The sequence below is a fragment of the Ranitomeya variabilis genome, chromosome 1, assembly GCF_051348905.1.
Source record: "Ranitomeya variabilis isolate aRanVar5 chromosome 1, aRanVar5.hap1, whole genome shotgun sequence".
Lineage (NCBI taxonomy): Eukaryota > Metazoa > Chordata > Amphibia > Anura > Dendrobatidae > Ranitomeya > Ranitomeya variabilis.
Genome location: NC_135232.1, coordinates 427,337,339 through 427,481,517, shown reverse-complemented (window position 1 = coordinate 427,481,517; position 144,179 = coordinate 427,337,339). Strand labels below are relative to the sequence as shown.

Genomic DNA, 144,179 nt, shown 5'->3' with positions numbered 1-144,179 from the left:
TTGCAAACAGCAGAGGAGACAAGGGGCACCCCTGCCGCGTTCCCCTATATAAAGGGAAATCCCCTACAAGACTCCATTCACCCGTATCCTGGCTCTTGGAAACGCATACATCAGCTGCACCCAACGTATGAACCTCTAACCAAAACCCATAGCCTTCATGACCGCCCACAAATACCACCACTCCACACTATCAAACGCCTTAGCGGCGTCTAAAGACACCACAACCCTCCGACCCATATTATCCGCCTTTACCTGCATATTGAGAAACAGTCATCGAAGATTACACGCTGTAGAACTATTGGGCATAAATCCGGACTGGTCCCGGTGTATTAGTGTTGTTATCACCTTGTTAAGACGGTTAGATATCAAAATCTTGGCCAAGATGTTGGCTATCGTTAATAACGAGATTGGGCGATAAGAAGCTGGATCCCTCGGATCCTTACCCTGTTTTGGCAGTACAACAATTATTGCCTCCCGCATGGACCTCGGCAGCTCCCCCTCCACCAGACCAGCAGCATACACCTCCAATAAGGCAGGAGGCAGTATCTCTATATTTTTTATACACCTCCCCCGGGATCCCATCTACCCCCGGGGCTTTATCATTGGGCATAGAGGCCAATGCGGCGTCAAGCTCCTCCAAATTAAACGGCTCCTCGAGAAGTCCCCGATCGGCCACTGAGAGTCTGGGAAGTTGTACCCCTGTCAAGAAACCATCCACCTCCTCCATCGTTGGCTGTACCCGTGATTTATAAAGATCCGAGTAATACTCCGTCATCACCTCCAAAATTGCTTTGCAACCAGTGTGCTCCTTCCCATCCCTTCCCTTCAAAGCGACTATATGTGTGGAATCTCTCTGCGCCGTCACTATTCTGGAAAGGAGATGGTCCGCCCTGTCCCCCTCTTCAAAGTATTTGGCAGTTTGAAACATTATTCTACGTTCCGCTGTTCTCATTGCCATCTGACATACTCTTTTCTGCGCCACCTTTAACCTTCCCTGTGCCTCTGGGGATTGATCGTTAATTAATGCCTCCTCCAACTCTTTTATCAACATCTGATCCTTCCTGCCTGTTTCTGCCTTGATTCGGGATATCCCCTTAATACAGAGCCCTCTGAAATAGGCCTTCATGGCCTCCCATATAGGGTTGAGCGACTTTCATTTTTTTAAGATCGAGTCTGGTTTTGTGAAACCCGATTTAGTCCAGAGTCAAGTCGAGTGAAGTCGGCCGATTATCGCTAAAAGTCGGGGATCGACCGAAACACGAAACCCAATGCAAGTCAATGGGGAAGCATAGCCGGCAGTGAGTGGAGGCCAGGAAAACTCCTACAGTGCACATTTTACTGCCAAAAACATCCATTCTTGTTTTCTGAAGCTTGTCAATCTTAATTAACTTTATAATAATAGTTGGGCACTGGAAATTGGGGGTCATTTGGCAAAAGTTGTGGGGGTAGGGCTGGTTCAAGGTTTTAGTGGGCCCAGGAAACATGGACTACGTCATGGCGGTGGAGCAGGGAGAGGTAAGTATTTCAACGTTGCAAGTGCTGTGATCCTGAGCAAGCAGGGGGGGCCCACTCGTTCGCATTGGCACTGGCACAGGGCCCCTCAAAGTACGGCGGTGTGTTTGCATGGCGGGGGCGCCTCCCACCAGCAGCGACACTTTTGCGTACTCTGAGTGGCCCTGTGCCAGTGACGTCGCCAACGAGTATGCCCCCCCACCTGATGAAGGAACCTGCACTTTCATCTGCACCTTCCTCTTTGTCCCTGTGTAAGGTGGTATAATATGCGGGAAGGGGAACCTTACTTTCAGCAGGGTCAGATTCTGGCTGTGTAGAGTACAAGGGGAATGTAGTGGTCTAGGTCAATGTACCAGCAGACTCATCTAGCAGTGGCTGGGCAATGGGCAGGATGATGAGGAAACAGATATAGGGCCAAAGAATAAAGTAGGCTAAATGCAGATCAAAATTGGTAACAGGACTAAACAGGCGGCATTGCTTTGTTCAGTGGAGTAGCAAACCCAAGAGCAGCAGACACTGTTTCAAGGGCCTAACCACACTAGTAGGCCAAATGCAGTTTAATATCTGATAGTATAGGCCGAAAGCCAGAATGTGGAAGCTCAGCTTTGTTCAGTTGAGGACAACACCAGGGAGGGGCAGACACCGTTAGTAGGCCCTAACCACCATTTTGTTTTTTAAAAAACACTTAATGAGAGCCAGAAGGTTGAAGCTCAGCTTTATTCAGTTGAGGGCAACACCAGGGAGGGGCAGACACCGTTAGTAGGCCCTAAACACCATTTTGTTTTTTAAAAAACACTTAATGAGAGCCAGAAGGTTGAAGCTCAGCTTTATTCAGTTGAGGGCAACACCAGGCAGGGGCAGACACCGTTAGTAGGCCGGAACCACCATTTTGTTTTTTAAAAAACACTTAATGAGAGCCAGAAGGTTGAAGCTCAGCTTTATTCAGTTGAGGGCAACACCAGGCAGGGGCAGACACCGTTAGTAGGCCGGAACCAGCAATGTGTTTAAAAACAGCAGTTAATCAGAGCCGGAAGGTAGAAGCTCAGCTTTATTCAGTTGAGGGCAACACCAGGGAGGGGCAGAAGCCGTTAGTAGGCCCTAACCACCATTTTGTTTTTTAAAAAACACTTAATGAGAGCCAGAAGGTTGAAGCTCAGCTTTATTCAGTTGAGGGCAACACCAGGCAGGGGCAGACACCGTTAGTAGGCCGGAACCACCATTTTGTTTTTTAAAAAACACTTAATGAGAGCCAGAAGGTTGAAGCTCAGCTTTATTCAGTTGAGGGCAACACCAGGCAGGGGCAGACACCGTTAGTAGGCCGGAACCAGCAATGTGTTTAAAAACAGCAGTTAATCAGAGCCGGAAGGTAGAAGCTCAGCTTTATTCAGTTGAGGGCAACACCAGGGAGGGGCAGAAGCCGTTAGTAGGCCCTAACCACCATTTTGTTTTTTAAAAAACACTTAATGAGAGCCAGAAGGTTGAAGCTCAGCTTTATTCAGTTGAGGGCAACACCAGGCAGGGGCAGACACCGTTAGTAGGCCGGAACCACCATTTTGTTTTTTAAAAAACACTTAATGAGAGCCAGAAGGTTGAAGCTCAGCTTTATTCAGTTGAGGGCAACACCAGGCAGGGGCAGACACCGTTAGTAGGCCGGAACCAGCAATGTGTTTAAAAACAGCAGTTAATCAGAGCCGGAAGGTAGAAGCTCAGCTTTATTCAGTTGAGGGCAACACCAGGGAGGGGCAGAAGCCGTTAGTAGGCCCTAACCACCATTTTGTTTTTTAAAAAACACTTAATGAGAGCCAGAAGGTTGAAGCTCAGCTTTATTCAGTTGAGGGCAACACCAGGCAGGGGCAGACACCGTTAGTAGGCCGGAACCACCATTTTGTTTTTTAAAAAACACTTAATGAGAGCCAGAAGGTTGAAGCTCAGCTTTATTCAGTTGAGGGCAACACCAGGCAGGGGCAGACACCGTTAGTAGGCCGGAACCAGCAATGTGTTTAAAAACAGCAGTTAATCAGAGCCGGAAGGTAGAAGCTCAGCTTTATTCAGTTGAGGGCAACACCAGGGAGGGGCAGAAGCCGTTAGTAGGCCCTAACCACCATTTTGTTTTTTAAAAAACACTTAATGAGAGCCAGAAGGTTGAAGCTCAGCTTTATTCAGTTGAGGGCAACACCAGGCAGGGGCAGACACCGTTAGTAGGCCGGAACCAGCAATGTGTTTAAAAACAGCAGTTAATCAGAGCCGGAAGGTAGAAGCTCAGCTTTATTCAGTTGAGGGCAACACCAGGGAGGGGCAGAAGCCGTTAGTAGGCCCTAACCACCATTTTGTTTTTTAAAAAACACTTAATGAGAGCCAGAAGGTAGAAGCTCAGCTTTATTCAGTTGAGGACAACTTGAATTAGGGACTGCATACAGACTTAGCAGGCTGTCCCCTGTGTGGACCATGCATCCAATACATTAACCCATTGAGCCACAAAGGACACGTAACCTTCCGTGGCCATGCCTACAGGTCCATGTGTCTGTTGTCAGGTGTACCTTTGTCAGTGTAGGCCTATTGGAAGGAGGGACCGAAGACAGGCTATCAAAGGCCTAAAATAACAAACAATAGGCTCATGGCAGTTTTACAGCGGTTACATGGATACACGGGCAGGCAGCTTGGTGGTGAGTGGAGGAGTATTTAAAGTAGGGACCGCAGACAGGCTATCAAAGGCCTAAAATAACAAACAATAGGCTCATGGCAGTTTTACAGCGGTTACATGGATACACGGGCAGGCAGCTGGTGATGAGTGGAGGAGTATTTAAAGTAGGGACCGCAGACAGGCTATCAAAGGCCTAAAATAACAAACAATAGGCTCATGGCAGTTTTACAGCGGTTACATGGATACACGGGCAGGCAGCTGGTGATGAGTGGAGGAGTATTTAAAGTAGGGACCGCAGACAGGCTATCAAAGGCCTAAAATAACAAACAATAGGCTCATGGCAGTTTTACAGCTGTTACATGGATACACAGGCAGCTTGGTGGTGAGTGGAGGAGTATTTAAAGTAGGGACCGCAGACAGGCTATCAAAGGCCTAAAATAACAAACAATAGGCTCATGGCAGCTTTACAGCGGTTACATGGATACACAGGCAGCTTGGTGGTGTTATGGAAATATTAGGGTTGGATAAATATATCCCTGTGTGTGCTGCGGCCGCTCCCAATTAGACTGAGTATTTTGAGCGCTCAAGGAATGAAACTCTGACACAAAGTGACAGTATAACATTCCATCAATACTGAAACTTTATTGTACATACATAGTTTTATATTTTCACATAGAAAGGAGTGGTTAGGGGTTGTCAGGGGTGGTTAGTTAATTACCATATTGTCTAGCTCGTCTGTCATTGGTTATCTAAACATATATGGAATATTGTGATTAATGCTCATATGACCGCTGACCAAGCAAGTAAACTTGAGTTCTGTGTCTAGGACAAAGTGGAGACATGTGACTAGCAGTCACCAAACATCTGACACTGTTGGTCTGCCGTTTCAGCAAGACTCAGCTATATTCCAGGCATTATTTCAGACATCTGACCCGAGTTCCTGTTTTTAAGATGGAAAGACCCCATACAATCTGTCTGGCTTATATCAGTTTGTCAGCCATTTTAAACCATTGATTATAATGTATATATTAGCTGTGAGCATATAAGTACATATTTGATTATAGAGGAGTATACATGCAAGTGAGATCTACATGATATATATATTTCTATCACAAGCCCCCCTTAGATATCACTTGCCCTAATCCTAGCCTCCTGTCCCAAAGCGCTGCAACTCTTTTGTGCTGTCGGCGAACTGACACAAGCCTAATGCCTGTGCCCCACTCCGTACAGACTTTTCGCAAATGGGCGGTCAGGAGATCTGTCCCTAACGGGGGTTCGTTGCAATCAGTCTCTTAGTCAATAGCATGTGTCGTGAGCGATGTGTAGTCTTTATCAGGTAGGCCATCTATTCGGTCAGGCCGCAACATCATTCTGGCTTGGATGTCATCTTCTGGTAGGGGAGCTTTCTTGCAATGCGATGAGTGGATCCAAGTGGGTCTTCCCTCCAGTTTCACAGAGTTTGGTGTCATCAGCAGCACTTGAGCAGGACCATCAAATCTGGGATCGAGTGGTGTTCTCCTTTCAAACTTTTTCACCAACACCCAGTCTCCTGGCTTCCAGGAGTGCGTACCGGACACTGAATCTGGATCTGGCAATGAAGAAAAAAACTCGAGAATGGATGTTAGCAAGTTTCTTGGTGATTTCAATTACATAAGCAGACAAAGTATCATATTGCATAATCAGCTGCTAAGGGAAAGGATACCCCTAACCTGGGACTAGACACAAACAAAATTTCATATAATGGCAGCTTTTCTGGGCCTCTGGGAGTGTGCCTAACACTGAGTAGTGTGATTGGGAATGTGTAGGCCTAAGTCTGACCCTACTGCTGACTAGATCTCTCGTGTGAGATTTGCTGTGAGTGCGGGTCCCTGGTCACTCTCTATCACTTCTGGGGCCCCATAGCTGCATATCTCGTCTCTGAGAGTAGCTTCTTTGCAGTAGTCTTTGCTGACTGGTTCTTCACTGGGAAAGCTTCTGGCTGTCATCCTGAGAACATGTCCACGACCACAAGGGCATATGTGAAACCTCCACTTGGCGGCATCTGGATGTGGTCTATCTGGATCCTCTGGAAGGGGTACAGTGGTCTGGCAAGACGATGTGTGGGAACTTTCTTCATTCTTCCAGGGTTGCATTTACCACAGGTCAGACAGCTGTTTATGAACTTGGCTGTTAGGGTGGAGATTTCTGGAGTGAACCAGTAAGCACCAATCGGAACATTCATCTGTGCCTTTAATCTGTGTGTGGGCCCATGTGCCCACTGGACCACCATAGAGTACATGCTTCGGGGTAAACAGGGTTTGTAGTCCATTGAGTATACCCTTCCTTCTTCATGTGTTGCTCACTTCTGCATCCAGCATTCCTTCTTGTCCTTTGGGGCTTGCTCTTGCAACTTTTTTTTTAGCAGATCCCAGGATGTCATCTTGTCAGGCTTTCTGTCTTCAGCCGTCCTGTAGTAGCCGTCCGGCTCTACGACCTCTTCCACTTGTCCATATTGTCTTCCCTTGACTGTTTCTTTGGCTGCCATATCCGCCATGTTGTTGCCTCGTGCCCCTACTGTGTTCAGTTTTCCATGCGCTTTGACTTTTAGCATTGTCACCACTTTTGGAAGTTGAAGTGTGTTCAGCAGGTCCTTAATGGCTCCATTGATGCTTCACGGTTGTTCCGCTTGCTGTGATGAAGTCCCTTGCAGCCCAGATGGGTCCGAAGTCGTGTGCTATGCCATGCAAGTACCTTGAATCGGTATACCTTTTCTCAGTCTTGTCTTCTGCCATCTGGTAGGCCTTCATCAGCGCTATCAGTTCTGCTTCCTGGGCTGACAGACTGGGCAGCAGACTTCTGGACCACAGGATCTCTTGATTGCTGGTCACTGCACATCCCGTGTGGAATCTTCCTTCATCATCTGCAAATCTGGAGCCATCCACAGAGAGGATCAACTCTGGGTTGGTCAGTGGCTCTTCTGCCACCTTGGGTAGTCCTGCTGTTTCCTGTTGCATGATGCTGAAGCAATCATGGTCATCCGTCCGGAGCAAATTCAGATCCCTGCAGAAGGTATCATGCAGACTTTTTATCTGAGGGTCCATATCTGCATCCCCCCTTGGGAGTGGGAGTAGAGTGGACGGGTTGAGGACTGTGCATCTGGAGATGGTGACATTGTTGGTCAGGAGTAGAGAGCACTGGAGGCGAAGATGTTTTAGCTGGGTTTGGTTGAGGATTGCTGAGATGTCATGCAGAGCCAGGATTTCCAATGGTTTTTCCACTGATGTCAGTAGTCCTGTCCAGGAGGGCGTGTGCTGCAACTGCTGCTCTCATGCGGGAGGAAGAGGCTTCCCTTGCAACTGGATCCAGGCAAGCTGAAAAGTAGTCCGAAAGTCTCTGCTTTCCCCCCTGAAGCTATGTCAGGGCTCCAGTAGCGAGGCCTTCTCTTCTCATCAAGTAGAGACGGAATGGCTTCTCGTAGTCAGATAGGCCTAGTGCTGGCGCTGAGACTACAGAGCCTTTTAACTTCTTGAACGAACTGAAGGCCACATCTGTCTGGAGGAACGGGGTCACACTGACGTATTCACACAGAGGCTGCATTAGGACGGAAGCATCAGGGATCCAGGCTCTGCAATATGAAACTAGACCAAGGAAGGCCTGTAGCACCTTTGGAGTTGTCGGAGGGACCATCTTCTCCACTGTGGTCTTCCGGTCATCTGTCAGGTGTTTCGCCTGGTGATCAATACAGTGTCTCTGGAACATAACTTGCTTCAGACACCACTGGACTTTGTTCTTTGAGATCTTGCAGTGCTTCTCCGCCAGGTAGAGTAGGAGATACAAGGAAAAGGCTTTACACGTGTCAAAGTCAACTGCACAAAGGAGTAGATTGTCCATGTATTGTAGCAGGGTTACTTCTGCATGTTCTGTGACCCAGTTGGTGAGGACTGTGGACATTGCTTTGGTGAACCGTGAAGGGCTGTTCTGGGCCCACTGTGGCATCACTGTCCATGTGTGTTGTCCCCCCTGGTGCATTAAGGCAAACAGGAACTGGTCTTCCGGATGAAGGGGAACACTGAATAAAACATTAGCCAGGTTGTTCACTGTGAACACTTTTGCTGTGGCAGGCACATTTGAGAGCAGAGTGTGCGGATTCGGCATAATTGCAGTTTCAAACACCGTGGCGTCATTCACAGCTCTCAGGTCATATACCATTCTGAACTTGGCTGGCTCTCCTTTTACAGTCTTTTTCTTGACGGGGAAAAGCAGGGTATTGCAAGGCGATGTGCGAGGAACAATGATTCCTATTTCCAGGTAGACCTTCAGTTGGTCAGAGGCAGCTTGACTCTAGGCCTGGCCTGGGCCTTACGAGGGTACGGGGTACATGGCTTGAGTGACACCCGTACTGGGGCAACTTGAGGTTTTCTCACGTGCTGGGGTCCCTTAGACCATAGACTTTCTGGTACTACGTCCAGTACCTCCTTGAGTAGGCCTCATTGGTTGCTTAATGTTCTTGTAGGGCCGCCAGCATAACTCTTCTTGGGTCAGGGATGAAGAAAGTGTCACTGTCCCATCTTCGTGGAACACTGTGGTTGCCTTCAGCTTCTGCAGTAGGTTCGCTCCCAGCAGGTTGAGTGGCAGGTCCTTTACACCACAAACTGGGACAGGATAGAGTGTCCTGGCTGAGTGCACACGCTCAGTGGCTTTGTAAGCTGAGAATGTCTGACTTGACCATCAATGCCCATGCGAGACACAGAGGATTCTGATAGACAGGTGGGATCAGCGAGTTCCACAGGTGTCATCACACTTCTGGCTGCACCACTTGGGATCTGACAGCGCCATCCACTTTTAAGGGTAATTTGAGGTATTGGTCCTGCAGATGAAGTTTTACATGTCAGGAGCGTAGTGTCTAACGGGCCTGGCTTGCTTGCCTCTGTCCTATGGACGGGGTACTTCACTGCTTTCTGCACTTCTTCCTTGACCGGTTTCTCTGGACCAACTCTTGGATTGCATGGGTCCAGTCTCTTCGGGGGCGTGGGTGCTTTGTACTGATTCTGGTAATGGCCAAACTTGCCACAGGTGTAACACTTGATACTTGACACTTCTTCTGTCTTTGTAGGGTGGTTGCGCTTCCAGGTCAGTGGTCACCATGAGAGGGGCTGTCTTCTGCACCCCTGGTTGGGACTCAATCCCTTTGGCTACTGTGGACAACGGCATGATGGGTACCGTAGCGGCAGCGGGGTCCGGCCTGCTGATTGAAGCTGCGGTGGTAAGACGGGGCCTGCAGGTGCATTCGTGGCGAGGCCCGGGGGTGCCATGAGACCGGCGGCTGCATCCAACCCAAGGTCTTGGGGCATTACAGGGGCTGTGGCTGCATCTGCCATCACTTCTTCCCCCTGCTCCGACATAGCTTCTCCCCTTTGCTAACCTTATTGAGGTCGGTGTCTCCTCTCTGGAGTCTGCAGCGGTTCTTCTGGTGTGTTGGTCGGCACTTTGCAGCGTCTTCACCTCTGGCTTCCCTTCTGGCGTTCTCAGCAGCACGGCACCCGTTTCCTTCTTCGCGCTCTTTGTGGTGCTATAATGGCGGCAGTTTTGGCAACAATTAGCAATAAATAGTCTCCTAGGCGCACATAAAACATTTTGCTGGGTCAGTCCACTGCTATTGACCTGTTCTCAGGCCTAGCCACTATCAGTGGTTTCCTGATTGGCTGTCTCAGTCCATGCACAAAGGCCTGTGCCAACATTTGCCTGTGTATCTGGTCATGAATGGTAAAGCCCAAGTCTTGGGATACTTGCATTACTCTGCCATGAAACTTCTTTACAGACTCTGTCTTATCTTGGCTCATGTCATGTAAGCTGAGGGTCTGTCCGGCCAGCCTGCTTTTGGCCCACTCTCTGAGTTGTTCAATTAGCTGTGGCCCTGACTCCCAAGCGTGTATGTCTGATTCTGCTGAAAGTTTGAATTGTTCCTTCATGATTGGCCAGAATGCATCACCTGCTTCTATTTTCATTCATGGCCCAGAGATCATTCCAGCTGGCTGCATGTTTGCTGCTTCTGCTACATTCTTTGATAAAATGGCATGGGATGCATCCCTGGGTCTGGAAGATTGTCATCTGACTTGAAGTGCAGTGCACATAGTGTAATGGTGGTGCCTCTATCTGCCCCTGCATTCTTGGTGCCTGTGGGTTTCTTTTCTAGTACTGGACAGCATGTATGATGTTCCCTCTTCATCTTCATCAGAGGAATAGTTGTGATAGCTTGTACTGGGGTCGTACACTGACTGATTTTGGACTTAGAAGTTGCTTTTTTTGTGAGGATGTCTCCCCCCTTGCTGAAGCTATGTTGGATTAGGATTATAGTTCTATGTTGGTGTGAATGTAGGCAGCTCTGACTGGTGCTGAAGTTGTACATTATCAATACATGGTGATATCAAAGTTCATGTAAAACCTTAAGGGTTACAATATTGTTGACTGTGAAATGAGGTAACGGAGGATCTGTCAGTGAGCTCGTTCTGATATCATTCCTCCCCCCTCTGCACCCAGGGCTGAGCTGTCTGCTGCCTGATACGTCTGGGGGCTACCCACTGCATTGCGTGTAGGGGGATTTTCAATTTCTTTCCCCGATATCACAACTGGCAATGGCTGGACTGTGCCAGGGGCATATTGTGAAACCTTGTGCTTTAAGCACCATATTGCTTGAATTGGGCGTTGGCCCAGCCGGCAACAAGGCGGGAAAAAGAGGAAGAAGAAGGAGGGGGGGGTTGAGGAGTGAGACAACGGAATAGTAGGAGGGGAGAGAGAATGTGGAGAGAAAGGGAGGAGAAGAGAGGAGAGAGAGGGAGGGGAGAAGAAGGAGGAGGGGTTGAGGAGTGAGACAAAGGAATAGTAGGAGGGGAGAGAGAATGTGGAGAGAAAGGGAGGAGAAGAGAGGAGAGAGAGGGAGGGGAGAAGAAGGAGGAGAGATGGGTGTGGAGGAGTGGAGAAGGAGGAGAGAGAGAGAGAGAGAGGTGTGGAGGAGAGAGATAGAGAGGGGAAGAGAGAGAAGAGAAAAAAAAATGTGGAGGAAGAGGATAGGAAAGGAGAGAGAGAATGCGGAGAGAAAAGACTGACAGAGGAAAAAGAGGATAGATGAGAACAACAAGAATAATAGAGAGGAGCAATTATGCCTTCTCCCTGTAGGGAGAGACGGGGCGCACCACATACTGTGCAAAAATAACTACCTATACCATGGATTCTGCTAAAAGCAGACTGCGCAGATTCTCCTGTCTTATACCCACAAAAATCACTTCCTGGTTTGCTCACATAACTTTCTGTACCACCTAAACGATGTAAGCTCTGCTGCCACTTCATACCATGTATTAGTATTCAGCAATCTAACATCAGCTAACTTCCTTTATTTTCCCTTCTACGTCATGCCACTCCGCAGCTTGAAGTCTGCCATTCTAATGAATTTCACGTACTTTATACCTTCCAAAAATCTTCACATACTTAACACCTTCGTGCTCTGCCACTATCTAGGGGCTGTTTTCTCATCAGGAAGTAAAAAGACTTTCCTGTTGCTCGGCCACTTTATTCCCCATGGCAAGAGTAAAAAAAAAAATGAAAAACACACAAAAATGAAAAAAGAAAACAGTACTAAAAAAAACTTCTAAAAATGAGTATATAAAACTCTAAGAAAAACCCAAAACGATAAGAAAAACCGTCAAAAACTTAGTTCACAACCAAAAACTCAAAACTTTGATACAAGAGGAAAAAAAACTTTTTTCAAAAATAAATAAATAAATAAAAAATAAAAAGGTAAAGAGATTGAAAATTGAGGAAAACTTAATTAAAAACTTTAAAATGCCGCAAAAAGAAAAAGACCCTTTAAGAGAGTACAAAAAATTAAAAATTAAAACGGCTTTTCTCTTTCTTTTTTTTTTTTTCCTAGAATCTCTGCGCTCAATGCAGTCAGAGACACTTCCCCTTTCTGATACTGTAATATAATATGCAATGTCACTAAAATCCCATATCTGATACACGTATGTCACATCAAAAATGATAGGTACTATTTGATTTCACCTTTTCACAAAAAGAACCACAAATAGCCAGCATTGCAGCTGAAAACAGTCTGAAAAAAAACCAGATGTGTGTGACAGTTTGATTTACAATGCATATCCCTCTGCTAAACAGCACGGAGAAAGAGGAAGTTCGGAGAAGAGAACTATTTCTGCTTCTTAAAGCGGCAATACTTGACAGACAGAAACAGATAGACAATCCGAGAGATGCCCTTTTTAATTCTGTGACACGTGCAGGTTGCGCTGGGAACAGACTACTGCCAATCGCACTGGATGCACCTGCATCCGGGCCGCCTGCGTGGGAACCACAACAAGCGGGAAATCTACCACCCCGGTCCGGACGTCCTGACTGGATCGCCGGCACTACGGGAATCTGCAGTAGCCCTCTTAAGTTATCACTACCCGTGCCTGGAACCTGGAGCCACCTGCTCCGGAACTCTACGTGTTCCTCCTATGCACGGGAATCCTGCAATAACTTATCGAGCGATTTGACCTCCTGCTGTCCGTCACCCAGCCACCAAAAACAAGTCACTTTTTCCTTCCTCTCTCGGATTTTTCACAAACACAGAACAGATACAACACATACACGGCCCACAGCAGACACCTTCCAGGGTTTGGATTCGTGGCTACGGATTTTTTACACATACCTGGGAATTGATGACCACACCTGACCGGCAAGAGGCATAGACAAGGACTGGGCACAGGGGACTTTCAGGTAAGATGACAATATTTTCTTACCTTACTTATGGAGCTGCGCAGTCTCCTGCCCCTGTGCCAAGGCCACGGCTAAAGCCTCCATATATCCGGTCAGAAGGATCCCGTGCGTTTCATCCATGCCGTTGGGCGCCATTTGTTATGGAAATATTAGGGTTGGATAAATATATCCCTGTGTGTGCTGCGGCCGCTCCCAATTAGACTGAGTATTTTGAGCGCTCAAGGAATGAAACTCTGACACAAAGTGACAGTATAACATTCCATCAATACTGAAACTTTATTGTACATACATAGTTTTATATTTTCACATAGAAAGGAGTGGTTAGGGGTTGTCAGGGGTGGTTAGTTAATTACCATATTGTCTAGCTCGTCTGTCATTGGTTATCTAAACATATATGGAATATTGTGATTAATGCTCATATGACCGCTGACCAAGCAAGTAAACTTGAGTTCTGTGTCTAGGACAAAGTGGAGACATGTGACTAGCAGTCACCAAACATCTGACACTGTTGGTCTGCCGTTTCAGCAAGACTCAGCTATATTCCAGGCATTATTTCAGACATCTGACCCGAGTTCCTGTTTTTAAGATGGAAAGACCCCATACAATCTGTCTGGCTTATATCAGTTTGTCAGCCATTTTAAACCATTGATTATAATGTATATATTAGCTGTGAGCATATAAGTACATATTTGATTATAGAGGAGTATACATGCAAGTGAGATCTACATGATATATATATTTCTATCACAGTGGTGAGTGGAGGAGTATTTAAAGTAGGGACCGCAGACAGGCTATCAAAGGCCTAAAATAACAAACAATAGGCTCATGGCAGTTTTACAGCGGTTACATGGATACACGGGCAGGCAGCTGGTGATGAGTGGAGGAGTATATAAAGTAGGGACCGCAGACAGGCTATCAAAGGCCTAAAATAACACACAATAGGCTCATGGCAGTTTTACAGCGGTTACATGGATACACGGGCAGGCAGCTGGTGATGAGTGGAGGAGTATTTAAAGTAGGGACCGCAGACAGGCTATCAAAGGCCTAAAATAACAAACAATAGGCTCATGGCAGCTTTACAGCGGTTACATGGATACACAGGCAGCTTGGTGGTGAGTGGAGGAGTAGTGCAAGGAGTGTCTGTCCCAGTACTCCCAAAATATAAATAGATGTTAATGTCTCGCAAAACAACCAAAACAAAAAAAAAGGTGGCATACTTAGGTACAGGGGTGGGCTCATCTACTGAGTTTCTGACATAGTAATTTGGCAGTAACTATTTAATGGTGCCAATATAGGACACAGACACAGACTACTTTAAGTTGCATCATAGATGTCTACAAATTTGTATTGTCAGTGCCAGACATTGAATGATGTCAGCGAATAGACTAAAGATTGGTGGAGCTGTGCGACATAATTTTGCACGTGGTAGAGCACATTTTGAGCTGGGGTAGGGGGGAACTCTCTTGAGGCCGGCGGGACCGCCCCAGGGCCCCTCATGTTACAACGGTGTGTCTGACGTTGGGTGCGCACCGCCACCGCCAGAGACAGTACATTGTACTATGAGGGACCCAGTAGCAATGCCGTCAACCAAAAGCGAGCACACCCACCTCTTCAGACAAACAGCAGTCTCACGGGTGCTTGCGCCAAGTCGCGATACCACGGCCCCGTGTGGGGAGTTTTGCCATTTAGGGAGGTGTAAACATGTCGTATGCTGTACAATCAGCTGCAGCAAATTAGACATTAGAAAAGTAATTCACAGGCAAGAGCTTTTTATAGGAAAGCTAGGTGTCGGCCGGGCAAGGTGGGGCAAAAGATTTCGAAATCCAGTTGTGGTTCATTTTAATGAATGTTAGATCGTCGACATTTTGGGTAGCCAGACGAGTCCTTTTTTCGGTTAATATTGAACCTGCAGCACTGAATACTCTTTCTGATAGGACACTTGCTGCCGGGCAAGCAAGCTCCTGCAATGCATATTCTGCCAATTCTGGCCAGGTGTCTAATTTGGAGGCCCAGTAATCAAATGGGAATGACGGTTGAGGGAGAACATCGATAAGGGATGAAAAATAGTTAGTAACCATACTGGACAAATGTTGTCTCCTGTCACTTTCAATTGATGCAGCAGTACCTGTCCTGTCTGCGGTCATAGCAAAATCACTCCACAACCTGGTCAGAAAACCCCTCTGTCCAACGCCACTTCTGATGTGTGCACCCCTAACACTCCTAGTCTGCTGCCCCATGGAGCTCGTGTGAGAACGATCACGTGTGCTGTGTGCTGGGAATGCCTGAAGCAAACGGTCAACAAGAGTTGATTGTTTGGTTGCTAATATTAGTTCCAAGTTCTCATGTGGCATAATATTTTGCAATTTGCCTTTATAGCGTGGATCAAGGAGGCAGGCCAACCAGTAATCGTCATCGTTCATCATTTTCGTAATGCGTGTGTCCCTTTTTAGGATACGTAAGGCATAATCCGCCATGTGGGCCAAAGTTCCAGTTGTCAAATCTCCGGTTGTGATTGGTTGAGGGGCAGTTGCAGGCAAATCTACGTCACTTGTGTCCCTCAAAAAACCAGAACCCGGCCGTGACACGCAACCAATTTCCTGTGCCCCCGGGAAAGGTTCGGCATTAAAAATATACTCATCCCCATCATCCTCCTCGTCCTCCACCTCCTCTTCGCCCGCTACCTCGTCCTGTACACTGCCCTGACCAGACAATGGCTGACTGTCATCAAGGCTTTCCTCTTCCTCTGGTGCAGACGCCTGCTCCTTTATGTGCGTCAAACTTTGCATCAGCAGACGCATTAGGGGGATGCTCATGCTTATTACGGCGTTGTCTGCACTAACCAGCCGTGTGCATTCCTCAAAACACTGAAGGACTTGACACATGTCTTGTATCTTAGACCACTGCACACCTGACAACTCCATGTCTGCCATCCTACTGCCTGCCCGTGTATCCTCCCACAAATAAATAACAGCACGCCTCTGTTCGCACAGTCTCTGAAGCATGTGCAGTGTTGAGTTCCACCTTGTTGCAACGTCTATGATGAGGCGATGCTGGGGAAGGTTCAAAGACCGCTGATAGGTCTGCATACGGCTGGCGTGTACAGGCGAACGTCGGATATGTGAGCAAAGTGCACGCACTTTGAGGAGCAGGTCGGAGAACCCAGGATAAGTTTTCAATAAGCACTGCACCACCAGGTTTAAGGTGTGAGCCAGGCAAGGAATGTGTTTCAGTTGGGAAAGGGAGATGGCAGCCATGAAATTCCTTCCGTTATCACTCACTACCTTGCCTGCCTCAAGATCTACTGTGCCCAGCCACGACTGCGTTTCTTGTTGCAAGAACTCGGACAGAACTTCCGCGGTGTGTCTGTTGTCGCCCAAACACTTCATAGCCAATACAGCCTGCTGACGCTTGGCAGTAGCTGGCCCATAATGGGACAACTGGTGTGCAACAGTGTCATCTGCCGATGGAGTGGTTGGCAGACTGCGTTCTGTGGAAGAGCTGTAGCTTCTGCAGGAGGACGAGGAGGAGGAGGGGGTGCGAACGCCTACAGCCAACTGTTTCCTAGACCGTGGGCTAGGCACAACTGTCCCTAAATTGATGTCGCCTGTGGACCCTGCATCCACCACATTCACCCAGTGTGCCGTGATGGACACATAACGTCCCTGGCCATGCCTACTGGTCCATGCATCTATAGTCAGGTGCACCTTTGTACTCACAGATTGCCTGAGTGCATGGACGATGCGCTGTTTAACATGCTGGTGCAGGGCTGGGATGGCTTTTCTGGAAAAAAAGTGTCGACTGGGTAGCTCGTATCGTGGTTCAGCGTACTCCATCAGGGCTTTGAAAGCTTCGCTTTCAACTAACCGGTAGGGCATCATCTCTAACGAGATTAGTCTAGCTATGTGGGCGTTAAAACCCTGTGTACGCGGATGCGAGGATAAGTACTTCCTTTTTCTAACCAGAGTCTCATGTAGGGTGAGCTGGACTGGAGAGCTGGAGATCGTGGAACTTTCGGGTGTGCCGGTGTACATGGCAGACTGAGAGACGGTTGGAGACGGTATTGTTTCCGCCGGTGCCCTAGATGCAATATTTCCTCCTACAAAACTGGTGGTTCCCTGACCCTGACTGCTTTTGGCTGGCAAAGAAACCTGCACAGATACTGCCGGTGGTGCGGAAAATGGTGGCCTTACAGTGACGGAAGGGATGTTGCGTTGCTGACTAGCTTCATTGGCCGAGGGTGCTACAACCTTAAGGGACGTTTGGTAGTTAGTCCAGGCTTGAAAATGCATGGTGGTTAAGTGTCTATGCATGCAACTAGTATTTAGACTTTTCAGATTCTGACCTCTGCTTAAGCTAGTTGAACATTTTTGACAGATGACTTTGCGCTGATCAGTTGGATGTTGTTTAAAAAAATGCCAGACTGCACTCTTCCTAGACTCGGATCCCTTTTCAGGGATTGCAGACTGAGCTTTAACCGGATGGCCACGCTGTCCTCCAACAGGTTTTGGCTTTGACACGCGTTTTGGGCCAGATACGGGCCCGGCAGATGGAACCTGTTGCGATGTTGATGCCTGCTGCAGCCCCTCCTCCACCTCCGCTTCTGAACTACTGCCGCCTGCACCCTGTTCCCCCAATGGCTGCCAATCGGGGTCAATAACTGGGTCATCTATTACCTCCTCTTCGAGCTCGTGTGCAACTTCGTCTGTGTCACTGTGTCGGTCGGTGGTATAGCGTTCGTGGCGGGGCAACATAGTCTCATCAGGGTCTGATTGTGGATCTGTACCCTGAGAGGGCAATGTGGTGGTCTGAGTCAAAGGAGCAGCATAGTACTCTGGCTGTGGCTGTGCATCAGTGCACTCCATGTCAGAATCTACTTGTAATGGGCATGGCCTGTTAAATGTTTCACTTTCTAAGCCAGGGACGGTATGTGTAAAGAGCTCCATGGAGTGACCCGTTGTGTCGCCTGCTGCATCCTTCTCTCTTGTTGTAGTTTTTGATGAGGAGGACAAGGAAGCGACTTGTCCCTGACCGTGAACATCCACAAGCGACGCGCTGCTTTTACATTTACCAGTTTCGGAAGAGGAGGCAAAAGAGCTAGAGGCTGAGTCTGCAATGTAAGCCAAAACTTGCTGTTGCTGCTCCGCCTTTAAAAGCGGTTTTCCTACTCCCAGAAAAGAGAGCGTTCGAGGCCTTGTGTAGCCTGACGACGAAACTGGCTCCACAGCTCCAGACTTAGGTGGAATATTTTTATCCCCACGACCACCTGATGCTCCACTACCACTACCATCATTACCAGCTGACAATGAACGCCCACGACGACCTCTTGCACCAGACTTCCTCATTGTTTTAAAATCTTAACCAAAGTAACTTTATTTGTTGCTGTCAAACAACTTACACGGTGAGCTATAACTTCAGTATGATTTCAATATCCCTTAACAGGTTGGTGAGACCACAAGGAAAATCAGGCACAATGTTACACACTCTGTTTTCTGTGGCACAAAATCACAGAGATGACACACACGCAGGACTGTCACTCAAGCACTAATGTCAATATTAATCTCCCACCTAATTTATTTATTTATTTTTCTCAGGGAGACTTTAGAAACCAAATAATATTAAAAAAAAAACAAAAAAAAAAAGGCTTCCTATGGCCCACAATTAGAGAGAGAGAGGTGGCACACCCAGGAGTCAAGACTGGCGCACAAGCTGAAAGGGCAATATTACTCTCCCACTGTTTTTTTAAGTTTTTTTTTTTTTTTTTTCAGGGAGACTTTAGAAACCAAATAATATTAAAAAAACCAAAAAAATAAATAGCCTTTCTATGGCCCACTGAATGAGAGAGAGAGGTGGCACACCCAGGAGTCAAGACTGGCACACAAGCTGAAAGGGCAATATTACTCTCCCACTGTTTTTTTATGTATTTTTTGTTTTTTAAGGGAGACTTTAGAAACCCAATAATATTTAAAAAAAAAAAAAAAAAAAGGCTTTCTATGGCCCACTGAATGAGAGAGAGAGGTGGCACACCCAGGAGTCAAGACTGGCACACAAGCTGAAAGGGCAATATTACTCTCCCACTGTTTTTTTATGTATTTTTTGTTTTTTAAGGGAGACTTTAGAAACCAAATAATATTAAAAAAACCAAAAAAATAAATAGCCTTTCTATGGCCCACTGAATGAGAGAGAGAGGTGGCACACCCAGGAGTCAAGACTGGCACACAAGCTGAAAGGGCAATATTACTCTCCCACTGTTTTTTTATGTATTTTTTGTTTTTTAAGGGAGACTTTAGAAACCCAATAATATTAAAAAAAAAAAAAAAAAAAGGCTTTCTATGGCCCACTGAATGAGAGAGAGAGGTGGCACACCCAGGAGTCAAGACTGGCACACAAGCTGAAAGGGCAATATTACTCTCCCACTGTTTTTTTATGTATTTTTTGTTTTTTAAGGGAGACTTTAGAAACCAAATAATATTAAAAAAACCCAAAAAATAAATAGCCTTTCTATGGCCCACTGAATGAGAGAGAGAGGTGGCACACCCAGGAGTCAAGACTGGCACACAAGCTGAAAGGGCAATATTACTCTCCCACTGTTTTTTTATGTATTTTTTGTTTTTTAAGGGAGACTTTAGAAACCAAATAATATTAAAAAAACCAAAAAAATAAATAGCCTTTCTATGGCCCACTGAATGAGAGAGAGAGGTGGCACACCCAGGAGTCAAGACTGGCACACAAGCTGAAAGGGCAATATTACTCTCCCACTGTTTTTTTATGTATTTTTTGTTTTTTAAGGGAGACTTTAGAAACCCAATAATATTTAAAAAAAAAAAAAAAAAAAGGCTTTCTATGGCCCACTGAATGAGAGAGAGAGGTGGCACACCCAGGAGTCAAGACTGGCACACAAGCTGAAAGGGCAATATTACTCTCCCACTGTTTTTTTATGTATTTTTTGTTTTTTAAGGGAGACTTTAGAAACCAAATAATATTAAAAAAACCAAAAAAATAAATAGCCTTTCTATGGCCCACTGAATGAGAGAGAGAGGTGGCACACCCAGGAGTCAAGACTGGCACACAAGCTGAAAGGGCAATATTACTCTCCCACTGTTTTTTTTATGTATTTTTTGTTTTTTAAGGGAGACTTTAGAAACCCAATAATATTTAAAAAAAAAAAAAAAAAGGCTTTCTATGGCCCACTGAATGAGAGAGAGAGGTGGCACACCCAGGAGTCAAGACTGGCACACAAGCTGAAAGGGCAATATTACTCTCCCACTGTTTTTTTATGTATTTTTTGTTTTTTAAGGGAGACTTTAGAAACCAAATAATATTAAAAAAAACAAAAAAATAAATAGCCTTTCTATGGCCCACTGAATGAGAGAGAGAGGTGGCACACCCAGGAGTCAAGACTGGCACACAAGCTGAAAGGGCAATATTACTCTCCCACTGTTTTTTTTATGTATTTTTTGTTTTTTAAGGGAGACTTTAGAAACCAAATAATATTAAAAAAAAAACAAACAAAAAAAGGCTTTCTATGGCCCACAATTAGAGAGAGAGAGGTGGCACACCCAGGAGTCAAGACTGGCGCACAAGCTGAAAGGGCAATATTACTCTCCCACTGTTTTTTTAAGTTTTTTTTTTTTTATTTTCAGGGAGACTTTAGAAACCAAATAATATTAAAAAAACCAAAAAAATAAATAGCCTTTCTATGGCCCACTGAATGAGAGAGAGAGGTGGCACACCCAGGAGTCAAGACTGGCACACAAGCTGAAAGGGCAATATTACTCTCCCACTGTTTTTTTATGTATTTTTTGTTTTTTAAGGGAGACTTTAGAAACCCAATAATATTTAAAAAAAAAAAAAAAAAAAAGGCTTTCTATGGCCCACTGAATGAGAGAGAGAGGTGGCACACCCAGGAGTCAAGACTGGCACACAAGCTGAAAGGGCAATATTACTCTCCCACTGTTTTTTTATGTATTTTTTGTTTTTTAAGGGAGACTTTAGAAACCCAATAATATTAAAAAAAAAAAATAAATAGGCTTTCTATGGCCCACAATTAGAGAGAGGTGGCACACCCAGGAGTCAAGACTGGCACACAAGCTGAAAGGGCAATATTACTCTCCCAATGTTTTTTTATTTATTTATTTTTTTTTCAGGGAGACTTTAGAAACCAAATAATAAGAAAAAAAATAAATAAATAAATAGGCTTTCTATAGCCCACTGAATAAGAGATAGCACACACAGCAGTGGCACACAAGCCCTGACTGAGGCCAATATTTTTCTACCACTGATTGATGTAGTGTTTTTGTGTTGAGGTAGAATTTAGAACACAAATCACGGAAAAAATAAATAGGCTTTCTATGGCCCACTCAGTGAGAGATGGCACACACAGGGATGGCACTGTAGCAGAAATGCCAATCTTAATCTCCCACAAAAAAAAAAAAAACAAAACAAAACAGGGACTGTCCTACAATTACTATCTCCCTGCAGTAATCTAAGCCAGGTATGGCAGGCAGCAATAGGAGTGGACTGATGCACAAATTAAATAAAAAGTGTGGACAAACAAAAAAGATAGCTGTGCAGAAAGGAAGGAACAAGAGGATATGTGCTTTGAAAAAAGCGTTGGTTTCCACAGTGGCGTACACACAGCAATACAGCTATCACGGAGCCTTCTAGGGCAGCCCAATGAGCTACAGCGCTGAGGAAAAAAAAAAAAAAATAGCTTCCACTGTTCCTGCACACCGAAGGTGGTGTTGGACAGTGGAAATCGCTACAGCACAAGCGGTTTGGTGGTTAGTGGACCCTGCCTAACGCTCTCCCTGCTTCTGACGAAGCGGCAGCAACCTCTCCCTAAGCTCAGATCAGCAGCAGTAAGATGGCGGTCGGCGGGAACGCCCCTTTATAGCCCCTGTGACGCCGCAGACAGCAAGCCAATCACTGCAATGCCCTTCTCTAAGATGGTGGGGACCAGGATCTATGTCATCACGCTGCCCACACTCTGCGTTCACCTTCATTGGCTGAGAAATGGCGCTTTTCGCGTCATTGAAACGCGACTTTGGCGCGAAAGTCGCGTACCGCATGGCCGACAAGCACAGGGGTCGGATCGGGTTTCATGAGACGCCGACTTAGCCAAAAGTCGGCGACTTTTGAAAATGATCGACCCGTTTCGCTCAACCCTACTCCCATACAGTCAATACCGAAGCCGACCCAGCATTAATTTTAAAATATTCCTTAATTTCCCCCCCCTAATTTTGGCTTACTTAAAATATTATTTTTTAAATCCATTTTTAAATTTTTCTTTATATACAAGTCATTATACAGGAAAAATGTTTATTAACTTTTTTTTTAAATATAAACTCCAATTTTTCCTTGATTTTAAATGTTTTAATGCCAATCCTTAAAGTAGAGTAAAAGTGTGACACCATTGTTCTCAGCAGCTATCTCTGAGTCAATGATGTTCCCAAGAGTCTTCCCCATGCTGTTCACCTTCCATTCAGCATTTTTCCCATCCATTTCAATATTTTCACTGCCCTCAGACCTCCCTGTAGAGTCTGCTGGAAAAATGCTCTGATTTCCAATTGACTCCCATTATACTTGTTACCCGAAATGAGCTGTGACGGGGTGTACGGCAGAGCAAGAAGGGACAACAGGCCAAGGGATGATTCCACAGATTATTATCAAGAACGCTGGAACAACACATGCAGGTAGATCTACAGAGTCCACAATTAGTCCAATGGAACAGGTTCGGGGGCACCTCCCGATAATCCTTGTGCCAGCTAACAAAGCAATATTCCACACGAGTCCAAGGGATCCCAAAACAATCCACGAACGACGAGATATGTCCTCAGCTCAAGTCTCCCCCCGTTCGCTTCCGCAGTCACAGCTAAGAATCCCCACTCCTTCAAGGGTCAACTCACATCTGATCTCAAAAATAAGAATGGATTGTCTGAGCTCCTGGGATCCGCCCATGAAGGGGGGTAGTGGTCACACCTTCTATTCAATGGTTGGGTCCACCAGAAGATTCTAGACTGGTCGGCTCCGCTTAGTCTATCTAGTATGTATATTTGACTAGCCACCTGCTGTGAGGAAGAATGACTATTCTTTCACTAGTGGTGTTGACAAAGCTTAATTACATTATAGCTTAGGGCTGCAAGTATTGGGGGAAGAAGACATATTGTTACAGGTGAACTCCCAGCACAAGAAAATACATAAATTACAGCTAATAGAAACCAGAGAACAGTTACATACATCAAATATCATATTATTCAAATACAGGACAGGGCAAAAGTACATATCATGACAATCCCTTCCCCTCCCAATTTGTGTACGTACTAGGGACCTCTACAGGTCGCTGGTTAAGTACACACAGGCAGAGCGTAACTTACATGTGGCTTCATGCAGCCACAAATTGGCATCGTAGCTCTCCCACATCATTGCCCAGGAGAACATCTGCAGGCAGACCACCCATCACCCCAACCACACATCACCTGACCTCAAAACCAAAGTTCAGATCCACCGTGGCTGTGGGAATAGTCCTCCATTGTCCACCAGCCAGTTTAATGACAATCCCAGGTCCTCTATGAATTGCCTCAGGCCGAACCACTCGGGGATCAGCCAGTGTGAGGAAAGCCCAAGTCACAAAATCCAATACGTCTCTGTCCATCCAGCACGACCTCCTGCAAGTGCTTACCTCGATGAGCAGAAGTCGTCATAGCTGCAGGTCGCACACCATAAACTCCTAGTGGTGCAACATGGGTGGGTGAGGCACTAGGCCAGTCCTCACGTAGTGGTGACACGTCTTCCTCCATGGCACTTGGCTGTACATAATTAATAATACGACTGGGTACAGGATCAATCCTCATTTGAACAGCTGGGCAGGAGGCTTGCAGATGCCCCGGCTGCCCACATCGATAGCATCTGTGCTGGGTCTCACTCCATCCAAGGCGTCCTCTTGGGCGAGGGGTAAGGGAACCTGGAGGCCGGCTCCCACCTGAAGGTGCTGTAGGGGTTTGAGGATGACTCCTCCATGGGCTGGCTGGGCATGAGGCCTGCAGATGCCCCGGATGCCCACAACCACAACACCTGCGCTCTGCTACTTCCTCTCATCGTATTCCAGAAAATGCAGTAGAAGCAACTGGAGGCACATTTACACGGGTATCAGCATGAGGTGGTGGCTTAGAGGAACGGGGAACAATGGGGACAGAAGAACTGGGGGCCACCGATGTTGTGGAGCTGGTAAGCCTCTCTCCATCCTCCAACAGAACCCTCCACTGAGGCTTGATGGTGAGAGCCTCATCAGCGAGAGATGCAGCTTCTTCCACTGTCGCTGGTCTCCTCTCACGCACCCATTCCCGGATCTCAGCAGGGCACTTGAAGTAAAACTGCTCTTTTAGGATAACCTGGAGGAAGGTCTCCCAGGTTAAGGCCTCCTCTGCCTCCAGCCAGTGATGACTAGTGTTGAGCATTCCGATACCGCAAGTATCGGGTATCGGCCGATAGTTGCGGTATCGGAATTCTGATACCGAGTTCTGATACTTTTGTGATATCGGAATCGGACCCATCTTCATGTAAAAAATAAAGAATTAAAATAAAAAATATGGATATACTCACCTCTCTGGCGGCCCCTGGACCTTACCGATGTAACCGGCAGCCTCCGTTCCTAAGAATGAGTGCGTGAAGGGCCTTCGATGACGTCGCGGCTTCTGATTGGTCACGTGAGCGGCCACGCGACCAATCACGCCCCCTTGAGGAAGCGAGAATCTTTCTCGCGAAACGCGCGTCGGGAGAGTGATCGCTCCCAGGTCTGACATTCTGAAAGCATGGGCAATTAACTCTTATACTTTAGTATTTTATATGTGCAGTTTCTCATTTGATTATATGTGCGATACTTACCGTTGCTAGACAAACGCTGTTGGGATTATTATATCCTCACTCTAGTCGCACTTGTTTAAATAAGAGCATTTAGTGCTATTTTGTACATGCCTATTTGGCGGTAACTGCTTGGAAACTTGTCACATTTTCAGCCCTGGTTTAAGTGATCACGCTGCGCTGTCACCTGGTTGGATCACGTTTATTTCCATACAATTTGACACATTGTCTTTATATCATTGTAATAATAAATATTTGTCTAAATTCAAGTTTTATATACAATAAAATATATTTTTTTATACGTAAAAACTCTTGATCTCCTTTTTGATAATTTTGAGTTAAGTATATTTATTTTGCTGGTTTCTTTATATGCTTAGAGTCCACAATTAGTCCAACGGAACAGGTTCGGGGGCACCTCCCGATAATCCTTGTGCCAGCTAACAAATCAATAGTCCACACGAGTCCAAGGGATCCCATAACAATCACACGAACGACGAGATATGTCCTCAGCTCAAGTCTCGCCCCGTTCGCTTCCGCAGTCACAGATGGATGTGGGGTCTTGCCTCAGCTAAGAATCCCCACTCCTTCTCCTTCAGGGGTCAACTCACATCTGATCTCAAAAATAAGAATGGATTGTCTGAGCTCTTGGGATCCACCCATGAAGGTGGGTAGGGGTCACACCTTCTATTCAATGGTTGGGTCCACCAGAAGATTCTAGACTGGTCGGCTCCGCTTAGTCTATCTAGTATGTATATTTGACTAGCCACCTGCTGTGAGGAAGAATGGCTATTCTTTCACTAGTGGTGTTGACAAAGCTTAATTACATTATAGCTTAGGGCTGCAAGTATTGGGGGAAGGAGACATATTGTTACAGGTGAACTCCCAGCACAAGAAAATACATAAATTACAGCTAATAGAAACCAGAGAACAGTTACATACATCAAATGGCATATTATTCAAATACAGGACAGGGCAAAAGTACATATCATGACATGAGCATCCAAGCATTAGGAATTGCTTGATTTGAGTAACGAGCATCCGAGCATTTTATTGCTCACTCATCTCTAGAAGCTATATAAATGTAATACCAAGCTCAAAGAATGGGAGGCCACGCCTTTGCTTGCACTGAGTGCATGAACCTAAAGCAAAAACCCTTAAAATGGACTGGAGTATAATCTGGTATACATGCAATATATAGGAGAATGATCAATTTTGCCATTTAACAGACAAAACCTAAGATCGAAACAAAATTAATATATACCCTGCTGTATATATGTAAAAAGCATATAAAAACATAAGGTACCTAGTAAATACAATTTTTTTACTTATATATAAGAAAACCCCATAAAAGCCATCCCACCAGCACCTAGGTGTACCCATCAGCATGACACCTCTAGCAGTGGTTTATCTCTCCAAAAATGGCCTTTTTAAGTCTGGGGTTACACCTATAACTCATTATATTTGAACACACAACACTACAAATATTACATTTTTTTTTTTAATGGCCAGATGCAGTAAGCCCATGATAAGGCAAGGACCTGCCCCTCCTTCCTCTAAGGATACTATCTATATTTGAGATATAGCCTCACAAAACATTTTCAATACAGGATGACTCAGCATAATACTTATTCAGGTGCTAATGCACAACAACTCTGGTATGAATGTAGTTGCATATCATTAACCCAAGGGATGCTTAAACAGATAGCAGGCAGTGAAGCAATGTAAGCATATGTCACAGGGTAAAAAGATTCCAAGGATAAGAAGCGCCCAACTAAGGAATGCAAGTAATAATGCAACTTGTGGAATATGAGACAAGCCTGTTAGTAGAAAGGGAGACCTGTATGCTGGAAGATCCATAATATCAGAGTGGTGGAGAAAGGAACAGGGCAGGGCAGGACAGAATCTGCCCAACGCGTGTCGCCAGACACTGTTGGCTTCTTCAGGGGCTGGAGATGCGGTGGAGTGAGTTCAATATAAAAACCGTTTGTAATAGCTTTCAATTAGGCACAGCTGGGTGACTTACTTTGAGCCACGGTCATGCCGGATGCGCCGCACACGTCGGACTGGATGTGATGTAATGCCACTATGTGTATCAGTTACCAAGGCAGCATCAGTGTTGCGCATGCCCAAAGACCAGAGCGGTATGCAGCACAAGCAGGTAGCATAGCTAAGCAGTAATTAGACAAACCAGAAAAGCGTTTGCACAGATTGTCCAATCCCAAAGACCCCTGACCAGAGTTAAAATGTAGAGAGATGGAAGTAATGTTTTTACAAGAGAAACCTGGGACTCGTAATTGTGTAATACATGAAGGAGACCATGGTCTATTGCAGATAGAACCCAGTTCATCTGCTGGTTTGTACATAATGAAATGTTGATTAGGAAAATGAGAGAAAGTGTTGATTTTGAAAAAATTCAAAAACATTGTTATCTGAGGAAAAATGACAAAATATATGTAAAATAAATAATGATTATCCATTTGATGAGGTGGCAAAAATAAAATATAAAAAGAAATAAAGAAAAAAATTGTTAAAAAACAAATATAAGAATGAAAATACATATAAGAATACAGATAGAAATAAATGAAAATAAAAATAGAAGCAATCATAAGAGTGATAAAGAATATAAAAAATATAGAGAAAAAATAAGGAAAGAATATAAGGAATATTTTTTGTGATTAATCCATTGTGATCCCTGTGTTGATGCATGTCTCCTATCTTCTTTACTCTTTGTGGCTTTTTTTAGATGCTGTGTGTGATCCTTTTAATATTGGTGGTGCCCTCCATTTCTGCTTTGTTGCCTATAACTCATGTTACAGTCTTGTTAGTTCTTTCTGTATATTACAAAATGTTATTTAAAGCTAAAACACAAACTGTGTAGCAATGATTGTTCCATTTCTTGTTTTCTACAGCGAACCTTGATGATTTTTAGCTATCCTTATGGTGCTATAAAATATGCTTGTAAACACACAATTGGAAACGTTTTTTGTGAGCGTGATTTTATTCAATTCAGAGGGTAGTGTGTAAGGATCTATGAAGAAAGAACATGAGATCATTTCAGTGCTTGTATGCATTTAGGAAAATGGAAAGATTTGATAGTATGAACAATCAGCTTTTATCTTTGTATATAACCCAAATAGCATTTCTGCATTAAAAAATACAACGAAAATACACAAAAATTAAGCTTGGTTTAAGTTGGTATATATGCAGCACATAAACATGTTCACATTGGCCATAAAGCATACTAAACTTACAAGAAACAAAATGAGCAAAAAGCCTGCTGAAACTAAATAAGTAAAAAGCAAAAGTCCATTTAAATAACACAGGGTTCTTTTTAATACTGTTTTGGATCAAAAAATAGCATAAAAGCCATCCTACCGTCGACAAGTGACCCTGATCGGGACGGTCCTACGCTGTCTAATATTAAAAATCTTACCATGTGTTGAACACAGTGTGTGAATAAGGGCAGACAAAAGGATTGGGTAATGACCTGTGGACACCAGTCTGGGGAAGCCTTTATATGTAATTTCCAGCTCAGGAGAGGGAGGCCACACGCCGACTTGCACAGAATGCAAAAATACAGAGAAAAAGCACAAACCTTGAACTTGGTTTAAGTTGGTATATATGCAGCACATAAACACATGTTCACATTGGCCATAAAGCATACAAAACCTACAACAAACAAAATGACAGTCCTGATCAGGGTCACCTTGTTGGCGGTGGGATGGCTTTTATGCTATTTTTGACAAAACAGTATTACTAAGAACCCTGTGTTATTTAAAGGCACTTTTGCTTTTTTACTTATTTAGTTACAGCAGGTGTTTGCTCATTTTGTTTCTTGTAGGTTTTATTAAAAATACAATGCAAAAATAAAATATTACTGATACCCACTGGCTGAGAGGTTAGCAATGTGGGTTTCCAGTATCAGGTTCCTATATTGAAATCCAACCAAAAGCTATTGCAATTACACGTTTTGTTATACACGTTTCTTTCCTTTGTATTTATTGGAATAATGCAAAAAAAAAAAAAAAACACAGAAAATAAAGCAGCAAATTGGCCATAATTTCACATAAAATTTCGAAAATTGTCTGACAAAATTGTTGGGACCCTCAGGTTAATATTTGGTTGCACACGCTTTGGAATAAATAACTGCAAAATAAGATTGGTCCAAAATTCCAGTTGAGGGGTGTAAGAAACCTGATGGTTATAGGAAGTAATTACAAACTGCCCCAGGTCTCTCATATTCTAAGGGTGCCTTTTACCAACAGCAATTTTAACCCCTTCATGACCTTGGGATTTTCCGTTTTTCCGTGTTCGTTTTTCACTCCCCTCCTTCCCAGAGCCATAACTTTTTTATTTTTCCGTCAATATGGCTATGTGAGGGCTTATTTTTTGCAAAACAAGTTGTAGTTTTGAACGACATCATTGGTTGTAGCATATCGTGTACTAGAAAACGGGAAAAAAATTCTAAGTGCAGTGAAACTGCAAAAAAAGTGCAATCCCACACTTGTTTTTTGTTTGGCTTTTTTGCTATGTTTACTAAATGCTAAAACTGACCTGCCATTATAATTCTCCAGGTCATTACGAGTTCATAGATAAAAAATAACCTAGTCATGTTAGGTGTCTAAGTGGTGAAAAAAAATCCCCCCCCCAAAAAAAGAAATTGCGCCATTTTCCGTTACCCGTAGCGTCTCTATTGTTCATGATCTGGGGTCGGTTGAGGGCTTATTTTTTGTGTGCCGAGCTGGTGTTTTTAATGATACCATTTCGGTGCAGATACGTTCTTTTGATCGTCCGTTATTGCATTTTAATGCAATGTCATGGCGACCAAAAAAACGTAATTCTGGCGTTTTGAATTTTTTCTCGCTACGCTGTTTAGCGATCAGGTTAATGCTTTTTTTTATTGATAGATCGGGCGATTCTGAACACGGCGATACCAAATATGTGTAGGTTTGATTTTTTTCTTATGGTTTTATTTTGAATGGGGCAAAAGGGGGGCGATTTAAACTTATTTTTTTCATATTTTTTTAAAACTTTTTTTTTTTTTTTTTAAACTTTTGCCATGCTTCAACAGCCTCCATGGGAGGCTAGAAGCTGGCACAACTGGATCGGCTCAGCTACATAGCAGCGATCATCAGATTGCTGCTATGTAGCTGAAATGCAGGCTTGCTATGAGCGCCGACCACAGGGTGGCGCTCACAGCAGGCCGGCATCAGTAACCATAGAGGTCTCAAGGACCTCTATGGTTGCCATCCTGACGCATCGCTGACCCCCGATCATGTGATGGGGGTCGGCGATGCGATAATTTCCGGCCGCGCGGCCGGAAGCGCCGGTTAAATGCCGCTGTCAGCGTTTGTCAGCGGCATTTAACTGGTTAATAGTGGTGTGTGAATCGCAATTTCACCCGCCACTATTGCGGGCACATGTCAGCTGTTCAAAACAGCTGACATGTCTTGGCTTTGAGGTGGGCTCAGCGCCGGAGCCCACTTCAAAGCAGGGGACCGGAACTCCGCTGTAATAGTACGGTGGAGGTCGGGAAGGGGTTAAAATGACAGCCGCAAACCATTCTACCAAATACTCCTTCCCTCTTGAGATTTCCACTGTGCCTGAAAAGTATTTCTCAATTACATGTAGCATATTGGCATACTCAGGAGAAATTACACAACAAGCAGTGAGGTCCATTTTTTCCTATTAGCCCTCAAAAACGGGGCTAAAACAACATTTTAGTGGTAAAAATGTAATTATTATTTCTTCATCGCCCAATGGCATAAAATTCTGCTAAAATTCTGTGAAGCACGTGTTGTCAACATGCTCACTGCACCCTTAGATGAATTCATTTAGGGATGCAGTTTGTAATGTGGGGTCCAGTATGGAGGGTCTGCTTTTCTGCCAAGCAGGGTCTCTGCCAATGCTGCCATTCCAGCAAAATCTGCACTCCAGTATTACGCCCCTTCACTTCTGAGCATAGCACTGTGCATCAAAAGTAGTTTTCCACCACATACTGTACGGGGTATTGGCATACACAGGATAAATTGTGTAACAAATTGTATCGTTCATTTTCTCCTATTTCTTTTGAAAACTAAAAACTTTGGGCCAAAGCAACATTTTAGTGAGAAAAAAAAAAATGGTAATTTTCCATTTACTCGGCCCAATGATATCAATTCTGTTAATCGCCTCAGGGTTAGTAAACCTCACTAGATGAATTCATCAAGAGGTGTAACTTCCAAAATGGGGTCACTTGTGGTTTCTCTTGTCTTTGGCATGTCAGAGGCTCTTCAAATGTGACATGGCATCTGCAATCTATTCCAGCCAATCTTGTGCTCAAAGTCAAATAGTGCTCTTTGCTTACCGAGCTCTGCGCCCAAACAGTAGTTTTCCCCCCACATGTGGGGTATCTGTTTACTCCGGAGAAATCACACAACAAATTGTATTGTCCATTTTCTCGTGTTACCTTTGCGAAAATGAAAAATTTGGGGCAGAAGCAACATTGTTGTGGGAAAATTTAAATATTTATTCTTTGCACATTGCCTTAATTCCTGTGAAGAACAAACTTATTGAATGTAGTTTTGAGCACTTTGAGGGGTGCAGTTTTTAAAATAGTGTAACTTTTGGGCATTTTCTAGCACATAGGCCCATTACAATGACTTCAAATATGATGTCGTCCCTAAAAAAAATGGTTTTGAACATTTTCTTGGAAAAATGAAATATTGCTGACAATCTTTTAACCTTTTTAATTTCCTAACAAAAAAAAATAAAGTTTAAAAAATGCTGATGATGTAAAGTAGGCATGTGAGAAATGTTATTTATTATCCATTTGTGGTATAAAAGGGCATACAAATTTTCCAATTTGTCAAATTTTGTGATTTTTTTAATAAATAAACGCAATCATATCGACCAAATTTTAACGCTAACACAAAGTACAATATGTCACAAAAAATCAGTCTCAGAATCACTGAGACATGTTGAAGCATTTCAAAGTTATTACATCAAAGTAACAATGGTCAGAATTATAACATTTGACCTGGTCAGGAAGGTGAAACAGGCTTAGGGGTGAAAGGGGTTGAAGCCCAGGACTTGAGACAAATAAATATTAGTACATTGAATAGCTAGTAATTTTATTCATGTTATTATACCTACTGGGAGCGGAGCTGTGTAATAATACTCACCTGCTCCTGGCGTGGTCCCTGCACGTCCCTGGTTCCCCGGCAGCTTCTTCCTGTATTGAATGGTCACATGGTACCGCTCATTACAGTAATGAATATGGACCCGACTCCACTCCCATAGGGGTGGAGCGGCATATTCATTACTGTAATGAGCGGTACCATGTGACCGCTCACTACAGGAAGCTGCCGGCGCCGGGGAACAGATGTGCAGGGACCGCGCCAGGAGCAGGCGAGTATAACTCAGTGCGGATATTCACCTGCTCCCCGTTCCACCGTCGGCGCCGCTGCGTCTTCCGCGTCCTCTGCTGTGACGCTCCGGTCAGAGGGCACGATGACGCGAATAGTTGCACGCCGCCCTCTGCCTGAGCGTCAGTGCGGAGGACGTGGAAGACACAGCGGCAGTCGGTGGTGGAACGGGGAGCAGGTGAATACAGCAAGTGCCGGGGGCCTGAGAGGAGAGCAATTTTTTATTTTTTTTAATCGCAGCAACAGCATATGGGGCAAATATCTGTATGGGGCATCTTATGGGGCCATGTGCAGCATTATATGGGGCAAATATCTGTATGGGGCCATGTGCAGCATTATATGGGGCAAATATCTGTATGGAGCATCTTATGGGACCATAATCCACATTTGTGGAGCATTATACGGGGCAAATGTGTCTATGGAGCATCTTATGGGGTCATAATCAGCATTTGTTCAGCATTGTATGGGGCATATTTTAATATGGAGCATCTTATGGAGCCCATCAAACTGTATGGTGCATTATATGGGGCGTATTTTGTATGGAGCATCTTATGGGGCCATCATGAACTGTATGGAGCATTATATGGGGCTCAAGATTCAATATGGATATTCAAAAACACTTAACCTACTGATGTCTCAATTAATTTTACTTCTATTGGTATCTATTTTTATGTTTGAAATTTACCAGTAGCTGCTGCATTTTCCACCCTAGGCTTATGCTCGAGTCATTAAGTTTTCCCAGTTTTTTTGTGGCAAAATTAGGGGGGGGGTCGGCTTATACTCGGGTCAGTTTATACTCGAGTATATACGGTAATTACTATACATGTGGGGCTGTTCTGAAACTACTCATCAGTGCATAACATCTTCGCAATTTATTGACAGACAAGAGTCTGATGAAAAAAGGCACCTGCCTTATTTGTATTTTATAGCTTGCTATGCTACATCCAAAGTAGCCAATTTGAGTTATCACATTTGTCCTGTTTACAAGAACAGCAATTCTGATTCCAGTATTGCTTACAAAATGTCTTACTGCTAATCTAAATGGGTAAGTCAATTTAAGAGTTTTGCCTGACTTTAGCCTAATGTATATGGGGGCCATAAGGTCTCACAAATGCGGTTTAGATCAGTGCATGGTGATACTACAGCACTTATTTAGCCATATTATACCTGTGCAGGCCTCTACATTTATTCAGAAACAGGAGGTTTCAAGTTTCAACTTTTGAGTGCACCAGTAAAAATAAAAAAAAAATAAAAAATGGAGTTACATTACTCATTATAGTAGCATCTCCACTGCGGAATTTGAGCAGTGCTAACTGCAATGGCATTTAATGCTGTGGCTATTATTGCAAAGGTGGCAAAGGGGAGTCCCAACTTTTATACTTTGCATCGCAAAAGGTGAAAATCACAAGTACATCTGTAGGATAAAGTTCACACGCTGTAGATCTCATCTTCTGAAATCTCATGCACTATAAAACCTTGTGGATTATATGTGCGGTGAAAAATCCACAGTATATTCGCACCATGGAAGGGAGCCTAGTTTAACTCCTTTACCCCCGAGGGTGGTTTGCACATTGTATATTGTACTTCATGATAGTGGTAAAATTTCTTTGATATTACCTGCGTTTATTTGTGAAAAAAAAAACGGAAATTTGGCGAAAATGTTGCATTTTTCCAACTGTGAATTTTTATGCCCTTAAATCACAGAGATATGGGGCATGGCTATGTAGCTGAGCGAAGAGGACTTGTTTGGACGGAGCTCCTGCGATCCTGATAATAATCCTGCACCATACTCACCCAGGAGGACTCCTTTGATCGGCGACTGTATTCCCCTGGACACCTGGAGGCACCCGGTCCCTGAGGAGAGGCTGAGCGCAGCTCCGGCCGGGTAAGCACCAGGGAAGTTGAGGTGGGAGATGGTCCCTGCAGAAGACGGTGGCCATCTTTACTGCCATGTGTGCTGGCGGTGAGGGATAAGGAGCGGCGGCACTTGGCTCCGGAGGAGCTGGCTGAACGCCAGTAAAGCTCCGAGAAGGTACGACAGGGGGACCGCTTGGTGTGTGCCCTGAGAGACAGGCCCCGAGCTCCCCCTCACTCAAACACTAAAACGCCTGCTGGACCCAGCGCTTGTCGCGGAGCAGCCGCCTCCCCCCCACCTGGAGTGTGTTTGCAGACCCTGCCATATCTGACAGCTGATTAGCTGAACGCCATATGGTGTCTGTTAAACAATACTTTTTTCTGGTATTCTAACACTGTTTGAGAGAAAAGCCTGCAACTCTTGACAGACATTGAGCCCTGTTTGCTTTGACTCCGCTTCTCTACCCTGCCCCTCCACGGTGATACACAACAGCTGCAGCAAACTCCTGGTGCTACAAGATATCCCCTCTGCAGGGGCATCTCACATATTGTATGGTTATTTAGCACAGGACCGCAACATACTGGTGCATTAATCAAACAGTGACAGTATCCTGCTATTGTGCTGTAGCGATTGGATTTCATTATTAATTATGCATCGTCCAAAAACTTAAGGTGCAACTGAAAAACTCAGGAAATATGCACGCACTGATCCCCCTGACACTCCACGGTCAAATAAAGACACCTCATTGGGGGCTAAGACCGCAAATCAGTCAAAAAATTGTATTTCTGATAGTGAGGAAGATGGGGATCAGGAGACTCTCACTTTAAAACAAGCATCTGAGCAGTTAATGCAAGCTATTTCCCTGACCAGGACATCCTTAACCGGGAAAATAGAGGAGGTATATTCTGAGGTGGGTCACCTCAGACAGGACATGCAGTCCATGAGGGGTCGCATCACGGAAGTGGAATCGCGGGTATCTCGTCTGGAAGATAACTCTGTGCCCATGGAAACTAAACTGACAAAAGTAGCTGGCTCTATAAATGCCTGGAAACAAAAGGCGGATGACTTGGAGAACAAACTACGCCGAAATAATATTCGTATCATCGGACTACCTGAGCGCTCAGAGGGTCAACAACCGGAACAATTCTTGGAGAAATGGCTCAAGGAAACTCTGGGGGATGAATTCTCCTCTACATTCTCGGTAGAAAGGGCCCACAGAGTTCCAACCAAACCACTCCCTCCGGGCACCCCGCCGAGACCATTTTTGGCGAGCTTTTTGAACTGCCGAGATAGAGATGCAGTGCTTCGCAAGGCAAGACAAAAAAGCCCCATCAAATTTAATAACACTACTATTTAAATATTCCCGGATTTCTCTATGGAACTACAGAAACAACATGCCCAATTCATGGAGGTAAAAAAGCAACTCAGGGAAAAAAACATTCTATATTCAATGATTTATCCTGCCCGTCTCAGAATTGTTTATAAAGGCTCTACCTCTTTCTTCACAAATCCAGCGGAAGCCGAAGACTGGTTGCGATCTCATATGGGAGCGAATGGAGAAGAAAAATCCTAGTTTGCCTGCCGTCTTTATACGTGATTACACTGGAAATGGAACTCTCTTACTGGGGGGTTTATTTTGGGAGCTCTTTCCGTCAAAGTCCAAGAATACAACTATACTGGACTCTGTGATCAGAGATGGTACCCCCTTTTTTGGATTGTGATAGGAGCATGAAGCTCTGTCCCTTTTTGAAGCAGGTTTGGCTTTATTTGGTTTTGTTATTATTAGGTATTAGATATATAGGAGTTGCTGCCACATTTTTTTCCATTGTACATCTGAAATGTAATTCGTGTGTTGAGGTATACTATATATGGATAAAAGGATATGGCATCTGACCTCACATGTATGGTATGGAATGTGAGAGGTCTCGGGTCACCTCAAAAGAGGGTTAAGGTATTCTTTCAAATAAGATGCTATCGCCCTCACATTGTAGCCTTAGTCGAAACACACTTGACTAGAGATTTGGCCCGTTATGTGCAAAAGCCCTGGGTGCAATGGTCTGTACATACGTTTCATACCAGCTACTCTAGAGGGGTCTCTTTATTAATACATAGAGATGGGAGGTTGGGGAGGTACGGAGAGACCCTGAAGGACGCTTTATTTTTGTACATGCGTGGGTTAATCTGAAAGACTTATCATATGTATATACAATCCACCCCCTGCCAACATGTCCATTATAAAAAAAGGCGTTGAGCTTCGCTTTGAATTATCCAGACGCATATTATATGTATGGGAGACTTTAATCTAGTCATGGATGAGTGCCTCAATAGGCTTAGGTGGGATGGTGGAGCCCTGGGGGATGACTCCCCCCATCTCGTTTGTCAATATTCAATGAAGGTAGTGGGTGGCTGGATCTATGGAGAATGCGTCACCCAGATGTAAAAGAATACACTTGCCACTCATCCGTTAGACGCACTCTATCTCGTTTGGACTATATATTTGGTTCCAGTAGTTTGGCAACGTGGGTGGGGGAGATAAGACATGGGAGCAGGGGCATACCAGATCATAGCCCGGTAATACTTAAGCTTCAATTCGGTAGGTGACACAGTGCAGTCTGGAAATTGAATCCATTCTGGCTGAAGCTGATCGGCCCAAATGACAGAACCATAGATCAATTACACTGTTTCATAGCATCTGACCCGGCACCACAAAATGTAAATATGTTTTGGGACGCACTCAAGGCATACTTGAGAGGATGTTTATCCTCTACAATCTCTAACATTAAGGGTATGTGCACACGTCCGGATTTCTTGCAGAAATTTCCTGAAGAAAACCGGAAATTTTCTGCAAGAAATCCGCATTTTTTTTTTGCGTTTTTTTTCCGTTTTTTTCGCTTTTTTTTTAGCGTTTTGCAAGCGTAATTAGCTTGCAGAATGCTAAAGTTTTCCAAGCGATCTGTAGCATCGCTTGGAAAACTGACTGACAAGTTGGTCACACTTGTCAAACATAGTGTTTGACAAGTGTGACCAACTTTTTACTATAGATGCAGCTTATGCAGCATCTATAGTAAAAGATAGAATGTTTAAAAATAATAAAAAAAATAAAAAAATGGTTATACTCACCCTCTGCACACAGCCGATGTCCTCAGCGGCGTCCGTTCCTATAGATGCCGGTGTGGTTCAGGACCTTCGATGACATCGCGGCTTGTGATTGGTCGCGTGAGTCACATGAGCGGTCACGCGACCAATCACAAGACAGCGACGTCATCACAGGTCCTGAACCACAACACCTATAGAAACGGAAGAGAAAGCATGCACCGGAGAGGCGGGAACACTTCAGGGGGCATCAGAGGGTGAGTATAGGACTATTTATTTTAATTCTTTTTTTTTTTTACCAATTATATGGTGCCCAGTCCGTGGAGGACAGTCTCCTCTCCTCCACCCTGGGTACCAACCGCATATAATCTGCTTACTTCCCGCATGGTGTGCACAGCCCCGCACGGGAAGTAAGCAGCTCAATGGGCTCCTAGGTGTGTGAAATCCCCGCAATTCCGCATTTTTAATGAACATGTTGCTTTTTTTTCAGCAATGTGATTTTTTCGCGGAAAAAAATCGCAACATTTGCACAAAAAATGCGGAATACCCTGTAAATAATAGGAGGCATATGTAAGCGTTTTTTTCGCGTTTTTATCACGTTTTTATAGCGAAAAAAACGCGAAAAATCCTGAACGTGTGCACATGGCCTAAACGTATAACCTCACGGGAAGATGATGAGATGGAGAAGCGATTGAGAGAATCGGAAGCGGCCTATATAGCTAGCCAGACAAGTGAGAATAGGGCCGAGTGGTTACATTCTCACAGGCTATACACTCAATATGTGGATACTACGTCTAAGCGTAAACTCTTCTTTACTAGACAGGCCTACTTTGAACTAGGGAATCAATCTAGCAAACTCCTAGCATTTATGGTATGACAACATAATGCCTCCAACACTATACTTAAAATCCGAAAATCAGATGGCGCAATAGTGACCTCTACAAACGATATACTTCAGTGTTTTCATAATTATTATAAAGAGTTGTATTGCTCTAGAGGGGAATTTGATATTTCAGGCTGCTTGGATTACCTATCTGATATTGAGTTTCCTACACGGAGTCCTACACAACAGGCCTTTCTGGATGCAGATTTTACTCTGGAAGAGATTAATACAGCCATAGCGGATATGGCCTCTGGTAAGGCACCAGGCCCAGACGGGTTCCCCATAGAAATGTATAGACAATATCGAGACATTCTAGCGCCGAGTCTTTTGAAAGTGTTTCAGAGAATTGGGGAGGGGAGCTCCCTGCCAGACTCCTATTATGAAGCAAATATAGTTTTAAAAAAGGAGGGAAAGGACCCCTTAGAATGTGAATCATATCGCCCAATCTCATTAGTAAATGTTGATTATAAAATCTTCACTAAAATATTAGCCACTAGGTTAAATACAGTGATATTGGACATAATACACCCGGACCAGACCGGATTTATGCCAGGTAAAAGTACGTCCATAAATATTAGGAGAGCAGGGCCGGCATTAGAAGCAGGCAGACCAGACCGCTCCCTCAGGGGCCCCCAGCTAGCGGCAAGTCACGCAGCCGCTATGGGGCCCTTCTGAGGCAGGGGGGGCCGCCTGCCGCCAGCGCCGACTCCCCCGCCGCATTGAACTATACCGGCGTCTGCCGGTACAGTTCAAAGCAATGATGGAGGAGAGAGCGTCACCTGACGCTCCCTCTCCCATCATTCACCACTCTGCCTCTGACACAGCGGGTGCGCGTCATCGCGCACTCACTGTGCGCCAGGCAGTGCGGCGGCAGCCGCCGACACAGGAGCAGGGAGCAGCGTGGACTCGGGGAGAGGTAAGGAGCTTGTTTTTTTTGTACTGGACTGTGCGGCCATTCTCGGGAGAGAGGCAGGGAGGGAAGGGGGGATGTGAGCTGTGCTGTATACTCCTGTGTGCTCTGCTGTATACTACTGTGGGCTGTGCTGTATACTACTGTGGGCTCTGCTTTATACTACTGTCGGCAGTGCTGTATACTACTGTGGGCAGTGCTGTATACTACTGTGGGCTGTGGTGTATACTACTGTGGGCAATGCTGTACACTACTGTGGGCTCTGCTGTACACTACTGTGGGCTCTGCTGTACACTACTGTGGGCAGTGCTGTACACTACTGTGGGCTCTGCTGTACACTACTGTGGGCAGTGCTGTATACTACTGTGGGCAGTGCTGTATACTAGTGTGGGCTGCACTATATACTACTGTGTGGGCTGCGCTATATACTACGTGGCTGTGCTATATACTACTGTGGGCTGTGCTATATACTATGGGGGTATATTATATTCTACTGGGGAGGCTGTGTTATATACTATGTGGCTGTGTTATATATTTGGGGGTACATTATATTCTATGGAGGGGGCTGCATTATATTCTGTGTGGGGCTTTATTAGATTTTATGAGGGATGATTGCATCATACCCTTTGATGGGGCTACATTATATTCTATGGGGAGGGGGGCTGTATTATATCCTGTTCGGGCTACATTATATTCTATGGGGGGGGGCTGTATTATATTTATATTCTATGAGGGGTGATTGCATCATACTCTATGAGGGGGCTACATTATACTATATGGGGGGCTGCATTATATTCTATGGGGAGGTTACATTATACTCTGTGGGTGGTGGCTGCATTATACTATATGTGGGCTGACTTATACTCTATCGAGGACTATGGGGAATACATTATACTATATGAAGAACTATGGGGTGCATTATACTATGGGAAGTGAATTGTACTACATGGATGACTATGGCGGTGCATTATACTATATGGAGCACTATGAGGAGTGTATTATGCTATATGGAGGACTGAGGAGTATATTTTAATATATGGAGGACTATGAGGAGTGTATTATACTATATGGAGGACTATGGGAAGTGTATAATACTATATGGAGGACTGAGGAGTGTATTATACTATATGGAGGACTATGGGGCACATTATATTATATGGAGGACTATGGGGTGTATTATACTAAACAAGCAAAATGCTGCATATTCATTGGGTGATTGGATTGATTATGCTGGAATAAAAATCATTGTTCTCAGCAGCACATCGCCGGTGTAAACAGTAGATGTGCTGCTGATAACATGATACTGTATGGTGATCTGTTAGTGATCTATTAGTGATCGTTCTGTCCCATCATTCTTTCTCAGATGGTGGAAATAGGTCGGGAAACAAGCATCCAACGACTTCTGTATTGTCAATCACACTCGTTTAGCGGCCTGAGATCAGCGCATGGAAATACAGCAGAAATGCTTCTGTATGATGTGCAATATGTTAGCATTTGGGGCCCCATTTTAAACTTTGCCTAGGGCCCCACTTTGCCTAAAACCAGCCCTGTAGGAGAGTCCAATCAGCGGCCCAATATAGTTCATTGATACTGGAGAATAGGTGGGCTATGGCCTCACTGGACTCGGCTAAGGCATTTGAATCTCTTGAGTGGTCCTTTTTATCCGCATGTTTGCAGAAATACCGATTCGGCCCTGAATTCCAAAAATGGATCGGCGCAATTTATATGAAACCTAAAACCCGAATAATTATTAATAGTTCTGTGTCGGAGACATTTTCTCTGACAAGAGGAACCCGTCAGGGTTGTCCTCTTTCACCGGCCCTCTTTGCTCTCGCGATTGAAGCATTAGCAATTCGCATGAGATCCACCCCAATCATTAAAGGTATCAAAATAGTGGACCGAGTGGAAGTTATAGGCCTGTATGCGGACGATATGGTAATATTTATGGATACTGTGGAGGAGACACTGCCACATGTGATTACTACTATAGATTTAGTGAACACTCGGGATTGTATATAAATTGGGATAAGTCCGCTTTAATGCCCCTTTCTCACGCTTCAACAGATCACCTTAAGGAGTTATCGTTGCCAGTGGTGTCCCAATTTAGATATCTAGGAATAGTTATACCCAGATGTAGCAGACTTGATTTACAATGTAATATTCTTCCATTACTAGATCTTATCAAACACAAGTTTGCAATATGGAGTAAACTACCATTGTCTGTCTCTGGTCGTATAAATCTGATTAAAATGATATTACTTCCAAAGCTTAATTATTCTCTTCAACACAGTGCAGTTCCTGTCCCCAGATCCTTTTTCGCAAATCTAAATTCCTCAATTTCATCCTTTATATGGGGGAAAACTAGGCCTAAAATTAAATTATCTACTTTACACAGGTCAAAGCAAATGGGAGGTGTGGCGTTACCTGACGACTTCTTGTACTACTTAGCTGGACAACTTAGGGCCCTGGGGAGTTGGATGCCTGGGGGCTATTTACCAAACTAGGAGAGTCACTTGGCCCAAGCTGCGAAGATTGACTGCCCACTAGGCTTCTTTGAAAATGATAGACCTAGCACCCCCAGGCTATTACCACTTCTCTGATTGGCAAGATTGGTTTGGAGGCAGGCGAAGGTTATTCGTTTTGATGGTATTATAGCCGAAATGCCACTATGGGACAATGTATACTTCTCGGAGCTGCTAAACCACCCATCTGCCCAATTCTGGACTTCACATGGTGTCGTTTCCATTAATGATTTATATGAGCAGGGCAATCTAATGTCTTTTGAGCAGGTACAGATTAAACATATTCCGAGATCTCAATTTTTTTGCTATTTGCAGCTCAGATCAGCAATACAATCGCACTTACGTAGAGTAAATACCACACTAACATTATCATCCTTCCCATTCATAGGGATCCTTAAATCGCAGGGACCCTGGGGACTTGTATCCACTCTGTACACGTATGTTATCTGTGGGGGCTGCATTGACGGTTAAAGAAAAATGGAAATCTCTAATTCCTGATTTGCAAACTGAGGATTGGGAAATGATTCTTGAATCCCCAACAAAGGTGTCCCCTTCGGCTAACAATAAAATGACTCAACTATACATAATACACCAAGCATATTTAACCCCTTCATGTTTATTCAAAATGGGATGGAATAGTTCCTCAGAGTGTCTGAGATGCTATATGGAAGAAGCAGACTTTATACATATGATTTGGGGCTTTCCGGTTGTTCAGTCCTTTGGAGTGAGGTGACCTTACTACTTACCTCTCTGGTAAATATTTCTGTCCCTTTGACTACATTAGCTTGTTTGGGATACTGGAGGAAGAGACATGGGGACACCATACTCAAATTCTTTTGAGAGAAACTTTTTCTGGCAAGGAAACTGATAGCACTCCGTTGGATGGGAAACAGCCACCCATCTCTTAGGGCTTGGATCGATTTGGTGATCTCAATAATACCTTATGAGCGCACGTTATACCAAAATAGATGTTGCCCAGGGAAATTTGGTAAGATTTGGGATATATAGAATTCATCATACTCCACCATGTCGCCAAGAGACAGAGCCTAGCTCCACTATAATGGAAGATAAACGTTAATTTGCATCTATTCACACCTTGTTGTCGCTACTTTGAAATGTTATTGCAGTGGAATTGGTTTTGGCAGTAACTCAGTGTTAGAATTTTACTACAGGTTTTCTTTTTTTTTTTTTTCCCTAGACATATTACACTATTTTAAGTTTTATAAGAAAAGGCCTATGTACCAAGATGTGTATTGATAAGATTTATGGTTTACATTTATATTGGCTTGATTGCAAGCAAAAAATGTATGTCTCTTTTTTCTTATGTTTAATAAACAAATTAAAAAAAAAGAAAAAATCACAGATATGTCACACAAAATACTTAATAAGTAACATTTCCCACATGTCTACTTTACATCAGCACAATTTTGGAACAAAATTTTTTTTTGTTAGGGAGTTATAAGGGTTAAAAGTTGACCAACAATTTCTCATTTTTACAACACCATTTATTTTTAGGGACCACATCACATTTGAAGTCACTTTAAGGGGTCTATATGATAGAAAATAACCAAGTGTGACACCTGTTATGACCCCAATGGCAGAGGGTCTCAGAAATAATTACTAAGTCTGCAAACACAAAAAACCAGCTCATAGGGCAGTGGTAACTGAGCTGACCATATATCTAATCCTAGCACCACAAATAGCAGCAGCCGGGGAACGTGCCTACGTTGGTTCTAGACGTCTCGCGCCAGCCGGAAAACTAACTAACCCTAGAAGGGAAAAGAAAGACCTTTCTTGCCTCCAGAGAAAAGACCCCAAAAGTTGGATACAAGCCCCCAACAAATAATAACGGTGAGGTAAGAGGAAAAGACAAACGTAAGAATGAGCTAGGTATTTAGCAAAGAGAGGCCCACTAGCTAATAGCAGAATATAGTAAGATGACTTATATGGTCAGCAAAAACCCTATCAAAATATCCACGCTGGATATTCAAGAACCCCCGAACCGTCTAACGGCCCGGGGGGAGAACACCAGCCCCCCTAGAGCTTCCAGCAAAGTCAGGAATCACATTTAGTACAAGCTGGACAAAAATGAGAGCAAAGCAATAACCAAAAAACAAAGAAGCAGGACTTAGCTTAATTTTGCACGAACCAGGACAGCAGACAGGAGCAAACAGAAAGGATCTGATTACAACGATGCCAGGCACTGGACTAAGGATCCAGGAAGTTTATATAGCAACACCCCTGGGCTAACGACCCAGGTGGGTGCCAAACTGAGGAAAGACAATCCCAGAGTCATATCACTAGTAACCACAAGAGGGAGCCAAAAGGTCTAATTCACAACAGACACCATTCTAAAAACTGCACCCCTCAAGGTGCTCAAAACCACATTCAAGAAGATTATTAATCTCTTCAGGTGTTTCACAGGAATTTTTGGAATGTTTAAAAAAAAATAAAAATGAACGTTTAATTTTTTTTTCACAAAAAATTTACTTCAGCTCCAATTTGTTTTATTTTACCAAGGGTAACAGGAGAAATTGGACCCCAAAAGTTGTTGCCCAATTTGTCCCGAGTACGCTGATACCCCATATGTTGGGGTAAACCCCTGTTTGGGCGCACGGGAGAGCTCGGAAGGGAAGGAGCACTGTTTTACTTTTTCAACGCAGAATTGGCTGGAATTGAGATCGGACGCCATGTCGTGTTTGGAGAGCCCCTGATGTGCCTAAACAGTGGAAACCCCCCCCAATTATAACTGAAACCCTATTCCAAACACCCCCCCAACCCTAATCCCACGGCTAACCGTAACCACAAACCTAACACTGATACACCCATAACCCTAATCCCAACCGTAAATATAATCCAAACCCTAACTTTAGCCCCAACCCAAACCCTAACTTCAGCCCCAACCCTAACTATAGCCCTAACCCTAGCCACAAACCTAACTTTAGCCCCAGCCCTAACCCTAATGGGAAAATGAAAATAAATACATTTTTTAAATTTTATTTTTCCCTAACTAAGGAGGTGATGAAGGGGGGTTTGATTAACTTTTATAGGGTTTTTTTTTTTTTTTTTTAGAGGATTTTTATGATTGGCAGCTGTCACACACTAAAAGACACTTTTTATTGCAAAAAATAGTTTTTGCGTCTCCACATTTTGAGAGCTATAATTTTTCCATATTCTGTTCCACAGAGCTATGTGAGGTCTTGTTTTTTGCGGGATGAGTTGACATTTTTATTGGAACCATTTTCGGGTACGTGACATTTTCTAATCGCTTGTTATTCCGATTTTTGTGAGGCAGTATGACCAAAAAACAGCTATTCATGAATTTTTTTTTTAAATTTATTTATTTTATTGGGGGGGGGGGGGGGGGGTGGCGTTTATGCCGTTCCGCGTTTGGTAAAATTGATAAAGCAGTTTTATTCTTCGGATCAGTACGATTACAGTGATACCTCATTTTTATCTTTTTTTTGTGTTTTGGCGCTTTTATACGATAAAACTATTTTATATAAAAAAATTATTATTTTTACATCGCTTTATTCTGAGCACAAACTTTTTTATTTTTTCGCAGATGACACTGTATGCCGGCTCCTTTTTTGCAGAAGATGACATTTTCAGCGGTACCATGGATATTTATAGCCATGATCGCGTGTTATTCCACTTTTTGTTCGGCGGTATGATAATAAAGCATTGTTTTTTACCTCGGGTTTTTTTTGTGACGGTGTTCACTGAAGGGGCTACCTAGTGGGACAGTTTTATAGGTCGGGTCGATACGGACGCGGCGATACTAAATATGTGTACTTTTATTGTTTTTTTATTTTTATTAAAGAAATGTATTTATTGGAACAATATATATATATATTTTTTCTTTATTTAGGTTTTTTTTTAAATTTTTTTACACGTGTAAATATATATATTTTTTTACATTGCCCAAGGTGGGGGTGGGGGGGATGAGGCATCACACTATAGTGTCTGATCGCTGATCTGACACCTTGCACAGCACTGTGTCAGATCAGCGATCTGACAGGCAGTGCCCCTGGCTTACCAGCGCCTGCTCTGAGCAGGTGCTTGGAAGCCACCTCCCTGCAGGACCCGGCAGCAGCCCCGCGGCCATTTTGGATCCGGGGCCTGTAGGGAGAAAGAGGTAGGAGACCCTCGGAGCAACACAATCACATCGCGTTGCTCCGAGGGTCTCAGGGAAGCACGCAGGGAGCCCCTCCCTGCGCGATGCTTCCCTATGCCGCCAGAACGCTGCAATCATCTTTGCCCACATCAAAGCTGTTTTGTACAGCTGACATGTGCCAGAAATAGGCGGGTGAAATCGCGATTCACCCATCGCTATTAACATGTTAAATGCCGCTGTCAAACGCTTACAGCGGCATTTAACTACCGCTTCCGGACGCGCGGCCGGAAATGAGCGCATCGCCGACCCCCGTCACATGATCGGGGGTCGGCGATACGTCAGGATGGAGACCTCTATGGTTACTGATGCCGGCCTGCTATCAGCGCCACCCTGTGGACGGCGCTCATAGCAAGCCTGCATTTCAGCTACATAGCAGCGATCTGATGATCGCTCCCATGTAGCAGAGCTGATTGAGTGGTGCCAGCTTCTAGCCTCCCATGGAGGCTATTGAAGCATGGAAAAAGTAAAAAAAAAAAATGTTTAAAAATATGAAAAAAATTAAATATAAAAAAGTTTAAATCACCCCCCTTTCGCCCCATCCAAAACAAAATAATAATAAAAAAAAACCCTACACATTTGTTATCGCCGCATTCAGAATCGCCCGTTCTATCAATAAAAAAAGCATTAACCTGATAGCTAAACAGCGTAGCGAGAAAAAATTTGAGACGCCAGAATTAAGTTTTTTTGGTCACCGCGACATTGCATTAAAATGCAATAACGGGCGATCAAAAGAACGTATCTGCACAAAGTGGTATCATTAAAAACGACACCTCGGCACGCAAAAAATAAGCCTTCACCCGACCCCAGATCACGAAAAATGGAGACGTTACGGGTATCGTAAATGGCGAATTTTCTTTTTTTTTTTTTAATAGCAAAGTTTTTAATTTTTTTTCACCACATAGATAAAAAAAAACCTAGACATGTTTGGTGTCTATGAACTCGTAATGACCTGGAAAAGCATATCATCAGGTCAGTTTTAGCATTTAGTGAACAGCAAAAAAGCCAAACAAAAAACAAATGTGGGATTGCACTCTTTTTGCAATTTCACCACACTTGGAATTTTTTTCCCGTTTTCTAGTACAAGACATGGTAAAACCAATGGTGTCATTCAAAAGTACAACTCATCCTGCAAAAAAATAAGCCCTCACAAGACCATATTGACGGAAAAATAAAAAAGTTATGGCTCTGGGAAGGAGAGGAGCGAGAAACGAAAACGCAAAAACGAAAAAGGGCCGCGGCGTGAAGAGTTAAAGTAGCATAATGTATATCAAGCACAAAAGGGGCTATGGCAATCAACGTACAAAAAGATATATACATATATATCCAACCTAAATAGGTATACACACATGTTATCTGAGTACAATCCGTCAGCTCAATCAGCAAGTAATAGGGACCAAGCACCATATAATATAAAGTGCATAATCTTAATCGTATATATATTGTGCATACAAAACTGAATAAGGTGCCAGAGCGCTACTGCGAGCAGGGCAGACATATACAGCATTGATAATATATAAGCCCATAAAACACATGCAATTATATTACTGTGTGCAAGCCAGCAGCCAGGGACCCACCACACCCGACGCGCGTTTTGCTATGGAAAGCTTCTTCCGGGGGTCAAATTATTAACAAATTATTTAAATAATTTTAAAAAAACTGAGTGGGTTCCCCTATAGTTTTGATAAACAGCATGGCACAACTGACAGCTGCGGGCCGCACAACTGACAATTGCGGGCTGCAACCATCAGCTGTCAGCTTTATTATGGCTGGTTATCAAGAACAGAGGGGGTCCACACACCATTTATTTTTTTTTTTTTTATTTAAATAAATCGCAGTTCTTTGTCTCGGCTCACAGTGAAAAGTGGGAACGCAGCCTCAGTTACTTGAATTAACTTTGATGACGTCGCAGCTAGTCACTGAGGCTGAGCTCGCAGCAGCTCATTCTCCCATGTTTTTCAGCCTCAACGGTTGCATCATCGCACTGTCCAGATTGTAAACCACATATCGCAGACATCGATTACGGAGTGGGACATCTTCACTTTGTACAGCTGCTGGCTGCTATTTTTAGGCTGGGGGCCCACCAAAATCCATAGCCCCTTACCAGCCTGAACATACCAGCACTCAAGGGTCTGCTTTAGCTTGGCTGGTTGTCAAAAAATAAGGGGGGTGGGAACTCCATGCAGTTTTTAATTATTTAAAATTTTAAAAAAGCAGCGTGAGGACCCCTCTATTCTTGATAACCAGCCATGATGAAACTAACAGCTGAGGGCTGTAACCCACAGCTCTCAGTTTTGCCATGCTTATTATAAAAAATAGAACAGACCCCACGTAAAAAATTTTTTATTTACAGCGCCAGCTAATGAATACTCCCATCAACAGCACCTGCTCTCGCTGTTATCAGAGACAGCAGGCATAGACTGATGGGAGTAGTACTCCTCAGCCGACACCTGTGACCGGAAGTGGAAGTGTGGGGAGCAGCTCTCTGACCAGCGATCATAGTCACCAGTGCTTCTCACGCTGTCCTGCAAACCTGAACAGTAACAGGGACTTCATGGAGAAGTCAGTGTTCGGGATCCATGCCCGGACAATAGGCGTTCGGTACGGACCCCAAACTTTACTGTTCAGGTTTGCCCGTCACTACTTATGTGCAAATAAACTATGACACCACTCAATGTGGCACATATATCAATACTATATATCAATACTCTGAAATTCCTAGATAGTGCAGGCTTAGACTACACAGTTTTAAAATGCCCCAAATGTATCTTTGTGGCTCATACTTCTTGATAAATCTGCTTTATTTATAGGTTAGCTATAGTAGTCCGTAACTTTGGATCAAAATTGTGTACATTTCTGGTACACAGCGCTGCACATTATGTCATGCTACACCACGCCTTTTCAGCTTGGACATGCCCTCATGTGGGCCAAGGCCTAGTAAGTGTATAACACACATAAGCATAGTGAAAGTCATGAAAGACATTTATGGGAGGCGCAAATCACATTTAGCCTAATAAATCACCCCCAATATCTTGCCATAATGTCACTTCCACCCCCAATATCTTGCCATAATGTCACTTCCACCATCACATAAACGTCAAATGTTATGCGATTCATACTAACTAAAATCGAGCAACTTAGATTTTATTTTCCCTCACTTACATACACAATATGGTACCTGAAAAACATAAATGAGTATAAAAAAAAACAGACATCTGTATAAAACCAAAAGAAGTGGTGCCAGTTAAAAGGTAAGCACATAACCATGGGCCCCTAAGCAAAACCTGAAAAGGTGCTTCACGTAACAATGGCCACTAGTGTTACGAGAGTAAGTGGGCATTATTAACAGTTAAAGGGGTATTCTCATGTTGAGAAATTGCATTTGATAAGACAGTATGAAAATAAAGTTTGCAATTGACTTGCTTTTTCTGTTGTCATTCTGCTATCAGCACTTTTACCTTTCATAGCGTAGTTTATCTCCATAAAGCTTGGCCATTAGAGCCTAGCCTAGTACATGCAGAAGTTAAATTCCAGGAGGAATTAACCCCTAACATCCTAGTCAGCTCTCTTCAGCCCATTGATTTCTAAACCAGACAGGGCTTTTATCAGTTCTGAATAATCACAATAACTTGGAAGTTTTCAGAGCAGATCTCTTAATCACAGCTCTCACTTTCCTGAGCCCCGGCTTGTTCAAGCCCCGATGTCTCTAGGACTTCTGAGAAGCTGGTGAGGTAGTTGCAGACATTTACTTTTGCTATTCTTTTTCAATACTGTAATATCACAACACATGAAGAGAGTAATAGAGGGTAAACATACCAGGAACGTTTTATATAGTTAGAGGCCTAACATATCGTATACATGGAGAAAGTCGGCCTATGGCAGTCAAGCGAGACAAGGCTTTCTACATATCGTTTTAACATTTTATTTTTATTGTCAGCATATAAATAATAGTCACAGTTGTAGCAGGAAAATATTCATCCACATTAGTTGATACAGAATTTTGTAAAAAAAAGACCTACACAAGCTGAAGTCAATGTCAGAAGTTAACAGATTTCAGGACTTTGGAGAGAAAACCTGGTGTCTCAGAAGTAACAAGCTAACCGAAAGAATTTACAGAATCCATGCAACTGTACACTGGAGAGCATCACAGTCTGCAAATAATTACTGACAAAGGAAAACAGAGTCACAACAATAATCTTGTAAAATCTTTAACATTCTAGGAAACTGCTTGCTGCTTCGCCCACATTCCACACAGAATACTCAGCTGGACAGATCGGAGCATACGGTGCGAGTTTCTCTCAATGGAATCTGTCCCCAGGATTTGACCCCACAAGTTGTTCATATGTGCACGTAGGTGAGACAATTCCATCCCTACCTATATAGCTTGCCATTCTGTTCTCCTGTCACAGAGAAATCACCATGAGTGTAAGGTGCTGTGGGCATAAAGCACTTCCCATGCCTCAGTCTGCTCAGTTCTATTCCCTGCATGGCATGTCTGCTCATGCTTCCTCTGATGCGAGTCTTCTAAGTGCATTTTAGGGTGTGTTTCCACGGTCAGGAAACGCTGGGGATTGGACACTGCGTATAGCCGCAGTGTCCAATCCACAGCGTCCTGATGTTATAGCATAGTGGAGGGGGATTTTATGAAACCCCATCTCCACTATGCGTTTAAAGACGCAGGCGGCACACCTGTGCAAACGGACATGCGGTGGGTGTTTCCAGACCGCAGCATGTCTATCTACGATACCGAGATGCTCAGTCACCGCAGCGTAAATTGCCTATAGATATCATTACATGCGGTAAAACCGCATCTAATGATTAGTCACATGCGTACTAACTGCGTGAACGCAGCTTACTACGCATGTGTACTAATTTACATATATGTGTCACATCTGGAACTACGTGACACAGGAAGTTCATGAAAGCAGAGAGAGGTCAGTTATATATGTAATGTCTTTTCCTTTTTTTTATATTATAAGTAACTTCTATAAAAAAAAAAAAAATGGCATGGGGACCCCCCTATTTTTGCAAATCAGCCAGAGTAAAGCAGACTACTGGGGCTGGTATTTTAGGCAGGTAAGGATCCAATATCCATGAACCTTACCAGCCTGATAATACCAGGCCGCAGCAGTCTGCTTACCTTGGTTAGCAAAAATAGTGGGATCCTCTTAAAAAAATTGATTGGGGTCCCCCTATTTTTGTTAACCAGCCAAGTAAAAAAGCAGACTGCTGCGGCCTGATATTCTCAGGCTGGCAAGGCCCATGGACTTTGGCACTCACCAGCCTAAAAATAACAGCCTGCAGCAGCCTAATAACACCAGGCCGCAGCAGTCTACTTTTTCCTTGGCTGGTTTACAAAAATAGGGGGAACCCCACCCTATTTTTTTTGGAGGGGTTCCCACTATTTTTGATAACCATCCAAGGTAAGCAGACTGCTGCAGCCTGATGTTATTAGGCTGGTAACGTTAATGGATATTTCATCCTTACCAGCCTGAAATACCAGGCCACAGCTGTCTGATTTTTCCTGGGTTGGTTTACAAAGTATGAGGGACACAAAATGGGTTATCAACCTATTCTGAACTAAAAAAAAAAAAAAAAAAAAAAAAAAAAAAAAAAAAATGTTTACCACCCCTTTGCAACGTTTTAATAAAATATTACACATACTTTCGTGTAATGCGTTTGCATATCCCTAAAGTCAATTTAAAAAAAACAAAAAAACACATGACAATAAGTGGAATGCATTAAAAAATAAATTAACACGAAAAATATCCCAAAAGCTTGGTGAGCAAAACAAAGGATGGCATCATACGAGAGGATGAACATAAATGTGCAACGATTGATATTGCTGGTAAATTTTCTCATCTCAATCTATTGGATGTATTTTTAATAACATTTTTTATTATCCAATTTATTTAAAATTATTTAACTTTTTATGCTAATTTTAACAATAAATCAAACTTTCATTTGTCATAATAAACAATGAAATAACTGTTTAATTTGGATCACTCTAGGTTCATAACAGACCCATCTTATGGGACCAAGCATGTGAGGATTATCATAACAGAATCAAAAGAGAAGATGCCTGGAACAAAGTTGTGGAGGAATTATACCCCGAAAGTCCAGGAATGGTTCCAGAACAAAAAAGAACATATGTACGTAAATTGTGATGCATACACAAAGTTAAACATATAAAGGAAAAGCAATTAACCATTGTTTTGAATTATAACATTTCAGTGAAAGATGTGAAAACATGGTGAAGATCTGTGAGGGATCCTTTAAAAAAAAATGCCCAAGACCAACAAAAAAGTGGGTCTTCTCCGAAAGCAAGAAAGTGTCCCTATTATGAGGACCTTCAATTTCTGCTACACACACGGGAGCTCCGACAGTAAGTTTGTTAAACAGTATACCATATTTTCCGGCGTATAAGACGACTTTTTAACCCCTGAAAATCTTCTCAAAAGTCGGGTGTCGTCTTATGCGGCGTGTGCAGAGCTCTGCGGTCCTGACTGGTACCCAGAGTCTGGAGGAGAGGAGACTCACCTCCAGGCCCTGGGTACCATATTCCTGTAAAAAAAAAAAAAAAAATAGGTATATACTTACCTTCTGATGGCTCCCGGAGTCCTCCCACCTCTCAGCTGTGCACGCGGCGGCTTCCGTTCCCAGGGATGCTTTGAACGAAGGACCTTTGTGATGACACGATCGCATGACCGCGACATCTCAGGTGATTCGTGCAATGCATCCCTGGGAAGACGCCGCGTGAACCGCTGTGAGCCGGGAGGACTCCGGGGGCCATCAGAAGGTAAGTATATCCCTATTTTTTTTTTTACAGGAATATGGTACCCAGGGCCTGGAGGAGAGTCTCCTCTCCCTCCAGACCCTGGGTACCATCCGGGACCGCTCCCTGCCCCATATGCGGCGACCTCAGAGCTCCGCACACGCCATATAAGACAACACCCGGCGCATAAGATGACCTCCAACTTATACGGCGAGTATATCCCAAACCATTTTAAATGGAAACGTTGGGGGTCGTCTTCTATGCCCAGTCGTCTTATACGCTAGAAAATACGGTACCTTTTGTTTTTCTATTTGGGAAGGCCAAAAAATATAAATATTATATATATATATATATATATATATATATACATACACATATATATATATATATATATATATATATATATATATATATACACATACATATACACACACACACATATACACACAATTTCGAAAGGCACATTGATGCTTGAAACATTTGTGGGAATTGAAAATCTGATACTAGACATGTCATTTACATGAAATATCAAAAAACACCTTCTGCTATGTCCAATTTGTATTTTTTTGGTGTGTAGTGTAATCTTCCACTTATTTTTATTTTTTTTAAATAGTTAACTTGTTTATATTGAAAGCGATGTCCAAAATGTTTGTCCGATTGTCTGTTTAATATCAACATACTGATGTTTCAACATTTTTATTTGTGCAGAACACAAAGAAATATTCCTGCACCACAGTATCATGGCGAAGACACCCAAGAACAGGGGTCAGTGTCAGAAGGCGCAATACTTACATCGTGCAGAGACACCCAAGAATCTTCAAGTGTCAGGCAACCTGGAATGGACAGTTCTTCAAATGTCCTGGCACAATCACAAGATACACAGGACATCAAAGTGAGGCCTGTTTTTACTCGCTTCTATTGCTGATGGTATTCGCAAAGTCCCACCAGCAAACCAGTGGTCATGTGCCTCTGATGTTTGTAGTATCTTGGCTCTAGTCCAAAAGTACACACATGCAATCAACGCAAGTGAAATTACTAATGGAATAGAAGCAATAGCACTAAGACAACAGAACTCACAAATGACCACTAGCCAACATCTACAAACCACTTTTAATTATCAAGCTCAACATTCTTCCTTTGCCTGCTCACCAGTCTTCCTATTTTCCTTCACCACATGCTCCCTCTTTCCCTTCACCCCATGCTTACTCTTTGCTTGCTCCCCAGTCTTTCTCTTTTTCTTCACCCCATGCTCCCTCTTTCAGTGCTCCCCATTCTTCCTCTTTCCCTGCACCCCATGCTTACTCTTTGCTTGCTCCCCATTCTTCCTTTTTCCCTGCACCCCATTCTTCCTCTATCCACGCTCCACATGATTCTTCATTCACTCCCTGTTGTCCACTGCCTCCATTTCCCAACCCGACTTTCTTGCTAACAATTCTAGTCCTTCAGATTACCCCACATCCATGACCCCTATTTGTAACATTTCTGTAACTCTCACCTCCCACATTCCATAATTTAAACTAAATTATGCAAAAACTAAAAAAAAATAATAATTGTTGTATTAATCTTTACATTGTTTGCGTTTTGGTTCACGGTAATAATTTATGTGAAAAAAAAAAACCCAACATTTTTGTCTGTTCTACAATTTATATCACAAACTAAAACAATTCTTATTGTTTTAAGGGTCAAAAAATAATTAACACCACATGTATACTGGTGATTGCATCAATCATAGGTATTATGTATATAATAACTGTGTACAATATAGTAATTTTGCAAAAATAGCCTAGGGTAACAGAATGCTGATACCACGTTTTCATACCTGTCAGCGTAGTTTTTTTACCCTAGGGGGAAGCGTTGTTGCGCCACGGCTCAATGTTGGATAACCCTGTGTGAGCCTACAATAAAATTCCTCACATACCTATCAACATCACCCATTAAGTGGTTAGGCTATTAACAATGTTAACGGACTATCTGCATTCATTTCCTCTATACTATTTTTCAAAACAAATATTTTTAACCAGGTTATTGTATACATATAACACTTTTGATACAGTCACCGATATACATGTGTTGTAATATATTTTTTGGTAATTTCTAAAATATAAAGCTACTTTTTTGGATCACTTTTAGTTTTATTTTGGTTACTAAGAGGAAAGTAATTAATTTGTTTCAATGTGTATTTTTTTAATTCAACACATTATGGTACAAAATAGTAATAGTAATAGCAATTTAGTATCTGCTAAAAGGATAACAATGAGCCTCACCAGTGCATTATATCAGTTATATTTGGTATTACCTGACAAAAGTAATGTTTGTCAGATAATGCTGGGAGATTGCTAGGAAGTGGTTTAAAAATTTGTGACAATAGTTGTAGAAAAAAATAAATAAATAAACCACACCAACATGTAGTTTATGCATATTAAGTACCCCAAAAAATTCTAGATTGAAAGGTTCAAAGGAAAAAAACTTGTTCAAAGATCAAGCACTATTACTGTAGCTTCATTATTTGCTGCCTACATGTTTTTGTATGCTAAACATTTATGTACCAATATAGATCATCGAGTATAATTAATTTACAGGAAAAAAGGGGTAACTATTTATTATATATCTGACTCTTACCACCCACCCTCATCCAAGCAAGAATATATATATATATATATATATATATATCTATAAATATCTATGTATCTCTATCTATACACACACACACACACCTATATCTAAATATGTACACATCTATCCATATCTACTGTACACACACACACATATATATTATATACACACACACATTATATTGTGCTGAAAAACACATTTGCTGTTTAAAAGATTTATTTTTACATAACATTACATTACAATATACTGTATAAACAAACAAGGAAATGGAACATTATTAATTCTGGTCCTGAAGAATAATATCCGTGATGTCCATGGCTGTGGAGTTGGTAAGCCTCCAACTCTAAAGGTACCTTCACACTAAACGATAACGATAGCGATCCGTGACGTTGCAGCGTCCTGGCTAGCGATATCGTTGTGTTTGACACGCAGCAGCGATCAGGATCCCGCTGTGATATCGATGGTCGTTGCTGAAAGTTCAGAACTTTATTTGGTCGTCAGATCGGCGTGTATCGTCGTGTTTGACAGCCAAAGCAACGATGCCAGCGATGTTTTACAGTGGTAACCAGGGTAAATATCGGGTTACTAAGCGCGGCCCTGCGCTTAGTAACTCGATGTTTACCCTGGTTACCCGGGGACCTCGGCATCGTTGGTCGCTGGAGAGCTGTCTGTGTGACAGCTCTCCAGCGACGCTGCAGCGATCGGCATCGTTGTCGCTATCGCTGCAGCGTCGCTTAGTGTGAAGGTACCTTAAGTCCTCAATTAGCATGAGACATACTTCGACTACAACTCCAACTCCACCAAAATGGTCACCGACCGAATACACGACTCCGACTGACTCCAGGGCCCTGGTGATGTCTCCTGTCAAGTGGATGTTTGCTGTACAGGCTGTGCACCACCAACACAGGAGTATTGCCAGGGCACGGCACCTTCAGTACTCATAATAATCAGCAAAGGTTTCTCGAACACACAAACCGATCATGTTGGGACGTCCAGGACCAGTTGATTGCTGCATCAAAAGGTTGATACAGTGTCTCCACATCTATTTCAGGACTGTAGTCCCTACCATAATTGTGAAGAACACAGCAAGCTTTTACAACAGAATCAACTGTACTAATATCCAACTGTCCGGCGGTGTTTAAGATCCTCTACTGACTAACCAGGATTCCGAAGGTGCATTCCACAACTCTTCGTGCCCAGCTCAGCCTAAAGTTAAAAATCCTCTTCTGGGCATTCAGTCCCCTTCGTGGATATGGGCGCAGCAGGATTGTCATAAGGGGAAAAGCCTCATCCGATACCATCACCAAAGGGACTGGATATGTGGGTCCCCGGAAGAGGCTGAGGAGCTAGGAGCGTAATGCCATCTTGGAGAATTTGCATTCCAATCTGAGAAGTTCTCAACACCCGGGAGTCCCCCGTTCTGCCATAGGCACCAACATTGAAGGCCACAAACTTGTAATGTGCGTCAGCCACCGCCATCAGGATCATCGAGAAATATTTCTTATAATTGTAGAAGACAGATCCTGACCACGAGGGCTGAATCACTCTTACATGCTTTCCATCAAAGCACCTATGCACTTCGGGAAGTTGGCAACAATCTGAAAGCTTGCTGCGACATGACGCCAAGTCTCCTCGGCTGGGGAAAGCATCACTATGGGCTGCAAATTCTGCCAGATAACATGTACATCTAACAATGTTAGAAATGGTTGCCTTTCCCAATTGAAAATGCAGTGATGCAAAGCTCTCTCTCCTGTGGCCAAAAATCTGCAATGACAAAAAAAAAAAAAAAAATTAGTAAAAAAAAAAAATATATAGGAAATGTGATTGTTAGCAGCGGCAAGGTGGTATTAGTACGGCTTATCATTTTATCACCTGACCGCTGCAGGCAATCAATGGGTGCATTGAACTGCAATTGTGAAACAACATTTCTTGGAAAAAACAAAAGATATTTTACCACAAGGTGATCAGCAGCCTTTCCTCAGCACAGATAGCCTGCCTCATCACGTATCTTCCATGGTTAAATGTGGACGAAGGTATTAAAATCGGAAGCCGGCAAAATGACAAAAACTTCTCTGGATATCTGCATAAAAATATGTATAATAACAAATGAAAAAATCATTGTGAAAAAAGAAAAAACAAAACAAAAAACAAACCTGCGCAAATCAGGGTACAGATTCATAAAGTGACCCTTTTCGGCACGCTCCTCAAGGAGGGGGTGAACCGAAAAGCGGTGCCCGCGTTGTGCTTGTTGCTCCATAAAAATATATATATATATATATATATATATATATATATATATATATATATATATATATATATATATATATATATATATATTTTGCCTAAAAGTAGTATTCAACCCCCTGCAGATTTAGCAGGTTTAATAAGATGCAAATAAGTTAGAGCCTTCAAACTTCAAACAAGGATTTATTAACAGATGCATAAATCTTACAAAGCAAAAAGTTTTGTTGCTCAGTTAAATTTTTATAAATTTTAAACATAAAAGTGTGGGTCAATTATTATTCAACCCCTAGGTTTAATATTTTGTGGAATAACCTTTGTTTGCAATTACAGCTAATAATTGTCTTTTTTAAGACCGGATCAGGCCGGCACAGGTCTCTGGAGTTATCTTGGCCCACTCCTCCATGCAGATCTTCTCCAAGTTATCTAGGTTCTTTGGGTGTCTCATGTGGACTTTAATGTTGAGCTCCTTCCACAAGTTTTCAATTGGGTTAAGGTCATGAGACTGACTAGGCCACTGCAACACCTTGATTTTTTGCCTCTTGAACAAGGCCTTGGTTTTCTTGGCTGTGTGCTTTGGGTCGTTGTCTTGTTGGAAGATGAAATGACGACCCATCTTAAGATCCTTGATGGAGGAGCGGAGGTTCTTGGCCAAAATCTCCAGGTAGGCCGTGCTATCCATCTTCCCATGGATGCGGACCAGATGGCCAGGCCCCTTGGCTGAGAAACAGCCCCACAGCATGATGCTGCCACCACCATGCTTGACTGTAGGGATGGTATTCTTGGGGTCGTATGCAGTGCCATCCAGTCTCCAATCGTCACGTGTGTGGTTGGCACCAAAGATCTCGATCTTGGTCTCATCAGACCAGAGAACCTTGAACCAGTCAGTCTCAGAGTCCTCCAAGTGATCATGAGCAAACTGTAGACGAGCCTTGACATGACGCTTTGAAAGTAAAGGTACCTTACGGGCTCGTCTGGAACGGAGACCATTGCGGTGGAGTACGTTACTTATGGTATTGACTGAAACCAATGTCCCCACTGCCATGAGATCTTCCCGGAGCTCCTTCCTTGTTGTCCTTGGGTTAGCCTTGACTCTTCGGACAAGCCTGGCCTCGGCACGGGAGGAAACTTTCAAAGGCTGTCCAGGCCGTGGAAGGCTAACAGTAGTTCCATAAGCCTTCCACTTCCGGATGATGCTCCCAACAGTGGAGACAGGTAGGCCCAACTCCTTGGAAAGGGTTTTGTACCCCTTGCCAGCCTTGTGACCCTCCACGATCTTGTCTCTGATGGCCTTGGAATGCTCCTTTGTCTTTCCCATGTTGACCATGTATGAGTGCTGTTCACAAGTTTGGGGAGGGTCTTAAATAGTCAGAAAAGGCTGGAAAAAGAGATAATTAAGCCAAACATGTGAAGCTCATTGTTCTTTGTGCCTGAACTACTTCTTAATACTTTAGGGGAACCAAACAGAATTCTGGTGGGTTGAGGGGTTGAATAATAAATGACCCTCTGAAAAGACATTTCCCAATTTAAAAAAATAAACAAAGAAATAACATTCTTTTTTGCTGCAGTGCATTTCACACTTCCAGGCTGATCTACAGTCCAAATGTCACAATGCCAATTTAATTACAAATGTGTAAACCTGCTAAATCTGCAGGGGGTTGAATTCTACTTGTAGGCACTGTATATATACACAAAAAGAGCAAAAGGAGGCACTCCAAACACTTTTCAAGGTGAAAAAAAGTAGGGTTTATTTAGCCCACATCTCTGTGCAACGTTTCGGCTCACACAGCCTTTTTCAAGCACCCACCGGTGAGCATTGTGCTGTTCCAATTCATATTATAATATATATATATATATATATATATATATATATATATATATATATATACACATACACACACTCACCGGCCACTTTATTAGGTACACCTGTCCAACTTCTTGTTAACACTTAATTTCTAATCAGCCAATCACATGGCGGCAACTCAGTGCATTTAGGCATGTAGACATGGTCAAGACAATCTCCTGCAGTTCAAACCGAGCATCAGTATGGGGAAGAAAGGTGATTTGAGTGCCTTTGAACGTGGCATGGTTGTTGGTGCCAGAAGGGCTGGTCTGAGTATTTCAGAAACTGCTGATCTACTGGGATTTTCACGCACAACCATCTCTAGGGTTTACAGAGAATGGTCCGAAAAAGAAAAAAAATCCAGTGAGCGGCAGTTCTGTGGGCGGAAATGCCTTGTTGATGCCAGAGGTCAGAGGAGAATGGGCAGACTGGTTCGAGCTGATAGAAAGGCAACAGTGACTCAAATCGCCACCCGTTACAACCAAGGTAGGCCTAAGAGCATCTCTGAACGCACAGTGCGTCGAACTTTGAGGCAGATGGGCTACAGCAGCAGAAGACCACACCGGGTACCACTCCTTTCAGCTAAGAACAGGAAACTGAGGCTACAATTTGCACAAGCTCATCGAAATTGGACAGTAGAAGATTGGAAAAACGTTGCTTGGTCTGATGAGTCTCGATTTCTGCTGCGACATTCGGATGGTAGGGTCAGAATTTGGCGTAAACAACATGAAAGCATGGATCCATCCTGCCTTGTATGGAGCATCTTTGGGATGTGCAGCCGACAAATCTGCGGCAACTGTGTGATGCCATCATGTCAATATGGACCAAAATCTCTGAGGAATGCTTCCAGCACCTTGTTGAATCTATGCCACGAAGAATTGAGGCAGTTCTGAAGGCAAAAGGGGGTCCAACCCGTTACTAGCATGGTGTACCTAATAAAGTGGCCGGTGAGTGTATATATATGTGTATATATATGTGTGTGTGTATATATATATATATATATATATATATATATATATATATATATATATATATATATATATATATATATATATATATATATATATATATATATATATATATATATATACACACACACATATATATACATACATACATACATATATTCTGTTCAGAATAAAATGTAAAAATCAAAGACAGATAAAATGAATATATACTTACTGTTTGTAGCATATTCATCCTTATAAGAATTATCAAGTGTAACATAATTCTCTTCCTTTGGATTGACAGCAAAGTTGGAGGCATTGCAGCAAAAAATGTATCGGCAAACAGAAAATCACTTTTTTTTTTCCTTCCCAGAAGCAAACTTTCAATTAGCTGTATTTTAAGCGTCAAAAAAAAAAAAAAAGAACAAAAAAACTGGCAATGAATGAACGCAGTGACCACTGATGCAGATTTTACCTGCGTCAAATCCTGAGCGAATCCTGAGCCATTCCTGACCGTGGGAACATGGCCTTAATGAGGAGTGGTGCATGCACAGATGCACCATGAAGCCAGTGCCCACAGAAAGGAGACGAGTCATCTGAGCATGTGCAGCAATTGCATCCATGCTGCTTGAGGTAACAGAGCAGAGACCATCAGTCAATCAGGATCATCCAGCGCTGGGTGAGGGATAGAGCTGAGGAGACCGAGGCTTAGGCAGGGCTTTGACATGTCTTTGTAAGAGCTACAAACACATATGAACAGTTTTGGCGGTCAAATGTTGCTGACAGAATCCCTTTAAAAGGAATATGTCAACAGGTTTTTGCTATGTAATCTGAGGACAGCATAATGTAGCAGCTGAAGCACATATTTCAGGGATGAGTGCAGTAGTTTATTATTATTATTTATTGTTATAGCGCCATTTATTCCATGGCGCTTTACATGTGAGGAGGGGTATACATAATAAAAACAAGTACAATAATCTTAAACAATACAAATTCACAGCTGGTACAGGAGGAGAGAGGACCCTGCCTGTGAAGGCTCACAATCTACAAGTTTCCATACAATAAATGTTTTCTCAGCAGGAGATTATCACTGGTCCATCCATGCCCCCTCCTCTGATAAGCAGCTCACTGTCAATATACAACGTACATGGATTGTGCGATATGGGTGGAGTTATCTTTCTTAGCTCTGCTACATCTAAAAACCTGACAGTTTACTAGGTGCAGCAGTTGTAACACCAAGTGATACATTGTTAGAATCAGGGTCTCTTTTCCTACATTACGCTGCTCTCAGATGAGGCAGCAAAACCTGCTGACATTCCCTTTAAAGGAGTTTTCTAGGTGCAGAAAAAGCGCCCTCATTAATATGCGTTGTGTCTGGATAATGCTGCTGTGTTCCATTCAGCCCCCTTAAGAAGCAATGTATTTTAGCGACATGCATATAGAAAGAATTTTTGCTATTGGAGTCCATGAAACACTTTGCACGGTTTGCCTTCTCTAGCCTCTGTGTTGCTGGCTGCAGAATGAGGTGACACAGGAGAATCCAGCAGTAATCAGTACTGATGGGAGAGTTTAGAACCCTTATCTTCCTTCTTCCGAGCTCCTCTCAGGTGATTTATCATCATATGGAGATTGTGTTCACGAATCAGCTAATAGAAGCGATACCCAACTCCGCTCTCTGCATAAGCTTACTGGTGGATCCACGGTTAACCCAGAAATAGACAGTACAACAGAGGCTATACAAGTCACACAAAGTAACATTTATATGAAACCCAACTGCTTAAATTATTTCTAGCCAAAGATAAATGCATTTAAAGGAAACACAAAAAATGCTTCCGAAAAGGTCAATGTCTTGTAAGAGAAACAAACCTGCAACAGTATGAGGACAAGAGTGGTGCCATTTCTAGGAAGGTTTATTTTTTAGGAATTGTGGAGAACTCTTGAAATCTATAAACCCCCTGGGCTCTGGTCACCAGTGGGCAGGTGACAGTACGTTATACCCACGCTGCCAGGTAACACACACAGGTCTGCAGTTACACTGTGACAAATAAAGCCAGGGACATTTTACTATAAGTGTAAATTGTGAAGAACGTGTCACACATCGTATGAAGGTACATCACTTTGATGTACTGTAACTGTAAAATGGAGCGCCAAAGGTAAAGTTTTCCTTTAAAACATTTTTGTCAGAAGTGTCTTACCATAGAAAAAGTCTCAAGATGCCTTTATACCTGTAACAGGTATACGTGCCGCCTTTGCCTGAAATATGACATTTCCCAGCATGGAGAGTCTCAGCATATTCCATCAATCATTAATGCATACTGTATCTTATTAAACAAGAAGAAGTCGAACACAAAGAAGCATAGGAAACTTTTTTTTCTCCAAAATACACAAGATTATGGGAAGACATTACTATACCAGTGTAAGACAAATACCTCATATGCTGCCATATGACCCAATGCAATGTGCTTGTAAGGCAGACATGAGGTGTTCTTCAAAGTGCAGCTTAAAAATAGACATCATAACTTTCGGCACTGCCCCAGATTTCCCAGCGATCCCTAGAATCGTGAGCCAATGCACCCACATGAAAGATTCTGACAGTTCCAGGTGCTCAGTGATCCGCAGCTAAAAAGTCATTAGCACATCCCGCTCTTGTACACTGGTGTGAAAAGGCTTCCCGAAAATAAACGAGTGAAGTCCCGGTTTGATCTTTTCAGCTAAAGACATCACAATGTTGAGATCGCCCTCTGCTGTCAGATCCAGATCTGTCTTCAGGCTACGCAGGGACTTGAAAACTTTCTTACCCTTTTGTCTATAAGGAAACAAAAAAAAGACCCATAGAGTGAATCAGTGAACTGCGTGGTGCCATGGCATTAATCAGACGTACTAGTAAATGCAAACACCAAGGCCATCAGATTACAGGTAACAAGAGAGGTAAAGGCAAATCTATTCCTACACATCATTACAGATCAACAAGGTTGCTTTTGGTAATGAACCAAAGTTAACGACTATTTCAACAAATACAAATCCAACACCAGTGCCAGCTAAGCGGCTATCATGTTCTTCTAAGGCCAGCAATGCCACAGCTGATCCATATGGCCATAGCCATTCCTAATAGTACAGTAATTTTTGACAGTGAGGGTGATCAATGAGTGGAACAGGCTGCCATGAGAGGTGGTGAGTTCTCCTTCATGGAAGCTTTCAAAACAGAGGCTGGACAGACACCTGTCTGAGAAGGTTTAGTGAATCCTGCATTGAGAAGGGTTGGACCAGATGACCCAGGAGGTCCCTTCCAACTCTACCATTCTATGATCCTAGTAAGCAGGACTGTTTATGGTTAACTAGATGGTGGCCCGATTCTAACGCATCGGGTATTCTAGAATATGCATGTCGACGTAGTATATTGCCCAGCCTCGTAGTATATTGCCCAGCCACGTAGTATATTGCCCAGCCACGTAGTATATTGCCCAGCCACGTAGTATATTGCCCAGCCACGTAGTATATTGCCCAGTTACGTAGTATATTGCCCAGCCACGTAGTATACAGCACAGAGCCACGTAGTATATTGCCCAGTTACGTAGTATATTGCCCAGTTACGTAGTATACAGCACAGAGCCACATAGTATATTCATATATTGCCCAACCACGTATGTCAGAGGTTAAAAAATAAAAAATAAACATATACTCACCTTCCGAGGGCATGTTTTCAGGATTTCCTTGGTATTGCCCAGGTGATAATTACAGGGAATAATTCCATCATCTGGGCCATACAAAAAAAATCCTGAAAACATGAGTGTTGGTGGCTCTTGAGGACTGGAGTTAGGGAACACTGCCCTAAGGAATTAGATGCAACATAGAGATAATGGTATAACTGAAATACAAATTTCGCAATTTTCGAACTTACGTGTCATCTTCAATGTATTTTATCAGTGTCAGTGCCTTACGATGAAGTATCAGCATAAACTGTGCCAAAAAAGAACTTCTTAGAGAGAGGTTAGGCTTCAACTGGAATATCTGGAAACAAAAATGAGTAGCATGAATATTCATGAATATTGCATGAGTGTCATTAGACAGGACTAATCAGCGGATGCGCCACAATCGGAATCAACATGCCTTTCTTGGCTCATATGGAGCGATTAGCATACATATACATACACAATATATCATATATACACTTTTTTCACGAACTCAATGGGTCTATTCGATCCATTCACACAGTGGGTCCATCCATCCAATTCACACAGGCAAGGAAGTCAAGCCATAGATGTCCATAAATTAAAGTTGTATGTAATACTGGAAAGTGACACAGGGGAAAAGTATTAAACACATGAAGAATGAGAGGTGCAAAAAGTCACGACACCAGTTGAAATCCATCAGTAATTAGAAAGGAATTTCTGTCACTATTTTTCAATATCAGCTACCGTATATACTTGAGTATAAACTGAGATTTTCAGCCCATTTTTTTGGGATGAAAGTCCCCCTCTCGGCTAATACTCGAGTCATACCCAAGTGTCGGCAGGGGAGGGGGAGCGGCAGCGGTCCAATTATACTCACCTGCTCCTGGCTCGGTCCCTGCAGGTCCCTGGTTCTCTCGGCGCCTTCTTCCTGTACTGAGCGGTCACATGGTACCGCTCATTACAGTAATGAATATGCGGCTCCACCTCCCATAGGGGTGGAGCCGCATATTCATTACTGTAATGAGCGGTAACGGTGACCGCTCAGTACAGGAAGAAGCTGCGGCGCCGGGGAAGCAGGGACTGCACTGCGCCAGGAGCAGGTGAGTATAACGGGGAGCGCTGCACGATATTCACCTGCTCCTCGTTCCGGCGCCGCTCCATCTTCAGCGTCTTCTGCAGTGACGTTCAGGTCAGAGGGCGCAATGACGTGGTTAGTGCGCGCCCTATGCCTGAACGTCAGTGCAGAAGACGCTGAAGATGGAGCGGCGCCGGAACGAGGAGCAGGTGAATATTGAAAGTGCCGGGGGCCTGAGCGACAGAGGTGAGTATGTGATTTTTTTTTTTTTATCGCAGCAACAGCAAATGGGGCAAGTATCTGTATGGAGCATCTTATGGGGCCATAACGTTTGTGCAGCACTATATGAGGCAAGTGTCTGTATGGGGCCATAACATTTGTGCAGCACTATATGGGGCAAGTGTCTGTATGGGGCCATAACGTTTGTGCAGCACTATATGGGGCAAGAGTCTGTATGGGGCCATAATGTTTGTGCAGCATTATATGGGGCAAGTGTCTGTATGGAGTATCTTATGGGGCCATAACGTTTGTGCAGCATTATATGAGGCAAATGTCTGTATGGAGTATCAACTGATGGCCTATAAAAAAGGTGTTTCATTATCAAATCGCCACAAAAGAAACATCTCATGATGGTTAAAACCAGTGCTATCTCAAGACCTTTGCAACCTAATATACCTGTACCTGTATGTACTGCAGGCATGTCTTCTTCCCACAGATGTTTTCCTTAAGAACCAGAGCGCATAACATTCTGCTGGACTCTAAGCCCATGTTTCGTATGGACATTTGTTTATTTGAATATGCCAATTTACACTGTAATTCCTGAGTTGCGGCTGCTGCATGACAAAATAGCAACCGTGGTCAATTTCTTCGTCCTTTCACCAATCATAGAAGCCAACAAAGGGTCTCATATATAATGGTTCTCTATGATTTGGCCTCACTTATTGAAACACTGATGTGGTCACTATTTGGACTGGTGAAGTGAAATCTACAAATGTGAAACTGAGTGAAAGGACTGCAACAATGTAATATTATATTCTAAAGACTGATGGCTAAGCGCCCTGAGGGAAAAAAAGAATCTTTTGAAAATCGAATTATAAAAAAAGTATAAATCCTGAGCCGTGTAGAACAAAGATGTCTTTCTGAGTCTGAAATCTGTCCTCCTCCATTAACTATTATGCAGTATTTCGAAAATCTTTGGTGCTTGCAAAACAAAACAGCAGAGCTGGCCAGGTTAACACAAGTATTTGTCGCCTGGTGGCCAGGCTGAGAGGGGGCATCTGTCATACAAATCGGATGATAATTTGATAAAGATGAGCAATTCAATTTGGGCTGCCCTAGTCTGGCATATTGTCCGTCCCACCATGGCAGCTAGTCTTCCCTTTTGCACCTGGCATCTTGGGTTCCACTGGTGCGCACTAGGCCCCAAGACGTGAGTCGCGATGTCATGACATCCCAGGGCTTAGAAAGCGTGAGAGGCATCCAGAATGCCAGACGGACTGAGGATCATGGGTGCAGAAGTGAAGACAGACTGCCACACAGGATCGGTCTGAAGGCCAGACCAGGGCAATGAAAATCTGGTCATCTCTATGAACGAATGATAAGCAGCATAGAAGAATGTCTAATATCATATAGTCATGTCCCCCCCGCTTCCCCCACTGCTGCACATGACACTTCATATACCATGATAACATAATGGATTTCAACATCATCCACCTTACGAGGATCTCTGAAATGATTAAGGGGTTAGGAGATAAACATAACTCCTCACTGCACAGGGACAGGCGAGAGTGAGGAAGCACAAAGGCGCTTCAGAAAAAAAAAGAACAAAAAAACATCAAGGGAACCGAGTACAATAAGTCACCTATGTTAAAGTGTATACGCTACCTGTTCCAAAAAGTTATTGACAAATGTGTCTCGGTGTAGAATATCTTGGAAGATGTTCCTGGAATAAAACATTGCAAGAAAGTAATAGAAAAATGGATTAAAGTAATGCAGCGTTATCAGGGACAGCTTTACATTATGGAGGAACCTGAAAGCCATTACTTTACAGCTACAACAGGTTTTTTTTGGTCAGAATGGAGATATTTAGATATATTAGGGAAAACATCAGAAGTGTGGAGAAATTATCCAACCCATTTGGCGGTGAACAAGGTAGAGCTGGGAAATGGACTGCTTTCGTAGAAAGGAATTGGATGCTCTGGAGATAATGAAATTACCATGTCACTAGACACGGGCTCACTGCGGCCACCCTGCTGTACCCATCCGTTCATCTGCTCAGCTGAGCAGCTAACTGCAGTCTTCATCTCTCTATTAACACTATTCTCCATCAATATTTGCCAAGACTTTTAAATTAGCTTTCATACACTTAAGACGTCACTCATCTGATGCGTCCTAGACATCAGAAAAACGTCGGCTTTTGAAGAGGCAAGTCTGCACAGCGGGGGCCTGGCTATTAAGGGAAATACTGAAAAAGGGAACTGCTAATAGGAAAATTGATGGTAACACAGACTCCGCTTACAAGTTAGGGGTGAAGCTCTCATCTGTGTGGATGACGGAATCTCCTGCCATGTCTTCATCTGAAGTGGCCTTCCACAAGGCTGCCAGTTCTGCCCTCATGTACCGACGCTGGTTGTAGGTGTGTTCATGACAAGGGGGCATCTGCTTTACGGTGTTGACATCCACATCAATATGGGTAGCAGGGTATGGAGCATACATCACTTGGCGAAATGGCAGCACAAAGCTTCCAGTTGTATCCTAAAATCAATTAGATGCCAGTTATGATTTACACAAAACGGAGTCCTTTTCTTTGTGTAAGTGAGACCAAATGTCTGTCTACTCCCTAATAATGAGGCATGTGATCGGTTTACAGGGTTCAGGAATTATATTTATCACCTACCCGTAAGGCCACAATAATCACTACAATGGGGGCTCCAATCCCATCATTCATTCTCATGACCACAGTAACGAAATGCAAAAATAACTTATATCCTATTAGGGGACCTTATGGCAGCAATAGTTACAGTGGGGAAAATAAGTATTTGATACACTGCCGATTGTGCAAGTTTTCCCACCTACAAAGAATGGAGAGGTCTTATTTTTAGTGTAGGTACACTTCGACTGTGAGATACTAAATCTAAAAATAACCCCCCCCCAAAAAAAAAAAAAGAAAAAAAGAAAAGTCACATTGTATGATTTTTACATAATTAAATTGCATTTTATTGCACAAAATAAGTATTTGATCACCTACCAACCAGCAAGAATTCTGGCTCTCACAGACCTGTTAGTTTTTCTTTAAGAAGCCTCCTAACTCTGAACTCATTACCTGTATTAATTACATCTTGTTAATGGTATAAATGACACCTGTCCACACACAATCAATCACACTCCATCCTCTCCACCATGGCCAAGACCAAAGAGCTGTCTAAGAATCCCGGGGACAAAATTGTAGACCTGCAGAAGGCTGGGATGTGCTACAGGACAACAGGCAAGCAGCTTGGTGAGAAGGCAAGAACTGTTGGCACAATTATTAGAAACACAAGATGACTGTCAATCTTCCTCGTCTGGGGCTCCATGCAAGATCTCACCTTGTGGGGTAAGGATGATACTGGGAAAGGTCAGGAATCAGCCCAGTACTACACATGAGGACCTGGTCAATGAGCTGAAGAGAGCTGGGACTACAGTCTCAAACATTTCCAAAACACACTACGTTGTCATGTATTAAAAGCCTACAAGGCATACAAGGTCCCCCTGCTCACACCGGCACATGTTCAGGCCTGTTTGAAGTTCTCCAGTGACCATCTGGATGATCCAAAGGAGACATGGGAGAAGGTCATGTGGTCAGATGAGAGCAAAATAGAACTTTTTGGTATCAATGCCACTTGGAGTTGTACTAATCCTTCTTCCTCCAAACACGACAAGTACACAGTCCCAACCGTGAAGCATGGTGGGGGAGAAACATCATACTTTGGGGATGCTTTTCTGCAAAGGGGACAGGATAACTGCACCATATTAAAGTGAGGCTGGATGGGGCCATGCATCACAACATTTTTGCCAACAACCTCCTTCCCTAAGTAAAACCATTGAAGATGGATCATGGCTAGCTCTTCCAGCATGACCATGACCCGAAACACACAGCCAGGGCAAGTAAGGATTGGCTAAATAAGAAGCATTTCAAGGTCTTCGAGTGGCCTAGCCAGTCTCCAGGCCTGAACCCAATAGAAAATCTTTGGAGGGAGTTGTAACTCAATGTTGCCCAGCGACAGCCCCGAAACCTGAAAGATCTGGAGAGGATCTTTATGGAGGAATGGGCCACAATCCCTGCTGCAGTGTGTGCAAACTTGGTCAAGAACTACAGTAAACTTCTGACCTCTGTAATTGCAAACAAAGGTTTCTGTACCAAATATTAAGTTCCATTTTTAAATTGTATCAAATACTTATTCCATGCAATTTAATTATTTAAAAATCACACAATGCGATTTTCTGGATTTTTTGTTGAATCTGTCTCTCACAGTTGCAGTGTATCAAATACTTATTTTTCCCACTGTAATTAATTTACCGGTACATACACAGAAGGACAGCATTCAAGTGGGCTAGTGTGACATGTCCCTGGAAAAGCCCAACAGGAATTGAGGCCTTGTTAGTGCCACTAGCACCCAGCATTAGGGGTAAAACGAGCAACACGATACAGGCATGTAGTGTGCTAATGAAACAGCCCTTCGTAGATTATAATTTGCCCGTAGCATTCATGCTACTTTTGATAACTCCACTGATCATCAAATAAATAACAATGGACTTTAATTTTTTTTGAGAGGTCTGGGTTGATGACCTCGGGTCTACACAGACTGACCTTAAGCAGCCCTTGAACAAACAGACCAGATTCATACTTGAAGGATGAGTCGGCTCTACAAAGTCGGGAGCATTTACGCTCTGCGGGAGAAAGAAAGAGGCACAGCGTCCTCACCATCTTTACCACAGGGGAAAAAAGAAAATGTTTAATGCATCAGTACGTCCATAGTACATGCACATAAAATGATTTACTTTAAAGTGTATAAAAAAAACCAAAAACGAAATACATAGAAATCTCAATGACTATAAAAACAAACAATATATCTGAATGCATGTTTTGTATAATAAAAGGTTGCAAAAATTATATTTGATATTGATGATATTAACTATAAACTAATGGTTTTCTTATTTTTTCCCAAATAAAGGTATCCCCCATGCTACCTACACACAGAAGCGGTTCAGATATATACAGTTACTCAGACTATACAGTATTTCAAGTTCTTCTGACCTTGATACACTCCTAATGTCAGGTCTGCCCCATGCTGTAAGACGACTGACACTATTCTATATTGCAAGAAGATTATCACACTTGAATAGGACTGAAAGGCTTTAGAGGGAGTAAGGGGATTATAGCTGAGCAATTGCATTTCAGTTTTTTTTTTTTTTTTATAGCGTGAAAGGCTTCATGGAGCTGGAATCATAGTACATGTGAAATACCCGATAAAAGGCAGTTTGGCTGTGTATTCCATGCAGACTATAGGCAAGATAAAAGCACCTAGTGCTTCATAATTGGCCAAACTAAATTTAAAGTTGTATTTCAGGCTGGACAGTTGCTTAGCATGCAGTTCCCTACTCTAAAATAATAATCATTCCCCTTACAAGCTGGAGAAACTAGACAATCCAGTAATTATGCAATGAAATTCATTGTCATTCTAAAAACACAGTTTGTCACAGTCTGAAGCCTGGCAATGCAACTTTCAAAGGAGTGATGAGCCACATGGTTTATTCACGTTAATAGAAGCTATAATTGGCACCTATGTACATAGATTATGCTGGGGAAAATGGGATTTAGAGTATGCTCTGCTTTACCTGCTTGCTGGGTTCTCTCCTTACAATGCACATTGACAGTGCGCTCTCTTGCCAGCTCTTCACTTCCCATCAGTGCCGGTGAAAGAGCACATGGTCACTGTGCATTAAAATGAATATTATCAAATTTTTTTTAAAAATACAATAAAAATGAATATTGCACAGCGACAAGATTCCACTGAGCTTATGCTGGAATTGACAACATATACTTGTTCAGTGGAGCCAAGGCTAGCCAAACCCCTGAAACAAACGTCACTGATAACACTTTATTTCAGGTTGGGGACAAGTGGTTGCAGCAGTAACTGCAGCCTCTGCCCCCTGATGACATCTTAACATGCACTGGGGAATCTCTAACAAAATTTCATCCAACAGGAAGTTGGTAAAAAAATAAATAAAAATAAAATAATAATAAAGCAGTTGGAAAAAGTAGTGTGGGAGCTGTAGAGAATTTTTAATTCAAGTATGAGAAAAGCAATTAGATTATTTTACCTTTAATAGACAGACATTAAGGATTACATCAGTGTTGGTTTCAGACCACCCCTTTAAAGTATACTAACAAAACTTCGATCCGCCACTAGGCAGCCGAAAAATACGAAGAGATCCAAATCATAATAAAACAAGGCTTTATTAGTGGAAAAACATATCCATTGCCATAGTGCACAGGCACCTAAACAAGAGGTGGGGAACCACCATATATATCATGCCAAATAGCACATCCTGCAGTATAGAACAGTAGCGCTGTATATATCTAAAGTGCATAGCACTAACTATTGCCTAAGCATATATAGTGCAACTAATAATATAAATATCAGTCTTATTCAGCAGTCACCATATCTACCTGTAGCAGGTTCGGCGTCCCACCTCACCCCAACGCGCGTTTCGCAAATAGCTTCTTCCGGGGGCGTGTCTGGGGAAGGGGAGTGCAGGGTTTTTATCGTGCATAGGCTCCAATAAGCTCCGAAATACAGGAACATGTGATCTAAAACGTCACCAGGTAACTGTAGGCATTTACCGGCGCATGCGTCTCTTCTTCCCTAGTCCCAGGCAAATGTCACTTCCGGACTTGCGCTCAGTGGAACGCCTGCTGGAACGCAAGCTATCCAGTATAGAACGCATTCTGAAGTGAGTGGGACAGTGAGAGGCGCATGCGCACTGCCCGGCACCACCAGTGCTGTCAGAATAGATGGTACGGTTCAGGGAAGTATAAAAGGGGAAGGGGGAATGGAGATTGCCACACTGAGGGGCCGTTATTCGCAGAAGCAGTGCATGACCATCATATGGGGATGTGTGATATCTTAACCCCATAAACAACACAGAAAAAGCACATAGCACTTTTTCTGTGTAATTATGGGTTTAAGATATTACACATTTGTATATGAGGGTCACACACTGCTTTTGTGAATAACAGGCCCCTTAATGCGGCAATTCCCATTTCATCTTTATTTCTTTGAACAGTACACTTTATGTGGTCAGTTTCTTATTGTAGCACTTTAGTCCCTTAATATTGTTGCACTTGCACCTACAATGGCACATAGCACTTTTCTGTGTTGTTTATGGGGTTAAGATATCACACATCCCCATATGATGGTCATGCACTGCTTCTGCGAATAACGGCCCCTCAGTGTGGCAATCTCCATTCCCCCTTCCCCTTTTATACTTCCCTGAACCGTACCATCTATTCTGACAGCACTGGTGGTGCCGGGCAGTGCGCATGCGCCTCTCACTGTCCCACTCACTTCAGAATGCGTTCTATACTGGATAGCTTGCGTTCCACTGAGCGCAAGTCCGGAAGTGACATTTGCCTGGGACTAGGGAAGAAGAGACGCATGCGCCGGTAAATGCCTACAGTTACCTGGTGACGTTTTAGATCACATGTTCCTGTATTTCGGAGCTTATTGGAGCCTATGCACGATAAAAACCCTGCACTCCCCTTCCCCAGACACGCCCCCGGAAGAAGCTATTTGCGAAACGCGCGTTGGGGTGAGGTGGGACGCCGAACCTGCTACAGGTAGATATGGTGACTGCTGAATAAGACTGATATTTATATTATTAGTTGCACTATATATGCTTAGGCAATAGTTAGTGCTATGCACTTTAGATATATACAGCGCTACTGTTCTATACTGCAGGATGTGCTATTTGGCATGATATATATGGTGGTTCCCCACCTCTTGTTTAGGTGCCTGTGCACTATGGCAATGGATATGTTTTTCCACTAATAAAGCCTTGTTTTATTACGATTTGGATCTCTTCGTATTTTTCGGCTGCCTAGTGGCGGATCGAAGTTTTGTTAGTATGCGTTCTGGAAGTGCCAATTATATAGTGAGGACAATTGTTTAAAGCACCCCTTTAAAGTGTACAAAATATCTACTTGCCATCAATTTAAGATATTTTTGTTTCTCCGCAAAAGCTGAAAGCTTGTTCACAAAAAAAACAAAAACAAAAACAAAAAAAAACAAAACAGAATACTATCACGAAACACAGCGCTAACTAGTGTCATCTGTCACTCTGTGAGGCTGAAGGCTATTGAAGTATCTGGAAGAACCTTCTCCGAACGAAATGCAAATATATAGCTGCCTGATTTTACTTGATCAAACACAAGTGAAACAATGATTATGACAAAAGATTAGATTGAATTATATACCTTATTTACTTTTTCCGCACTGCTACCCACTACCACCGAACAGCCGCATGTCTGCAGATGGGAGCTAATGGCACTGTCAATGAAAAAAAGTACAACATATGTTAGATAGCTATTTAACAGGAAAAGTTGCTCGACCTTATAGTACACACTAACCAACATTAGTTCTAATCTGGTTGCGTACAAGTAATTTATAAATATCTTTATACATCTGTGCAAATGGAATTCCATAGTAGAGCAGATCTGTAAATGAAGACTGTAATGCACAATGTTGCAGGGTACATAGGTTGCATATGGAAAGACCTGTCAAAGATTAGGCCATGGAACATCCACCGAAGGAACAGCCTCAGAATAGTAGCCCCTCCCCAGGCTACAAACATCAGCTCTCAGCCACCCCAGAAAAGGCGCATCTCTAAGATGCGCCAATTCTGGCACTTGGCCTCACTCTTCCACCTGCCCTGTAGCGGTGGCAAGTGGGGTGATAGTTGGGGCGGTTGATGTCACCTTTGTATTGTCAGGTGACATCAAGCCCCAACAATAGTAATGGAGAAGCATCAATAAGATGCCCCCGTTACTAGCCCCACAGTCACGTTGTAAGAAAACATGGACACCCAGAAAAAAGTCCTTTAAATGAAAGAATGACACTGACTCCTTTAATATTCTTAATTAAACCACGCTTACGACCTTCACCCATTCCCCGATGCCCTCGTCATCTGCAAAAAAGGCAAAACAAACAACAATATTCCTCACCTCTCCAGAGAGATGCTTTTAATCCATTTGTCACACGACAGGTCTAGCTCTGCTACATCTAGATGTGAGGCTGCATGTATGCATGATGCGACCATACAGCCTGTCATCCAGCAGACACTGAGCACTGTGTGCTCAGTGTCTTTCTGTGAATTCCTATTCCCTGTCTGAGGGCACCGTGAGTGTGAGAAAGTTCTCCTGCTCGTGGTGCCGTCAGACAAGTCCTGCGAGTTCACAGCCAATGAACTCACAAACAAAAAAACTGAAATTACGAATTTGTAAGCTCAGAAAATGCGTTTGAATGTACATTTCCATATATGTTAAAAATCAATAAAAATTATTGTTTAAAAAAAAGAAATCAGATGCCATACTGTGGCTCCATATGGCAGCCATTATTTTTTTTTCCCCCATACCTATTCAAGTCCAAGTCTCATCCGATTTTTCCACACCCAGTCAGTGAAAAAAAAAAATAAAATAAAATAAATAAATAAATAAATCTGTATCTGTACTGCCCTATTGAATACAATTGGTCCGAGTGTCAGTTTTTTTCCCCCCCATAGACACCACTTGGACAGAAAATACCATCATGTGAACGAGCCCTAACTCTAGGAATAACTAGCCGCAGGAAATTGTTGGGATAAGCATAACACTCACAAGAGGCGGCAGGTGCTCAGTACGTTCCGATACCAATGCAACTGAAGCCAGGCAAAAAAACTGGAGAAAAGCAGGTTCTGGAAGCCACTGTTATTTAACAGGAATGAAGACAAATCCCAGAATAAAATGATTTGAAAGGTTTCCATGATGGACAAGAACATCACTGCAGAGTAATAAGTGAACCTCTAGGACATTTAAAATCTATGTATGGTGTGCCAGGGTTAATAAAAAAAAACATTAAATAATAAGCAGAAAGTACATTACAACTAGCAATGCATTGGAGGCATGCCTCTTCGCCAGCTGTATGTTTGGCAGTATTATTGCTTCAAAGCTTTCGTTCTACAGAAGGATAGACCTGTACATATGGAGAAAGATAGACCTGTACATATGGAGAAAGATAGAACTTATATGACAGCACTTGGGAGTGGTATGGCTTTCCATATGTATGAGGTCTGAAAACGAGTAAGAAAGGCTCAAACGATTTAAATTAAAGCAGAACATCTTTCCATCATTGTATCCTCCATCTGATTATAAGTTGTTCTTTTAAAAATATACTGCTCAAAACAATACAGGAAACACTTAAACAACACAACGTAACTCCAAGTCAATCACACTTCTGTGAAATCAACCTGTCCAGTTATGGAGCAAAACAGATTATGAATCAATTTCTCCAGCGGTTGTGCAAATGGAACAGACAACAGGAAGAAAATATAGGCAATTAGCTAGACCACCCATATAAAGGAGTGGTTCTGCAAGTGAGGACCACAGACCATTTCTCTGGCTGTTTTGGTCACCTTTGCATTTTATCATTGCTCTCACACCCCCCAGTCGCATGAGGCGGTGTCTACAACCCACAGAAGTTGCTCAGGTAGTGCAGCTCATCCAGGATGGCACATCATTGCCAGCTGTGGCAAGAAGGGTAGCTGTGTCCAGAGCATGGAGCAGATTCCAGGAGAAAGATGTGGAAGGGGCTGTAGGAGGGCAACAACCCAGCAGCAGGACTGCTATCTCCTCCTTTGTGCAAGGCGGAGCAGTGCCAGAGCCCTGCAAAAAGGCCTCCAACAGGCCACTAACATACATGTATCTGCTCAGACTGTTAGAAACAGACCCCATGTGGGTGGTATGAGGGTCCAACATCCATAAATGGGTGTTGTGATTACAGCCCAACACTGTGCAGGGCGATTTGTCATTTTTCAGAGAACACCAAGACTGGCAGATTCAACATTGGTGCCATGCTCTTCATGGATGTAAGCTGGTTCACGCTGAGCACATGTGACCGAGTCTGGAGCTGCCGTGGAGAACGTTATGCTGCCTGAAGACTAGTAAAGGATGCTGAGTGGTGTGTGTGGCCTCCATGTGCCTGTATGACCTCCTTAAAATGTCTGGACATGCTCCCTATTAGGCGGTGGATGTTCTCCTGAGGAATCTCCTCCCAGACCTGTATAAAAGCATCAGCCAACTCCTGGACAGTTTGTGGTGTAATGTGGCGTTGGTTGATGGAACTAGACCTGATGTCCCAGATGTGGTCTATTGGATTCAGGTCTGGGGAACGGGAAGGCCAGTTCATAGCATCAATGCCTTCACCATGCAGGAACTGCTGACTCGTCAGCCGCACGAGGCCTAGCATTGTCATGCATCAGAAGGAACTCAGGGCACCTGCATATGGTCTCACGATGGGTCTGAGGATCTCATCCTGGTACCTAATGGCAGTCAGGGTACCTCTGGCTAGCACATGCTTCCCCACACAATTACTGACCCACTGCCAAACAGGTCATGCTGGAGGACGTTGCATGCAGCAGAATATTCTCCATGGCGTCTCCAGACTCTATCACGTCTGTCACCTGTGCTCAGTGTGAGTTCACCTGAACTCATCTGTGAAGAGCACAGGGTGCCAATGTCGAATCTGCCAATCATGGTGTTCTCTGGAAAATGCCAACCGCCCCGCACGGTTTTGGGCTGTAAGCTCAACACCCACTTGTGGACGTCGGGCACTCATACCACCCTCATGGAGTCAGTTTCTGACAGCTTGAGCAGACACATGGATGTTAGTGGCCTGCTGGAGGTCATTTTGCAGGGCTCCGGCACTGAGCCTCCTGTTCCTCCTTGTACAAAAGGAAGAGGCAACGATCCTGCTGCTGGGTTATAGCCCCTCCACGTCTCCTAGTGTACTGACCTGCCTCCTTGTATGTGCTCCTTGTTCTGGACACTGTGCTGACAGACACAGCTACTCTTCTTGCCACAGCTCGCAATGATGTGCCATTCTGGATGAGCTGCACTTCCTTAGCAACTTCTGTTGGTTGCAGACATGGCCTCTTGCCATCATAGGGGGTGAGAGTAATGACAAAATGCAAAAGTACCAAAACAACAGCCAAAATGAATGAGAACAGAGAAATGGTCTGTGGTTGCCACCTGCAGAACCACTTCTTTATAGGGGTTGTGTTGCTGATTGCCTATAATTTCTACTTGTCTGTTTCATTCGCACAACAGCAGGAGAAATTGATCCACAATCTGTGTTGCTTCATAACTGGACAGGTTGATTTCACAGAAATATTTTTTTTTACTGAGGTTAATTTCTTCCAGAATGTGCCCATACCCTACCTGTAAATCGGGAAATATTTTTCAGGCACAGTGCAAAGCTCAGAAGGCAAGGAGAGTCATATTTTACTGTTATGGTTTGCAGGCGCCATGAAGCACTGGGAGAGCCCATAAAGTGCCAGAACAACATAACCCCAATAAGTGACCCCATTTTACAAACTAAACCTCTTAATGAATTAATCTAGGGGTGCAGTGATCATATTGACACCACGGGTATGTCACAGAATTTTATACCATTGGGCAGTGAAAGAAAAAATAACTAAGTTTTTACCAACAAAATTTAGTTTTAGCCCAGATTTTATATTTTCACACAAGAAGTGGGTAAAAATGGCAACAAAATTTGTCCCACAATTTCTACTGAATGAACGTGGCAATACCCCATATGTGGCTGTAAAGTATTACTTAGCCATACAGAGAGACTCGGGAGGAATGGAGTGCTATTTGCCTCCTGGAGCACAGGTTTTCCTAGAACAGTCAGCGGACTCCATATATAGAGTCCCTAAGAGCAGAATCCCCCCTCAAGAGACCCCATTTTGGAAACTATACTCCTAGTTGAATTTATCTACATGTGTAGTGACGCTTTTGACTCCATGGGTATTTTCTAGAAACAAGCAGCAATGAATGTGGCAGAGTGAAAATTGCAAACTGCGCTGTTGTGACCAGCATGATGTCACCAGTATGTTATGCCCAGCCCGTGCTTCTGCAGGCATGCACCCATAAGTTAGGCGGGTTCTCATTGCTTCAGAAATGCCAAACGTGGATGCAATATGTGGTTTAGGTACACTGTGAGGCTCACAAGGGAGCATTTGGATTTGAGAGCGGAGAATTTACGGAATTTCTTTTGGTGAGGAGCCATTTTGCTTTTCTAGAGCCTTTGTGCTACCAGTAACATGGGAGATCCCAATATTTCTGTTAACAGATGACAGACCTGAGTGGGGACTTGTTTGTGGTTTGAGTTGAAGCTTTTATTGGAAACATTTTACATAATGTTTATGATCACATTTATCCGGCGCTCTACGCTGACCATTTACTTTGGGATTTCCATCTAAATCTGAGTGACGCGATTCAGCTGAAACCCCCGAGGGATCCACTCACTATAATGAGGCAGCAGAGTTACTAAGGACTCCATCTGGCCTCTGTTTAGTGGTGTCCTTTTCAGAAGTGCACAAAATTGTGGCTGATGGCACTTTTATGCAATCCGGACACCATCGCATCAAAGGTCAGACGGCGTCCACAGTGCCTCCATCTGCCTCATTATGGGGAATCTTCCACCAGAGGTTCCGTCTGAATCACATATTTCAGAGGTTTACACGCAAACCCTAGTGAAAGCACTTAGCGCAGAGCGATGGATAAATGAGTGCCGAGCCTTGCTGTTATCTTTGGGAGGCAAAATGAACAAATCCACAGCATGTGAAGAATTGGTTCTATTTATTTTTATGACGTTCCTAGTGCTGTTTAAGTGATTAGGCAACTTTATTTTTCAGGTCAGTGTGATTACAGTGATATCAGATTTATATTGGGTTTTTATGTTTGGCTGCTGTCACACACTAAAAGACACTTATTGTAAAAAATAGTTTTTCCATCACCATATTCTGAGAGCTATAATTTTTTTCTAGATTTTGTTCACAGAGTCATGTGAGGGCTTGTCTTTAGAGCGACGAGTTGAAGTTTTTATTGGTGCCATTTTTGGTCACATGACATTTTTTCACCGCTTGCTATTTTGATTTTTTGGGAGGCAGAGGGAACAAAAACCAGCAATTCAGGGTTTTTTTGTTTTTTTTTTTCCGGGGTGTGTGTGTGTGTGTGTGTGTGTGTGTGTGTGTGTGTGTGTGTGTGTGTGTGTGTGTGTGTGTGTGTGTGTGTGTGTGTGTGTGTGTGTGTGTGGGGGGGGGGGGGGCTTATGCCGTTCCATGCGTGGCAAAACTGATAAGGAAGTTTTATTCTTCGGATCAGTACAATTACAGTGATACCTAATTTATATCATTTTTTATGTATTAGTGCTTTCACACAAAAACTTTTATAGACAAAATTATTTTTGCATCTTTTATTCTGAGAGCTATAACTTATTTTTCCGCTGATGGCGGCTTGTGTTTTGCGGGACAAGATGACGTTTTCAGGGGTACCTTGTTTATTTACATCCATCTTTTTGATCGTGTTTTATTCCAGTTTTTGTTCAGCGGTATGATAAAGCATTGTTTCTTCCTTTTTTTTTAAATTTTTTATGGTGTTCACTAAAGGGGTTAACTAGTGGGACAGTTTTATAGGTTGGGTCGTTGCGGACGGTGATACCAAATAGATTTTTTTTTTTTTATACAAATTTATTTATAAATATAATTAAAAAAAATGTAAAGATATAGTTTTGGATTTTTTAAAATGTTTACAATTATTTTACACTTTTTTTTTTTTCACTTTGTCCACTATGGGACTATAATTTTCTGCAGGCTGACCGTTTGTACACCATGGGGATGCAGCAGCATCCCCATGCGGTAGAAACTGTCTGCTCTACACTGACAGAGAAAGTTGCTGATCATGCACTGTGCATGATCAGCAAGTTTCCTAGCTCTGGTGACCCGGATGTCGTCATGATGACATCGGGTCACTATGGCAACGATTGGGACCCCGCGTCACGCCCACGATGTCCGATCCAAAGACAAAGGAGTTGTCATCTCTCTGCTGGCTCTTGGAATGCTACGATAGTGTTCGATTGCAGCATTTTGACGTGTGGTAGAGCGCCTTACTCAGTAGGACACAGAGCTATCTCTGGAACATCATCTCTTTAAAAAGGTGCTTGCTTTATTGTAGCAGTATAAACCAAGCTTAAATGTACAGTAAACACAGCCCTCTGGGCAAAAAAACAGCAGAACACAGAAACAAAAGAAAGAAAAGGGCACACAACTCCCTGGAGTCCTATCTCTACAGGAACCACTGAATACTGGAATCAGATGATATCTGGCAGCCTTCGCCTGCACACCACCCGTGCGCAGACGATCAAAATGATGTAATAATTTGTTACTGGTCAAATAGGCCCAGGGCAAATAGATGGATTATTACGTCAGATGTCAGAAAGGGGTTAAAATAATGGTAAAGTAAAATATCTTTAAATATGGCAGCAGCTATAAGCAATGGTAAGCTAAACATTTGGCTCTAGTATACCCAGCAGCAGTAAAGTAGCCCCTTGTTATTTTGATTAAGCGATCAAAGGTTGTACTTTCAGCAAATAAGTGAAGCTGTGCCGGGAACCTTTCAAGCACCATTGCCCATGCTGAGCGAGCCTTCTGAATATACAGACGACCATCACTACCGGAGCACAAAGCATGCCAGAAAGAATGTCAGGGTAAACAAGGGAGAGGCGACACGGCACTTGAGCAGGTTTATGAACTTGTTTAGGACTGTGGACAGTCCACTCGGGGGAAGGATTACTGAGCTAATAGCCAGGATACCAGACAATATACCTAATACATCGGATTGTTATGAAGGCAGCATATAGTATACAAAGTGATGGTGATATAAAAATAGTTACAACGCCACAGGTACTCTGTCATTAACAGTTGTAGAGCAGTAACCTTGACAAGGGCTTCACGGGAGCAGCCATAACCCTTAATAGACTGTTTCCCCTGGCAAAAATAATGAAACCCGCTAGACCTAATGCTGGGTAGTTATTGAAGTGTTATTTCAGCACTGTTCTCAGATAAACAGATAAAATACATAATGCCTTCTTACCTTTATCAAGCAGTCACTACGGCACAATTAGTAGCAAGAGTCTGGAGGGAATGTAAGAGTAGCAGCGGGAAGCACTCTAGAAAAAACATGCTTTTCTACACTACAATAGACTCCTCGGAAAATACATACACTTTTCCTAGAGCCTCGTTAATCTGAAGCTTTATCTACAGTACATAGCTACTGATAGCATTTGTAGCACAGCAGTTAGATCCCACATCATGACAACACATACTGTGCTCATTCAGTCATCCTACACTAGAATCGGACACCTCCTGTTCTGCGGTACCCTGAAAATCCAGGAACAATTGATTAAAAAAAACAAAACAATGGCACAGTATTTCACAATTTATACTGCAAAAGATGAAAACCGGACAGATTTTGCAGAAAGTAAAATAAGTACCGTATATACTCGAGTGTAAGCCGAGAATTTCAGCCCATTTTTTAGGCTGAAATTGCCCCTCTCTGCTTATACTCGAGTCATTCCCAGGAGTCGGCAGGGGAGGGGGAGCGGCAGCTGTCTAATAATACTCACCTGCTCCTGGCACGGTCCCTGCCGTCCCTGGTTCTCCAGGCGCTGACAGCTTCTTCCTGTATTGAGCGGTCACATGGTACCGCTCATTACAGTAATGAATATGGACCCGATTCCACTCCCATAGGGGTGGAGCCGCATATTCATTACTGTAATGAGTGGTACCATGTGACCACTCAATACAGGAAGAAGCTGTCAGCGCCCAGGGACGGCAGGGACCGCACCAGAGCAGGTGAGTATAACGGGGCATTGCGCGATATTCACCTGTCCGCGTTCAACTGCCGGGCTCCGTCTGCCACGTCCTCTGCAGTGAAGCTCAGGACAGAGGGCGCAATGACGCGATTAGTGTGCGCGCCGCCCTGCCTGAACAGTCAGTACAGAGGACGCGGAAGAAACAGCGGCGGCGACGGTGGAACGCGGACAGGTGAATATAGCAAGTGTTGGGGTCCTGAGCAACGAGAGGCGAGTATGTGATTTTTTTTTTTTTTAATCACAGCAACAGCATATGGGGCAAATATCTCTATGGAGCATCTTATGGGGCCATGTGCAGCGTTATATGGGGCAAATATTTCAATGGAGCATATTATGGGGCCAATATTTCTATGGAGCATCTTATGGGGCCATGTGCAGCGTTTTATGGGGGCAAATATCTCTATGGAGCATATTATGGGGCCATGTGCAGCGTTATATGGGGGCAAATATCTCTATGGAGCATCTTATGGGGCAAATATTTCTATGGAGTATCTTATGGGGCCATGTGCAGTATTATATGGGGGCAAATATCTCTATGGAGCATCTTATGGGGCCATAATCAGCATATGTGTAGAATTATATGGAGCAAATGTCTCTATGGAGCATCTTATGAGGCCATAATCAACATTTGTGCAGCATTATATGGGGCATATTTTAATATGGAGCATCTTATGGCGCCCATCATAAACTGTATGGAGCATTATATGGGGCTCCTGATTCAATATGGATATTCAAAAACACGTAACCTACTGATGTCTCAATTAATTTACTTTTATTTTTGACATTTACCGGTAGCTGCTGCATTTTCCACCCTAGGCTTATACTCGAGTCTAAGTTTTCCCAGTTTTTTGTGGCAAAATTAGGGGTCTCTGCTTATACTCGGGGTCGGCTTATACTCGAGTATATACTGTACTTCCTGCTGCGGGAAGGATTTCAAAGAAGAAAGTTATATGGCGGTCCCCAACATTATAGGAGAAGTAATAAATTGGTGAGCTATAGGGGCCAGCTGCTGGAATCTCACCGATTCCTAAAACAGGACTGTGAAATGCACAGTTGTGGGAATTAAATCGGTGTCCATGCATGATCAGCCTACTCTCCATTCATCAGCTACGACACTGCCAGAATCTGAGTACATTGCTCAGGTCTCAGGGGAATTCACATTGTCAATGAATACTGTAGTAGCACACGCGCATTCTGATGGAGCATTTCAATGCTTTCTTCTTAGGATTAGTAGGGGTCAAGTGGATAGGTTATCACGTGAAATGTTAGGAATGACCCTTTAGACTAAAGGTACCTTCACACTAAACGATATCGCTAGCGATCCGTGACGTTGCAGCGTCCTGGCTAGCGATATCGTTTAGTTTGACACGCAGCAGCGATCAGGATCCTGCTGTGATATCGCTGGTCGTTGAACAAAGTTCAGAACTTTATTTGGTCGTCAGACCGGCGTGTATCGTCGTGTTTGACACCAAAAGCAACGATACCAGCGATGTTTTACACTGGTAACCAGGGTAAACATCGGGTTACTAAGCGCAGGGCCGCGCTTAGTAACCCGATGTTTACCCTGGTTACCAGTGTAAAATGTAAAAAAAACAAACTACATACTCACCTTCGCATCCCCTGGCGTCCGCTTCCCACACTGACTGAGCGTCGTAAAGTGAAAGTGAAAGTACAGCACAGCGGTGACGTCACCGCTCTGCTGTTAGGGCCGGCGCTCAGTCAGTGCAGGAAGCGGACGCCGGGGGACGCGAATGTAAGTATGTAGTGTTTGTTTTTTTTACATTTTACGCTGGTAACCAGGGTAAACATCGGGTTACTAAGCGCGGCCCTGCGCTTAGTAACCCGATGTTTACCTTGGTTACCCGGGGACCTCAGCATCGTTGGTCGCTGGAGAGCGGTCTGTGTGACAGCTCTCCAGCGATCAAACAGGGACGCTGCAGCGATCTGCATCGTTGTCGCTATCGCTGCAGCGTCGCTTAATGTGAAGGTACCTTTAGGGCTCATTCAGACGTCTTTGCAGATCGGTCTGAGCATGGCAAGCAGCAGGTCTCCCACCCAAAGCGTGACAGCGTCATATATTCCATGAGGCTGTCACGCTTGGGTCGAGAGAGCCGCGTCCATTCTGATCAATGGACATCTACATGAGCCTTTACAAGACATGTAAAGTAAGCAGGTAACTTCAGGGAGATGCACTTACATCAAAACAATATCGGTGTGCAATCATTACGGAGCAAGTCACATCACATGAAAAGATGAGAAAAGGCTAGAACAATACGCTTACTATTACGTACTTGCTTAGGAAACCTTCATGGCAGCTGTCACCAATATCGTCATCGTTAAGAACAGTAGTGGCAATCTAGAAAACAAATTAGCAGGAGGAATAAGTTACTGTGATAACCTAGAACAGCACATTTACACTGTAATATATACACCCTCTACTGGAAACTGACCAGCGTGAAGATTTGTCACAAAGAAACCAGCCTCCACTAGTCCCAGACCTCCACTTTCTCTAGATTTAAGACCAAGGACATCTGAAGATCACATTGTTCGAGTCTGTGAGGTCAGACCACAACCAATTAACAAAATTAAGGGGCTGACCTATCTCCGTGATCATAGCAAATTCAGCCGAGATCCCCGATCCCATCAATGTTATCTTCTAATTATCACTTTGGGGTTGAATTTCCCTATAAACAGCAGAATATTATAAGTAATTGTGGAAAGCCTATTGGGGTCTTTAATAAAGGAACAATAAACACATTACAGAAGTAGCAGGCACTTGGAACTGTTTACCGAGATGACACCGTGATTGACGGACGGCACCATTATTCACTTTTGTCCCTGTGGACCTTGTCTGCAATATCCCAGACCCTGTAGCAGAAAGGACGGCTGCACTCATCCGCACTATATCGCCGTCTTTCCTTCTCCCTTTCTCTTCCCTGCAGCAGATAACAGGTCTTGTAGTTAAGTTAGTAAAACATGATTTCCCAGCTGTATAACAGATAACTGATCACGCATGAGATAAATGAAGACAAAGTAAAGACTCCTTTGTGGACAAGACATGAATAAACTAGTATAGCGGCCCTTAAAGCAGAGGGGCTTTTGGCCCCCATGCATGTGCCTCCCTTGCTGGTAGCAGTTTATCCTACAGCACTACCGTCAGCCACGTAACGGCATTATTCACGTCTATACAGCTAGAAGCTACCTATACACATTGGCCTCACCAACGGATATAGCGGACAGTCTGGGCACTTGACCGATGGTTGTCAGGGAAATTATGGACTACAGATCCCATCATTCTGTAGTTTGGCAACAGCTCTTTAATTGAGAACCTATGAGCGTTTGGCAAAGCGAGCGCTCCTGTATGTGGGAAGGAGAGCCGAGAAAGTGGCTGACAACCATCTAAGGTCTATGGGGGGCTCACAAACCGTACCATACCTGCACTTCAGACAGAGGCGAACATTGTAGAACAAGATTCTGTGCCAGCAGAGCACTTAGCTATATAGAGTTTATTGAGCTAGGTAGACCTCTGCCAGGAAGAAGGGATGGTCAGGGTCTTCTGCGAGCATATTTCTCCTTAAAGAGGCTGTCTAGTCTTAAACTACAAGTCTGCAGTCATTCTGTGAATTCTCACATCATGTGCACGCCGAAATCTGTGAGGTTTCTCCGGTTCCTGTGCTAGGTGCATGACCACAAGTATAAGATTTTCATACAGGCGGTTACATGCCGACTAGATTGGCACAGCGCCACTCAATGCAAATGTATTGAGAGAGGCCCGGATACAGTTGGAACACGGCCAGAAGTATGGAAATCGCATACTTACAGTCACATGACCATCCACTCCCAGAGAATCCTCAAAGCGTGCTATGCAGGCAATGCGAGGATTCACAAGTCTGCAGTCATTCTGTGTGACTGCACAATTGTCCCTTAAGGCCAAAACCAAGCATAATAAATCCCAGTTTCCCCAACATGTGCAGCTGCATTACCCCATACACACTGGGCTGATGTGCAGTCGTCCATAATTATCTACTGCGTCATAATATAATCAGAGAATGTGTTGGCTCATCTCTAGAAAGTCACACACCTTAACATACAGTGAACTGGCTACTATAGTTTTGTGCAGATTTTACCCCATATTAAATAGGTAACATTTCTGATCACAATACAAACTAGCCTTTACAAAGCAGAAATGCATGAATATTCTATTCCCCAGAGCAAGCGGCAAGGATTTTACTGCAGATTTTCTACATCACAGCAGACAAAGCAGAGGGCGGCAAAGAGCCATATTGTCGGGCGCTTCCTAAGGAATGACAAATGCACGAGGTGACACCAGAATACATTAATCACGGAGCTGACAGATGGATTTGCAGACTCTCTCTTCAAACAGCCGGGTTTAAGGGCTTACATCTATGTCTTCAGGAACGCCATGCGACTTCATAGATGACAGCAGCTCCATAATGGGGATGACTTCTCCAGTCAACATGGAAATGATGCTCTGGCCCTGTACAAAGACAGAGGGAAAGGTTGGGAGTGATACTATTTTATAACCACAGAATAGAATATGAAAGTGGAAACCGCTGAATACTTTATCTTTACTGAAAGATCGGATTTCTGTATCTCTGTATATGCTGTTTTGACGACATAGCGTACAATCAAAAGAAACGCAAACGCAACCACATGCGCTACATAAGATCCAATTCACATCTAGCTCTTCTGCAGTTTGCGTGTCCGCCAGGACCGTGGTGCCACATTTCTTCTGAGTGTAACTGGACGATGCCGAAGTTCTCAGCTGTGCCGGGCCCATAAGGTTTCCCACTGAGCCCTCTGCGCCCATGAATAGTGCTCCTCCTCATCCTACTTCTCCAGCTCCGTTATCCCTCTCTAAGGGCCGGCATAGGCAATATATCCAACTGGATGCTTAGAATGGAGGATATCTTGCAGCCTTCACATGGACTATTAGTGGCAAAGTATTCCAACAATACAGATGGATTAACAAATGTAAAATTGCTAATTATAATTTATATAGCTCAAATGCTATATATATATATATATATTCGCCTGGAGCCATAAAAGGCTCGTTCCCCTATTTTCACATAGTATAGATCAAGCATAGGAAAACCTGTGGAGTTTTAGATAATCCACAGCGGAACGCAAGATTTCCACCATGAAGTGACTGGCACACATAAAATAGTCTCATTAATATTTCCCGGATCTCTACATTCCTTAATCAAGAATCTGCAAAAACACTAGCGCATGCAGTCTTCTCCTGCCTTGACTACTGCAACCTCCTGCTCTGTGGCCTCCCCTCTAACACCCTCTCATCCCTCCAATCTATCCTGAACTCTGCAGTCTGACTAATTCACCTGTCCCCCCGCTATTCCCCACATCTACTCTCTGCCAATCCCTCCACTGGCTCCCCAATACTCAGAGACTTCAGTTCAAAACTCTGGCATATAAAATCATCCACAACCTGTCTCCTCCATACATCTGTGACCTCGTCTCCCGGTACTTACCTGCACGCAACCTCCGATCCTCACAAGATCTCCTTCTCTACTCCCCTCTTATATCCTCTTCCCACAATCACACACAAGATATCTCATGTGCATCCCCCCTACTCTGGTGCTCTATCCCAACATATCAGACTCTCGCCTACCATGGAAACCTTCAAAAGGAACCTGAAGACCTACCTCTTCCAACCAGCCTACAACCTGCAGTGACCACCAAGCCGCTACGTGTCCTTTTACTAAGGGTTGTAAACACCGTGTTTTGTAGGCACGTTCAGCCCAAAAAGGCACCACAAAAGCGCCCCTCAACTAAACATAGTGCACTTCAACATCAAAACACTTCTAATAACTGCTTCAAGGCTCAGAAACCATGAAGCGGTTAAAAGAAGCAAAACGCTAATTCTTCAGTTCACATCTGCTGGGAAGCCGCCCACTCTCTATACTTAACGGTACAAAGTGAAAGAAAGCCAGCAGTGGCGGAGGACAAGGCCACTGGCTAGGCCACGTCAGGAACACAACCACCTTGCACATATACCCTAAGGATTATATAACCATAATGAACTGGATTTTCAGAATAAGTACACCAGCCTTGCACTGTGTAAGAGCAGTATTTGTGCGGCTTTTATTGTGAGATTTTGTGACAGATTCCCTATATTAGCTTTGAAAGTTTCTTTTTGCTGTTGGCTATAATTGGCCAGGGATACACTTTGTTTATGACTACTTGTGAGGCTCATACACTCAAGTAGGCATGCACCCAACAGTGGCCACAGTCAAGATGGCTTTCATCCATGGAATCAGTGCAAAAAAACCTTAAGACTAAGTTCCCACAATGAGTTTTTGTTGAGTTTTTAAAGCTCATCGTGGGAACGTAGCCTTATACTGCGAGCTATACATTTTTTGCATTGACTGTCTAGAAGAGAGCAGACTAATGCACTTTACAAGCACATCCCTGCCAGACAGAGGCCAGCAGAACACACTTTTGGTCTCCTTCTGCTTGCTATATGACCACCTACAAATCTGAGCCAAGTTTTCATTAGCACCTCATTTTCTGTTTAATAGCAAATATTTCTGACAAATCCTGCTATCAGCAGTGTACACTTACTTTGTGCATCCATATCCGTCCCTTCCTGATGATGTGTGTGAGGCGGGCCACGCAGACCCTGTGCAGAGGCAGGTAGAAGCACAGTTCAGTTTGGGGCAGAATGATAGAGAGGCCATATGTACTCCGATCCCCGTTCCAGTTTCCATCAAATATCAGAGATACAATTATCACTCCCTTCTCTGCGAGTACAAAAAACTTCACATCGATGGCCCCACTTTCTGCATTCCTCAAGATCTCACCATTCAACGTGTGATTTGCCAGGAAGGTAATCTCTCCATCGCTCAGCACCACTTCATCAGTCTTTGGGGCCCAGATGTGTCTCACTCGAGGTCCCAGAATGTTGTCCCAGTATGCAAAGGTAGCAGCTAAAAGTGGCGAGTAACCATCAATCGTGATCAGAGTCTTGGCTACAGCTGGAGAAGGTGGAGGACACAGAGCTGCCATTCTTCACTCCAGTGAAAGGACTTTTCCTGAGGAATATAGAACATTTGAATGTGTTTATAGCCATTGACCCCAAGTGCGAAATCCACAACCCAAAATAAATCCACAGGAATTATATTCAAGGTGCGTAGTAACCCCAACATAGGATCACAACTTTTTTTTTATAAATAATGAAAGAAACTTTGAGAAATCCAAAACTAAATCATTTTATGAAGTATTAAAGAAGACCTATCACTTGCTCAAAAAAGTGACCTTGTAAAATTCCCTCAAAGGTCCCGATTCTACTGCTCTTCTCAGTTTTCCGCCGCATTGCTCCAAATACAGAGATAGTCAAATTTTTTCTCTTCTGAGCGTACTTTGTGAAATCTCTACCTCTACTTCAACTGCTAGTCATCTCTGGGGGTGCGAGTATTCATCTCTCCCTCCTAGATGCTGCCAATCACAGCTCATCAGCTGATCACAGTGACTGGGAGTTAGTGGTGACCCCCCCCCCAAAGAAGACTCTAAAGTAATGCCCAGTCCAGTTCACTCCAGCACACCATGCAGCGTGCAAGAACTGGGAGATGATGGCTTCTTTCTTCCCATGTACATAAATGCGTAATCGAGTGTCGGGTCTGGGGCACAGGAGTGTTCGCCAGCCCCCGTCCCAATATATATCAGACAGTACTGGTGTCACCACAGTGCCGTGGAGACAGTGGGCAAGGTAACGGTAAGTGCTCCATAGAGGAGCAGAACATTGAATACCCTAGTACTCTAGATGAGAGGGGGGCAGAGGGGGTGAGTTGAGGTTACTGTGAGTGCACATCATAGAGCAATGGAGGAAGGCATTATGAAAGGGGGCATAGTATAGGGTGGAGCAGTGTGGCGGAATATTACAGAAAGGGGCAGTTTGGGAGGGGAAGATCATGTAGAAGAACAGTGTGGGGGACATTGTGGTGAGAGGGGCAGTGTGGTGAGGACATTATGGTGGAGAGGGGCGGTGTGGTTGGGACATTACGGTGGAGAGGGGCAGTGTCACGGGGACATTACGGTGGAGAGAGGTAGTGTCACAGGGAAAATTACGGTGGACAGAGGTAGTGTCACGGGGACATTACGGTGGACAGAGGTAGTGTTACGGGGACATTACGGAGAGGGGCATAATATCAACAAGGACAGTGTGGGTGGGGAGATTTTGTGCAGGAAGTATAGCGAGGAGCAATTCAAGGGTGAGGCATGGGAGATAATGTGAGGCAGCATAATTATACTTTTATTTTTAAGTGCACCATGCCAATATTTTTAAGACTGAAAAGTCTGCAGAGACTAGCTCCGGGCATGAAATCTTATCATGATGGCTGTACTACATGGAGACAAAAAACGATGAGAAGGACTCCAACCAAAGATGTAGTCTATAAAGGTACCTAGATGTAAATGTTTATTAGTGATATTACCTGCGCCTCATCAGTACTGTGGTTCCTATATGCTCTGAAGTCTGATGATTGCTGGTAACTACAACTCCCAGTACTGCCTTACTATTGTTAAGGACATACTTGGGTTTGTACATTCATGCAATACAACTGTATATGGGGCTGAACTGACATACCAATTGATCACTGTACAGATCTTGGTGCTGTATTTTATCGAAGGCGGCCCTGGCTCTGCATTCGCGTACCGACGGCGGACCTGGCTCTGCATTCGCGTACCGACAGTGGTTCTGTAGAAGAGGCTTGCTTATTACTGTGAACTGTGTGACGATAAGATGGCCAGGAACGCATCAGATTAGTCTTGTTTTGCACACTGATTGTCGGGGCGCAGGCAATGTCAGGAAAATTAAGCTGGTCAAATGTAAATGTATTTAATGAGATGATGAACAAAGAGGTATGTGTGTCACATTAAACATAATGGTATTTTACTTACTGATCATAAGGGGTCTGATTGTCAGGACCTTGCAAATGAACAGGGGCAGCAGCATTTGTTTCCCCTCCACAGCATAACTGCCATCTATCTGCAGTGTAGGGAAGTGCAACCTCCATAACTGAGCGTATTTATATGCGCAAATATTTTATATGTGCCTGCTGGTAAGTCCCCCAAGGCAAGGGTTAGGAGTGGTTTCAGCTTTGTGGTAGTATGCTTTGGGGTAGTGTGGTGCCACCTGCAGGTCATTTTTCCTTACTGCAGTTTTATGAAAATTAATGTTTAAAATGTATTTTGTGATAACATCGTGGATGTGTGGGTTGTTTGGCTATTTTCTTGCTGAAGGGGGCAAGTTTACCTTTCAAATGGGGTATCGTTTGTGTGTGGGTGCAGTATGAACGGAGACACAAAGGAATCACCGAAAAAGAGAGTTTAGAATTAATATAGAAGGATGTTAGTGTTTCAGGGGAAAAAAAACAAACATACTTGACTGCAATTAAGCAGCCCAAGTTCAAATAGATGCTGCCTGTGGTTTAAGCAACATGAAATATTGAGGAATCGCACCTAGGAACCCCAGAATGAGCCATACCTCTAAATTTTTAAATCTTTTTAACTCTAAATATGTTTAACAAGAGTTTCTCTATCTTCTGGTGACAGAGGGGTGAGGCATTATGTAGGATATGCTAGGAAAAGTCTTTACCACAATTCTCATTGGAAGCTCCACTGTAGATTTTGCCAAAAACGCAGAATAAAGCAGTCCTGTAAGTTGAGGAGACCGCCACCAATGGTGTCACTCTTGGTCTTCATCATGTGCATGTACCAGCAGTGCCGTTATTTCCATAATTCTATTTTTATAACAAAACTAACCAGTGCAGGTTTGAAAAACGCCTAAAGCTGCCATGTGCAGTACCGACCCTGTTCTCCAAACACGGCAAGTCCCAAGTGTGCGAGCTGCATTCAACAAGTGGAAATGCCATAAATGTGCATGGTGAAATGCCATCAGTGTGCATTTATGGCCTATGTTTGTAAATATGTGTAGTACGTTAAGCCCCCACACACTTTAGATAGTAGTCAACCAAATGATCAGTGATCGCCTCCTGTATTCTCTAGGAGAGATCCACTCCCGGAGAGTCGGGAGGTCCCCATATACATTAGCCTATGGGAGTATCCTGTTGATATCGGACCACTTTAGTTTAAGGCGTATGGAGGCCTTGTTATCATTGTGTACAGTTTACCACATTTATAGTACTGGTATTATAGCAATACATGTGCACCATAACCCAATTTTTTCAGCACTGTATTATACTTAAAGGGAACCTGTCGCCCCCAAAATCGACAGTGAACTAAGCCCACCGGCATCAGGGGCTTATCTACAGCATTCTGGAATGCTGTAGATAAGCCCCCGATGTATCCTGAAAGATGAGAAAAGGAGGTTAGATTATACTCACCCAGGGGCGGTCCTGTCCGCTGAGCGTTGAGGTCCGGTCCAGCGCCTCCCATCTTCTTATGAGGACGTCCTCTTCTTGTCTTCACGCTGCGGCTCTAGCGCAGGCGTACTTTGCAAAGTACTACAGTGCGCAGGCGCTGGGCCTCTCTGACCTTTCCCGGCGCCTGCGCACTGCAGTACTTTGCTCTGCCCTCAACAGGGCAGACACAGTACGCCTGCGCCAGAGCCGCGGCAAGAAGACAAGAAGAGGATGTCATCGTAAGAAGATGGGAGGCTCCGGACCGGACCACGACACCCATCGGATCGGACCGCAGCGGGATCGCCCCTGAGTGAGAATAATCTAACCTTGTTTTCTCATCTTTCAGGATACATCAGGGGCTTATCTACTGCATTCCAGAATGCTGTAGATAAGCCCCTGCTGCCGGTGGGCTTAGCTCACCCTCGATTTTGGGGGTGACAGGTTCCCTTTAAAGTAGCACTCCCACTAACATTTTAGGGTTTAAATGTGTTGTGCATGTAATGTAGTGCGACTGTCTTAATATTAATATACTCCACTACCGCCACTCTCTCTGGGATCCTCCGCCAGTCTTCAGCTCTTCTGAATGACGCCACAGCTCTGCGGACTCTCTGGTTCATGCTGCACTCTGTGTGACCCAGAAGTGACTTTTACAATGTAAGCCTTTGTACAGTGAGAACTAGGCTCCATAGGCTTTCATTATAACAGCGACTTCTAGCTCACACAGACAGTGAGCCAACTATTCTCATTTGTGGTGACGTCACTGAGAACAGTGCTGGACACCGGAGAGCGCGGCAGTAGGCGAGTATATTAATACACTCACACTACATATATTAACAGTCTCAAATTTCATGAGGCAAAAGATTCCATCATTCAATATACTAATTATCACACAACCTCAGGTAATGACAGGAGGAAGAGACGGCTAAATTCCAAGTTTTTATAAAAAATAAAAATAATAATCTATTATAACCTTATAAAAATTTAAAAAATTCAAGCTGCAGAACACTGGCACTGGAATAAATTTTAGAGATAATGGATTATATGCACAATTTGCACTCTAATGCTATTTAGAACAAGTGATACATGGGAGGATAATGGTAGTAAAAAAAATAAGTAAAAAGTTGGGGGTTTTTTTAACCCCTTCATGACCCAGCCTATTTTGGCCTTAATGACCTTGCCATTTTTTGCAATTCTGACCAGTGTCCCTTTATGAGGTAATAACTCAGGAACGCTTCAACGGATCCTTGCGGTTCTGAGATTGTTTTTTCGTGACATATTGGGCTTCATGTTAGTGGTAAATTTAGGTCGATAATTTCTGAGTTTATTTGTAAAAAAAACGGAAATTTGGCGAAAATTTTGAAAATTTCGCAATTTTCACATTTTGAATTTTTATTCTGTTAAACCAGAGAGTTATGTGACACAAAATAGTTAATAAATAACATTTCCCACATGTCTACTTTACATCAGCACAATTTTGGAAAGAAATTTTTTTTTTGCTAGGAAGTTAAGGGTTAAAATTTGACCAGTGATTTCTCATTTTTTACAACAAAATTTACAAAACCATTTTTTTTAGGGACCACCTCACATTTGAAATCAGTTTGAGGGTTCTATATGGCTGAAAATACCCAAAAGTGACACCATTCTAAAAACTGCACCCCTCAAGGTGCTCAAAACCACATTCAAGAAGTTTATTAACCCTTCAGGTGTTTCACAACAGCAGAAGCAACATGGAAGGAAAAAGTGAACATTTAACTTTTTAGTCACAAAAATGATCTTTTAGCAACAATTTTTTTATTTTCCCAAGGGTAAAAGGAGAAACTGGACCACAAAAGTTGTTGTCCAATTTGTCCTGAGTACGTTGATACCTCATATGTGGGGGTAAACCACTGTTTGTGGGCACGGCAGGGCTCGGAAGCGAAGGAGCGCCATTTGACTTTTTCAATGAAAAATTGGCTCCAATCTTTAGCGGACACCATGTCGCGTTTGGAGACCCTGTGTGCCTAAACATTGAAGCTCCCCCACATTTGACCCCATTTTGGAAACTAGACCCCCCAAGGAACTTATCTAGATGCATAGTGAGCACTTTAAACTCTCAGGTGCTTCACAAATTGATCCGTAAAAAATGAAAAGGTACTTTTTTTTCACAAAAAATTTTTTTTAGCCTCAATTTTTTCATTTTCACATGGGCAACAGGATAAAATGGATCCTAAAATTTGTTGGGCAATTTCTCCTGAGTACGCCGATACCACATATGTGGGGGTAAACCACTGTTTGGGTGCACGGCAAGGCTTGGAAGGGAAGGCGCGCCATTTGACTTTTTCAATGGAAAATTAGCTCCAATCGTTAGTGGACACCATGTTGCGTTCGGAGAGCCCCTGTGTGCCTAAACATTGGAGCTCCCCTACAAGTGACCCCATTTTGGAAACTAGACCCCCCAAGGAACTGATCTAGATGTATAGTGAGCACTTAAAACCCCCAGGTGCTTCACAGAAGTTTATAACGCAGAGCCATGAAAAAAAAAAAATATTTTTCTTTCCTCAAAAATGATTTTTAGCCCGGAGTTTTTTATTTTCCCAAGGATAATAGGAGAAATTGGATCCCAAATGTTGTTGTCCAGTTTGTCCTGAGTACGATGATACCCCATATGTGGGGGTAAACCACTGTTTGGGCGCACGGCAGGGCTCGGAAGGGAAGGCACGCCATTTGGCTTTTTGAATGGAAAATTAGCTCCAATCATTAGCGGACACCATGTCGCGTTTGGAGAGCCCCTGTGTGCCTAAACATTGGAGCTCCCACACAAGTGACCCCATTTTGGAAACTAGACCTCCCAAGGAACTAATCTAGATGTGTGGTGAGCACTTTTAACCCCCAAGTGCTTCACAGAAGTTTATAACGCAGAGCCATGAAAATAAAAAATTATTTTTCTTTCCTCAAAAATGATTTTTTAACCCACAATTTTTTATTTTCCCAAGGGTAACAGGAGAAATTGGACCCCAAAAGTTGTTGTGCAGTTTCTCCTGAGTACGCTGATACCCCATATGTGGGGGTAAACCACTGTTTTGGCACACGTCGGGGAGCGGAAGGGAAGTAGTGACGTTTTGAAATGCAGACTTTAATGGAATGCTCTGCGGGCGTCACGTTGCGTTTGCAGAGCCCCTGATGTGCCTAAACAGTAGGAACTCCCCACAATTGACCCCACTTTGGAAACTAGACCCCCAAGGGAACTTATCTAAATGTGTGGTGAGCACTTTGAACCCCCAAGTGCTTCACAGAAGTTTATAACGCAGAGACGTGAAAATAAAACATGTGTTTTCTTTCCTCAAAAATATTTTTTTAGCCCAGAATTTTTTAATTTTCCCAAGGGTAACAGGAAAAATTTGACCCCAAAAGTTGTTGTCCAGTTTCTCCTGAGTACGCTGATACCCCATATGTGGGGGTAAACCACTGTTTGGGCACATGGCGGGGCTCGGAAGGGAAGTAGTGACGATTTGGAATGCAGACTTTGATGGAATGGTCTGCGGGAATCATGTTATGTTTGCAGAGCCCCTGATGTGCCTAAACAGTAGAAACCCCCCACAAGTGACCCCATTTTGGAAACTAGACCCCCTAAGGAACTTATCTAGATGTGTGGTGAGCATGTTCAACCCCCAAGTGCTTCACAGAAGTTTACAACGCAGAGCCGTGAAAATAAAAAATAATTTTTCTTTCCTCAAAAAAGATGTTTTAGCAAGCAATTGTTTATTTTCACAAGGGTAACAGGAGAAATTGGACCCCAATATTTGTTGCCCAGTTTGTTGTGAGTACGCTGGTACCCCATATGTGGGGGTAAACCACTGTTTGGGCGCACGTCAGGGCTCGGAAGGGAAGTAGTGACATTTGAAATGCAGACTTTGATGGAATGGTCTGCGAGCGTCACGTTGCATTTGCAGAGCCCCTGATGTGCCTAAACAGTAGAAACACCCCACAAGTGACCCCATTTTGGAAACTAGACCCCAAAAGGATCTTATCTAGATGTGTGGTGAGCACTTTCAACCCCCAAGTGTTTCACATAAGTTTATAACGTAGAGCCGTGAAAATAAAAAATAATTGTTCTTTCCTCAAAATTATGTTTTAGCAAGTAATTTTTTATTTTTGCAAGGGTAACAGGAGAAATTGGACCCCAATAGTTGTTGCCCAGTTTGTCCTGAGTACGCTGGTATCCCATATGTGGGGGTAAACCACTGTTTGGGCGCACGTCGGGGCTTGGAAGGGAGGGCGCACCATTTGACTTTTTGAACGCAAGATTGGCTGGAATCATTGGTGGCGCCATGTTGCGATGGAGACCCCTGATGTGCCTAAACAGTGGAAACCCCTCAATTCTAACTTCAACACTAACCCCAACACACCCCTAACCCTAATCCCAACTGTAGCCATAACCCTAATCACAACCCTAACCCCAACACACCCCTAACCACAACCCTAACCCCAACACACCCGTAACCCTAAATCCAACCCTAATCCTAACCCTAATCCCAACCCTACCCACAACTGTAACCCCAACACAACCCTAACCCTATCCTTAACCCTAACCACAAGCCTAATCTTAACCCTATTTCCAACCCTAGCCCTAATTTCAACCCTAAGGGTACTGTCTCACATAACGATTTACCAACGATCACGACCAGCGATACGACCTGGCAGTGATCGTTGGAAAGTCATTGTGTGGTCGCTGGGGAGCTGTCACACAGACCGCTCTCCAGCGACCAACGATGCCAAGGTCCCGGGTAACCAGGGTAAACATCGGGTTACTAAGCGCAGGGCCGCGCTTAGTAACCCGATGTTTACCGTGGTTACCAGCGTAAAAGTAAAAAAAAAAAACGTACATACTCACATTTTGGTGTCCTTCAGGTCCCTTGCCGTCTGCTTCCCGCTCTGACTGAGTGCCACCGTACAGTGAGAGCAGAGCGCAGCGGTGACGTCACTGCTGTGCTGTGCTCTCACTTTCCGGCCGGCAGACAGTCAGAGCGGGAAGCAGACGGCAAGGGACCTGAAGGACACCGAAATGTGAGTATGTACGTTTTTTTTTTTTTTTTTTACTTTTACGCTGGTAACCACGGTAAACATCGGGTTACTAAGCGCGGCCCTGCACTTAGTAACCCGATGTTTACCCTGGTTACAAGTGAACGCATCGCTGGATAGCTGTTACACACAACGATCCAGCGATGACAGCGGGAGATCAAGCGACGAAAGAAAGTTCCAAACGATCTGCTACGACGTACGATTCTCAGCAGGGTCCCTGATCGCTGCTGCATGTCAGACACAGCGATATCGTATGGATATCGCTGGAACGTCACAGATCGTACCGTCGTAGCGATCAAAGTGCCACTGTGAGACAAGGCTATGGCTATGTGCCCACTTTGCGGACTCGTGTGAGATTTTTCCGCACCATTTTTGAAAAATCCGCAGGTAAAAGGCACTGCGTTTTACCTACGGATTTACAGCGGATTTCCAGTGTTTTTTTGTGCGGATTTCACCTGCGGATTCCTATTGAGGAACAGGTGTAAAACGCTGCGGAATCCGCACAAAATTGACATGCTGCGGAAAATACACAGCGTTTCCGCACGGTATTTTCCGCACCATGGGCACAGCAGATTTGGTTTTCCATAGGTGTACATGGTACTGTAAACCTGATGGAAAACTGCTACGAATTCGCAGAGGCCAATCCGCTGCGGATCCGCGACCAATCCGCTGCGGATCCGCGGCCGATCCGCTGCGGATCCGCGGCAATCCGCTGCGGATTCGCAGCCAAATCTGCACTGTGTGCACATGCCCTAACCCTACCCCTAACCCTAACCCTACCCCTAATTCTAACCCTAATTCTAACCCTAGTTCTAACCCTAACCCTAGCAGAAAAAAAATAAAAAATATTTTATTTATTTTTATTATTGTCCCTATGGGGGTGATAAAGGGGGGTCATTTACTTTTTTTCATTTTGATCACTGCGATAGGCTATATCGCAGTGATCAAAATACTTCTGAAATGAATCTGACAGCCGGCAGACTCTGCGGGCGCAGTGCGCATGCGCCCGCCATATTGGAAGATGGCGGCGCCCATGGAGAAGCCGGACGGACACCGGGAGGCCGGTAAGTATGTAGGGGGGGGTGATCGGATCACGGGGGGGGGGGGGGGACCGGAGCACAGGGAGGGGGCACCGGAGCACAGGGGGAGCGGACAGGAGGACGGAGGAGCGGACAGGACCACTTAGGGGGGCGGACCACGCACCGGAGCACTGGGGGGGCGATCGGTGGGATGGGGTGGGGGCAGATTAGGTTTTCCAGCCATGGCCGATGTTATTGCAGCATCGGCCATGGCTGGATTGTAATATTTCACCGTTTTTTTGGGTGAAATATTACAAATCGCTCTGATTGGCTGTTGAAAGTGAAACTGCCAATCAGAGCGATCGTAGCCACGGGGGGGTGAAGCCACCCCCCCTGGGCTGAAGTACCACTCCCCCTGTCTCTGCAGATCGGGTGAAATCGGAGTTAACCCCTTCACCCGATCTGCAGGGACGCGATCATTCCATGACGCCACATAGGCGTCATGGGTCGGGAAGGCACGGGTTTTCATGACGCCTACGTGGCGTCATGGGTCGGGAAGGGGTTAAAGTGCATTGTGTCATTGCTATGTCTTTACGTATATATATTACGTGTGAATAAATAAGACGACACTGCGGAGCTGGGATTCACAGGCAGGGCGGCCGCAGTGTCAGCTGGGCTGCATATGAGGACAGAGGACGGGCAGCGCTCACTGCGCCTGCCCAAGGCAGGAGAAAAGAGTGCAGGCGCCGGCACAATTCAAAACAGCGCTGAAGAGGCGGCGCCCGGCGCCAAGAAGATGTGAGTGACGGCTGTGTGGTGTCTGCAGCAGGAAGGAAAGGCCTGGATCAAAGGTTCAAAATAGAGCCAACCGCCAAAGACTCCAAAAATCGTAATAATATATATATATGAGAGTATACTGTCTATATAAACAGCATATCAGGGGTCCTTATACACAACAATTGTCAATGTGCACAGTATTGAAGGTATGAACAAATCACTCAAAACATAACCAGCAATCTGTGCCCACCTAAAACTTAATGAGGCAACTACCGTATCAATAATATAATACACAGGTGTAAATACACAAAATGTTGTGCAATGAGCTGGCAGGGCCGGTTTTAGACAAAGTGGGGCCCTAGGCAAAAATTTAAAGTGGGGCCCCAAATGCTAAAATTGTAAAATCACACAAACATTTAGGTTACATTACATGAGCAGGATGCGGATACAGTTGGTGGAGGAGCCTGGGCCAGTGTGGCCCCCATATTTAGGGGCCTAATATTGGCCAACAGGTCTGCCACTATTAGCTGTATGCAGGGGCGATTCTAGGGTCAGAAAAGATTGGGGGCCCAAGACAAAGAGTTGCCCCCAACCCCCTCTTAATTTTTTAACACCACAGATAATACAGTGATAACTCTCTGAGTACAGATATATACTAAATTATCACATGCAGTCCTATGTAACACCACAGATAGTCTTACTCTGAAACGCTATGTCTATGTTCACATGCAGCATTTTTTTCAGTAGCCAAAACCTTTTCTATTAGCAGTAAAAATGTTGCGTTCAAAACACCTGTTTTTCAGCTTGTATTGTGGTGTTCTTCACACTTTTTTCAGCTTTTTTTGGAGTGAGGATGTTTGCTTTGTCTACAGAATGTTTAAGACCACATTCATACGATCAGTATTTGGTCAGTATTTCACATTAGTATGTATAAGCCAAAACCAGGAGGGTGATAAATACAGAAGTGGTGACGTGTTTCTCAGGGTATGTGCACACGCTGCGAATCTGCAGCAGTTTTCCATGCGTTGTACAGCACCATGTAAACGTATGTAAAACAAAATCCGCCGTACACATGCTGCGGAAAATACCGCGCGGAAACGCCAAGTTGTATTTTCTGCAGCATGTCAATTCTTTGTGCAGATTGCGCAGCGTTTTACACCTGCTCCATAATAGGAATCCGCAGGTGTAAAAACGCTGTTGAAAACCGCACAAAAAGCACGGTAATACCGCCGTAAATCTGCAGATAAAACGCAGGGCATCTTACCTGCAGATTTTTAGGAATCTGCATAGAAAAATCCACGGCAGATTCCGCAACGTGTGCACATAGCCTCATTGTTCCACTGCGGTTTCTGCATTACAAATACTGATGTGAAATACTGAACACGTGAACGAGACCTAATAGTTTAATTCACCAAAACAACGCCAAAAATTGCAGTGAAAAATGCCGTTGCAATATCTGCAGCTTTTTTATTCTTTCATTGCTTTCTATGGGTGAAAACACACTGGAAGAACTGACACACTGCAGATTTAAAAAGCGCTACAGTTCTGAAATCCAGTCAGAAAACAAACAAGCGCCTGCAGGAGATGTCGGAAATCTCCTATGTTTTGCTGGCACTTTGAAAAGCAGCTTTTCGCCATGTTCATATGCAGAATTTTTACAGCTTTTTCTACTGCAAATAAGAAGTTTACAGCATTTTACAGCACAAGCTAAAACTGAGATTTTCAGAAATCTCCTGCACACCCTTTTATTTTCCCCTGACTGGATTTCACAACTGCAGCCTTTTTTTAAATCTGCAGCATGTCGCTTCTTTCAGCAATTTTTTTTCACTCGTAGAAAGCAATGAAAAAGTTAAAAAAATGCTGCAAATGTTGCAACGTTGTTTTTCGCTACGTTTGTGAATAACACTAACTTTATTAAACATGTACTGTAGACAAAATGCATACTGTAAGGCCATGTGCACACGTTCAGTATTTTTCGCGTTTTTTCGCTATAAAAACCCGAAAAAAAAGCTTACATATGCCTCCCATTATTTCCAGTGTATTCCGCATATCTTGTGCAAATGTTGCATTTTTTTCAGCGAAAAAAATCGCATCGCGGAAAAAAAAGCAACATGTTCATTAAATTTGCAGAATTGCGGGGATTCTGCACACCTAGGAATGCATTGATTTGCTTACTTTCCGCATGTGGCTATGCCCACCATGCGGGAAGTAAGCAGATTATGTGCGGTTGGTACCCAGGGTGGAGGAGAGGAGACTCTCCTCCACGGACTGGGCACCATATAATTGGTTAAAAAAAAAAAAAAAGAATTAAAATAAAAAATAGTCATATACTCACCCTCTGATGGCCCCGCAGTCTTCCCGCCTCTCAGCGGTGCATACTGCTGCTTCCGTTCCTATAGCTGGTGTGTGTGAAGGACCTGCGATGACGTCGCGGTCACATGACCGCGACGTCATCGAAGGTCCTGCACACACACACACACACACACACACACACCTTCTATAGGAACGGAAGCCGCCGAGGAGATCGGCTGTCTGCAGGGGAGTATAACCATTTTTTTTTATTATTTTTAAACATTCTATCTTTTACTATTGATGCTGCATAGGCTGCATCTATAGTAAAAAGTTGGTCACACTTGTCAAACACTATGTTTGACAAGTGTGACCAACCTGTCAATCAGTTTTCCAAGCGATGCTACAGATGACTTGGAAAACTTTAGCATTCTGCAAGCTAATTACGTTTGCAAAATGCTAAAAAAAAAAAAAAAAGCGAAAAAAACGTAAAAAAAAAAAACGTTAAAAAAAAAAAAAAAAAAAAAGCGGATTTCTTGCAGAAAATTTCCGGTTTTCTTCAGGAAATTTCTGCAAGAAATCCTGACGTGTGCACATACCCTTAGAAACAAACAGCAAAAGCACTAAGGGTGTGTGTCCACAATCAGTAAACGCTGCGGGTCGGCTGCTGTGTACTTGTGCAGCGTCCAACCCGCAGCGGCCAGATGTTACATTATAGTGGATGGGATTTCAAGAAATTCCATCTCTACTATGCGTGCACTGACACCCGCACCTCACCTGCGGAGACGGACATGGGGCGCGTCTGTCCAGGCTGCAGCATGCCAATTTATCTGGCGTAGACGTGAATCTCCACAAGAGAAATCTCACCCGTGCAATGTATAGGACGCGGGGATTCCGCACAGATCAATGAACACACGCGGAATCACATGTGTTCAAAACATGGCAGCACATGTCCACTGCATCCAAAGGGATGCCATTTCCGGATCCTCTGCACATACCCTAAAAAATGGGTGCTTTGAAAAAACATGCACCAAAAACGCTGATTACTATGCACATCTGTACTATATATGTGTATGATTTACCCTTATTATTTCATGTGGGAATTCATTTATTTCTATATAATAAATGCCCTGATAGTAGTGACAGCAGGTCGCCCTGTCAGATTACAAGCAATGATTCAGTGACTGTGGTCAGAGCCGATGCTGATGGCTGCTGTATGTGACTGTGAAACCTGATCCTACAGCAATCAGCACAGAGCTCCAGGACCACAGTGAGTAAATCACTGCACTGAGGGGGTCTCAAGGGGGGTTTGGGAGACACGTTCTGAGACTACAGAGCAATGCACAGCATTATTCACTGCTGAAAACCCTCTGGGCACTTCGTACAGGGGTTGCAGATGCAGATGCAGGGGGCCCCCTTGCAACCCTGTGTGCTGGACACCCATAAAGGCACTATGGTAGATTGTCATCCATTGTATGATGAGAAAGATGTTGAACAATACCCCCACAAAAGTTGTTGCTAGAAGATTATAGCCACAAAGTATAGGACTAGCACAATAAAAGAGCAGATAGTCCGACCCTAAATGAGCACAGTAAAATTACAAGCTCACACAAAAAGGACCACCCATAGCCAATAACATGGGATAGAGGGACCCATGAGAAGTAGAGCCAAGGCGGAGCTATTACCCAACGTGTGTCGCCACCATCGGTGGCTTCGTCAGGGGTTATCCGTATTCCCTAGCAAGGACACAAAGTCTTATTATTTAGAGTAGCTAATATAAATTGTTAGGTAAATGTTTAGCAAAGAAAGCAGAGTTTAAAGGAGAAGCAAGGATGGGATTTCTTCAAAAATCAAAAGAGGTACTTACAAAGTGACATGTTCATGGTTCCTATGTGCTGTGCGCTCCGACCCAGATAGCGCCATTTCGCATATGAGCTTCTTCCAAAGGGGGCATTGTTGAACGGAATACAGATATCCTTTACTACAGGGATCTACAGTATTGGACATGCACTTTAAATATCGTGGATCACTAATTATATATATTATATATATTTCAGAAAAGAAGGCAGCACTCCATTTTTCTTAATAAATGTGCAGGATTAAGGATGGTTTTAAAACCTATATATATATGCACTAAGATGTTGTATCCACTGCTTGAGAAAGGCTCATTTGAGCCGAAACGTTGCACAGACATGTGGGTCTGATTAAATCCTGCACATTTATTAAGAAAAATGGAGTGCTGCCTTCTTTTTTGAATTTATGGACTTTGGATAACCAGTGGACAGGTTACCTGGAGGCTTTGCACCCAGAGAAAAGTGTAATATATATAATATATACACGTATGTATGTATGTATGTATGTATGTATGTATGTATGTATGTATGTATGTATGTATGTATGTATGTATGTATGTATGTATGTATGTATGTATGTATGTATGTATGTATGTATGTATGTATGTACGTATGTATGTACGTACGTACGTACGTACGTACGTACGTACGTACGTACGTACGTACGTACGTACGTACACACACACACACACACACACGTAATGACATAGCAACGACACAATGCACTTTTAAAAAAAGTGACTTTTTTTTACCACCATTATCCTTCCATGTATCACTTGCTCTGAGTAGCATTAGAGTGCAAATTGTGCATATAATCATTATCTCAAATTTATTCCAGTGCCAGAGCACTTTGGTCTGCAGCTTCAATTTTTAAAAATTGTATAAGGTTATAATAAAGATTTTTTTTAAATCAAAACTTGCAATTTAACAGTCTTTTCCTCATGTCATTACCTGAGGTTGTGTGATAATTACTCACACTACATAACATGGGCACACACACAATTATTAAACCACAAGACACCACACAGAGGCATTTATCCCTATCCATGGGATTGGTGATGGCTTACTGACTGCTGGAATCACTAACTGGGACCCGCACCAATCCTTAAAATGCCCACCAAACAATTGAGTAGTGGCTGCATATGTATGCTCCATTCATTGTCTATGAGACTGCCGGAGTGACCCAAGTACTGTACTATTTATTATCCCATAGACAATAGACAGAGCTCTGTATTGTCACTTTCCTCATTAAAGGGAACCTGTCAACCCCCCCAGGGCCTATTAAAGTAAAAGAGCCACCTTCTGCAGCACTAAGGCTGCATTCTGTGAAGGTGGCTCTTATGTTTATTATCGCTAGGAACGCTGAAATAATCACTTTTATTAATTTCCCGCTATACCTCTATTGAGCGAGTCAGGGAGGTATGTTTTCTCCCCCTGACTCAAGCGCCTTGCAGCCGTCCATCATCCGGGTCATTCCATATCAAGTGATCCAAATATGAATATTTTTTTTACCTGACGTCTTTAGATTTTTTTTATTTTTTGTTTTTATGAAGTACAACTTTAGTTAATTACAAGTTGAAAGTTTTGAATTTTTTTCTTCATCAGTTAATTTTTTACAGACTTCTAAAGTTTTGAAAAAGCGCAGATTTTGGCCTGGTATGGCTTCACATTTTTGATCATATCTCGGACTAGAATTAAGATAAAGAGGTGGGAGAGGCATCATTTTTCTCAGAACGGTACCGGCTTTCATTTGATATGTCACAAGACTGTTTCTTTATATTTTGTTTTGAGAAATTTAATTCAAAATTTGGATGCGTAATTGTGAAAAAAAACGTATGTTTTAAAATTGTGAAAACATGCATGTGTGTTACCGTACTTGTGTCCTTGATTATATTTGCACAGGGATTCAACTATTTTTTTTAACCCCTTTCTGACATTGGACGTACTATCCCGTCGAGGTGGGGTGGGCCCGTATGACCACCGACCGGATAGTACGTCCAGCGCGATCGGCGGCGCTCACGGGGGGAGCGCGGCTGAGTGTCAGCTGACTATCGCAGCTGACATCCGGCACTATGTGCCAGGAGCGGTCACGCACTGCCCCCGGCACATTAACCCCCGGCACACCGCGATCAAACATGATCGCGGTGTACCGGCGGTACAGGGAAGCATCCCTGCGGGCTTCCCTGAGACCCCTGGATGTGATCGCGTTGCTCCGAGGGTCTCCTACCTCCTTCCTCGCTGCAGGTCCCGGATCCAAGATGGCCGCGGCATCCGGGTCCTGCAGGGAGGGATGTGGCTTACCGAGTGCCAGCTCAGAGCAGGCGCTGGTAAGCCTGCAGAGCTCTAAGTCAGATCGGTGATCTGACAGAGTGCTGTGCAAACTGTCAGATCACCGATCTATGATGTCCCCCCCTGGGACATAGTAAAGAAGTAAAAAAATAAAAAATTTCCACATGTGTAAAAAAAAAATAAAAAAATTCCTAAATAAAGAAAAAAAAAATATATATATTATTCCCATAAATACATTTCTTTATCTAAATAAAAAAAAAATAAAAGTACACATATTTAGTATCGCCACGTCCGTAACGACCCCACCTATAGAACTATTTCACTAGTTAACCCCTTCAGTGAACACCGTAGGGGGAAAAAAAAAACAAAAAACGAGGCAAAAAACAACGCTTTATTATCATACCGCCGAACAAAAAGACGGATATAAATAACCATGGTACCGCTGAAAACGTCATCTTGTCCCGCAAAAAAAGAGCCGCCATACAGCGTCAAAGAAAAAATAAAAAAGTTATAGTCCTCAGAATAAAGCGATGCCAAATTATTTATTCTATAAAATAGTTTTTATCGTATAAAAGCGCCAAAACATAAAAAAGTGATATAAATGAGGTATCGCTGTAATTATACTGACCCGAAGAATAAAACTGCTTTATCAATTTTACCAAACGTGGAACGGTATAAACGCCTCCCCCAAAAGAAGTTCATGAATAGCTGTTTTTTTGTCATTCTGCCTCACAAAAATCGGATAAAAAGCGATCAAAAACTGTCACGTGTCCGAAAATGTTACCATTAAAAACGTCAACTCGTCCCGCAAAAAACAAGACCTCACATGACTCTGTGGACCAAAATATGGAAAAATTATAGGTCTCAAAATGTGGAGACGCAAAAACTTTTTTGCTATAAAAAGCGCCTTTTAGTGTGTGACGGCTGCCAATCATAAAAATCCGATATAAAAAACGCTATAAAAGTAAATCAAACCCCCTTCATCACCCCCTTAGTTAGGGAAAAATAATAAAATTAAAAAAAATGTATTTATTTCCATTTTCCCGTTAGGGTTAGGGCTAGGGTTAGGGTTTGGATTACATTTACAGTTGGGATTAGGGTTGGGATTAGAGTTAAGGGTGTGTCAGGGTTAGGGGTGTGGTTAGGGTTACCGTTGGGATTAGGGCTAGGGGTGTGTTTGGATTAGGGTTTCAGTTAGAATTGGGGAGTTTCCACTGTTTAGGCACATCAGGGGCTCTCCAAACACGACATGGCGTCCGATCTCAATTCCAGCCAATTCTGCATTGAAAAAGTAAAACAGTGCTCCTTCCCTTCCAAGCTTTCCTGTGCACCCAAACAGGGGTTTACCCCAACATATGGGGCATCAGCGTACTCGGGACAAATTGGACAACAACTTTTGGGGTCCAAGTTCTCTTGTTACCCTTGGGAAAATATAAGTTTGGGGGGCTAAAAATCATTTTTGTGGGGAAAAAAAAGATTTTTTATTTTCACGGCTCTGCGTTGTAAACTGTAGTGAAACACTTGGGGGTTAAAAGTTCTCACAACACATCTAGATAAGTTCCTTGGGAGGTCTAGTTTCCAATATGGGGTCACGTTTGGGGGTTTCTACTGTTTGGGTACATAAGGGGCTCTGCAAATGCAACGTGACGCCTGCAAACCAATCCATCTAAGTCTGCATTCCAAATGGCGCTCCTTCCCTCCCGAGCTCTGCCATGCGGCCAAACAGTGGTTCCCCCCACATATGGGGTATCAGCGTACTCCGGACAAATTGCACAACAACTTTTGTGGTCTAATTTCTTCTCTTACCCTTGGGAAAATAAAAAATTGGGGCAAAAAGATAATTTTTGTGAAAAAATATGTTTTTTATTGTTACGGCTCTGCATTATAAACTTCTGTGAAGCACTTGGTGGGTCAAAGTGCTCACGACACATCTAGATGAGTTCCCTAGGGGGTCTACTTTCCAAAATGGTGTCACTTGTGGGGGGTTTCAATGTTTAGGCACATCAGGGGCTCTCCAAACGCAACATGGCGTTCCATCTCAATTCCTGTCAATTTTGCATTGAAAAGTCAAATGGCGCTCCTTCCCTTCCGAGCTCTGCGGTGTGCCCAAACAGTGGTTTACCCCCACATATGGGGTATCAGCGTACTCAGCACAAATTGTACAACAACTTTGGGGTCCATTTTCTCCTGTTACCCTTGGTAAAAAAACAAATTGGAGCTGAAATAAATTTTGTGTAAAAAAAGTTAAATGTTCATTTTTAAACATTCCAAAAATTCCTGTGAAACACCTGAAGGGTTAATAAACTAAATGGTTTTGAGCACCTTGAGGGGTGCAGTTTTTAGAATGGTGTCACACTTGGGTATTTTCTGTCATATAGACCCCTCAAAATGACTTCAAATAAGATGTGGTCCCTAAAAAAAAAATGGTGTAAAAATGAGAAATTGCTGGTCAACTTTTAACCCTTATAACTCCTTAACAAAAACAAATTTTGGTTCCTAAATTGTGCTGATGTAAAGTAGACATGTGGGAAATGTTACCTATTAAGTACTTTGTGTGACATATCTGTGATTTAAGGGCATAAAAATTCAAAGTTGAAAAATTGCGAAATGTTCAAATTTTTCGCCAAATTTCCGTTTTTTTTCACAAATAAACGCAAGTTATATCGAAGAAATTTTACCACTATCATGAAGTACAATATGTCACGAGAAAACAGTGTCAGAATCGCCAGGATCCGTTGAAGCGTTCCAGAGTTATAACCTCATAAAGGGACAGTGGTCAGAATTGTAAAAATTGGCCCGGTCATTAACGTGCAAACCACACTTGGGGGTGAAGGGGTTAAAGCCTTGAATCATCTGATTTTATGTTTGTGTGAGTTTCTTCCTTTTTTCTTTTCAAATGACAACTTATTGAATTCAACACTTATATGCAACAATAAAGAAACACAAAAACAAATACCGAAGTGCCAGAATAAATACATCTTAGGGTACCGTTACACAAAACGATTTACCAATGATCACGACCAGCGATACGACCTGGCCGTGATCGTTGGCAAGTCGTTGTGTGGTCGCTGGGGAGCTGTCACACAGACAGCTCTCCAGCGACCAACGATGCCGAAGTCCCCGGGTAACCAGGGTAAACATCGGGTTGCTAAGCGCAGGGCCGCACTTAGTAACCCGATGTTTACCCTGGTTACCATCGTAAATGTAAAAAAAACCGTACATACTCACATTCCGGTGTCCGTCAGGTCCCTAGCCGTCTGCTTCCCGCACTGACTGAGTGCCGGCCGTAAAGTGAAAGCAGAGCACAACGGTGACGTCACCGCTGTGCTCTGCTTTTACTTTCCGGCCGGCAGTCAGTCAGTGCGGGAAGCAGACGGCTAGGGACCTGACGGGACACCGGAATGTGAGTATGTACGGTTTGGTTTTTTTTACTTTTACGATGGTAACCAGGGTAAACATCGGGTTACTAAGCGCGGCCCTGCGCTTAGTAACCCGATGTTTACCCTGGTTACAAACGAACGCATCGCTGGATCGGTGTCACACACACACACCGATCCAGCGATGACAGCGGGAGATCCAGCGACAAAATAAAGTTCCAAACGATCTGCTACGTCGCTGCTGCGTGTCAGACACAGCGATATCGTATGGATATCGCTGGAACGTCACGGATCGTGCCGTCGTAGCGAGAAAAGTGCCACTGTGAGACGGTACCCTTAACCATCATAACACAACACAGCATTTTCAACCTCAATGCATTGAACAAGCCAAAAGATAAAAGGTGATCATATCCCAAGTGTGGGTTTTCTAAATACAGTCTCAGCCTAATTACCGTATATACTCGAGTATAAGCCGAAAATTTCAGCCCATTTTTTAAGGCTGAAATTGCCCCTCTCGGCTTATACTCGAGTCATATCCAGGGGTCGGCAGAGGAGGGGGAGCGGCAGCTGTCTAATAATACTCACCTGCTCCTGGCACGGTCCCTGGTTCTCTGGGCGCTGACAGCTTCTTCCTGTATTGAGCGGTCACATGGTACCGCTCATTACAGTAATGAATATGGACCCGACTCCACTCCCATAGGGGTGAAGCCGCATATTCATTACTGTAATGAGAGGTAACAGTGACCGCTCAGTACAGGAAGAAGCTGCCGGCGCCGGGGAACAGACTTGCAGGGACCGCGCCAGGAGCAGATGAGTATAACGCTGTGTGTGATATTCACCTGCTGCACATTCCACAGTCGGCGCCGGTGCATGTTCCCCGTCCTCTGCAGTGACGCTCAGGTCAGAGGGCGCGATGACGCGATTAACGCGCACCGCCCTCTGCCTGAGCGTCAGTGCGGAGGACGGGGAAGACATAGCGGCGCTCGGCGGTGGAACGTGCAGCAAACGAATATAGCAAGTGAGAGGTATGTGAATTTTTATTTTTTTTTAATCGCAGCAGCATATGGGGCAAATATCTGTACGGAGCATCTTATGGGGCCATGTGCAGCATTATATGGGGCAATTATCTGTACAGAGCATCTCATGGGGCCATGTGCAGCATAATATGGGGCAAATATCTGTATGTGGCCATGTGCAGCATTATATGGGGCAAATATCTCTATGGAGCATCTTATGCGGCCATGTGCAGCATTATATGGGGCAAATCTGTATGGGGCCATGTGCAGTATTATATGGGGCAAATATCTGTATGGGGCCATGTGCAGCATTATATGGGGCAAATATCTCTATGGAGCATCTTAAGGGGCCAGAATTCACATTTGTGGAGCATTATATGGGGCAAATGTCTGCATGGAGCATCTTATGGGGCCATAATCAACATTTGTGCAGCATTATATGGGGCATATTTTAATATGGAGCCCATCATAAACTGTATGGAGCATTATATGGGGCTCCTGATTCAATATGGATATTCAAAAAACACGTAACCTACTGATGCCTCAATTAATTTTACTTTTATTGGTATCTATTTTTATTTTTGAAATTTACTGGTAGCTGCTTCATTTCCCACCCTAGGCTTATACTCGAGTCATTAAGTTTTCCCAGTTTTTTGTGGCAAAATTAGTCGGTTTATACTCGAGGATATATGGTATATGTTAAAAACAAGATTTAGGGTATGTGCACATGTTCGGTTTTTGTCAGGAAATTTCTGCAAGAAATCCTGGACATTTCTGTCAGAAATCCATATGCGTTTTTTTGCGTGTTTTTTTTGCCAGAGCTTTCCCTATGCATTTAATAACGGGAAAACCGCAAAATTAATGAACATGCTGCTTTTTTACCGCAATGCATTTTTTTTGCGGAAAAAAAAGGCATCATGTGCACAAAAATTGCTGAATGAATTCTAAATGATAGGATGCATATGTATGCATTTATGCGTTTTTTCCGTGAAAAATCCTGAACGTGTGCACATACCCTAAAAGAACCAGTATTTTTACCACCTATTTATACATGTGACAATTTTTTTTTCTATTGTATCACTAAACATGTCATTTTAAGTGTTTAAGAAGACTAGTACAGTAGTAAAATCCTCGTTCTATATGTATGAACTAATCAAACAATTAAAAGTAAGTTTTTAAAGGGAACCTGTCACCCCAAAATCGAAGATGAGTTAAGCCCACCAGCATCGGGGGCTTATCTACAGCATTCTGGAATGCTGTAGATAAGCCCCCCGATGTATCCTGACAGATGAGAAAAAGAGGTTAGATTATACTCACCCAGTGGTGGTCCCGCTACGATGGGCGTTCTGAGCCTCCCATCTTCTTACGATGACGTCCTCTTCTTGTCTTCACGCTGCGGCTCCGGCAGAGCAAAGTACTGCAGTGCGCAAGCACCAGGAAAGGTCAGAGAGGCCCGGCGACTGCGCACTGCAGTACTTTGCTCTGCCCTCAACAGGGCAGACAAAGTACACCTGCGCCGGAGCCGCAGCGTGAAGACAAGAAGAGGAAGTCATCCTATGAAGATAGGAGGTCCCAGACCGCGATGCCCATCGGACCGGACTGGAACCGCCCCTGGGTGAGTATAATCTAACCTCTTTTTCTCAAGCCGTCCATCATCCCCTTTCTTTGTTGTGACGTCACCGGCGCCTTCGTGTAGCAGAGGTCCCAGATCCCACCCCGCAGTGTGTTATGATGTATTCACACTGCGGGGCTGGGAATCTGGCGCCTGCGCAGTGGAGCAGGTCACCAAACTCCATTGAAGACAGTGCCGAAGTCTTGGGTCACCGTGCACCATTGAAGATAGTCTCGACTTCGGCACTATCTTCAATGGTGCACGGTGACCCACTCCACAGGCGCCAGATTCCCAGCCCCGCAGTGTGAATACATCACAACACACTGCGGTTCGGGATCTGGGGCCTCCGCTACATGAAGGCGCCGGTGATGTCATAACAAAGAGAGGAGGTGGCGCCGGAGGCCAGATGGGGATGATGGACAGCTTGAGTCAGTGGGAGAAAACATACTTCCCTGACTCAATAGAGGTATGGAAGGAAATTTATAAAAGTGATTATTTCAGCGTTCCTAGGGATAATAAACATAAGAGCCACCTTCACAGAATGCAGCCTTAGTGCTGCAGAAGGTGGCTCTTTTACTTTAATAGGCCCTGGGGGGGGGGGGGGGGGGGGTGACAGGTTCCCTTTAAGCATGTGGAAGTATTATTTTGGTGCTCAATATGTGAGAATTTTTGTTTCTGGATTCCAAGTATAATATTACAACTGCTTCTGTTTAAAGACTGGAAAAACAACTGCATTCAGCACAAACTTTGATTTTATGACCACAAGCCAGAAACATTTCGTATTGTGTCGAAAAAAGGAAATTACACTAAAACAAATTTTCAGTTATTTTTTGTTTCTGAATCGAAAGTGCGTTTTCCCAACCCGTTATACCTACAACAAATAGAAAATAGTTGATGTTCCACAAAAACTTTGCTTCTGTGATCAGGACAATGACATTTTGAAATTTGTCTGTTTTGGGGAAAATTCTCCACTCGTATTCAATACTGAGTAGTCTTCATTGTCCTGATGACAGAAGCAAAGTTTTTGTGGAACAACTATTTTCTATTTGTTTTAAAGGGCCACTGTCACCCCCCTCCAGCCGTTATAAACTAAAAGAGCCACCTTGTGCAGCAGTAATGCTGCATTCTAACAAGGTGGCTCTTTTAGTTTTAGGTTCAAGCATACCCCAAATAAAACGTTTTTATACTTAGCCACAATTACTGTCTCTAGCCAGGTAGGCGGGTCCTCACTCCCCAGCTTGGCCAGCTCCTCTGCCGTCACTCACATCTTCCTGCGCTTTCGGCGCCGCCCCCTCAGCGCTGTTATCGTTTCAAAACCGGCACCTGCGCTGTGTACTGGTGTCCTGCGCAGACGCAGTAAGCTCTGGCCGTCTGATGTAATGGCTGATACCAGAGAACAAAAGACATCCACAGAACACCAGGATGGATCTGCTGCACAGCAAATAGCTGTAGGACCTGCGATGACGTCACTGCCATGTGATTGCCCTAATGTGATTGGCTAAGTATAAAAACGTTTTATTTGGGGTATGCTTGAACCTAAAACTAAAAGAGCCACCTTGTTAGAATGCAGCATTACTGCTGCACAAGGTGGCTCTTTTAGTTTATAACGGCTGGAGGGGGTGACAGTGGCCCTTTAACCCCTTAACGACCGCCGATACGCCTTTTAACGGCGGCCGCTAAGGGTACTTAAACCACAGCGCCGTTAATTAACGGCGGGCGCTGTGGAAAAAGTGAATAGCGCCCCCCAGAGTCGGAACATGATTCGGGGTTTTTTTACCGACCCCCGAGTTGCGATCGCCGGTAATTAACCGTTTACCGGCGGTCGCAACAACAACAACAACAAAAAACTCGATTTGCCATTTTATTTCTCTGTCCTCCGATGTGATCGCACATCGGAGAACAGAGAAATGTGGTCCCCGATAGCCCCCCAATACTCACCTACCTCCCCCGGTGCTCCTCATGGCTCCCGATGGGCGCCGCCATCTTTTTCCGGGGAAATAATGGCGGGCGCATGCGCAGTGCACCCGGCACCCGGATGTTCTTTGGGGTCTCGGCTGCCGGGGGTAGCCGAGACCCCAAAGAACATGATCGGGGTCGGTTTTTACCGACCCCTGTTTTGCGATCGCCGGTAATTAACTGTTTACTGGCGACCGCAAAAAAAAAAAAAAAAAGCGATGTCATTCTCTGTCCTCTGATGTGATCGCACATCAGAGGGCAGAGAAATAGGGGGATTCGGGGACCCTGTTATACTTACCGGTGTCCCTGGGTCCTCCTGCTTCTTCTGCTGGCCGCCGGCTTCTTGCTCCGGTAAGAAAATGGCGGGCGCATGCGCAGTGCGCCCGCCATGATCTGCCGGCCGGCAGAAGAAAATTCTTCCTCTTTTTTTTATTTTGGTCACTGTGAGATCCTATCACAGTGATCAAAATAAAAAAATAGTAAATAACCCCCCCCCCCCCTTTATCACCCCCTTAGTAAGAAAAAAATAATAAAATTAAAAAAAAATGTATGAATTTCTATTTTCCAAATAGGGTTAGGGTATGTGCACACATAGAATGGTTCTCTGCGGATTTTTCCGCAGCGGATTTGATAAATCCGCAGGACCAAAACGCTGCGTTTTTCCTGCGGATTTATCGCGGATGTACCGCGGTTTTTGTGCGGATTCCACTGCGGTTTTACACCTGCGGTTTTCTATTATGGAGCAGGTGTAAAACCGCTGCGGAATCAGCAGAAAGAATTGACATGCTGCGGAATGTAAACCGCTGCATTTCCGTGTGGTTTTTTCCGCAGCATGGGCACAGCGTTTTATGTTTCCCATAGGTTTACATTGTACTGTAAACTCATGGGAAACTGCTGCGGACCCACAGCTGAGGAAACACTGCGGATCCGCAGCAAAATCCGCAACATGTGCACATAGCCTTAGGGTTAGGGCTTGGGTTAGGGTTAGAGCTAGGATTAGGGTTAGAGCTAGGGTTAGGGCTAGGTTTAGGGCTAAAGTTAGGGTTTGGGCTAAAGTTAGGGTTAGGGCTAGGGTTGGGGCTAAAGTTAGGGTTAGAGTTGGGATTAGGATTTGGATTAGGGTTACATTTGGGATTAGGGTTAGGTTTGGGATTAGGGTTAAGGCTAGGGTTGGGATTAAGGATAGGGGTGTATTGGGATTAGGTTAGGTTTTGAGGTTAGGGTAGAGATTAGGATTAGGGGGGTGTTGGGTTTAGGGTTATGGTTAGCTTTGGGATTAGGGTTAGGGGTGTTTTGGGGGTTAGGGTTGTGATTAGGATTATGGATCGGGTTGGGATTAGGGTTAGGGGTGTGTTGGGGTTAGGGTTGGAGTTAGAATTGGGGGGTTGCCACTGTTTAGATACATCAGGGGGGTCTCTAAACGCCACAGCCAATTTTGTGCTCAAAAAGTAAAATGGTGCTCCCTACCTTCTGAGCTCTGCCGTGCGCCTAAACAGTGGTTTACCCCCACATATGGGGCATCAGCGTACTCGGGATAAATTGGACAACAACTTTTGGGGTCCAATTTCTCCTGATACCCTTGTGAAAATAAAAACTTGGGGGCTAAAAAATCTTTTTTTGTGGAAAAAAAAAATATTTTTTATTTTCACGACTCTGCATTATAAACTTCTGTGAAGCACTTGGGCATTCAAAGTTCTCACCACACATCTAGATAAGTTCCTTGGGGGGTCTAGTTTCCAAAATGGGGTCACTTCTGGGGGGTCTCTACTGTTTAGGTACATCGGGGGCTCTGCAAACGCAACATAATGCCTGAAGACCATTCTATCAAAGTCTGCATTCCAAAACGGCGCTCCTTCCCTTCCAAGCTCTGCCATGCGCCCAAACAGTGGTTTATCCCCCACATATGGGGTATCAGCCTACTCAGCATAAATTGCCCAATAAATTTTGGGGTCCAATTTCTCCTGTTACCCTTGAGAAAGTAAAAATTTTGAGGTGAAAAGATCATTTTTTTTATTTTCATGGCTCTACATTATAAACTTCTGTGAAGCAGTTGGGGGTTCCTAGTGCTCACCACACATCTAGATAAGCTCTTTGGGGGGTCTAGTTTCCAAAATGGAGTCACTTGTGGGGGGTTTCTACTGTTTAGGTACATCAGGATCTCTGCAAATGCAACATGACACCTGCAGACCATCCCATCAAAGTCTGCATTCCAAGCGGCGCTCCTTCCCTTCCGAGCCCTGATGGGTGCCCAAACAGTGCCCTCCCCCCACATATGGGGTATCAGCGTACTCAGGACAAACTGGTCAACAGATTTTGTGGTCCAATGTCTCCCCTGTTACCCTTGATAAAATAAAAAATTGCAGGCTAAAAAATCATTTGAGTGAAAAAAAAGGATTTTTTATTTTCATGGCTCTACGTTATAAACTTCTGTGAAGCACCTGGGGGTTTAAAGTGCTCACCACACATCTAGATAAGTTCCTTAAGGGGTCTAGTTTCCAAAATGGTGTCATTTGTGGGGGGTTTCCACTGTTTAGGCACATCAGGGGCTCTCCAAACGCGACATGGCATCCGATCTCAATTCCAGCCAATTCTACATTGAAAAAGTAAAACGGCACTCCTTCTCTTCCAAGCTCTGCAGTGCGCCCAAACAGTGGTTTACCCCCACATATGGGATATCAACGTACTCAGGAGAAATTGCACAACAAAATGTATGGTTAAATTTCTGTTTTTACACTTGTGAAAATAAAAAAATATGGTTCTGAATTAAAGTGTTTGCAAAAAAAGTTAAATGTTCATTTTTTCCTTCCACATTGTTTGAGTTCCTGTGAAGCACGTAAAGGGTTAATAAACTTCTTGAATGTGGTTTTAAGTACCTTGAGGGGTGCAGTTTTTAGAATGGTGTCACACTTGGTTATTTTCTATCATATAGACCCCTCAAAATGACTTCAAATGTGATGTGGTCCCTAAAAAAAAAAATGGTGTTGTAAAAATGAGAAATTGCTGGTCAAATTTTAACCCTTATAACTCCCTAACAAAAAAAACATTTTGTTTCCAAAATTGTGCTGATGTAAAGTAGACATGTCGGAAATGTTATTTATTAACTATTTTGTGTGACCTCTCTCTCTGATTTAAGGGCATAAAAATACAAAATTTGAAAATTGCAAAATTTTAAAAATTTTCACCATATTTCCATTTTTTTCATAAATAATCGCAAGTAATATCGAAGAAATGTTACCACTAGCATGAAGTACAACATGTCACGAAAAAACAAACTCAGAATCAGCAGGATCCGTTACAGCGTTCCAGAGTTATAACCTCATAAAGTGACAGTGGTCAGAATTGTAAAAATTGGCTCGGTCATTAAGTACCAAATTAGCTCTGTCACTAAGGGGTTAAGCATAACAGGTTAGGAAAACACATTGGACCCAGGAACAAAAAATAAATAAACATTTGTTACATAGTGAATTACTTGTGGACCGTGCAGATGTGCTATTTCACTGTATGGTAGTATTTTTATGTATTACGGCTACTATTTTGGCACTGTATGCTGGTATGTCATTAGGCTACATGGGTACTATTTTGGCATTCTATGTATAGGATACTATTTTGGAAAGTATGATGGTGTTCATTTTGCAGAGTACAGTGGCATTATTTATGCAGTGTACTATTTTACTACAATATGGTGGTATTTAGGGTACTATTCTGGCTCTTGTGAGATTGTATTTGCGGGGTGCTAGTTTGGTACTGTTTGGTCATTTATACAGGGTACTATGTTGGTACTGGTTTGTGGTATTTATGTAGGGTACTGTTCTGGTGCTGTTTAGTGATATTTATATAGAGTACATGGGTAGTATTAGCACTGCCTAGTGGTATTTATCACTAACCAAAAGAAACCACTGTACATGGATAGCCAACTGGAAGGAGTCATGGGACGCATATATAAATAAAAAATTGACTTTATTACAAAGTAAAAAAAAAAAAAAAGAAATGTTATAGACCAGTATGACAAGTCATGCTGGACCTTGAAATGCATGAAGGCTCTATGAAAATTTTAAATAACCTCATTATAATGAGAAAAAAAAAATGCATTTTTTTTAACATGATTCTGCACAAATTGCAACTATTGCGCCGCACTAAAACGGGAGACCACCACCAGGTAATTGCTGATATACAAGTTGCACTTTATCTTGCAATATGTTCATTATGCATTGATATCAACCAGAGAATTCCATACGTGTTCTACCTGGATTACTGAAGAGCTACCTTAGCCTGGCTCAGTTGGTACATTATTGGGCAGTTGCAATTTGTGCAGAATCATGTAAAAAAAAGGTTTCATTTTTTTTTTCCATTATGATGAAGTTATTTAAAATGGTCATAGAACCTTCATGCATTTCAGGGTCCAGCATGACTTGTCATACTTGTCTAGAATGTTTCTTTTTTTTCTTTGGTGGTCCTCAGTTGTTTATATATGGATTTATATTCTTGTTATTGTTATTTTTAGGATAGTGTGGGCACTCTTGCATATAGTGACATCTATCTGCCATTTACTTTGTAATAAAGGCAAATTTTTATTTATATATGCGTCCCATGATTCTTTTCTGTTGGCCATGTTCAATGGCTTCTTTTGGTTCGTCGTATCTCCAAATGGTCAGCCATTCATTCTCAAGGACGTACAGATGCTGGTGTTTGTAAATAGTCATACATACTCAAGTAAGCTATTACATCCGTTTTTTCTGTTTTTGCTACTATGGTGGTATTTATGTAGGGTATTTTATTATTATTATACATATTTATAGCGCCATTTATTCCATGGCGCTTTACATGTGAAAAGGGGCAAATATAGACAAGCACAATAAACATGAGCAATACAAGGCACACACAAGTACACGAGAAGAGAGGACCCTGCCGGCGAGGGCTCACAGTCTACAGGGGATGGGTGAGGATACACCAGGAGAGGGTAGAGCTGGTCGTGCGGCGGTTCAGTAGGTTGAGGATCACTGCAGGTTGTAGGCTTGTCGGAAGAGGTGGGTCTTCAGGCTCTTTTTGAAGGTTTCTACGGTAGGCGAGAGTCTGATATGTTGGGGTAGAGAGGTCCAGAGTATAGGGGAAGCACGGGAGAAGTCTTGTATGCGGTTGTGGGAGGAAGAGATGAGAGGGGAGTAGAGGAGGAGATCTTGTGAGGATCGGAGGTTGCGTGCAGGAAAGTAGCGGGAGACCATGTCACAGATGTATGGAGGAGACAGGTTGTGGATGACTTTGTATGTCATGGTTAGGGTTTTGAACTGGAGTCTCTGGGTGATAGGAAGCAAGTGAAGGGCCTGGCATAGAGGAGAGGCTGGGGAGACAGGTGGATTAGTCTGGCAGCAGAGTGTAGGATGGATTGGAGTGGTGCCAGAGTGCTAGAGGGGAGGCCAGAGAGTAGGAGGTTGCAGTAGTCAAGGAGGGAGATGATACATGGGTACTATTTTGGCACTGTGTCATGGTAATTATGTAGGGTGCTACTTTTGTACTGTATGGTGGTATTTATGCAGTGTACTATTTTGCCACTGTGTGGTGGTATATATGGTACCATTTCATTACTGAATGATGGTATTATTTATGCATGATACTATACTGGTACTGTATGGTGGTATAGTTTACGCAGGCATAGTAAGGTGGTATTTATGTGGGCCACTATTTTGGTTCTGCATGGTGATGTAGTTTATGTGGGGTACCATTTTGGCATTCTATGGTGGCATTTATGTAAGTTGAATGGGTACTATTTTGGCACTGTGTGGTGGTACTATTTTAGTACTGCATGGTGGTATTTATGCAGGGTACTAATCTGGCACTGTACGATATTTATACAGGGTACCATCTTAATACTGTATGGTACCATTTCTGTGGGGTACTATTCTGGCACTGTATAGCAGTATAATGTATGGTGGAATTATGTGGGGTACTATCTTGGCAGTGTATGGTGGTACAATTAGAGGTGGGGTACAATTTTGGAACTGTATGGTGGTATTTATGTGGGGTACTATTCTGGTACTGTTTTGCGGTATTATTTATGTAGGCACTATTCTTTCACTATATGGTGGTATTACTTATCCAGGGAACTATTTTAGTAACGTATGGTTATATATATATATATATATATATATATATATATATATATATATATATATATATATATATATATATATATATATATATATACACACACACACACTATTCGGACTGTATAGCAGTATAATTTATGTAGGCACTGTACGGTGGTATTTATGTGGAGTACTATCTTGGCACAATATGGTGGTATAATTTATGTGGGGTACTATTTGGAACTGTATGGTTGTATTATTTATGTAAGGTAGACAGGTATTATTCTGTCATTGCGTTGCGGTATTATTTATGGGGGTTGGGTATCGTTTTGGCACTTCATGGTTGCATTATTTATGTAAGGTACACAGGTACTATTTGGCACTGTCTGCAAGCATTCTGTACATAATAACTGGTGGTACTTTCTTGGTAGTGTATCGCCATAACACTTAGCATCACTCTGTAGGTGGCCCAGTTGTCTTGCCACGGCTTATGGTATGACATCTTCTCATATCTCCTCACAGACTTATCACTGTACTGGTCCAGCTTCCCCACAATATACAGTGTGTGCATGATGCAATCAGATATCACAGCGATTAGGGTAAGCCAGAAAACCACAAGCACGATAAGGATCTGTCTAGCCACCAGCTCCCGTCAGCCTAATGCTGCACACGTCTAATGCAGTGCGCCCGCTACGCACAGATCACTCTGTACCAGTATATATAACGCACACAGGGCACAGCAGCACCAGTATATATAACGCACACACAGCACCGCAGTACCAGTATATATATAACGCACACAGGGCACCGCAGCACCAGTATATATAACGCACACAGGGCACCGCAGCACCAGTATATATAACGCACACACAGCACCGCAGTACCAGTATATATAACACACAGGGCACCGCAGTACCAGTATACATAACGCACACAGGGCACCGCAGCACCAGTATATATAACGCACACACAGCACCGCAGTACCAGTATATATAACACACAGGGCACCGCAGTACCAGTATACATAACGCACACAGGGCACCGCAGTACCAGTATATATAACACACAGGGCACCGCAGCACCAGTATACATAACGCACACAGGGCACAGCAGCACCAGTATATATAACGCACACAGGGCACAGCAGTACCAGTATATATAACGCACACAGGGCACAGCAGCACCAGTATATATAACGCACAGGGCACCGCAGTACCAGTATATATAACACACAGGGCACCGCAGCACCAGTATACATAACGCACACAGGGCACAGCAGCACCAGTATATATAACGCACACAGGGCACAGCAGCACCAGTATATATAACGCACAGGGCACCGCAGTACCAGTATATATAACGCACAGGGCACCGCAGTACCAGTATATATAACGCACACAGCACCGCAGTACCAGTATATATAACACACAGGGCACCGCAGTACCAGTATACATAACGCACACAGGGCACCGCAGCACCAGTATATATAACGCACACACAGCACCGCAGTACCAGTATATATAACACACAGGGCACCGCAGCACCAGTATACATAACGCACACAGGGCACAGCAGCACCAGTATATATAACGCACACAGGGCACAGCAGCACCAGTATATATAACGCACACAGGGCACCGCAGCACCAGTATATATAACGCACACAGGGCACAGCAGCACCAGTATATATAACGCACAGGGCACCGCAGTACCAGTATATATAACACACAGGGCACCGCAGCACCAGTATACATAACGCACACAGCAGCACCAGTATATATAACGCACACAGGGCACAGCAGCACCAGTATATATAACGCACACAGGGCACAGCAGCACCAGTATATATAACGCACACAGGGCACCGCAGCACCAGTATATATAACGCACACACGGCACCGCAGTACCAGTATATATAACACACAGGGCACCGCAGCACCAGTATACATAACGCACACAGGGCACAGCAGCACCAGTATATATAACGCACACAGGGCACAGCAGCACCAGTATATATAACGCACAGGGCACCGCAGTACCAGTATATATAACGCACACAGGGCACAGCAGCACCAGTATATATAACGCACACAGGGCACCGCAGCACCAGTATATATAACGCACACAGGGCACAGCAGCACCAGTATATATAACGCACAGGGCACCGCAGTACCAGTATATATAACACACAGGGCACCGCAGCACCAGTATACATAACGCACACAGGGCACAGCAGCACCAGTATATATAACGCACACAGGGCACAGCAGCACCAGTATATATAACGCACAGGGCACCGCAGTACCAGTATATATAACGCACAGGGCACCGCAGTACCAGTATATGTAACGCACAGGGCACCGCAGTACCAGTATATGTAACGCACAGGGCACCGCAGTACCAGTATATGTAACGCACACAGGGCACAGCAGCACCAGTATATATAACGCACACCCACAGTACCAGTGTATGTGTGTATATATATATATATATATATATATATATATATATATATATATATATATAAAGCGCACACAGGGCACCGCGGCACCAGTATATATAACGCACACTCATACCTCCCATACAGCAGCCGCCGGCCGGGACACCTGGTCAGGGTCACAGACGCTCTCTCTGCCGGAAGTTATCTCACGTGTTGTTATTTGCAAGCGCTTCTCTACTCACAACCAATCACAATGCGCAACTCATTCCACCAATAGCGGCGTGGCAAGATCGGTGGTCAAATGGGTGTGAGAAAAGAGCTCCTATTGGCTTCTGGCGTGCTGTTCAATAGATGACGTCAGTTGTTGCTAGCTAGAGACTGCAGGAGAAAGCGTGATGGGAATGGAGGAGCGTTCTGTGATCATTCATCACTTATTGCGGTTACTACACTACTACAGCAGTGCCCCACCGTGGGGGGTAATAATGCCAACTATGGAAGAGAGTAATACTAGGTGGAAAGTAATGTCTGCCATAGAGAATAATAATGTCAACCATGGAGGAAAATAGTGCCAATCATGTGGGATAATAATTCCAACCATGGTCAATGATGATGCAAATCATGGGGGATGATGCCAGGCATGGGGAATAATAATACCAAACATGGGGGATGATGATTTCAATCATTGGGGATAATAATGCCAGGCATGAGGGGTAATAATGCCAACTATGGGGGATAAGCATGCCAACCGTGGGGGTTAATAATGCCAACTATGGGGTATAAGCATGCCAACCGTGGGGGGTAATAATGCCAGTCTCAAAGACATAATAAACCTGCTGCAGGGTGCACATGCCTTTTTTTTTTACACAATCAGGGCCAGAATTCCTTTCTTTTGCAAGCCTGCCCCAATGTGATGCAGTATCTATTTTGGTAATTGACCTTATTCATTAAACCCTTGGTGATATCTGCTATACATATGTGTGTATATATTATCATAGAGCGCCTCACTCAGCTGGACACAGAGGTATCTCTGGAACACAGTCTCTTTAAAGGGAACCTGTCACCTGAATTTGGCGGGACCAGTTTTGGGTCATATGGGCGGGGTTTTCGGGTGTTTGATTCACCCTTTCCTTACCCGCTGGCTGCATGCTGGCAACAATATTGGATTGAAGTTCATTCTCTGTCCTCCGGAGTACACGCCTATATGCAATATTGCCTTGCGCTGGCGTGTACTCCGGAGGACAGAGAATGAACTTCAATCCAATATTGCGGCCAGCATGCAGCCAGCGGGTAACGAAAGGGTGAATCAAACACCCGAAAACCCCGCCCATATGACCAAAAACTGGTCCCGCCAAATTCAGGTGACAGGTTCCCTTTAAGAAAGTGCTTGGTTTATTTTAGCAGATGTGAGGCAGAGACCCCTGTTACAGCTAGGGGGCGCTGTATGTGCTCTGCAGAATGTGCATGGAAGCGTAGTGAGGCCATGAGGGCGTACTACAGACACAGGTGTGGCTGTAATTAGAATAGTGAAGCAGTGACTGATTAAAAAGCCCTGTAGTGGGGGAGGTGTGTCAGTGTGTTCTTGGAAGCAGACAGGGCAGTTGTCTGCAGAGCTCTCTCTGTGTGGAGCAACACAGAGGCTAAAGGAACCAGGGAGACTGACACCCTGCGTCTTGGGCTGTCTTACGTGTACCCGGCTGCACTCCAGAGGGTAAAGAGTGCAGTGCACTGAGTGAGTACAGAGACTTTTTACCGGCGTGCGGTCACCCAGGGAAACTGGACAGAGGGAAGTTCGGCCTGTGTATTGACTGCGTCATATAGCCATGCATTATTAATGGACTGTATGAAGAAGCCGTATACTATATTAACTGTGTGAAGTAACACAATAAAAGAACGTTTTGTTTGAACTTCTTTGGGTCACTGCCGTTTCACTGTGTATGGTCATACCGCTGCATCACATATGGTGGAGAATGTGGGCAGTGAACTAAGGCATACCTCCAGAGAGTGCTGCAGATTGTTGTGCAAGTCTGCTGGAAAAATGGAGGAACTTTTGGAGGAGGTTGTGCTCAGTCAGCAAAGGCTTCAACAAGAGACGCTGCAGTTTCAACATTACCAGCAAGAGATTTTGCTGCAGCAGCGGCAGCAGGAGATGCTGCAGAGGGAGCTAGCAGAGCTTCAACGATATAAAGTGGAGACCCCTAATGTAAGTCCACTCAGGACGTTGCACCAGAGCCCGGGCATGGGGCTAGTAACTGTTCGGTAACGTCTATGTGTGCCCAGCCTGTCTGTATCACCAATACGAGCACAGCTGGCGGCGAACCAGAATTGTGCCAGGTACTTGTGAATGGGTGCCGAACAGAGGCTCTCCTGGGCATGGGGAGTAAAGTGACTCTGGTCCATCATTCCCTTGTTGCTGGGGACAACACCAACGGACAGAAAGTGGAGGTGATGGGTATCCATGGGGAAATCCGGGAGTACCCACCGCAGAGGTCAATGTTTCTACACCATGTGGAGACTTTAGACATTTGGTGGGAGTGGCAAAGACCCTTCCCTATGGGACTGTGTTGGGAAGAGATTTTCCCCTGTTTTGGTCCCTGTGGGAGACCAGAGTAAACCTTCTCATGGAAAAAGTTATACCGGGTGCAGAACCCAAAGATATTGAAATACCTGCCATAGGGGTCGCCAACCTAGGGACAGAGTGTAATCCTGATAGGTTCCCCCTAGAGGTACTGGCAGGAGAAGCTAAAGATGTCATTTCGGGAGTAGAACCCGAAGATCCTAAGATGTATGCCACAGGGGTCGCCAATTTAGGATTAGAGTGTAATCCCGATAGGCTCCCTCCAGAGGTTGTGGTAGTAGAGGTTGTGGGGACCCCATTGAACCCTGAGCTGAAGGTGTTCCCTGGTAAGGTTGGGACAGCTCAGATCCAGGGTCCCTTTCGGAGACGCAGATATAAAAGACGCAGGTATGAGAAGAGCCGAGAGTGTATGATCGCAGAGGCGACTGGATACGTGCGCACGAGGAACCCTCTGTGTTGTGAATTCCATTTCTCGGACTCCCTCCTGTGGTCATGAATGGTACTTTGGTTAGTTCTGCTCTTGGACTCACTCTGGTGGTTTTGAGCGGAACTGCTGGTCTCTGAGGTTTGCTTTCTCAGCTGCCCTCGTTTATTGTTATCCTGGCTTCCCTATTTAACTCTACTCAGATCGTTACTTCATGCCAGCTGTCAATGTTTCAGTATTGGTTCAGATCTCTCTTGGACTTCTCTGAGGACCTGTCTACTCCAGCAGAAGCTAAGCCCCTGCTAGTTCATTTGTTGTTACTGCTGCCTGAATATATTTCTTAGTACTGCTAAATTCTAGTCCAGCTTGCTATCATGATATTTCCTTGCTATCTGGAAGCTCTGGGGGTGCAGTGTTGCACCTCCACACCGTGAGTCGGTGTGGGGGTCTTTTTGCATACTCTGCGTGTTTTTTTGTGCTGACCGCATAGTTTCCTTTTCTATCCTCTGACTATTTAGTGAAGTCTGGCCTCCTTTGCTAAAACCTGTTTCATTCCTGTGTTTGTGACTCTCCTCTTAACTCACAGTCAATATATGTGGGGGGCTGCCTTTACCTTTGGGAAAATTTTCTGAGGCAAGGTTAGGCTTCTATTTCTATCTTTAGGGGTAGTTAGCTCTTAGGCTGTGAAGAGGCGTCTAGGGAGAGTTAGGTACGCTCCACGGCTATTTCTAGTGTGTGTGATAGGAGTAGGGTTTGCGGTCAGCAGAGTTCCCACTTTCCCAGAGCTTGTTCCGATTTCTAGTTTACTCATCAGGTCATTCCGGGTGCTCCTAACCACCAGGTCCATAACAGTACAGCTGGCCATCAAAGTGTTAATGCATCTCAAAAGAGGGATAAGAGAAGTTCTGAACCCATTTTTTTTTCTTTGCAGTGTGTTTTGTTTCTCTTTTCCCCTTAATCTCTGGGTGGTTCAGGACTCAGGTGTAGATATGGATATTCAAGGTCTGTCCTCTTGTGTGGATCAACTCACTGCAAGGGTCCAAAACATTCAAGATTATGTAGTTCAGAATCCGATGTTAGAGCCTAGAATTCCAATTCCTGATTTGTTTTCTGGAGATAGATCTAAGTTTCTGAATTTCAAAAATAATTGTAGACTGTTTCTTGCTTTGAAACCCCGCTCCTCTGGTGACCCCATTCAGCAAGTAAAAATTATTATTTCTTTGTTACGTGGCGACCCTCAAGACTGGGCATTCTCCCTTGCGCCAGGAGATCCTGCATTGCTTAATGTAGATGCGTTTTTTCTGGCGCTTGGATTGCTTTATGACGAACCGAATTCAGTGGATCAGGCAGAGAAAACCTTGCTGGCTTTGTGTCAGGGTCAGGATGAAGCGGAGGTATATTGTCAGAAGTTTAGAAAGTGGTCTGTGCTTACTCAATGGAATGAGTGTGCCCTGGCAGCAATTTTTAGAAAGGGTCTCTCTGAGGGCCTTAAGGATGTTATGGTGGGCTTCCCCACGCCTGCTGGTCTGAATGAATCAATGTCCTTGGCCATTCAAATTGATCGGCGTTTGCGCGAGCGCAAAGTTGTGCACCATTTGGCGGTGTCCTCTGAGCAGAGGCCTGAGCTTCTGCAATGTGATAGAACTTGGACCAGAATTGAACGGCAAGAACACAGACGTCAGAATCGGCTGTGTTTTTACTGTGGTTACCCTACTCATGTTATTTCTGATTGTCCTAAGCGGTTCGCTAGGTCTGTCACCATTGCTATTGTACAGCCTAAATTTCTTTTGTCTGTTACTTTGATTTGCTCTCTGTCGTCCTACTCGGTTATGGCATTTGTGGATTCGGGCACTGCCCTGAATTTGATGGACTTGGAGTTTGCCAGGCGTTGTTGTTTTTTCCTGGAGCCTTTGCAGTATCCTATTCCATTGAGGGGAATTGATGCTACACCTTTGGCCAGGAATAAACCTCAGTACTGGACTCAGTTGACCATGTGCATGGCTCCTGCACATCAGGAAGATATTCGCTTTTTGGTGTTGCATAATTTGCATGATGTGGTCGTCTTGGGTTTGCCATGGCTACAGGTTCATAATCCAGTATTGGATTGGAAATCAATGTCTGTGTCTAGTTGGGGTTGTCAAGGGGTACATGGCGATGTTCCGATGATGTCAATTTCTTCATCCACTCCTTCTGATGTCCCTGAGTTTCTGTCGGATTACCGGGATGTATTTGATGAGCCCAAATCCAGTATCCTACCCCCTCATAGGGATTGTGATTGTGCTATAAATTTGATCCCTGGTAGTAAGTTTCCTAAGGGCCGACTTTTCAATTTATCCGTGCCAGAACACGCCGCTATGCGGAGTTATATAAAGGAGTCCTTGGAGAAAGGGCATATTCGCCCGTCTTCATCACCATTGGGAGCAGGGTTCTTTTTTGTGGCCAAGAAGGATGGTTCTCTGAGACCCTGTATAGACTACCGCCTTCTCAATAAAATCACGGTCAAATTTCAGTACCCTTTGCCTCTGTTGTCTGATTTGTTTGCTCGGATTAAGGGGGCTAGTTGGTTCACCAAGATAGATCTTCGAGGGGCGTATAACCTTGTGCGTATTAAACAGGGCGATGAATGGAAAACAGCATTTAATATGCCCGAAGGCCATTTTGAGTACCTGGTGATGTCATTCAGGCTTTCTAACGCTCCATCTGTATTTCAGTCCTTTATGCATGACATCTTCCGAAAGTATCTGGATAGATTCATGATTGTATATTTGGATGATATTTTGGTCTTTTCAGATGATTGGGAGTCTCATGTGAAGCAGGTCAGAATGGTATTCCAGGTCCTTCGTGCTAATTCCTTGTTTGTGAAGGGGTCTAAATGGCTCTTCGGATTTCAGAAGGTTTCCTTTTTGGGCTTCATTTTTTCCCCTTCTACTATCGAGATGGATCCTGTTAAAGTTCAGGCCATTTATGATTGGACTCAACCTACATTTGTGAAGAGTCTTCAGAAATTCCTGGGCTTTGCTAATTTTTACTGTCGCTTCATCGCTAATTTTTCTAGTGTGGTTAAACCTTTGACTGATTTGACAAAGAAAGGTGCTGATGTGGTGAATTGGTCCTCTGCGGCCGTGGAGGCTTTTCAGGAGCTGAAACGTCGTTTTTCTTTGGCCCCTGTGTTGCGTCAGCCAGATGTTTCGCTCCCTTTTCAGGTTGAGGTTGATGCTTCTGAGATTGGAGCAGGGGCTGTTTTGTCTCAAAGAAGTTCTGATGGCTCTGTGATGAAGCCATGTGCCTTCTTTTCTAGAAAGTTTTCGCCTGCTGAACGTAATTATGATGTTGGCAATCGGGAGCTGCTGGCTATGAAGTGGGCATTCGAGGAGTGGCGACATTGGCTTGAGGGAGCCAAGCACCACGTGGTGGTCTTGACGGATCACAAGAATTTGACTTATCTCGAGTCTGCCAAGCGATTGAATCCTAGACAGGCTCGATGGTCACTGTTTTTCTCCCGTTTCGATTTTGTGGTCTCATACCTTCCGGGTTCTAAGAATGTGAAGGCTGATGCCCTTTCTAGGAGTTTTGTGCCTGATTCTCCGGGAGTCCCTGAGCCGGCTGGTATTCTCAAAGAGGGGGTAATTCTGTCTGCCATCTCCCCTGATTTGCGGCGAGCGCTGCAGGAGTTTCAGGCTGATAGACCTGACCGTTGTCCAGCGGAGAAACTGTTTGTCCCTAATAGATGGACTAGCAGAGTTATTTCTGAGGTTCATTGCTCGGTGTTGGCTGGTCATCCTGGCATTTTTGGTACCAGGGATTTGGTGGCTAGGTCCTTTTGGTGGCCTTCCTTGTCACGGGATGTGCGTTCTTTTGTGCAGTCTTGTGGGATTTGTGCTCGGGCCAAGCCCTGCTGTTCTCATGCCAGTGGGTTGCTTTTGCCCTTGCCGGTCCCGAAAAGGCCCTGGACGCATGTTTCCATGGATTTTATTTCAGATCTTCCTGTCTCTCAAAGGATGTCTGTCATCTGGGTGGTTTGTGATCGCTTTTCTAAGATGGTCCATTTGGTACTCTTGCCTAAATTACCTTCCTCCTCTGATTTGGTGCCATTGTTCTTTCAGCATGTGGTTCGTTTGCATGGCATTCCGGAGAACATTGTGTCGGACAGAGGGTCCCAGTTTGTCTCTAGGTTTTGGCGGTCCTTTTGTGCTAAGATGGGCATTAATTTGTCTTTCTCTTCGGCTTTCCATCCTCAGACAAATGGCCAAACCGAACGAACCAACCAACCAGACTTTGGAAACCTATCTGAGATGCTTTGTTTCTGCTGATCAGGATGATTGGGTGACCTTTTTGCCATTGGCTGAGTTCGCCCTTAATAATCGGGCTAGTTCGGCTACTTTGGTTTCACCTTTTTTTTGCAATTCTGGTTTTCATCCTCGTTTTTCTTCAGGGCAGGTTGAGCCTTCTGACTGTCCTGGTGTGGATTCTGTGGTGGACAGATTGCAGCAAATTTGGACTCACGTAGTGGACAATCTGACGTTGTCCCAGGAGAAGGCTCAGCGTTTTGCTAACCGCCGTCGTTGTGTTGGTCGACTTCGTGTTGGGGATTTGGTTTGGTTATCTTCTCGTTATGTTCCTATGAAGGTTTCTTCTCCTAAGTTTAAGCCTTGTTTCATTGGTCCCTATAAGATTTCTGAAATTCTCAACCCTGTGTCATTTCGTTTGGTCCTTCCAGCTTCCTTTGCCATCCATAATGTGTTCCATAGGTCGTTGTTGCGGAGGTATGTGGCGCCTATGGTTCCCTCCATTGATCCTCCTGCTCCGGTGTTGGTTGAGGGGGAGTTGGAGTATGTGGTGGAAAAAATTTTGGATTTCGAGATGGAAGCTCCAGTACCTGGTTAAGTGGAAGGGCTATGGTCAGGAGGATAATTCCTGGGTTGTTGCCTCCGATGTCCATGCTGCCGATTTGGTTCGTGCCTTTCATTTGGCTCGGCCTGGGGGTCCTGGTGAGGGTTCGGTGACCCCTCCTCAAGGGGGGGGTACTGTTGTGAATTCTATTTCTCGAACTCCCTCCTGTGGTCATGAATGGTACTTTGGTTAGTTCTGCTCTTGGACTCCCTCTGGTGGTTTTGAGCGGAACTGCTGGTCTCTGAGGTTTGCTTTATCAGCTGCCCTCGTTTATTGTTATTCTGGCTTCCCTATTTAACTCTACTCAGATCGTTACTTCATGCCAGCTGTCAATGTTTCAGTATTGGTTCAGATCTCTCTTGGACTTCTCTGAGGACCTGTCTACTCCAGCAGAAGCTAAGCCCCTGCTAGTTCATTTGTTGTTACTGCTGCCTGAATATATTTCTTAGTACTGCTAAATTCTAGTCCAGCTTGCTATCATGATATTTCCTTGCTAGCTGGAAGCTCTGGGGGTGCAGTGTTGCACCTCCACACCGTGAGTCGGTGTGGGGGTCTTTTTGCATACTCTGCATGGTTTTTAAATAAATTGAGAGAATCAGAGTTTTTTTCATATATAAAAAATTGTAATTTTTATTGTTACATATAGTATTAACAATTAATCATTATATTACGTACAAAAGACAATCTGTCCATATGGAAAGGAAGATGATCCAACTAGGTGATAAATCCAGTGAAAAATGCTACAACACAGGACTGACTATATATGCGGCTTCTAGCTAATTACCAACAGCCCTATAGGCATAATCTAAACCAGTCTTTTCTGAATAAGAGCGATAGCACCTGATATGTGTTAATAATAATTGCGTTATAAAAATAATTGCACTAATTCAATGACTTATAGGTGTCGCATCATATTCAGAGTGAGATTACACATATAGATATGAAAAAAATAGGGGTTAATTACCCATAATATCACAATGTCAGATCTGGGAGCGTTTGATAAAAGCGCTACAACACAAAACTGACTATATGTTATCACTTCTAGCAAATTGCCAAAGAAGTCCTATCAACATATATAAGGTAATCCTATTTAGGATTACCTTATATATGTTGATAGGACTTCTTTGGCAATTTGCTAGAAGTGATAACATATAGTCAGTTTTGTGTTGTAGCGCTTTTATCAAACGCTCCCAGATCTGACATTGTGATATTATGGGTAATTAACCCCTATTTTTTTCATATCTATATGTGTAATCTCACTCTGAATATGATGCGACACCTATAAGTCATTGAATTAGTGCAATTATTTTTATAACGCAATTATTATTGACACATATTAGGTGCTATCGCTCTTATTCAGAAAAGACTGGTTTAGATTATGCCTATAGGGCTGTTGGTAATTAGCTAGAAGCCGCATATATAGTCAGTCCTGTGTTGTAGCATTTTTCACTGGATTTATCACCTAGTTGGATCATCTTCCTTTCCATATGGACAGATTGTCTTTTGTACGTAATATAATGATTAATTGTTAATACTATATGTAACAATAAAAATTACAATTTTTTATATATGAAAAAAACTCTGATTCTCTCTATTTATGATTAATTTGAGTTTAGTATATGTATTCATTGATATATTGCTGGTTTTTTTGTATCTGCATGGTTTTTGTAGTTTTTTGTGCTGACCGCATAGTTTCCTTTTCTATCCTCTGACTATTTAGTGAAGTCTGGCCTCCTTTGCTAAAACCTGTTTCATTCCTGTGTTTGTGACTCTCCTCTTAACTCACAGTCAATATATGTGGGGGGCTGCCTTTACCTTTGGGAAAATTTTCTGAGGCAAGGTTAGGCTTCTATTTCTATCTTTAGGGGTAGTTAGCTCTTAGGCTGTGAAGAGGCGTCTAGGGAGAGTTAGGTATGCTCCACGGCTATTTCTAGTGTGTGTGATAGGAGTAGGGTTTGCGGTCAGCAGAGTTCCCACTTTCCCAGAGCTTGTTCCGATTTCTAGTTTACTCATCAGGTCATTCCGGGTGCTCCTAACCACCAGGTCCATAACACCTCTGGCACCGGTCAAGGATGGGGCCGAGAGTCAGGGTAAATTAGATAGAGCGCTCGCTAGACAGCAGTGTCGGGAGGCTCCGTGTTGTGAACTCTGTTTCCGGGCTCCCTCGTGTGGTCGTGAGTGGTACTGTGTGAGTTCTCTCTTTGGGCTCCCCCTGGTGGCTCTTTTTGTTATTTTGCAGGTTTCTGGCAGGATCAGCTGTCTCGTCATCTGCTAGTTAGGTTTCCTATTTAATCCATCTGGTCCTTCATTCCTTGCCTGTTGTCGTTGTATTCAGTGCTATTCTGATTGCTCCTGTCTACATCCGTTATCAGTCTCTCCAAGAGAAGCTAAGTTTGGTTTGCTTATTTTTGCTCATCTGTGTTCAAGATGTTTCCTAGTATATGATGAGTTTTATCCAGCTTGCTAATATGTGATTTCCCTGCTTGCTGGTGCTCTGGGGTGCTGAGTTGCTCCCCCCACATCGTTAGTTGGTGTGGGGGTTCTCGCATTCTCTGCGTGGATATTTTTGCATAGGGTTTTTTACTGACCGCACAGATCCCTTGCTATTTTCTGCTATCTAGCGTTTGCGGGCCTCATTTGCTTAACCTGTTTCATCTCTGCGTTTGTCTTTTCCTCTTAACTCACCGTTATTATTTGTGGGCGGCTTCTATATCTCTGGGGTTATTTCTCTGAGGCAAGTGAGGTCTTTACTTTCTCTTTAGGGGTAGTCAGTTTCTCAGGCCGTGAAGAGACGTCTAGGATTTCAGGAAACGTTCCACGGCTGCCTATAGTGTGTGCAGTTAGGATCAGGTTTGCGGTTAGTCCAGTTACCACATCCCCAGAGCTCGTCCTATTACCTTCTACTTAGCTGGTTAGATTTGTGATCCTTAGCCAGTAGGATCATAACAGCTCCGGTTCGGGTGCGGCATAGTACAGATATATGCTCAGAGTTGCCAGCACGGTGCGTGGCATTTCAGCGTGATATAGTCACTGAGGCATGGGTAAGGGTACAGAGGAAGCGGCACCAGGGGCCCGAAAGCTGATACTTAGGTGACAGGATGACCCGTGGGGTTAGTGAACCTGAAGTAAACAAAGTAAAGACCACCCAAAACTGGCCCAAATCTGTGGGTAATCAGAAAAGAGGGTTCGGCTTCTGCGATGGTGATCGGGGTGGGTGGTTCTGTAATGAAATATGGAGGAGAAACGCAAAGGGGAGGGATGCATGCGCCGATCGATGGTTCCGGTCCCTACTTTGGTTTCTTAATGTAGTGAGCGGGGATGTCAGGGGGGCATACCGATGCCCTGTCTTTCGCCCTTACGGGGTAACAAATGTTCAACCCCACAGGTATGAACAGGGGGGAGGATATGTGAGGCAGTGACCCCTGTTACAGCTAAGGGGCGCTGTATGTGTAGCGCCCCCACTGCCGCAGGGCCGAGGGGTACCCGGTGCCGGGCCTCTGAGTCTCTGCTCTGGGGTTGTCACGGTGGCTAGGCCCGGTCCGTGACCCTGCCGAGGGGCGCACAGTAAATAATAGATGTGGATGATGGTGGTGGTGAGGCTGTAGTAGTGCGGTGCAGTAAATAACGAGGACACCAGGTTGCAGTCTCTTTACCTCTTTACTGAAGATCTCTGGGTCCTCAGTCCGGAATCCGGATAACCAGGCTGCGCAAGTCCAGCCGGTCCAATGGCACCTCCAGAGTTCTCTTTACAGGTGGAAATCTGTGCCTTCCCCCTAGCGCTAGGTGTTGCGGTCCTTCCCTGCTGTGCTTACGGAAAGTCCCCACAACTGTTGTGTCCGTTTCTTAAGTTCCCTCACAATTCGATTAGATGTTCTGCTAATTCTCCGTTCCTCCCTGATGTTACGGTTAGAACGGCACCCGTTTGACGGGTAGGCTCGGAGCTCTTCTGGGACCCTAGAGTCTCCCCTCTCCACAAGTTGCCCCCCAAGACTGCATAGGTGATTTAGGTGAGACAGCCCGCCTTAGACTCACTGTCCTGCCGCTGTTTAGAGTATTGCTTGAAGCTGAATATTGTAATACTCCCTCGGCGTTCCGGCCGCCGGTTGTGCGCCTCAGTAGGATGTTGCCTCGGTCTTACAGCACGACCCCTACTGGTGTCTCCTTGTTGCCTTCATTTCGTTTCTCACTCGGCACAATCTATCTCACTTCCAATCCCTTCTTGGGCACCGCCGCTATACTGAGCAGGCACGGTCCCGTTACGTTCGCTCAAGTTGCCAAGTGTCTGTCAGGATCCCACCCCTGACAGAGACCCTACCGAATCTTCTCCCGCAACACCCTCTGCCACAAGGTGTTGCCTGGTTCCAACCCAGTCCGCTTTCTCCCTAACTTCCTGCCTGACCCCCAGTTTTACCAGTGTGTGAGGAGTGGCCTAATGAATAGAACCCTTAGCTCCCCCTGGAGGCCCGGCGGTGAAATGTATTGGTGTCTGTGATACTTGATCAGATGAACTCCTTCAGTGCCATCAGACGTACCATAGCTCCCCTTAGTGGCGGAGCCACAGTACTGCAACGACCAGGACTCTGGGGCGCTGCACTCCCCCCTGGTTAAATCCAGTACTCCGGGACTGGGAAGAAAACAACAATACAAGTTTGCAAAAAGACATACAATTTTGTTGAGTGCAATAACAATAAGCATATTTAACCCCTTCACCCCCAAGGGTGGTTTGCACGTTAATGACCGGGCCAATTTTTACAATTCTGACCACTGTCCCTTTATGAGGCTATAACTCTGGAACGCTTTGACGGATCTTGGCGATTCTGACATTGTTTTCTCGTGACATATTGTACTTCATGTTAGTGGTAAAATTTATTCGATATAACTTGCGTTTATTTGTGAAAAAAATGGAAATTTGGCGAAAATTTTGAAAATTTTGCAATTTTCCAACTTTGAATTTTTATGCCCTTAAATCACAGACATATGTCACGCAAAATACTTAATAAGTAACATTTCCCACATGTCTACTTTACATCAGTACAATTTTGGAACCAAAATTTTTTTTTTGTGACGGAGTTATAAGGGTTAAAAGTTGACCAGCAATTTCTCATTTTTACAACACCATTTTTTTTTAGGGACCACATCTCATTTGAAGTCATTTTGAGGGGTCTATATGATAGAAAATAACCAAGTGTGACACCATTCTAAAAACTGCACCCCTCAAGGTGCTCAAAACCACATTCAAGAAGTTTATTAACCCTTCAGGTGTTTCACAGGAATTTTTGGAATGTTTAAATAAAAATGAACATTTAACTTTTTTTCACACAAAATTTATTTCAGCTCCAATTTGTTTTATTTTACCAAGGGTAACAGGAGAAAATGGACCCCCAAAGTTGTTGTACAATTTGTCCTGAGTACGCTGATACCCCATATGTGGGGGTAAACCACTGTTTGGGCGTATGGCAGAGCTCGGAAGGAAAGGAGCGCCATTTGACTTTTCAATGCAAAATTGACTGGAATTGAGATGGGACGCCATGTTGCGTTTGGAGAGCCCCTGATGTGCCTAAACATTGAAACTCCCTACAAGTGACACCATTTTGGAAAGTAGACCCCCTAGGGAACTTATCTAGATGTGTGGTGAGCACTTTGACCCACCAAGTGCTTCACAGAAGTTTATAACGCAGAGCCGTGAAAATAATTTTTTTTTTTTCTCAAAAATGATTTTTTAGCCCCCAGCTTTGTATTTTTACAAGGGTAACAGAATAAATTGGACCCCAAAATTTGTTTTCCAATTTGTCCTGAGTACGCTGATACCCCATATGTGGGAGGGAACCACTGTTTGGGCGCATGACAGAGCTCGGAAGGGAAGGAGCGCCATTTGGAATGCAGACTTAAATGGATTGGTCAGCAGCCGTCACGTTGCATTTGCAGAGCCCCTGATGTACCCAAACAGTACAAACCCCCCACAAGTGACCCCATATTGGAAACTAGACCTCCCAAGGAACTTATCTAGATGTGTTTTGAGAACTTTGAACCCCCAAGTGTTTCACTAAAGTTTATAGCGCAAATCCGTGAAAATAAAAATTCTTTTTTTTTTTCACAAAAATGATTTTTTAGCCCCCAGTTTTGTATTTTCACAAGGGTAACAGGATAAATTGGACCCCAAAAGTTGTTGTCCAATTTGTCCTGAGTACGCTGATACCCCATATGTGGGAGGGAACCACTGTTTGGGCGCATGACAGAGCTCGGAAGGGAAGGAGCGCCATTTGGAATGCAGACTTAAATGGATTGGTCAGCAGCCGTCACGTTGCATTTGCAGAGCCCCTGATGTACCCAAACAGTACAAACCCCCCACAAGTGACCCCATATTGGAAACTAGACCTCCCAAGGAACTTATCTAGATGTGTTTTGAGAACTTTGAACCCCCAAGTGTTTCACTAAAGTTTATAGCGCAAATCCGTGAAAATAAAAATTCTTTTTTTTTTTCACAAAAATGATTTTTTAGCCCCCAGTTTTGTATTTTCACAAGGGTAACAGGATAAATTGGACCCCAAAAGTTGTTGTCCAATTTGTCCTGAGTACGCTGATACCCCATATGTGGGGGGGAACCACTGTTTGGGTGCATGACAGAGCTCGGAAGGGAAGGAGCACTGTTTTACTTTTTCAACGCAGAATTGGCTGGAATTGAGATTGGACGCCATGTCGCGCTTGGAGAGCCCCTGATGTGCCTGGACAGTGGAAACTCCCCAATTCTACCTGAAACCCTAACCCAAACACACCCCTAACCCTAATCCCAACGGTAACCCTAACCACACCCCTAGCCCTGACACACCCATAATTCTAATCCCAACCCTAATCCAAACGTAAATGTAATCCCAACCCTAACTTTAGCCCCAACCCTAACTTTAGCCCCAACCCTAACTTTACCTCCAACCCTAGCCCTAACCCTACCCCTAACCCTAACCCTAAACGTGACTGAAATACGTGGCACTGAAATACGTGGCACTGAAATACGTGGCACTGAAATACGTGGCACTTAAATACGTGGCACTTAAATACGTGGCACTTAAATACGTGGCACTTAAATACGTGGCACTTAAATACGTGGCACTTAAATACGTGGCACTGAAATATGTGATACGTGGCACTTAAATACGTGGCACTGAAACACGTGGCACTGAAATACGTGATACGTGGCACTGAAATACGTGGCACTGAAATACGTGGCACTGAAATACGTGGCACTGAAATATGTGATACGTGGCACTTAAATACGTGGCACTTAAATACGTGGCACTGAAATACGTGGCACTGAAATACGTGGCACTGAAATACATGGCACTGAAATACGTGGCACTGAAATACGTGGCACTGAAATACGTGGCACTGAAATACGTGGCACTGAAACACGTGCAACTGAAATACGTGGTACTAAAATATGTGGCACTGAAATACGTGATACGTGGCACTGAAATACGTGATACGTGGCACTGAAATACGTGGCACTGAAACACGTGGCACTGAAATACGTGATACGTTGCCCTGAAATACGTTGCCCTGAAATACGTGGCACTGAAATACGTGGCACTGAAATACGTGGCACTATGACTGTCAGAAAATGTTCATTAAACGGTTAGGGGTAGAGTTAGGGTTAGGGTTTGGATCCCTTTATCACCTTGATGGTGGTGGGTGGCTTTTCAGTGTGTTTTCTGTTTTTTTTCGATTAAAAATGCATGCGTTTTTAACGCAAACAAACGCATGTGCTTAAAAACACCAAGAAAATACTGCAGGTTGTATTTCTGAAAATTAACGCATGCAGAAAAAAACCGCATGCGTTTGAAAACGCGACCAAACGTGTACAAAAAAAACGCATGCGTTTTCAATGTTAAATATAGGGAAAAAACGCATGCGTTTTTTTGTGCAAAAAACGCTGCAGACAAAAACGCAAGTGTGAAACCAGCGACGCTTTTTATAGCAAAAAAGTTTTTGCGTCTCCACATTTTGAGAGCTATAATTTTTCCACATTTTGCTCCACAGAGTCATGTGAGGTCTTGTTTTTTGCGGGACGAGTTGACGTTTTTATTGGTAACATTTTCGGACACGTGACCGTTTTTGATCGCTTTTTATTCCGATTTTTGTGAGGCAGAATGACCAAAAACCAGCAATTCCTGAATTTCTTTTGGGAGAGGCGTTTATACCGTTCCGCGTTTGGTAAAATTGATAAAGCAGTTTTATTCTTCGGGTCAGTACGATTACAGCGATATCTCATTTATATCATTTTTTTATGTTTTGGCGCTTTTATACGATAAAAACTATTTTATAGAAAAAATAATTATTTTGGTATCGCTTTTTTCTCAGGACTATAACTTTTTTATTTTTTTGCTGATGATGCTGTATGGTGGCTTGTTTTTTGCGGGACAAGATGACGTTTTCAGCGGTACCATGGATATTTATATCAGTCTTTTTGATCGCGTGTTATTCCACTTTTTGTTCGGCGGTATGGTAATAAAGCGTTGTTTTTTGCCTCGTTTTTTTTTTTTTTTTCTTACGGTGTTTACTGAAGGGGTTAACTAGTGGGGCAGTTTTATAGGTGGGGTCGTTACGGACGCGGCGATACTAAATATGTGTACTTTTATTGTTTTTTTTTTTATTTAGATAAAGAAATGTATTTATGGGAATAATATTTTTTTTTTTTTTCATTATTTTGGAATATTTTTTTTTATTTTTTTTTACACATTTGGAAATTTTTTTTTTTACTTTGCCCCAGGGGGGGACAATACAGATCGGTGATCTGCCAGTTTGCATAGCACTCTGACAGATCACCGATCTGGGAGAAGTGCAGGCTGCTTCACAGTGCCTGCTCTGAGCAGGCGTCTGTGAAGCCACCTCCCTCCCTGCAGGACCCGGATCCGCGGCCATCTTGGATCCGGGTCTGGAGCAGGCAGGGAGGGAGGTAAGACCCTCGCAGCAACGCGATCACATCGCGTTGCTGCGGGGGGCTCCGGGAAGCCCGCAGGGAGCCCCCTCCCTGCGCGATGCTTCCCTGCACCGCCGGCACATCGCGATCATGTTTGATCGCGGTGTGCCGGGGGTTAATGTGCCGGGAGCGGTCCGTGACCGCTCCTGGCACATAGTGCCGGATGTCAGCTGCGATATGCAGCCGACACCCGGCCGCGATCGGCCGCGCTCCCCCCGTGAGCGCGGCCGATCGGCTATGACGTACTATCCCGTCGGCGGTCATACGGGCCCACCCCACCTCGACGGGATAGTACGTCGGATGTCAGGAAGGGGTTAAACAGAGCTTCCCTTTATGGGAGGTGAGGACACTTGAACGTTACAAACATGGTTAAATATCATAGCAACATGCTATAAATAACTTTTCTTACCCAACCGGGTATTCTACTTAGTACAAACTCTTGAACAATAATTTAACATCGCCTTTAAGGACGTACACTCTGAATCCGCTAAAGACCTTCCTATAATCACATTATAAGGCAATTTAACTTTTACATTCTCCTTCTTTAAATCTGCAGGACCGCCTGTCCTAACGGCACCAGACCTACTGCCTCTCCTTTCTTACAGGACCGCTCCTTTCAGCCCGAGCCTTCTGTCTTTTCAACTACTATACATAGTATAGAACATAACATTACTTTCAGTTTACGATCAATGAGCCATTTCTTCAAGGCTCCTAAGAGGACTCACTAACTAACCCCATACGGGTTCACTCTCTGTCCTCATTTTCCTATCAACATTATCAAACATTTTTCACAATTAACTTGTTAAATACACATAACTTTCTCATGCAAACATTATCATCACTTTCTTTTTGTCAAGACGTTATCGCTATCTCTGTCTTAAAGCAATACCATTCTTTAAATGCAACAAGTGAACATCCCCTTTAAGAGGGGACCAAGTCTCTATGAGGTAGTATATCTTCTCAAGCTACCAGTCCATACTCAGCAAAGGCTCCGGTGCGGTAACTTCACAAAGAGTCCTTCTTGAAGTAAAACCAGTAGGGAGCACCTTTAAGAAGGTGCAAACTATTTACAAGCAGTTTGTATCATGCACTGTTCATGATTCCAGCAGTTTTTTTCAACAGGAAACAAAAAGTAGAAAAAATAACCAAAAAGCAATAGGGATCCCGGGTCCACAAAGGGATCCCTTTAAGAGTAACCCTAGACGGGTTTTAGCAGCAACATAGCAGAAAACAAACAGTTAACTATGTACAGTTTCAGGTTTCCGAGGTTTAGTTGAACGGCTTCCAGGGCTGCACCTGGCACTAAACCCTTCCTGGCCTGGGAAAGGTGAGGTCCAGGGTTACACCCAGTGCTGGACAAACGCCGTTAATCCGTCTTTCATGTACAGTTAAATCATGCGCAGCGATGGAGGTCTGCGCAGCTTGATTATGGGCATTTGCTGCAGCAGAGGTAGCGGCTGCTGCAAGATCAGTCACTGGAACGGAGTCAGCCGCTGTGGCACTAGCAGTCACTGGAGTGGTGTCGGTCGTCGGGGCAGGGTCGTCTTTCATACCTGCTTCAGATGCGGTCCCTCCGATGCCAGTCTGCTCCGTCTCCGCTGGGGTCTGGAACGCCGGTTGCGGGGCCTTGTGCTGCGGCGTTGTCATCTCTGCATGCAGCATACCGCTTTCCGGCAGGGCCTTGCTTTCCAGCTTCGGACCAAGCGAGGCTGCCGACAGGCGTCTGGTGAGGCTCCCGATGATGGTCTTCTTCCACCCGGCCTCAGTGCTCAGCTGCGTCTGCAGGAGTTGGTGGGTCAGCTCGTCCGCTCCGATCTGCAGGAGGTCAGCGTCAGCTGCGGAGGTCTGGCTGCGGTGCCTCTCCGGGTAGCTGGGGGAGTCCTCGGCTCCGACCCCACGCTCCGGCTCCAGGCGGCTGGCCATGGCGTCCTCCATGTCGTTGACTTCTTCTTCCTGGTCCTTTTCCCGCTCTCTCCTTCGTGGGCGGTTTCGTTTTCCCTGTCTCTGCCCACCATTGAGGATCAGGAGGCGGATCTCGGCTGCTGACGGACACGTCCTCAAGGGGCTGAGATATTTAGACTGGGCGGCCATTGTCTTTCGCGCTCTTCAGCTTGTTCACGCCCACTTCCACGCCCTTCTTCTTCTCCTGCGCTCTCCTTAGCGCTGTAATGGCGGCGGTTTTGGCGCGAACTTTTGGCGGCAAGTGACAATCCACAGTCTTTGCAATAAAGTACAGTCCAAGCACAGTAAATCACAGTTCCAAGGCACACATGACCTGATTCTTCAGGCTTAAGTAGATCCTGTTCGTGACGCCACGTTGTAGCGCCCCCACTGCCGCAGGGCCGAGGGGTACCCGGTGCCGGGCCTCTGAGTCTCTGCTCTGGGGTTGTCACGGTGGCTAGGCCCGGTCCGTGACCCTGCCGAGGGGCGCACAGTAAATAATAGATGTGGATGATGGTGGTGGTGAGGCTGTAGTAGTGCGGTGCAGTAAATAACGAGGACACCAGGTTGCAGTCTCTTTACCTCTTTACTGAAGATCTCTGGGTCCTCAGTCCGGAATCCGGATAACCAGGCTGCGCAAGTCCAGCCGGTCCAATGGCACCTCCAGAGTTCTCTTTACAGGTGGAAATCTGTGCCTTCCCCCTAGCGCTAGGTGTTGCGGTCCTTCCCTGCTGTGCTTACGGAAAGTCCCCACAACTGTTGTGTCCGTTTCTTAAGTTCCCTCACAATTCGATTAGATGTTCTGCTAATTCTCCGTTCCTCCCTGATGTTACGGTTAGAACGGCACCCGTTTGACGGGTAGGCTCGGAGCTCTTCTGGGACCCTAGAGTCGCCCCTCTCCACAAGTTGCCCCCCAAGACTGCATAGGTGATTTAGGTGAGACAGCTCGCCTTAGACTGACTGTCCTGCCGCTGTTTAGAGTATTGCTTGAAGCTGAATATTGTAATACTCCCTCGGCGTTCCGGCCACCGGTTGTGCGCCTCAGTAGGATGTTGCCTCGGTCTTACAGCACGACCCCTACTGGTGTCTCCTTGTTGCCTTGATCTCGTTTCTCACTCAGCACAATCTATCTCGCTTCCAATCCCTTCTTGGGCACCGCCGCTATACTGAGCAGGCACGGTCCCGTTACGTTCGCTCAAGTTGCCAAGTCTCTGTCAGGATCCCACCCCTGACAGAGACCCTACCGAATCTTCTCCCGCAACACCCTCTGCCACAAGGTGTTGCCTGGTTCCAACCCAGTCCGCTTTCTCCCTAACTTCCTGCCTGACCCCCAGTTTTACCAGTGTGTGAGGAGTGGCCTAATGAATAGAACCCTTAGCTCCCCCTGGAGGCCCGGCGGTGAAATGTATTGGTGTCTGTGATACCTGATCAGATGAACTCCTTCAGTGCCATCAGACGTACCATAGCTCCCCTTAGTGGCGGAGCCACAGTACTGCAACGACCAGGACTCTGGGGCGCTGCATATGTGCTCTGCAGAATGTGCATGGAAGCGTAGTGAGGCCATGAGGGCGTACTACAGACACAGGGGTGGCTGTAATTAGAATAGTGAAGCAGTGACTGATTAAAAAGCCCTGTAGTGGTGGGGGAGGTGTGTCAGTGTGTTCTTGGAAGCAGACAGGGCAGTTGTCTGCAGAGCTCTCTCTGTGCGGAGCAACACAGAGGCTAAAGGAACCAGAGAGACTGACACCCTGCGTCTTGGGCTGTCTTACGTGTACCCGGCTGCACTCCAGAGGATAAAGAGTGCAGTGGGCTGAGTGAGTACAGAGACTTGTTACCGGCGTACGGTCACCCAGGGAAACTGGACAGAGGGAAGTTCGGCCTGTGTATTGACTGCGTCATATAGCCATGCATTATTTATGGACTGTATGAAGAAGCCGTATACTATATTGACTGTGTGAAGTAACACAATAAAAGAACGTTTTGTTTGAACTTCTTTGGGTCACTGCCGTTTCATTGTGTATGGTCATACCGCTGCATCACACAGCATAAACCAAGCTTAAAAGTAAACACAGCCCTCCGGGCAAAACAAAGAAACAAAATCAGGATCAGAGCGCTAACAGACTGCAATGTGCATGGTTCAGTTAGGGCACACAACTCCCTGGAGTCCTATCTCTCCAGGAACCACTGACCACTGGAAGCTCTGCCAGTCAGCCATTTAAGCCCTGATCTTGTGACTCCATCATGTGACTGATCACATGATTCTGACATCACACAGGTCTTCTCCCACCGGTATTCCAACTTGCCTTGGGGACAGTTCAGGTTTTCTTTTCCCGGGCTGGTAAACTTGTTAGTTTATTTTGCCCACTTTTTCCCGAACCTCATATGGCCCTTGCCACCTGGCCATTAGCTTGCTTTCGGTGGTGGGCACCAAAACCAACACCCAGTTTCCCACGTGAAAGGTGCGGACCGTGGCCTTTTTGCTATATACGTGGCTCGTTGCTGCCTAAGCATCCACCAAATGCTTCTTTACTACAGGCATGACCGCTGCAATTCGGTCCTGCATGTTAGCCATGTGCTCAATGAAACTCTTATGTGTAGTAGGTTCCTTCTCCCATGTCTCTTTGGTTACATCCAACAGACCCTTAGGATGCCTGCCATACAGTAGCTCAAAGAGTGAAAATCCCGTGGAAGCCTGCGTACCTCCTGAATGGTGAATATCAAGTAGGGCAACAACATGTCCCAATCCGTTCCATCCTTAGAGACTACTTTCTTCAACATGGATTTGAGGGTTTTGTTAAAGCACTCGACTAACCCGTCGGTCTGGGGGTGATACACCCTGGCATCGCCAACACTTGATAGTTGCGGTACGACTGGACCTTGGGGCCGATTTAGGGGACATGGGTGAAGAAAGCTTCCACGTCGTGTTCTGGACTCAGTTTCCTCAAAGTGGAGTGGACCTTATCTCAGGCCTCGCAATGTTTCGGGGTCGGTGCTGGAGGTGCCTCAAGCAGGGCTGCAATTTGCTGCAGCAACAGGTTATTGGTCTGTTGCTGCCGTGTGAGGACCAGCTACCTCAGGATTTCTTACATTTTGTCTGCAGGCCTGGGTTGCAGTGTGGCAGGCCTAATGACAGACATGCAGCTGGTGTTGGGGTATGCCTCAATTCACACTGCCCGCGTTCTCCACCAACAGTAGGTTGGTTCAGTGTGACACACAGTGACCACAGGAAAAGTTCACAGCAAACGTGTTTAATGTCCACACACAATATACAGCACACGGTATCCTCCAGATCGCAGCCGGGAAGCAAAGTCCATGGGAGACCTGTTGCTGAGGGAGACTGCACCACTGTATAACTCTGTGGGGCGCCAGGAGTTTTCTCTGCTGGCTCTGTGTTAACTCATACATGCTGAGCGTCTGCAGAGCTATCTGCTCCGCAAGTTC

The 144,179-nt window shown here is 44.1% G+C and overlaps 1 protein-coding gene across 3 annotated transcripts; it reads right to left on the bottom strand.

Moving 5' to 3' along the window:
- Nucleotides 1–62,363: 62,363 nt before the first annotated feature.
- On the bottom strand, nt 62,364–122,236 carry C9orf72 (C9orf72-SMCR8 complex subunit). Of its 3 annotated transcripts, none has more exons than XM_077249267.1 (10): nt 122,074–122,236; nt 88,375–88,844; nt 86,174–86,269; nt 84,063–84,127; nt 73,278–73,350; nt 69,609–69,725; nt 67,281–67,516; nt 66,647–66,704; nt 63,915–64,024; nt 62,364–62,822 (listed from the first exon to the last, which is right to left on the bottom strand). In XM_077249267.1, exons 2-10 carry the CDS (start codon nt 88,816–88,818, stop codon nt 62,636–62,638), a joined length of 1,386 nt encoding a protein of 461 aa, XP_077105382.1. In that variant the 5' UTR covers nt 88,819–88,844; nt 122,074–122,236; the 3' UTR covers nt 62,364–62,635. The 3 variants fall into 3 exon arrangements, with proteins under 3 accessions (XP_077105382.1, XP_077105384.1, XP_077105383.1); XM_077249269.1 differs by lacking the exon at nt 122,074–122,236 and adding an exon at nt 103,182–103,283; XM_077249268.1 differs by lacking the exon at nt 122,074–122,236 and adding an exon at nt 90,395–90,512.
- Nucleotides 122,237–144,179: the final 21,943 nt, after the last annotated feature.

What these genes read in the sequence shown, in the direction of transcription:
- C9orf72 (XM_077249267.1), bottom strand. Translation starts at nt 88,818, where the DNA reads ATGGCAGCTCTGTGTCCTCCACCTTCTCCAGCTGTAGCCAAGACTCTG. An exon ending in GCGTTCCTGAAGACATAGAT is followed by an intron (nt 84,128 to 86,173) that starts GTAAGCCCTTAA and finishes TTTGTTTTCTAG; the next exon opens with ATTGCCACTACTGTTCTTAA. An exon ending in GAGAGCTTCACCCCTAACTT is followed by an intron (nt 66,705 to 67,280) that starts GTAAGCGGAGTC and finishes GTTTTATTCCAG; the next exon opens with GAACATCTTCCAAGATATTC.